This window comes from Lactuca saligna, chromosome 7 (assembly GCF_052625555.1).
Source record: "Lactuca saligna cultivar CGN05327 chromosome 7, ASM5262555v1, whole genome shotgun sequence".
Lineage (NCBI taxonomy): Eukaryota > Viridiplantae > Streptophyta > Magnoliopsida > Asterales > Asteraceae > Lactuca > Lactuca saligna.
Genome location: NC_136423.1, coordinates 147869459 through 148013637, shown reverse-complemented (window position 1 = coordinate 148013637; position 144179 = coordinate 147869459). Strand labels below are relative to the sequence as shown.

The window sequence follows — 144179 nt, the reverse complement described above, 5'->3', positions numbered from 1 at the left end:
TTTTTGTTTCATGTATTAGAATGAAAAATACTTAAACACTAGAATGTAATACAATTAAACATGGGAATGTAATATAATCAAACATTGGAATGTAGTATAATCAAACATTGGATTCCTAGGAAACATTGTTTACAAAACATTGGAATTTAACACAGGTACACATGCATTACTGCCAAAAGGTACACACAAGATTCCAAAACTTACACATATGACTAGACACAAGTCCAAAAGTTACACATATTACTAGACAAAAGATTCCCAATCAATGATGCCAAAAAATAACAAAGTGTCAAATTCTAATCCAATTCCATTGGATTTTCACTAGTACTCCCCTGTTTCCCTTCCCACTTCCTTCTTATCTGAATTTTTGTGATTCTTTCTGAAGGTTTCCTTTTTCTCTTTCCTTGTAGAACTTGAACTGTTGGTACTTATTGCATATGCTCCTCTTCCACTGGATCTTGAAGTGCAGCCTGTCCTTGGTCATCTTGTCCAACTGGATCTTGAAGTACAACAAGTTCTTCTCCTTCTTGACCTTCACCCTGTCCTTGAACTTCAACTTCAACTTGATCTACAACTGCAGCTTGGTATTCACCTTCTTCAACTTCAACTTCAACAAGTGCTTCAACATGTGCTTCAACTTTAACCTGTTCTTCAACCCCTCCAACTTTAGCTTCAACCTCAGGTTGGTCTACATCTTCATATGTATGATTACCCTTTTCAAAATCAACTTCATAAGACTCCACCTCACTATCAGGCTCCCTTTGAACTTCACTGTTACTATCACTTTCCACATCAACTTCTTGAACCAATTCAACCTTCACTTTACCTGTTATGAAATACTTCAAATATTAGCATTAGAAGTTGTTATATTGTAATCAAAAGGTAAAGGAAGGCAAATACCTTCTTTTTTGGCTTCTTTATTTTTTGACTTTGGCTTTGGCTTTGACTTTGGCTTTGGATTAGATGATTCCCCAATTGGTTTTTGAGGACATTTTGCTTTGTTATGCCCTGGATCTCTACATATGTTGCATCTCATAACAATACCCCTTATTGAGACTGTATGCTTATTGCCCTTTAGTTCATTCTCAATCTGATCCCTTTTCCTTTTTGTTGATGGTCTTCCTGGCATCCTTTTATTTCTAGGAGGCAATGGCTGGATGTAGTCCACATCAAGCCACATATCACTATCATTTAGTGGCTTAATGATGTACATACAGGCATTACAAAACATTGTAGTGGTCAACCATGGTGATACATAGTCCTCTGGATCCCTATTGAGGTTTGACATGACAACATATGCATGCACACAAGGGTAACCAGTTAATTTCCAACCTCTACATCCACATGTCTTCTTACCAAGGTCTACAACATATGCATCATATAAAAGTCTCACTTCAAACTGTTAGATAACCAGATGGTACAACTCTCCAAAATTTGTCCACACACACTTAAATGTAAGTATACACAATTGAATGTCACACACAGACACACATACACACACACACACGCATATATATATATATATATATATATATATATATATACATACATACATATAAGGTATTCAATCACTAACCTTTAAAGTTGCTTAATCTTGGATAATTTCAGTCTAATGGCAGGACATATATTTAAGTCTCCCCAAGAGCTTCCCTTACTATTTTGTCTACAAAGTCTTTCCATCACATAAATTCTAATTCCCTCTAACATAGTGATTACAGGTCTCTTCCTGGCAGCTCCAATGATTGAGTTAAAACTCTTAGATACACCATTTTTCATATGCATCACATGCCCTGACAATCTGAAAGAATGCTTTACTCCAAGTTTTAGGGTCCCTCTCCATCAGATGATCATAGGCAAGTGGTTCTATCTTCTTGAGTTTATTCATATGCTGCTCAAATTTAGCATGGGTAGTAGAAGTAGCACCATACCAGAAAAGTTTACTAAACTGTTGACCCTTGAATTTTTTCATGAAGTTAGCACATATGTGTCTGGCACATTGTCTATACTCTGCTGCAGACACCATTTCCTTGATAGCCTCAAGTAATCCCTCTTAGCATTACAAACAAAACATAAATTTCAAATAAATTAAGTATTAAATAAAAAGAGCATATAAAATCATTACTTTGTGTTGGTTTGATATTAATGTCAACCCATGTCCAGTTCCCATTCCAATTTCGTCAAGTAGAAGGTCAACAAACCCCTTCCATGTTTCCTTACTCTCCACTGCAACCACACCCCAAGCAAGAGGGTAGATATGGTTGTTAGCATCCCTACCTACAACAGAAAGCAAATGACCTCTGCAAACACCTTTTAAGAAGCAACTATCTAGTCCAATTACCCTTCTACAACCTTTAATCCATCCATCCTTCACACCCTTTAAACATACATAGAGCTTTGAGAAGTAAGTGGCTCCATCAAGCATGACATCCACATCCATCTTCACTGTTGATCCAGGGTTGGTTCTTCTTAGCTCTTCTCCACAGCTCCAAGTTTTAGCATAGTGTTCCTTTAAAGTACCCTCTATATCCTTAAATGCATACCTACTAGCATTTTTGCACTGTCCCACACTTGCAATCAAATTAAATGTCTTGCTAACTTTAGCCTTCAATTTCCTCACACTCATCTTTCGTTTCTGGAGTATCTCATTCATGAAATGATTCCCTATCCATTTATAGATAATAATGGACCCAAATTTGAAGACTCTTGAGCAATTATGGTTATCAATTAAAGATTTAATCTAGAATGACCTTTCATTGCTCATCCAGGTTGCCCACAACCTAAAGGGACAACCTTAATTCTTCTTGTTCTTCTTACCTTTACAACATTTCACCAATAACCTATTATGATCACTTTTTTCATACCACAAATCATACATATTCTTCATTGCATAATTGGTTATACATAGCTTCAATTGCATTGGGTTAGCAAACTTCATACCTAGAATCGGCACCATCTTCTCCCATTCTTGATTCTCATCATGGACAAGGAATACAACCTTATCATCTTTTCCATCATTATGTTCATCATCATCACTAAGCTTACCAATAACTGAAAGTTTGTTTAAAAATCATCACCAATAGTTTTGTTAAAGGTATGGACTTCTTTATCAACTGCATGCTCATATGCGATAATATACTCCAAGTTATCATCTTCATCACTGTCATCCTCTTCTTCCTTGTCATCCTCTTCTTCATTGTCATCCTTTTATTCGTTGCCATCTGACAACACCTTATTTTCAGCCTAATCAAGGATTGGATCATTTTGGTGGTTAATGTAGACATCCAACTTAGCTTCAGGAGTATAAGTAGCTTCAACAAACTCCCAATAATCAGCATCACTATCGATTCTTATAATACCCTCACCCAAGGTTTCCTTTCTACTACAATAGTACACATTATCACAACTTCCATTGGTTAAATTCCTAAGCCACAAAAGAAAATCTTTGTATGTAAATCCTCCAAAATCAACATCACACACTGTTATTTTTTCGGGGTCTAAGTATTTCAACGGATTTGGGGAAAATAGTCCACTATAATGAGCATCTACAGTTAAATACATACCTGTAGATGATTGGGATGCCATCTTACAGTCGACTTCAAGACGTAGCTTCAACTCCAAACTCTAATCTTCAATTTGATGAATCGAATCTAAAATCGGGAGGTGATTTTGGTGAAATTGAACTTGTCAAACCCTAATTAAATGAGACAGGGGAGCAATGGCCACGTAAGAATCCACGTATTTTGTTTTAGATGAGTTACATTGATGCAACTGGGTAAAATGGGTGAAAACAGGTGATAGTCGGTCATATTACCTAAATGTGAACATAAATAACAAGTTGGTTTCATTAATGAGAACAAAAAAAAGAACATTACCTATATATGGACAATTGAAATAGTTAATTACCTTCATAAGTCATTTTCCCTATAACCAATTAGGTTTTGTTGAACAATTTTTTCAATTTATCAAAATTTTATTTTATTACAAACTTATATGAGTAATCAATAATCTTAAGCAAGTGAAAGAAGTAATTGTTAATTTAAAGTTAGTAAAAAATACAATATTGTGGAATTGCTTATAATTTGCATGTTTACTTATTGTCCTAGAGGTACCCAACCACTTGGACATGTATTATTATTTGATTAATTAGTGCATTAATTACATTATAGAATATGAAATTTAACAATTGTTCAAATTCAATTACACTTGATTTATTAATAGAAAATTGACAAATTTATAGTCATAAAAGTAAGCTTAATTCAACAACTTTTTATGAAAACTAGTAGAAAACTGAGTTTCTTAAAGAAACAAATGAAATACACAAAAACGATAAAAATAAAAAACAAAGAATTGAGCAAAGAACATTTGAAGATCATGTCAGAGAGGTATTATCAAAATAATCTTTTTGGCACTTTTCAATATAGTCATGATTAATATTTTCTCATCTTCAAAATGATAAGTACAAGTGAGTAGTGAAAACAAATTTATAAGCATAAAAATATGCTTAATTCAACAATTTTGTTGTCAAAGTTAATGGAAAATATATTTTTTTTCGAAATACTCAATTAATAAGTATGTAGGATAATACCACTAAGGTATTTAGAGTTTTGCATCATCCTCAAGCTTCAATACAAACATCAACTAATGTTCATCACTTTCAAGTAAAATTCTCTGCAATTTAAACTTAAATATAGTAAATATAATCAATAACATTATAAAAAATGGTAAGTTTAAGAATAAATACATACAATTATTGAGTTGGATAGTTGGAAATCGAGCAATTGTAATTTAACATCTATCAAACCGATTATTACTTTTGAAACTTGAGGTATTTACTATATTAATAAGATTTAAATTTTAAATAATTATTTTTCTTGATGAATTTTGGTACCATCGATCTACATTGAGAAAAATTGAATAATTATGAAGATATATCATGTTGATTTGCAAACATATAGGATGGCCAGTGCATAAATTGCAGGTTTAAATTTGGAGAGGATTTAAATTTTGAATTTTGAATTTTATTTTAGGGATAAAGGAAATTGGTGAAGGTTTGAGCGAAAACATTAATGGACAACATGTTTGACCACACATCGGTCAATAAAACATAAACAATTTGATCTAATGGTGGAAAATGTATAAGTGAAACACAATTAAAACTCTTTATTGCTTTAGATGATGGAATAAAGTTTCTCTTTTAGACATAGATATCAATATTCTATTTAGTAAATGTAAACGTCTTGGTCTTCATCTCTCTCTAGCATCATTGTAATGAGTTTTATTATTTAAATCTATAAAATTGTATGATATCATTAATATCTAAAAATAATAATATTTCAATGGTAAATATTACTAATAAATTTCTAAATAATTTCACAAGAAATATAAATAATTGTTTTTTAACGGTTAAAAGATTTATAAAATTTTACAATTTCCTAAAAAGTGGTAGTTTTCTAATGTTTATATTGATGTTGTAATGAATAACAACATTGTAACAATGTTGAAATATTCACATTCAAATGAAATAATAGAGTAAAATATGATTAAATTTATAAATTCATATGAGTTTAAACCTAAAAGGAAATAGATGAATAATTCAACATTTCATAAAACCCAAAATGAATTCAATTGATCAAAATTCTAACCCAAAAACGAATAGTTTGAAATAAAGTCATCAAAAATCAAACCCCAAAACCAAATAGTATGTAAACAAAATATGAAATGTATAATATTCAAATCACTCAACTACTCAAACAAAATCATGAAAATCATATATTATTTATCTTGCTTTGGAATTAATAGTTTTGGCTTGCCTTTTTTAGAAGTACGATTTGTCGTTGATATTGATGGTCGTTTGTTTGAGGACATGGTTGTCAGATTATCAACATCGTAAACATCTTACCGGTTGCATTTAATTCTTCATGTCCATACATTTTTTAAAGGATGTCCACTTAGTCATGTTGCAGTGTTTTTATCAAGATTCGAAGCGGGTGTGACATTATCATCAGTAAACGAAACAACATCCTAAATGTAGAAAATAAATTCATATGTCAATCTAAAAGTTAATAATAATATAAAATTTTTAATATATTAGATTTAGTTATATTATATTTAAAACTTTCTAATTTAATGTGTCTTGAGATCCGACTTCTACCAATAAAACATTAAACGAATCGGATTCTGACGCCTACATTTGTAGTACATAGAAATATGTTAGTTGGTCAACTGAAATATAAAAAATGAAATTTAATAAGTGTAATATTTGTTGTATTCTTCGTAAAGAATGTTTCTTGTTCGATGTTAATTTTTTTTCCAATTCAACAACGATTGTATTATCAACAGTGAAGTTTGAGATTGCATAACCATCAAATTTGTTCTTCAAATTATAATGTGAAATTTGAATTTGAACACCAACTTTTTATCGAAAAGTACATTCAAAGAAAATGGATAAATCTCCAAATTATCCTACAAAAATTTTTTAAAAAAATGGTTATAAAAATAGATAGATAAAAGTTAAAAAATTAGTTTTATATAAATGAAGTTAATATCGATAACTTCATTAAACTTTTGAAGCAACTCTTGCACGGTTTTTCCAGAAGTTTCTTTGTGTCACGGTCAAATAACGTAAGTGACACCACACCGGTAAAGTCTTGTACTTAAATGTCGATTTTAAAACTAATGCTATTGATATAAACAAATACAATAATATAAAATTAGAAAATTTGACTAAAGAGCATAATAATATGTTTAAAAGAATTATTGAAAAACTTAGAACAAGATATATGTATTTGTTCATGCAAGTTGAAGTGTAACAATAAAAAACTTCTTCATCTTGCTTTTGAGCCGTTCCATGAGTTTTGCCTTCATACGTTAAAACGATTTTTATAGCTTTCTCTTGACAAACGTAGGTCAGTATATTAAAATAATTAATATAAAGGATATAATTTGGTTTCTATAACTAAATTAATGAAACTAATATACTTAAAGTAGATTGATTAATTTTTTTAATGATCTGTCAACAGGAATACAGTAATAATAAGTAATAAAAAAAAGTAAATACAAGAAATTGTAGAAGAAGAAGGAGAACATGGTAAAGGAAGAACCTAGAAAAAAGAATTATAGAATAAGATCGTTGAAGAAGAACACTGTAAATCGTACGACTCAATCTAAAATCATAAGAAGAACAACTACAATGTAATCATATATATATATATATATATATATATATATATATATATATATGTGTGTGTGTGTGTGTGTGTGTGTGTGTGTGTGTGTGTTGTTTTCAATAAGGAAATCATTATCGTACCAAAAAAAAAAAAAAAAAAAAAAAAACCTAAAATATTATCTTGAAGATTTTCGGTTATTCATCTAGAAAAAAATGATATCATTTATATTGAATCAAAATTTCAAATTAATTTACTTGCTTGATTAATGAGTTTAAATTCAAAACTATTATCTCAAATTGATTTATCTTACGTGAGATATACTGGGAGATAAATTATAAATAATATTGATTTTATTTTTGACTCTTAAATATTTTACTAATTTAATAGGATTATATTATATTTTATAGGTTAATGACAAAATTATTGATATGCTTATTTAATGAGTTTAAAAAAAAAAAACGGGTTTGACTTTTGACGCCGGAAGCTATAAATAAGGGAGTTCAATTAGGAACAATATTAATTAAAGAAACTAATATCTTGTATATAAATAGAATGATATTCTATAATTGATAATGTAATTATTGAATTTAAAGATTCTATAATTATTACAGATTCTATAATTAAATGTAATTGTGTTTGAATTTTATTTGAATAAGATGATGTCAACAATCTAAGCTAATTGTGGAAAATATAGGATTGAAATGCAATCAAGGGTCTTGATTGCTTCATTGGTGAATTAAAACTTCTCTTTTAATAATATTTAGAGATGTTTGTAGTATTCTTCGTAAAAAAATGTTTTCTGTTTGATGTTAATTTTTTTTTCAATTCAACAATGATTGTATTATCAACAATGAAATTTGAGATTCCACAACAATCAACTTTGTTCTTCAAATTATAATATGAAATTTGAATTTGAACACTAACTTTTTTTTATTGAAAAGTACATTCAAAGACAATGAATAAATCTCCATATTACCCTCCTAAAACTTAAAAATAAATGGTTATAAAATTAGATAGACAAAAGGTAAAAAAAATTAGTTTTATATAAATGAAGTTAATATCGATATCCTCATTAAACTTTTGAACCAGCTCTTGTGCGGTTTTTTCAAAAAAGTTTCTTTGTGTCACGATCAAATAACGTAAGTGACACCACACCGGTAAAGTCTTGTACTTGAATGTTGATTTTGAAACTAAAGCCATTGATATAAACAAATAAAGTAATATAAAATTTGAAAAATTAACTAAAGAGTATAATAATATGTATAAAAGAATTATTAAAAAAATTAGAACAATATATATATATATATATATATATATATATATATATATATATATATATATATATATATGTATGTATTTGTTCATGCAAGTTGAAATGTAACAATAAAAAACTTCTTCATCTTGCATTTGGTCCGTTCAATGAGTTTTGCAATCATACATTAAAACGACTTTTATGGTTTTTTCTTGACAAACATAGGTCAACATATTAAAAAATATATATATAAAGGATATAATTTTGTTTCTATAACTAAATTAATGAAACTAATATACTTCAAGTAGATTGATTAATTTTTTTAATGACCTCTCAACAGGAATACAGTAATAACAAGTAATAAAAACAAAGTAAATACAACAAATTGTAGAAGAAGTAGAACATGGTAAAGAAAGAACCTAGAAAAAAAAGAATTATAAAATAAGACCGTTGAAGAAGAACACTGTAAATCATACGACTCAATCTAAAATTTTAAGAAGAACCACTACAGTGTAATCGTATATATAAGTTGTTTTTCAATAAGGAAATCATTATCTTACAAAAAAAAAATGGAATCCTAAAATATTTTCTTGGTATTTTTGGTTATTCATCTGGAAAAAAATGATATCATTTATATTGAATCAAAATTTTAAATTAATTGACTTGCTTAATTAATGAGTTTTAAATTCAAAACCATTATCTCAAATTGATTTATCTTACGTAGGATATACCATAAGATAAATTATATATAATATTGACTTTATTTTTTACTCTTAAATATTTTGCTAATTTAATAGGATTAGATTAGATTTTATAAGTTAATGACCAAATTATTGATATGCTTATTTAATGAGTTTTTTCAAAAAAAATTAAATAAAAACTAAACAGGTTTGAATTTTGAAGTCAGAAGCTATAAATAAGGGACTTAAATTAGGAACAATGTTAATTAGAGAAAATGATATTTCATATATAAATAGAATGATATGTTGTAATTGACAATGTAATTATTGAATTTAAAGATTATATAATTAAATATAATTGTGTTTGAATTTTATTTGAAAAAAATGATGTCAACAATCTAATCTAATGGTGGAAAACATAGTATTTAAATGCTACTTCATTGATGAATTAATAGTTCTCTTTTAATAATATTTAAATATTTGTTGTATTGTCTATGCATTAAAGGATAAATTAAGACCTTTTATAAAACAACTATTTAGATGGTTTGTCTTATTTATAATACTATTAATTTTTTGTTTCCTTATACACAATTCTTCTATGTCATTGGTTGATTTTTTTTTTCTTTTGTTTTTTTTTCAATCTCCCTGATTCCACCGCCATTAAACCACTAAAAGTGAGATTAATGTACTCCACCACTTCATTCCTTGTAAACCGCCTAATAGACTGCTTTTACCTGGGTTAATCCACCACCGCCTTTTCCCCCCTCAGTTACATCTACGCAGATCAAAATTCCCTAAAATCAGTCGCTTCCATCTCATCTTCCTATCCGGTATGCTTCTAGATCATTCACCGCTCACTTTATCTTCCCTCCTACTCCATAAACAACGCTGGTCGGAGGGAGTTATCACCCGACTTCCTTTGGCTTACCTTTTTGTTATCATGAAGGCACCGCCTTTGAATTGTCTTTTCTTGCTCGAAATCTCTGTCTCATCTAAGCTTATTACCCTTTTAATAGAGAAGATTGGAGATTAATTCATTAAGATTTCCCAAGCTTCACAATAATCTATTGGTTCATGTAACAACAAGGGCTACAAGGTAATACATTGTTAGCATCTCCTCCATCTTTCACCCTCTACATTTGTATTCTGTAAGTAATATTTCGTTCATACCTTTACTTAACAGAGTTCTCATGCTCATATTTTACTATTTCATATGTATAACATAAGATTTTTTTTTGTAATGAATTTCTCGCAGCCCTTAAAAAACACAATTTCAATGAACTTTGATGTCAAATTTTTTAATTGACGTTGTAGATATGATGTTGATTTTGTTTTAAGTGCAATGTCTATTACTCTCTCTGTATTTGTAGTAATTGTTATGAAGATTTATGTAGTTTGAAGCATTTTAGATAATGTTGCAGTGCCATAAGGAAGCGGGATGGCTGATCGTGGTCGGATTATTGCTTACACTCAACCAAGACGGTTGGCTATGCAGGTACTTATTATCAATGTTATTTTTGGTTAATGTTCACTGTTATCATATAATACCTTTTTAATGCACATACGTTACTTTCGTTTTTGCTAAATTTGCACTAAAATTGCATCTAACGACAAGTTTGAATTGATCTCATGTTTTCAGAGTGTTGTTGCAAGATTGGCAGATGGAGTGGGAGTCAAACTTCGGGAGGAAGTTGGTTACACTATTCGATTTGAAGTTTTCACAAATTCAGTAAGACTTTATCTGAAGCTCAATAAATGATACAATTTATGCAATTATCATTGGTCTAAACACAAGAAATAACAACATAATAGTGGGTTTTACTTTGATTTTATGAAAGGTCAACATTTATTTATATTTTTCTTTCTGACACGAGGTAGGAAGGATAAATTTTCTAACACCCTCTTTTAAGCTATTACAAGTAATGTTTATAATCAACTGTTCTTTATAGCCTGACATATCAATTTCTTTGATTTATTGTTTTTACATTGGTACCTTTTCAAATAATTTGTTTTTTCTTAAGATGGAAATTATATTTCAGTGTGATTATAGTTGATCAAGCTCACGAGACATCCTTTTCAAAAAAAAAAAAATATTATTAGGTATTCTGAAAAAGGTATCACTTGATGATTCAAGATCTTTTTCTAATGACTTACTAAAAAAATGTGTATCATTTTTTATGGTGAAATGCAAGAAATAGCTATGCAATTTCATAAACTAATAAAAATAATAATTAGACCTTGTGTTTGGTTAATGGATTTTATGAGATTGCGATGGAATCGAAATTAAAGATTCCATTCCATGTCGCGTTTGTTGCCTTTTATTCTATCTTAACTGGGAAAAAAAGTTACAAGCCCTTTTTTTGCATCACATAAGAGATGGTTTATTGATGAGGATGAAGACTTCTTGATGTCAGAAGATTATTGATTTGAATATGACTGGTGTATTCCTATGTACACAGGTTTGTTTCTTGAAAAATCTTAAAATATATTTTCGACATATTTGGGATCTTTAGTTGTTTTCAGGCAGCTGCTAAAATAATGATGAAGAAGAAAAAGGTATTACCACCAAATGTATTGTTGTATCGTGTCTCTTGCTCTTTCTGAGGAACATGCACATTTCTGTTAAATAATCCGAGAAAATCTATAAATTTATTTTTCTTTGGTTTTATTTTTGTTGTGTATTCTCAAGGAAGTATAGTCAATATAACATAAGTTATTTATGTTTTATAGCATCCTACTTTTATTTCTTTCTCTTAAAGTATTGTACTTTCAATTTTTTAGGCTTTATGCTTAAAATAAAATTAAGCTCCATATGGATATTGATGGCTGCAACAGTTTCCAAAAGCATTTAAGGGACATGGTTAGAAATTCTTTAATGGGTTGTTTTCATCTTTTTTGGATCCAAATGTCTGATATGCTATTATATGAGTTTCATTTATGGTGTTATTATGTTTTAGAACCAACTGATTCTTTCAACAGGTATTAAGGTCCACCTTTGTTTTTATTTTCAAGCTTTATATAATGATGAATAATACATTCTTATCGATGATTTCAAGGTTTACACTATTAGTAATATTTGCCATACATTTTGGTCTTTCTATATTTCTGATATTTAACTTCCAAATTCCAACAATCCTTTGATCTTTTGACTTTAATACCAAATTTAATGTATGTTTTGTTATCTACAAGGTGAAATTTGTTGAACTGCAAAACAATTAGCATGAAATTTTGTTAATAATTTTTTTTATTCAGATCAGGTTCTTTGAATGCAAAAACAATGAAAGAGAACGAAAATGTAATGTATTTTCTTGACTTTTTGTAGGTTATATCAGCTAATTTGGTTGGATAAAATCTGTTTGGGCATGTAAAGATTGGGAAGGTATATCCAATTACCTCCGGAATCATTGATTCCAACTTTCTACTTTTGTAGAGAGGGATTGCTAACATCCGGAAACAAAATTGATGTATCGAATGGCATTGTTAATTTAAATTATAGATTGATAGTTAGATATCCTTTTGCTTCCACACAATGTGGGTTCTTTGTATAAAACAATCTTCACAATGACGGATTATATATTTAAGATCACTATTTTACCTTTTTTTAGCAATATATATATTTTAAAATTTGAAAATGCCCTTGAAGTATGTAAATACCATTTGTATTAAGGCTCCTAACATTGTCTATGCTTGCAGTATGAAAATATTCCTGTTTTGAATATTATGTATGTGTTTCACATCTTTTGCATATGTGCAAACCTATTTAATATTTATCCTTAAATACAGTCAACTTTCATATGTAACTACATTCCATTCATACAATAAAACAAAAAACAAAATCCCTTCTGACCCACGCGAAGCATGGTCATCTTCTCTAGTTAATATTAAAACCCATCATATTTCAAGGTCAAAAAAGTTATTTGCTTAAAATATTCAAACAATTATTATATTTAAAGGTTAATACATCATCTATCATCTATATCTATAGTCTATAGTTGTATAATATATAAATAATCAAATCTTAACATAAAGTATCATATTTAGATTAAACTATGACGTTGAGATCGCAAAACTCTTAAATTAAACACACTAATAGAATTACAATAGGATGAGAAATCTGAGATTCGACTATTACAAAAAAGTCAATAATTTGTTTTTTTTTCTAACACTCTCACTATAATGTTATATTATCTAACTTTTTGTGTTTTAGATGTCATACAACTGATGATAAAGCCTTTATTTCTAGTCACAACAATTACCATTTCTCCAACATTAAATGATTAATGTGTTCATCATATGATAGGAAAAAATGTCATGTTAGCTTCTCTTTTGTCAATAAAGGGGGGTGTTATGTCTTGGGAGGTTGGAACACAACAAATCTTTCCCCTTCCACGTAACGCCAATTTCCTGGTATGTATTTTAAATCCATTTATTTATTTTTGTACAGGAACTCGACGAGTTGGAGGCCCCAAACTCATTGAGTAGGAATGGGTTTTTTTATAGATGCGGATCTTAAAGTCTACTCGACGAGTTGAGAGACCCCAAATCGACGAGTAGGGCTGCCAGATTAAAACTCTAATTTTCAGGGTTTAGCACCCAATTTAAACACCTTAACCTCCAAAGGATGGCCTCATTTGCAGCCTCCGTCATCCCGAACCCTAGTCACAAAACCCTAATACGTTATTGAGAGTTTTGAGCCATTCTTGGTGCTTTCTTTGAGGTTTTGAAGAAGAAGAGGCTTGAAGAAGGAGCAAGGAAGTGAATGAGAAGAGTAGACCTAGAAGTTGAGCTCCATTTCTGGTTCATTGGAGGTATAAAGCTCCTATATTGTCTATTGAATGTTTAGATCTAGTTCTGGAGTGATTTCTCCATGTTTTGGTCCAAGATTGCTAGCCTTAGAGACTTGGACGTCCCAAGTGATTACTCTTTCAAATATGGGGTCTAGAAGGGGTTTCATGACATAAAGGTGAAAACTATGGTCATGGAAGCCCCATGCAAGCTTTAAGGTGTCATTTTGGCCTTTTAAGCTCCAAAAGGCCATGCATGGAGGGAAAGTCAGGGACTTTACATGTTTATATAGTGTCTAGAGTCTAGCTCTCAGCTTTTATGCTTTAGTTTGGAGTATTATGGCTTTTGGATCAAGATCTAAGTCTTAAAGGATTAAGGTTTGAGATAAACCCATTAAGAAGGGCTGCCAACGGGTAAAGTTGGAAACTTTACCATTAAGAGGACATTTTCAACATGTAGATGAAGTAGGGGGCTTAGATCTGAAAGATAAGGACTTAAGCCATTAATTAAGATGGCTCAATAGACTGAAGAACTCATCGAATCTATAGAGGAACTCGACGAGTTGGGTTGAAGAACTCTGGGTCTGTAAAAGGTGAAAACTCAATGAGTTCAAGGATGAATCGATGAGTTGATTGGAAAAGAACTCGACGAGTTGGATCGCGAGTTCAGAGTTTCTTTATTTATGGAACTCGACGAGTTGATGGACCAAATCGGCGAGTTGAGTCAACCAGGATGTTGACTTTGACTTTGACTTTGACCAAAGTTTACCCTTAGGGGGTCATGAGTATGGAAGGATAATTACAGGAAATGTTTATGTGTAAGAGTCTGAGAGAGATTAATTATAGAGCAAGAGCCTTTGCTGTTGTACCCAGTTATCGATGTGAGTTACCTTCCAGTAGGAGCGGGTCGAAGGCACCAATGTCGCCTCACTAATATTAGATTATAGTTGAGATGATTATCTTTGTGATAACTGTCTGGTATGCGACTATCTGTTATGTTTTACATGTTAGTGTGTTACGTTTTTATATGATAGTGGTAGGAAGGGTAGGATAGACCTTGTTACCAGTTGAGAGAGAATGAAGGGGAGGCCAGCACCCATATATGCTAGGTAGTATGTGATATATATATATATATATATATATATATATATATATATATATATGTATGTATGTATGTATGTATGTATGTATGTATGTATATATGTATGTATGTATGTATGTATGTATGTATGTATGTATGTATGTATGTATGTATATATATGCTAGAGTATTATGTGGTAGTAGTAGGGGTGAAATAGCTCCCAGTTACCTGTTGAAAGAGACCGAAGGTGTATGCCAGAACCCAGATATGCTAAGCAGTTACCGGTTGAAAGAGACCGAAGGGGTAGACCAACACCCAGATGTGCTAGGTAATTACTGGTTTAAAGAGACCGAAGGGGTAGGCCAACACCCAGGTATGCTAGGAAGTATGTGTATTATATGGTATGTGGTATGATGGGGAAACTCACTAAGATTTGTGCTTACAGTTTTCAGTTTTGGTTTCAGGTACTTCTTCCTCGAAGGGAAAGGATCCGACATGACTGCAGCGCATCACACCACCATTTTCCGCATTATGATGTTCTTGGCATTTGTACTTTGACATTATTATGACTTGTTTTGAGACATATGACTTATGGGTTTTTTATGACATGGGATAACTCAATGTTGTTTTAATAATCTGTTTTTTTTTTGTTTATTTCTTAAATTAGAAATGAAATTTTTGGTCTTGGATTTTGGGATGTTACAAGTTGGTATCAGAGTCTTGGTTTGAGGGATTCAGACACACCTTTAGGGATGTCTGGACTCAAACAAAGTTTTTACAAAGAAAATAATTTTTCAAAAATTTAAAATGAAGAGTTTTGAGAAAGAACAAGGTGTGTGATGTGTGAAATCAGTCGAGCTCAAGTAAGTTTTCCCCAAGATAGTCATACATGTTTGCTATGATATATGATATGATTATGAGAATTGCATGCTAGATTAGGGCTAAGGATCTAGGAAGGATGCCTTATTTGCCTATTGTTAGAGAACTGTATGCTAGATTAGGGCTAAGGATCTAGGAAGATGCCTTATGTGCCTATTGTATGTGCTTACTAAATTACATGATAGTACTGACTAGTCAGTGATATGATAGATTGGATAGGATATGCTTGGTTTTGATTACTTAATGCCCGAATGTTGCTTGCTTTATGCTTTAGGAATCCTAGTTATCTCTAACTAACTAGTAGACGAATATGTTTGATGGGTTTTGAGCACTATAACAATCCTATGGTGCACATACAACCCTAATGTTTTGGATCTAAGTTGTCTCAAGTTATACATGCAATTTTCATTTATCTAAAGCATGAACCCTAACTAACATACAATTTAAAGATTTACAACATAAAACAAGTTAGATGAATACCTCTTGGTGATAGCTTGTAGAATTTGGCCTTTCAAGAGCTTATTACCTCAACTGTCATACCTCAAATAAGTCACAAACACCAAAAGCAAGAGGAGGCTTATGTGAGAGAGTTTAGGAAGCACCAAAATCGGCTAGGGTTTCACCTTGGAAGTCTTGGCCGATGTTAGGGGTGTTAGGGGTTACATTTATAGTGTGGAATTCCTAGGGTTTGTTACATAAAACCCTAATTTAATTAAACCATTAAGTATTCCAATAATCCATATGATAGGCCCTTTAGAAAAACTCTAAATGGACTCTCACATAGATTTAGCCCATCCCTAATCAATATGGATCATTGGCCCAAACTATAAGTATTACTGATTTACCTAATCAGTCCCTATAAATTTAATTAGTCTCTTGTGATCACTAAATTAATTCCAAATTAATTCTTGATCAATACCAATAATTTATCATTGATATAATATATTAGTAAATCACAAATAACCTCTTTCTTAAATATCCATCCTATCAAATTGTTCCGGTGAAGGCAACCCAGCAGGACCATGCTAATATTGGGTCAAGTACATACCAATTATAGTTATGGGATTACACACCTAATCCAACAGTTTCACACTTGGATAAGTCTAATAGCTATAATTTCCAATGTAACTTCAAAATCCGATTAGCAATCGTAGCTCTCAAAAGCCGTTGTCGAACTCTGACCTATTAAATAACGCGCCATTTAGATAAGGGATCATATAATCCTCTGTTCTTCAAGATATCGTGTGGACAAAGACATGGAATAAAGTCATATTCAATGTCCAATAGATTGTTTCCCGATTTCTGATTTTTTTGACATAGAACTTAATTGAACACATCAATTGAGTCCTAACCGGGCCCGATACATAAGTCAAAACATAATCATTGAGGGACCCTTGATATCTTTTTTAATACTCTTAGGATAAAGGAACGGATAAACTTTGACTTATATGCTTGTACTAATTACTTGTTAAATTATACAAAACAACACGTTTTATAACATCAAGTTACTGATGTGTTTTCGTACTATCATTGCAAAACCAACTCGTAATCAACAACTCGTATATCTTGGTTTGAAGACTATATAATATTATCATCTCACAATCACTCGTGAAAAATTCCATGAAGTGAAACATGTGAGCATGGGTTTAATCCAATACTTAAATCTTATTTCAGGAGCACTCTTGAACGTTGTAGCAAACTTTTGCTATGTCTAAACACCTTAGACAATCTACAAGCCAATTCATGACAATCTAACTATAACGCCTGTGTTTCTGGGCTTTCCATTTATAGCAATGTAATAGTCTAGGTTAACCTTTGTAACCCGTTTTGAAATAATAAAAGTGTATTATTTGAATATTATGTGTTTTGTGCTTAATTGCTTAATTATGTGGCTTGATTAATTAAGAATAAAAATAAGCATCAAAATTTAAGTGTAAAATAAACTTGATATCTTTAGATAATGTTGTAGTAGTTGAAACAAGGTTTCCAAAGATAAAAAGAATGCCGAAATCCGAGTTATAACGAAGAAGTTATGACCTGTTGAAGTTTCGCGACAGAGCCGGCAACGCTGAAGGATGTAAAAAGTGAAAATTACGTTAGAGCGATATTTAGCCTTAGTGATCTAAACGAGAATCGAAGATCTCGTTGTTAGTATCAAAGCGATAAAAAGTTAGGCGAGAACGGACGTCAAACGAAGAAGTTATGAAATCATAACGAAATTTTCTATGCCGGCCTATTAAAAATAAATAATAAAAATAAAGTCAAAATTAGTCGATGGAGTCTAAACGAAAGTTGTAGAGCATAGTCTCACCTTCGCGTGGATATAAAGAACGTCGAAAATGGAGTTCGTATGAAGAAGATATGAATTTTCGAAGCTTATTAAATAATTTATAATTAAATTTAATTATTAATTTCGGTATTATCCGGAGGCGAGTCACCGGACTCATCCGGAGTACACCCCGCGTACGGCGAAGGATGTCGACACTCGCACTCGAGGACTTCGGATGACGAACGCCATGACGACTTCGGAGCAGTACGCCCCGCGTACTGGGAGGCTCCAACCTCCTATAAATAGGATGCGAGGCTACCGAGTTTCTTTGCTATTTTTCTCCCTTCTCTCTCCCGTTTTGCATCGTTTTGCGTGCCAGAAATACCCCAAAGCCCCGGTAATATTCCCGAGTCCCGAAGCAAGTCCCGAGATCCCGAAGATCCCGAGAAGTGCGGTTTCCGAGCCGAAGCTCTACCCGCGAGAAGTTCAATTTTTGTAGAGATCTTCCAGATCTGCTGAGAAATACTACTCCTACGAGCCGTAGTGCTGTCCGATCATCTTCTGATCAAGTGAGTGTATACTACCTTTCATAAACACGAAAAGCCCTCTCCCTGAACTTGGCAGTGATTTCCGCCACTGTCTCTGTAGTCTGGGTAAGGTCCTGAAACTCCCTAGCTAACTGCTGCACCTCAATGACCGGTGCAAACTCCGCCCTGAACCTGGTAGAGAAATCAGTCCAGGTCATGGCGTCCAATGCTGCGTCATCCCCGATGGCATGTCCGACCTCCTCCCACCAATCCCGTGCCCTGTCTTTCAGAAGACAGGACGCCAATCTGACTTTGTCCCCCTCGGGACACCTGCTAATGCGGAAAGCGTTGGCCACATCCGCCAACCATCTGGTACTCGCTATGGGGTCCCGTGCCCCATGATAGTCTCGAGCTCCGCATGCCCTGAACTCCCTGAACGTAAGTGTGTGCGACCCCATTATGGCCGCCATCTCGGCACGGAAAATACCCAATCTCTCATCCATCAGCTCTAAAATACCCTCCTTGATCGAACCGAAGATCACAGGAGTCTGCTCCAGTATGATGCGGGTAACCTCAGAAGAAAGGAACTCTTTGGTCTGCTCATCCATCTGCCCGACCTCCGGGCCTGATCCTGATCCTGATCCCCCTCCGGCATCTGAGCTGCCGACTGCTGGTCTCGGACGCAAAACTACCATTCTGAAACATATCATAACAACATCAGAACACTGAAATATCTCCAGGGATCATGATACTACTACTAGCTTTCTGGTCTTGTCTTGGCCTTCCTTGATTCGAGTACGAATCCTCTGCTTTCAGTAGTACGGGCCCATACTACCTTCCACATCTATCCGTACTTTCCTCAAGAACTGCCTTTACTCCACCAAGTCACTTCTACTACTGCTGCTCTCTGCTACTCTCATCCTAGGCTTGCCCTAGGGAAACCTCAGGCTCAACATAACTGGTCCTCAGCTGCTGAAGGTTTCCTTATAATGCCAATTAGCCACCACCTAAACACCATCACATGTGATGAGGATCAGATAATCTTTCAAGTAAAAGACCCGTCCCTATAACGGTTGGACTCAAACAAGAGTTGCGCAATGGGGCCAGTTCCAACACTCTGGGATTATTCAACCCTGATCACATGTGGTGTGACGTGTTCACCTAATGGCTAACTCCCATCACTCAGAACCCCACAAAGCACGAAGCAAGCAACATTCGGATAAGGGAAACAGACTCAGGCAAAACTATTCTCATAATAAGAAACTGTACTAGCATAGGATGCTAAGCTCATACTATCAGGCATAACCTAAACAGGCTATCCTACTGCTGTCTACTCAATACTAGCATGCAATACTCATAAAGCTGTAACACATAAAGCAGGCACATAAGGCATTCTCCTAGATCCTTAGTCCTATACTAGCATGCTGTTCTACTGAAACTGAAACTGAACAAATAACTTGTATGGGTAATTTGGGAGTACTTACTTGAGCTCGGCTGATCGCATTCACACACCTCTATCTTGTTAAAAATTTCTTTCTTTCTAGGTGCTTTCAAAATTCTTTTTAGAAGACGTTTTCTTTTAAAAATAAAAATCTTTTTATTTCCCCTTAGTTTGAGTTCAGATACACCCGGAAGTGTATCCGAATCCCTCAAACCAGGGCTCTGATACCAACTTGAAACGACCCAAAAATACGACCCAAAAATTTCGTTTTTCAATATAACCAAAACCATAATCTGAGCGTCATATCATAAAACCATACGTGATGTATCCCAAACATAATAAAAACACTGTGCGGAAAAATGTATCATACTATGTCAAATCAAAACAAACTAAATCAATTCCCAGGATAAAAGCTAAAGCTGTGGTGTGTGCGATGCTATCACCCCGAGCTCTTCCCTTTGCTTGCGGAAGTACCTGAAACCAAAACTGAAACTGTAAGCACGAAGCTTAGTGAGCTCCCCCAAGCTACCACATACCATACAATATATAAATAAGCACATACTGGGCCTTGCCCACTGCATCAGACCGAAGTCTGGAACTAGCTGCATCGGACCAAAGTCCGGAACTGATTTGGACCTTATCCCCTGCATCGGACCAAATTCCGGACTAACTGCATCGGACCGAAGTCCGGAACTGACTGGGACCTTGTCCCCTGCATCGGACCGAAGTCCGGGACTAACTACATCGGACCGAAGTCCGGAACTGACTGGGCATAGCATAGCATAGCAAAAACATATTTCAAATAGCATAACACATATGATCATAAACTCATATATTGTATACTACGTCAGGCCGTAGCCCATAACACTTAACACATAAATCCTGTCTGAGCCACGAAGGCATCAAACAAACTAACAACTGCATCGGACCAAAGTCCGGAAACTACTGCTACTAAACGGGCCGACATTGTGGCCTTAGACCCGTTCCTACTGGAAGGAAACTCACCTCGTAAACTGGCTGCTGAGTGTATGACTCTGGAATCTAACTGTTGCTGCTCCGGTATCTCCCTGGCTACAAGTCCATAAACACACTCAATCAAATACTAAACATTGCACTTGGGTAAAATGACTCTTTTACCCTTGGTTACAGTCAACTCTCATTTGACCTGACTCGCCGAGTTGGGCCGCCAACTCACCGAGTCTCTACTCTCACACCTCAACCCTACTCGCTACTACTCGTCGAGTATGGCATCGACTCGATGAGTACCCTCTCGATCTAAGAACTCAGACAATCTTCATCCGACTCGCCGAGTCATATGAACAATTCAACGAGTTGTTCTTGAACTTAAGAAGATTGCCTTGGACTCACCGAGTTGTATGAACAACTCGCCGAGTCCCTCCATTGCTGGGTCTACCCTCAACTCGCTGAGTCCACCCTACTACTCACTGGTCCCACACGACAGACACCGCTCAAAAGGAAGGAATCGGGGACTCGCGACTCGACTCGCCGATTCGTTCTTCCGACTCGCCGAGTCACCGCCATGCAACTATTCTACACTCGTTTCTGCTCGAATCCAAAACATACAAATGATAGATCTGAGTCCAATAAGCTGGTTTACCACGTAAAGTTTCCAACTTTACGTGCACAAACACAAGAACAAGGGAATAAATGCTAAAAGATGCATAAAAGGGGTAGATCTAGGGCTAATATGCAAAATAGCTCCAAAAAGGCAATAGATCTGGGCTCTACAACTCCCAAATATACAAATCTAAAGATATCTCGGCATAAGAAGGCTTCCATATCAACACAAAGCTTGAGAAAGGCATCAACTAGATCTAAAAAGGGCTTTTAAGCATAAAAAGGGAAAGAAATAAGAAGAATACCTCAAAGAGCTCTTGCTTTCCCTTGAATCTCTGCTCTACACTCCTTCTCCTTGCTCCTTTCTTCTTCTCCTTCTTCAAGCCTTCACAAATACATATAAAAATCATTCACAACACTCAAAAACGAAGTTAGGGTTTTCTCACAGCTTCTCATGGTGAAGGAGGCGAGAATGAGGGCCATAAGGTGGCTTAAATAGTGGGCAACCCGGGGATTTAGGGTTTCTCCCAGACGGACAAACTCGCTGAGTCCGGAATATGGACTCGCCGAGTCTCCAGCTAACACGTGCCCGAAATCCCGACCCTACTCGGTGAGTCAGGCTATGAACTCGCCGAGTCCCTCTTGCAAAACTTCAAAACAAATACCAAGGAATTAACATACCGGAAACAGGTCGTTACACAAAGGTGGACCGGTATGCGAAGGGACTCCCATAGGAGTACGAGGTGCCAGTACGTCAGGCACATACTTTAGAGGCAGCTATCTGGGCTGCCAAGTCTGTTGAGAACATGATTAAGGGGAGAACCACCAACAAGGTTGAGGTTGGTGAGAAGAGAAAGTTTGAGGGAACATCTGGTTCCGGTAAGAAAGGCAAATTTTCGAAATCTGATTCGAAAAAGTTTGGAGGAAAAGGAGGCGAAGCGAAGTGGTGTGATAAGTGTAAGAAAAAGCACTTTGGGAAATGTAGCGAGGATGTAACTTGCTACAAGTGTGGAAAGGTTGAACATTTTCCAATGAATGTCCAAACAACAAAAGGATGTGTTTTGGTTGTAATGAAGAGGGGCACATTTTGAAAGACTGTCCGAAGAAGAAGGAGGAAGCTAAGCCGAACATTCCACCAAAGCCGAAGGCGAGAGCATTCCAGATGACACTGGAAGCTGCTAAAGATGAAGTTGATGTCGCTTCAGGTACTTTTCTTGTAAACACATTGCCTGCCCAAATTTTATTTGATTTTGGATCCAACTACTCCTTTATATCGCATGAATTTGGTAGAAAACTGGCTTTGCCTGTTGATAGACTAGATAATGCTTTATTAGTCGAAGTTGCTAGTGGTAAGTTTGTACCTGTTAGCCATCGTATGAAAAACATCTTAATCGACCTTAATGGGAATAAGTTTCACGAAGAATTATTACCTATCGAACTTAATGGTTTCGACATCGTGTTGGTAATGGATTGGCTTAACGCCAATGATGCCGAAATTTTATGCAAGAAGAAGATAGTTAAAGTAAACCCGCCTGGAAAGGATTCGTTTATGGTGTATGGGGACAAACACCGAGTGAATTCTGGAATCATTTCCCTAATGAAAGCCAGAAAGTGTTTGACCAAGGGATGTACATCATATTTAGCCGTCGTGATTGATGCTAAGAAGGAAACGAAGGTGATGCAGATTATTCCTGTGGTGTGTGATTATCTGGAAGTATTTCCAGAAGATCTTTTTGGATTACCACTTGATAGACAAGTGGAGTTTAGAATTGACTTGTTACCAGGAACCACGTCAATAGCAAAAGCACCTTATCGATTAGCACCAACGGAGATGAAGGAGCTGATGATGCAACTTCAGGAGTTGTTGGACAAAGGTTTCATTAGACCTAGTTCATCACCCTGGGGAGCTCCGGTGTTATTCGTGAAGAAGAAAGATGGAAGTATGAGAATGTGCATCGATTACAGAGAGCTGAACAAGGCAACGATAAAGAATAGATACCCGTTGCCAAGGATTGATGACCTATTTGATCAATTGCAAGGTTCGAGCTATTTCTCGAAGATCGATCTAAGGTCAGGACATCATCAGCTAAAAGTAAGAGAGTAAGATATCGAGAAGACCGCATTCAGAACTAGGTATGGACACTACGAGTTCTTGGTTATGTCATTTGGACTAACCAATGCTCCGACAGCATTCATGAATTTAATGAACAGAGTTTGTAATCCGTTGCTTGATAAATCTGTGTTAGTGTTCATAGACGACATTCTGATTTACTCGAAAAGCCAGGAGGAGCATGGCAGACACTTGCGAGAAGTGTTAGAAGTCTTAAAGAAGGAGAAGTTGTATGCTAAGTTCTCCAAATGTGATTTTTGGATTCGTGAAGTTCAATTCTTGGGTCACGTGGTCAACCAAGAAGAGATAATGGTTGATCCAGCAAAGATTGAAGCTGTAATGAAGTGGGAACAACCGAAAAGTCCCACGGAGATCCGAAGCTTTTTAGGATTAGCCGGATATTACCGAAGGTTTATCCAAGGCTTTTCTTCGATTGCTACTCCATTGACAGCTTTGACCCACAAAGGAGCTACTTATGCTTGGAGTGTAAGCGTAAAGAAGCATTCGAGAAGCTAAAGAAGAAGCTATACGAGGCACCGATACTTTCTCTACCCGATGGAGTTGAAGACTTTGCTGTTTATAGCGACGCGTCTGGTGTTGGATTGGGTTGTGTTTTAACCCAAAGAGAAAAGGTGATAGCATATGCGTCTCGACTGCTGAAGGAGCATGAAAAGAACTACCCGACTCATGATTTGGAGTTGGCAGCGGTAGTTTTCGCTCTGAAGATATGGAGGCATTACCTCTATGGCACGAAGTGCAAACTTTTCACTGATCATAAGAGTCTCCAATACCTATTCAATCACAAAGAATTAAATATGAGGCAACGACGCTTCCTGGAATTACTCAAGGACTACGACTGTGAGATACTTTACCATCCCGGTAAAGCTAATGTAGTTGCTGATTCTCTCAGTCGGAAAGTCAATCTTGAAAGGAAAAGGCCATGAGCGTTGAGAATTGAAGTTGTCCCGACCATTGTGGAAGGTATAAAGAAAGCTCAAGAGGAAGCTTCTGAGAAGAATGACCGAAAGGAGGAACGTTTGTGTAAAACGTTGGTGTTCGGTGTAAACAGTCACGGATTGAAGGTGTTCCAAGATCGGATTTGGATACCTAAGATAGGAGGGATCAGAGATATTCTGATGGAAGAAGCTCACAAAACCATGTACTCGATTCATCCCGGTAGCACTAAAATGTATAGGGACCTGAAACCCTACTATTGGTGGCCGACGATGAAGCTTGATGTTGCAAAGTATGTGGCCGTGTGACTTGTGCGAGAGTCAAGACACAACACCAGAAACCGTATGGGAGTTTAGAACCTTTACCTGTGCCTATGGGTAAGTAGGAAGACATTGCTATGGATTTTGTCACTAAACTGCCCAGAACAAAGAATGGTCATGACATGATTTGGGTGGTCGTCGATCGATTCACTAAGAGTGCGCATTTCATAGCAAGCAGGGAGAAATGGTCTATGGAGAAGCTTGAAAATTCTTACGTGAAGGAAATTGTGAGGCTTCACGGTGTTCCGTTAACGATTGTATCGGATTGTGATAGCCGTTTCACCTCAAGGTTTTGGAAAAGTCTACAAAGAGGAAATGGGTACCAAGTTATGTTTAAGTACAGCTTAGCATCCGCAGACTGATGGTCAGAGTGAAAGAACGATACAAACACTTGAGGATATGCTGAGAGCATGTACCCTGGAATTCCTAGGTAATTGGGATGAACATTTACCATTGGTAGAATTTTCCTATAACAATAGTTTTCACTCGAGCATTAAGATGGCACCTTACCAAGCTTTGTATGGATAAAAGTGCCGTACGCCGTCTTGTTGGCTTGAGGCTGGGGAAAAGCAGTTTATGGGACCGGAGATGGTTCATCAAACTGCTGAAAAGTTGAAAATAATTAGGGAAAGAATGTTAGCTTTTCAGGATCGTGAAAAGAGCTATGCTGACAAAAAGCGAAGACCGATGACTTTTGAAGTTGGGGATTCGGTTTTCCTTAAAGTCTCGCTGTGGAAGGGACTTATAAGATTTGGTAAAAGGGGAAAATTGAGTCCAAGGTTTATTGGACCGTTTATAGTTCTTCAGAGGATTGGGAACCAAGCTTACAAGCTCGAACTACCAGAAGAACTGAATGGAATTCATAACACTTTTCATGTGTGTCATTTACGGAAGTTCACGGGGGAAGTTCACGACATGATTCCACTGTCGGAGTTGAGAATCGATGAGAACAAAAGGTTGATTGAAGAACCAGAGACAATTGTTGACCGAAAGACTAAGAAGTTGCGACGCAAGATGGTCGAGTTAGTGGTTGTCTGATGGAAACACACGAATGTGCCAAATCTCACCTGGGAGACGGAGAGTGACATGATGGGTCGCTATCCGCATTTGTTTGTTGAGGTGTGATTCCGGGGACGGAATCATCCTAAGGTGGGGAGAATTGTAACTCCTGTGTTTCTGGGCTTTCCATTTATAGCAATGTAATAGTCTAGGTTAACCTTTGTAACCCGTTTTGAAATAATAAAAGTGTATTATTTGAGTATTATTTGTTTTGTGCTTAATTACTTAATTATGTGGTTTGATTAATTAAGAATAAAAATAAGCATCAAAATTTAAGTGTAAAATAAACTTGATATCTTTATATAATGTTGTAGTAGTTGAAACAAGGTTTCCGAAGATATAAAGAATGCCGAAATCCGAGTTATAACGAAGAAGTTATGACATGTCGAAGTTTCGCGACAGAACCGGCAACGCTGAAGTACGTAAAAAGTGAAAATTACGTTAGAGCGATATTTAGCCTTAGTGATCTAAACGAGAATCGAAGATCTCATTGTTAGTATCAAAGCGATAAAAAGTTAGGCGAGAACGGACGTCAAATGAAGAAGTTATGAAATTATAACGAAATTTTCTGTCCCGGTCTATTAGAAGTAAATAATAAAAATAAATCAAAATTAGCCGACGGAGTCTGAACGAAAGTTGTAGAGTGTAGTCTCACCTTCGCGTGGATATAAAGAACGTCGAAAACGGAGTTCGTATGAAGAAGATATGAATTTTCGAAGTTTATTAAATAATTTATAATTAAATTTAATTATTAATTTCGGTATTATCCGGAGGCGAGTCACCGGACTCATCCGGAGTACGCCCCGCATACGGAGAAGGATGTCGACACTCGCAATCGAGGACTTCGGATGACGAACGCCATGATGACTTCGGAGCAGTACGCCCCGCGTACTGGGAGGCTCCAGCCTCCTATAAATAGGATGCGAGGCTGTCAAGTTTCTTTGCTATTTTTCTCGCTTCTCTCTCCCGTTTTGCATCGTTTTGCGTGCCAGAAATACCCCAAAGTCCTGGTAATATTCCCGAGTCCCGAAGCAAGTCCCGAGATCCCGAAGATCCTGAGAAGTGCGGTTTTCGAGCCGAAGCTCTACCCGCGAGAAGTTCGATTTTTGTAGAGATCTTCCAGATCTGCTGAGAAATACTACTCCTACGAGCCGTAGTGCTGTCCGATCATCTTCTGATCAAGTGAGTGTATACTACCTTTCATAAACACGATAATAATACAAGTATGGTTTGAGTGTATTAAGTATATTGTTGTTTATATGTGTGAATGTGTTGTTACTTTCTTCTAACGCATAATTATGAAGTATTTTATACGAGATACGTGTTATGTGTATATTTTGTTGTTATGTGTGTGAATGTATATTCCCTTTCTTCTATCTTACAGATCTGGTTATTTCTATATGAAATACGTGTTATGTGTGTGTGCCTCATCTGTTATGTGGAAATGTATTGATTTAGTATGCTATACATGTTTTGAAACTATGTATAAAAATGTATGTTTTATCTACTAATATGTTGGGTAGAACATGGGTAGATAGTTGGTGTGTAATAAACAGATGAGAGGCCTCGATGTTGTTTTGAACCAGTCATCTAGCGGAATTTAGATGACGACCATGGACTTTTCTAGACAGTCCAGTGGAACGCTAGCAGGCTCATAACCTGTAGGTGTTAATGAACTTGGGTGTTCATTCGCTGTATTCCATCCCCCTCATGGTTGCCTTATTTGACTTATATTGCTGAGGAACCCCCGAAGCATGTGTTGTCACCCCGATGAAATATTCTTAGACTAGGTCCCTTATGTTAGTTATTTTAGGGACATAAAGTGAGAATAACGGGAATGGATAATTGGGTTATTAATTTAATTATTTATTGTGGGTTGAAAACCCTATATGCTCACCAGGCTCCCAAGCCTGACCCACTCAGTTTTATTTGTATTAAAGGAAGTGGCGCAAGGGCGTAAGATGGATGAACCATCAAGTTGTTTTGTTTACAAGTCTGTATATGTATATATTTGTTGAATGACTTGTAATGTTATCGTTTATGCTTATTGGTCTGTATCGGAACATGACACCCCGAGTTTTTATTATATAATGAAAATAAATTTCTTTTATGAAATGCTTTGGTAAACATTGTTTTATCATGTTTTGTTTTTGGGAACAAATTCCGCAACTCTTGCAAATCAAAAGGATTTACTCTGAAATTATTTTAAAAGCATAAATGAAAATCGGTCTTTTCTGGCAGAGATTTTGTGGATGTCACACTAACCTCATAGCTTACTTTCAAAGTATGATTGACTATGGATAGTTCGAATAATCATATTATTTTGGAAGTCAAAAGATGCAAAAAGTGAAACATAAAATAAAAAATTGACAAAAGACAGTAAACTTTAATTATAAATAAAACCCTTATTATTTAATCATCAAATGTCAATTACATTTATTTATTACAACTTTCTAACTGCCTATCTAATATCTAAACTAATATCGTCTCTTAGGCCAACGCTCTTAGCATGCTGCAAATGCTTAACCCTACTAAGTCCATTCGTAAGGGGATCTACTGGGTTATCCTCTGACAATACCCTCTTCACTACGAGGAGTCCCTCTTCTATTGTAACGTCCTCAAAATTACGGTCCAAATTTTTTGTTTAAATCATTTAAGAAAAACCCATAATTCATCAAACAACATAATAAAATCATAAGTCGTGTATCTCAAACATCATATCAAAATATTGTATCAAAACTATGCATCAAATATCAGAGTCTAAAACATCCCCAGGCTTAAAACGGTGGTGTGTGCCATGCAGTCATCCCGAGCCCTTCCCCTTGCTAGTGGAAGTACCTGAAACCAAAATTGAAAACTGTAAGCACGAAGCTTAGTGGGTCTCCCCAAACTACCACATACCATATACATAATCACATACTGCAAACAATGGGCCTAACCCGCTACCTCGAGCCCTACCCGACATTGGACGAATCCGACATCAGGCCCCGCCTGGCATTAAGCCCTAGTCGGTATACAGATCTGTTTCTACTAGGCCCCGACTGTCTCTGGGCCCCACCCGCTATACACATGCAAACATATAATCATTATCAAGCTAGTACATAACATGAAAAAACAACACTATAACTTCTAGTATCAAGGCCCCGCTTATGTTGGGCCCGGTCCCTACTCTGCTGCTAATGAGATATGGAACCCCATCCACATTTAGCTAGTGATGAGATACGAGACCCCACCCACACTCATCTACCTACCAGGCACATACAAGTATCACAAAGACTACAAGTATAAATAAGCATGCATTCCTTCCTCAGGTACCACCCGACATCGAACCGTAGTTCGGTAACATACATATAAACCATCCTCATGCCTCGCCTAACATCATACCGAAATCCAGAACATATAAACTACATCGGGCTAACCCCGACATCGGATCTAAATTCGGTATACACTAACATACATAAATAGGTCGACATTGGTGCCTTCAACCCGTTCCTACTGGAGAAAACTCACCTCACAAGCTGACTGCAGAATCATGCGGATGAACCTCTCACTGCTAGCTGGCAGATCCCCGAACTGCTGATCTCTCGACTCCCCGAGCTATCATTAACCAAATTAACAATTAGTCTAAACCAATAATTCTCCTTAGGGTAAAATGATCATTTTACCCCTAGTCTAACTTGGTCCATATCTAAGGCCCAAAACCATAATATAAAATGGCCCAACACTAGGTAGGCTTCCTAAGCCCACTAGTGGCCCACTAATGGCCCAATTTGCTAAACTAGGCCTAATACCTGTAATGGGCCTTACCCTAATCCCAAACATATTCTTGGTCCAAATTATCTGACTTTTGATGGCCCACTAAGGCCCAAAGAACTAAAATCCAATGTATGGCCCAATCCGAGGCCCAAGACACGCCTAGCCCATATCTGATGAGTACGTGAGGCGTAGTCCTCTGTATGCTAAACGTATAAGCAGCATGGTGCATATGATGTGCGTACCTGCATGTATGTGTTGGATTAGTGTCTAAGACCATAACCATATTTGGTAAGTACTTGACCCGGTTGTGCATGGTCCTTTTGGGTTGCCTTCACCAAAGCAACTTGACTGGAGAAATAATAGAGAAAGTGGTTATTATGGTTTATTAATATATTATAAGAATAATATACTAAAAGAGAAATCATATTATTTAATTAATATTAGTCATAAATTAATTAAGAATTAATTTGGTGACTAAAAGAGATTAATTGAATAAAGGGACTTAAATTGTCAAATGTGTGAAAGTTGGATTTTGGGTTGCAATGGGACAAAGGGATGAACGAAATTATGATGGGAGCCCATCGTATTTTCATCCATGGCCTTATTCCAGAAGGATCCATGGGTTGCTTAATGTCTAAGCTGTCTATTAGGGTTTTGGAGGAAACCCTAGCTGTTCAAAGTATAAATAAGGCCCCTAGGCTACAAAAATCGACCACTTGCTTCTCTAAGAACCCTAAGGCCGAATTTTGTAGCCTCCTCCCTCTCTCCCTTTCCTCTTCATTTTCTATTGGTGTTTGTGAGCCATTAGAGGTACTACACTTGTGGTACTTGCTTTCAAGGATAAGGAGAATCAAGATTTAAGTTGTTATTACTACATCACAACAAGAGGTATGTAAACCATCTCATCTTATGATTTTTGAAATTCATAGGAGCATGCTAGGGTTCTTCATGTGTTCATAATGTTGTGTATCTAATAGTGAAAACATAGATCCGATTTCTAGGTTTGCATGCACACCTAGGATTGTTTGTATAAAACCCATCAGTGGTATCAGAGCTTATGGTTTTTGGTTTTCAATTAGAATTATACAATTGTATGAATTTGACACTTTAGGGTTTATGGCCAATAAACCCTATGAGGCATGATTTTTGAAATTAGGGTTCTTGAACCCTGATTTTCGAAATTTTGATAAGGGTTTTTCAAACCCTTTTCTTAGCCCAAAATTTTGAATTCTAAGGTTTGCAAACCTTAGGGTTTTCGAATTTGGCCTCCTTCCCCAAGATAAGATCCTAAATTTTAGGGTTTAGGATAATGCTATATCTTGTAATTATCTTTTAAATGTTTAAACATGATAATTAAAGATTTTGAATTATCCCACCCCATTTTTTCAAATTTTAGGGGATTAAAGGGATTAGGTTAAATTAATTGTTTAATTTAAAAGATACTCCTTCAATATTTTATAATTAAAATTAATTGTTTAATTTAAAGATAATTATTAAATTAAGAGTTTTAATATTTAAATTATTTTAAATTTAAAAGGTTTTAAATTTTGAAATTTTAAATTGAAATTAAAACCCTTGTATTTTGAAATGTTTAAAATACACCCTATACTATTTTAATATTACAAGATTAATATATATATATATATATATATATATATATATATATATATATATATATATATATATATATATATATATATATATATATATATATAAAACTTAAAACACCAGTCTTACCGTTAGTAGACCTCATTCACGAAGCCGATCTATAAGGGGGTATAAGGTTATGGCGTATAAAATGGCCGTTTAATGGGTGTCCACTCTCACCTACCGCTTCCTTGATTGGTGGAGGGTCGTTAGCCGAACGGGTAGGATAGGGCAAACCCTTCCTCATTAAAAAGTATAATGAATTAGAAAAGTAACTAAATGTTTTTATAACAATTCCCAATATTAGTTACTTTAGGAAAAATGAATTGGTGCAATTCCATGAAATCACACTTTGCACCTTTGCTAAGACGTTAGTGGAGCGTGTGTGGTTAACCGGCACACTAATTGGATTCTAAGAAAAGGTGGCAAAGGGCGACTCAATGTTTGTCATAGTTCGATGGAGCTTGTGTGGCTAACCGGCACATCAAATAAGTGATTGTAACAATGAGGGCACCATGTATATTTGCATGGTTATTCACACCCGCTTTGTGATCCTCAACATCGCAGAAACAAACTAGAGGAGCACAAAGAGATTGAAACATGCCATTGAAAAGTTCAATGAATCTCAAAGGAATCTAGGAGTTTTCAATACATTTAAAACTTAATCTCTTTTTTGTTTTTCATGGTGGAGAATTAGTGAATCGTCATTCACTTAACTTCAAATTATTTGCATGTTAGATTATGAAATCCCTCTTCTAATTTGTAAATAATGTTGTTGGATCCTAGCCCTGATTTCTCATTTGGGTGTTTAATTGGGGATTCATTTGTAATCAAACTTTGTTCTTTTCCTTTTTCGGATGTCGAACATGAACAACAACAATGCTTCCGACTCGAGTTTCTCTGGCTCATTCTTACTCATGAACTTTTGTGGGAGGGTGATGTTTGACAGAAACAATTTCAATGATTGGATCCGCAACATAAGAATGGTCACGCGTTACGAGGACAAAGAGTATGTCCTTGACAAGGAGCTGAAGGAGATCGACATGAACACTGCCATTCTCGAAGAGATCACTGCCTTTGAGGCCCACAAGCGTGATGCTACGAAATTCCATTGCATCATGCTAACGACCATGACTTCCGAACTCCAAAAGTCCTATGAGGACATGTATCCCTACGAGATGCATCAAGACTTGCTGGACCGGTACCACCAAAGTTCTAGGCATGAGAGGTATGAGATCATCACTTCGATGATCACTACCTGAATGGGTAGTGGAGAGTCCCTTACTGCTCATCTACAAATGATGCATAGATATGTCGACCGCCTGCTGAAGTTAAATGTTAACTTCGATGAAGAGCTGGTAATTGGCATTATCCTTCACTCATTGCCTCCCTGCTGCAACCAGTTCCGCATGACCTACCATATGAATAAGGAAGAGGTCACCTTGAGCAAGCTTTAAGGCTTGTTGAGGACTGCTGAGAGCAATCTCAAGGACAAGTCTGTTGCACCGACTCCTACTCCTGCTGATGCGTTTGTCTTGGCAATATGTCAAGGGAATGGCATGAAGAGGAAGGCTCACTCAAAAATCCACCACAAGGGAAAGTCCCAAGATGGTACTGATGGGTTTTAGGTAAAACAAATAAACTAGAAAACAATTCCTAAGTTCACATGCAACCTACTTTGGATCTATGTTTTATCTATTGAACATACAACTTTGAATTGCAAAACAAGAACCCTAGAGGAGAGAGGCTATAATCGAAATTTAAAAACTAGGGTTTAGTAATTACATACCTTTCAATTGTTATAGTAAACAATTGATGATTCCCTTGATCTTGATCCTGATCTTCTTGGAAGCTTAGCACCACAAGTGTAATGCCTCTAATGGAATCACACCCAAACTAGCAAGAAGGATATTAGAGGAGAAAGGGAAGAGGGAGTATGAAAAATTTCGGCCCTTAGGGTTTCTTCAAAAGAAAAGAGTGACCAAAACATGAACTAGGAGGCTCCTTATATAGCTGAGGGATCTAGGGTTTAGGGGAAACCCTAGTTATCCTTTGCTTAGGGCCTAAGCAAACCAAGGGCCTTATCCAAGCCCCTATGGACGAAATTATTAGGGTTTCCCCTAAAGATTTCTTCCACCCTTATCCAAGGGGGTTCTAGAGCCTTCCACTCAACTATTAGATAATTGCAAACTAGTCCCTGCACCTTATAATTAATTCTTTTAACCCCGAAATTAATTCTAATTAATTTCTGGCTAACAATTAATTAAACAAAATAATTTCTTATCAATATATTAATCTTTTAACATATTAATAAATTCATTTATATTAATTTATTAATCTTATAATAAATTAATATCTCTCCTTTCATAATTTCCTTGTCCGGTTGCTAGGTTTGAGGGCAACTCAAAAGGACTGTGCTGCTATCAATTCAAGTACATACCAATTATAGTTATGGGCTTAGACACCTAATCCAACAGTCTCCCATTTGGATAAGTCTGTAACTATAATTGCTAGTATGCCTTCTAAATTTGACCAGCAAATTGTAGCTCCCAAAAAGCTGCTACCGAACTCTGACCCAGTCAGTTACGTGTCCTAAGATAAGTGATCATATAATCATTCGTTCTGCTAGATATCCCTAGACAAAAGACATGGAATGCAATCAAGCTCTTTGTCCAGAATCTATGTTTCCCGATTCCTGATTAGTGATGATGTAGGACTTTTAATTGAACACATCAATTTAGTCCTAGCTGGGCCCAACACATAAGTCAACACCAAATCATCGAGGGGCCCACAGATATCGCTTTTTCCCATTAAGGAAAAAGGAACGAATAAACATTGACTCATATGCTTGTATCTTTTACTCATCAAACCATACATGATAATACATTTTATAACACCAAGTTACTGATGTGTTTTCGTATTACCAATGCATAGCCGACTTGCAAATTACAACTCATATATCTCTGTTTCAAGATTATAAGATATTATCGTCTCAGTATTACTCGTGATGAATTCCATGAAGTAATACTCTAAGCGAGGGTTTATCCAATACTCAAATCTCAATTTCTGAGTACTCATGAACATTGCAGCAAAATCTGTTGCCATGTCTATCCTTAGACAATCTACAATCCAGTTCATGACAGTCTTGATTCACTACTTACTTCCAAAAGTACGAGCGAATGTGGAGTTTGAATAATCTGATTATTCGGGAAGTAAAACATGCAAAATGAAACACAATAATAAACAATTGACAAAAGGTAGAACCCAAACTTATAAATAATACTTTATTATTTAATCACCAAAAGTCAATTACATTTAATTTGTTAGAAGTTTCAGAACAAAACTAATCTAACTACTAAAACTAATATCATCTTTCAGTCCTGTGCTCCGAGCATGCTGAATATGCTTAGCCCTACTCAGACCCTTTTTGAGGGGATCTGTTGGGTTATCTTCAGATGAAACCCTCTTCACTATAAGATGGCCTTCTTCTACTCTATGTCTGATGAAATGGTACTTTCTGTCGATATGTCTGGTTTTACCATGATCTCTCGGTTCCTTTGTCAAGGCAACCGCTCCTTCATTATCGCAGAACAGTTCCATAGGCTCCTGGATGGTTGGAACAACTCCGAGATCCCCGATGAAGTTCCTCAACCAAGCTGCTTCTTTCGATGCTTCACTTGCTGCTATGTACTCTGATTCACAAGTAGAATCAGCCACCATATTGTGCTTGGAACTCTTCTAAGTAACTGCTCCTCCATTTAATAAGAATACCCAGCCTGAATGAGAATGGAAGTTATCTTTATCTGTCTGAAAGTTGGCATCATTGTAACCATCTACTCTCAAAGTATCATTTCCACCAAGTACAAGGACCCAGTCCTTCGTTCTTCGCAAATACTTGAGTATATTCTTCACGGCTATCCAATGAGCTCTACCTGGGTTTCCCTAATAGTGACTGACCATGCTCAAAGCAAATGCCACATCAGGGCGAGTACATGTCATAGCGTACATGATCGATCCGACAGCGGAAGCATAAGGTACACGACTCATGTCATCTATTTCCTCATCTGTACTCGGGCATTGAGTCTTACTCAATTTGGTATTGCTCTGGATAGGTAGCTCTCCCTTCTTGGAATTTTCCATAATAAACCTCTTTAGTACCTTATCCAAGTATGTGCTCTGACTAAGTCCAATTAGTCTCTTCTTTCTATCTCTCAATATTCTAATCCCAAGAATATAGGCGGCTTCTCCTAGGTCTTTCATGGCAAAACACTTTCCAAGCCAAGACTTAACTTTATTCAAGGTTGGAACGTCGTTACCAATGAGTAATATGTCATCAACATATAACACCAGAAAAGTTACTATACTCCCACTAGCCTTGATATACACACAAAACTTATCTTCACTTCTAGAGAAACCAAACTCTTTGACTTTCTCATGGAAGCAAAGATTCCAGCTGCGAGATGCTTGTTTCAATCCATAAATGGATTTCTCAAGCTTACATACTCTATTGGGAAACTTTGCATCAACAAAACCCTCTGGCTGACTCATGTAAACATCCTCAGCCAACTTCCCATTATGGAAGGTAGTCTTAACATCCATCTGCCAGATTTCATAGTCATGAAAGGCAGCTATGGCGAGCAATATCCTAATAGATTTAATCTTAGCCACCGACGAAAAAGTCTCATCATAGTCAACCCCTGGGGTTTGAGTGAAACCTTTTGCAACCAGTCGAGCCTTGAACGTATGCACATTCCCATCCATGTCTGTCTTCTTCTTGAAGATCCATTTGCACCCAACTGTCTTCCGACCTAGTGCACTATCAACCAAATTCCAAACTTGGTTGTCATACATGGACTTAATCTCGCTGTCCATTGCTTCTTTCCACTTGGAAGCCTCTGGGCCTGCCATTGCTTCCTTATAAGTGACTGGTTCATCTAAGTTTACCAGTGTTCTATCACTTATGAATGTGTCACCATCTGAAGTAATATGAAAACCATACAACTTAGGTGGCACACTCACCCTAGTGGATCTTCGAAGCGATAATGATTTATCAACCGGTTCAATAGGAACTGTTTCCTCTGGTTGAGTGCTAGTGTCATCTAAGGTTCCTTCATTGGTTGACTCTTGAATATCTTCAAGGTCAATGGTACTCCCACTGTCCTCTTTGAATATGAGCTCTCTTTCCAGAAAGACTCCTCTTCGAGCTACAAACACCACGTTTTCACTAGGTCTGTAGAACAAATATCCAAAAGACTGCTTTGGGTAACCAATGAAAACACATTTCTCACTTCTAGTTGCTAGCTTGTCGCGAGTCTCTCGTCTTACGAAAGCTTCACAACCCCAAACTTTAATATGTGCTAACGAGGGAACTTTCCATGTCCACATTTCGTGAGGTGTTTTGGCAACCTTCTTTGTAGGGACAAAATTGAGGATGTGGGCGGCTGTCTCTAAGGCATACCCCCAGAAGTGAATAGGTTGCGAGGCACGACTCATCATAGAACGAACCATGTCTAACAAGGTTCGATTACGCCTCTTAGCTACACCATTTAACTGTGGTGTCCTAGGTGGAGTCAATTGTGAGACTATCCCACATTCTTTCAGATAGTCATCGAACTCGGTACTAAGATACTCCCCGCCTCTATCGGATCTAAGTATCTTGATCTTTCTACCCAATTGATTTTCGACTTCATGCTTAAAATCTTTGAACTTTTCAAAGGTTTCTGACTTATGTTTGATCAAGTAGATGTAACCATATCTGCTATAATCGTCAGTGAAAGTCACATAGAATCGATTAGCATCCCTTGTGGTTGATCTGAAGGGCCCACACACATCTGTGTGTATGAGATCCAACAGACCTTCACCTCTTTCACAAGACCCTGTGAATGGTGATTTTGTCATCTTTCCCAAAAGACAAGATTCACACATATCATCTGATTTTAGGTCAAATGATTCCAACACTCCATCCTTTTGGAGTTGGGCTATGCGTTTCTTGTTAATGTGTCCAAGACGACAATGCCACAAGCATGCCTTGTCTACACTATTAGACAAGTCAATATTAAGTACACTATTTCCTAAGCTATCAACACAAGTCACTGTTTCATACACACCATCACAAGGTAAAGCTTCAAACATAAAAACACCATTCTTATAAACAGAAATTGAACCATTCAAATCATTAAAAGAATATTTAAAACCTTGTCTGAACAATGCATGAAATGAAATAATGTTTCTCGTCATCTCAGACGAATAGCAACAATTTATTAAGTCTAATCTAACATCATTACTACGCAATAGTTGATAAACTCCGATCTTGGTCACTGGTGAAGACTTTCTGTTCCCCATGATCAAGTTTATCCTCCCATGCTCTATCTCCTCACTTTCCTTTAGCCCCTGCAAATCAGAACAGATATGAAAACCACATCCTGTATCAAGGACCCATGAACGAGAAGATAATGAGTTATTAGCAGAAATAGTGTAAATACCTGCCGAGGATGGCTTCACTTTGCCATCCTTGATATCTTGCAGATATTGTGGGCAAGATCTCTTCCAATGCCCCTTTTGATTGCAGTAAAAGCAAATGGCCTCTTTTGGATCAGAAACATGGGGAGTGGAACCATTGGGCTTAGCCTTCGGGCCATTACTAGATGACACAGCTTGAGCCTTGCTCTTCCAGTTTTGCTTGGGAGGACCTTTCCTCTTCTTCCCCTTTCCCTATCCAATGGCCAAGACAGGGGCACTTGCAGGTGTGGAGGGTATACTTTTACCCTTCATCCCTGCCTCAGCTGTCTGCAACAAGTTGTGCAATCGGGCCAAAGTCTGCTCAGTTTTGCTCAAATGGTAAGTTAAGATAAACTGACCATAACAATCAGGCAACGAGTTCAAGACCATGTCAATGGCCAATTCCTCATCGAAGTGAATGTTGAGCTTGACCAAACGCTCTATGTAGCGTTGCATTCTTTGCACATAACCGATTCCCCCTCTTTCATCTTGCAAGCCATGAGTGACTTGACTACCTCAAACTTTTCTTGACGAGCTCGCTTATGGTACTTTTCCATAAGGTCCTTGTTCATCTCAAAAGGCCAGTAGTCCTTATAATACCTCTGCAATTCTGGGGACATGGTTGCAACCATAATGCATGCCACTTTGGTAGCATCATCATAGTGTTTCTTGTAGCCAGCATACTCTTCGGGAGTGGCTTTTGACTCATCAAGTTCTTTGAGCTCCTTTTCAAGGACATACTCTTTGTCCTCGAATCTAAGCGCCATCTTGATGTTACGCATCCAATCGTTATAGTTGGAGCCATCCATAACGACTTTGGAGCAGATGTTTAGTAGAGAGAAGTTGTGGCTAGAGGATGATGAAGCAGAAGTGTTTCCAGGAGTAGACATCTGAAAAGAAAGATAGTTTTAGTTAGATTCCAAGATACCTCAATATAATAACCCAAAGATATCATATCAAGGTTAGGATCCAACTATGACGATTTACAACTTAGAAATGGGATGATGAGATCCAAGTTCAAGTCTCATAAAGGTAGGTGAATGACGATTCACCAATTCCACTATTAGACAAAATAAACGAAGTGAAATTCCTAATTCTTTTGAGATACATTAAAACTATTTAATGGCATGTTTTAATCTCAGATTATGCTCTACTATTTGTGATTGGGATACCGAGGATCACAAATTAGATGTGAATAACCATGCAAATGTGCTTGGTAACCTTATTGTCTTTATCATTAACTATTGATGTGCCGGTAAACCACACACGCTCCATCAAAATGACAATTATAAGATACCCATTACTACTCTTTATTAGTGCCTTTTAGTGTGCCGGTTAACCACACACGCTCCACTAACGACCAATAAAGCATAATGTGCAATTTCATGGATTAGCATACTTTTCACATTTTTCCTAAAGTAACTAGAGTTGGGATTTTGAAAAATAATGTTCTAGTACTTTCTTTAATAGCATTATACTTTTAATGAGGAGTAGTTGTCCTATCAAATCCGTTCTGCTAACGACCCTCCACTAATCAAGGAAGCAGTGGGTAAGAGTGGACACCCATTCAACTACCATTTTATAGGCAGTTTCCTTATACCCCCCTTATAGACTAGCTTCGTGAATGAGGCATACTAGCGATTTTACTGACCATATTCTTATACATATATAATGTTTAACTTTTAATTATAATATATATAAGGTGTGTTTTAAAACATTTTAAAACTCCAAGAGTTTATATAAATTTTTGAAATTTAAACTATTAAATTTTAAATTTAAATAAACCAATCAATTAGATTTAATATTTATCTATTAATTAACTTTTAATTAATTTATTAAATCTTGTAAGGATTATCTAATCAAATTAATCAATTAATTTAATCCTAATCCTTATCCCTCTAAATTTCGAAAATTAGGGGTAAAGGATAATTATCCAATTAATCTAATCAAGTAATAATTATCCAAAACAAGAAACCCTAAAATCTCTAGCATATTTCGAAATTCACAAGGGAGGAGGCTAACGTTTTCAAAACCCTAACCCTAATTTCGATTAGGGTTCATTGGAGGCTAGGGTTTTCAAAAAACCTTTTGATCCAAAACCCAAAAAATCGAAAAAATGGCCTTTAGGGTTTAATAGCTATAAACCCTAATTTGCAATTCAACAATTATGACAATTCAATTTAAAACAAACAATGGCTCTGATACCACTGATGGTTTTAGGTAAAACAAATAAACTAGAAAACAATTCCTAAGTTCACATGCAACCTACTTTGGATCTATGTTTTATCTATTGAACATACAACTTTGAATTGCAAAACAAGAACCCTAGAGGAGAGAGGCTATAATCGAAATTTACAAACTAGGGTTTAGTAATTACATACCTTTCAATTGTTATAGTAAACAATTGATGATTCCTTTGATCTTGATCCTGATCTTCTTGGAAGCTTAGCACCACAAGTGTAATGCCTCCAATGGAATCACACCCAAACTAGCAAGAAGGATATTAGAAAAGAGAGGGAAGAGGGAGTATGCAAAATTTCGGCCATTAGGATTTCTTCAAAAGAAAAGAGTGACCAAAACATGAACCAAGAGGCTCCTTATATAGCTGAGGGATCTAGGGTTTAGGGGAAACCCTAGTTATCCTTTGCTTAGGGCCTAAGCAAACCCAAGGGCCTTATCCAAGCCCCTATGGACGAAATTATTAGGGTTTCCCCTAAAGATTTCTTCCACCCTTATCCAAGGGGGTTCTAGAGCCTTCCACTCAACTATTAGATAATTGCAAACTAGTCCCTGCACCTTATAATTAATTCTTTTAACCCCGAAATTAATTCTAATTAATTTCCGGCTAACAATTAATTAAACAAAATAATTTCTTATTAATATATTAATATTTTAACATATTAATAAATTCATTTATATTAATTTATTAATCTTATAATAAATTAATATCTCTCCTTTCATAATTTCCTTGTCCGGTTGCTAGGTTTGAGGGCAACCCAAAAGGACCGTGCTGCTATCAATTCAAGTACATACCAATTATAGTTATGGGCTTAGACACCTAATCCAACAGGTACCTCTTCTAGTGGAACCAAAGTTGGTTCTACTAAGCCTAACTCTAACCCTAAGGAGGCAAAGTTGGTTCTTCCAATATCATGGACAAATCATGTTTGTGGCATTGTCGTCTTGGACATGTCAACAAGAAACGCATAGCCCAACTCTAAATGGATAGAGTGTTAGAGTCATTCGACCTTAGGGATGATGACGTGTTCGAGTCTTGTTTACTTGGAAAAATGACAAAGTCACCCTTCATTGGCACTTGTGAAAGGGGTGAGGGTTTATTGGATCTCATACACACCAATGTGTGTGGGCCCATTAGATCCACCACAAAGGATGCGAACCGCTTCTATGTGACTTTTACCGATAATTATAGCAGATATGGTTATATCTACTTAATCAAGCACAAATCTGAAAGTTCAAAGAGTTTAGACAAGAAGTGGAGAATCAACTGGGCAGGAAAATCAAGATGCTTCGATCTGGTCGAGGAAGAGAGTACCTAAGTTTTGAATTCCACGACTACCTCAAGGAATGCGGAATCGTTTCACAATTGACGCCACCATGGACACAACAGTTGAATGGTGTAGTTGAGAGGCATAATCGAACCTTGCTAGACATGATTCGTTCCATGATGATTCGTGCTTCACTACCTATCTCATTCGGGGGGTATGCCTTAGAGACTGCCACCCATATCCTTAACTTAGTCCCTACAAAGAAGGTTGCCAAAACACCTCACAAGATGTGGACATGGAAGGATCCCTCATTGCCACATATCAAGGTTTGGGGTTGAGAGGCTTTCGTAATACGAGAGACTCACGAAAAGCTTGAACCTCATAGTGAGCGATGTATTTTCATCGGCTACCCGCAAAAGTCCTTTGGATATCTCTTCTATAGACCGAATGACAATGTTGTCTTTGTTGCGAGGAGAGGGGTTTCCCAAGAGAGGGAACTCATAAGCCAAGGGGACATTGGGAGGCCAATTGACCTTGAAGAGAATCAAGAATCGAGTGATGAAGGAACCTCTAACGCTGGCGTTCAACCCGAGGAAGAAACTTTAGTTAAACCGATTGACGAGTCCTTACCTCTTAGACGTTCCGAAAGAGTTAGGGTTCAACCCCAGTTTTATGGTTGTCATATTACTATGGAAGGGGATACGTTCATTAGTGATAGTACACTAGTGAATTTGGACGAACCTAACAGCTATAAGGAAGCCATGGCAGGCCCAGAGTCCGCGAAATGGAAAGAGGCGACGGACAGTGAGATTCAGTCCATGTATGACAACCAAGTTTGGGATTTGGTTGACCATGTGCCTGGACGTAAGACGGTCGGGTGCAAGTGGATCTTCAAGAAGAAGACCGACATGGACGGGAATGTGCACACTTATAAGGCACGAATGGTTGCGAAGGGATTTACTCAAACTCCTGAAGTTGACTATGATGAAACCTTCTCACCAGTTGCGAAGATAGTCTATTAGGGTGATGCTGGCCATTGCTGCGTTTCACGATTATGAAATATGGCAGATGGATGTCAAAACCGCTTTCCTTAATGGGAAGTTGGTTGAGGATGTTTACATGGATCAACCAGAGGGTTTTGTCAATGTAAAGCATCCCAGTAGAGTGTGCAAGCTTGAGAAGTCCATTTATGGACTTAAGTAAGCATCTCGCAGATGGAATCTTTGTTTCGACGAGAAAGTCAAAGAGTTTGGTTTTCTACGAAGAGAATATGAATCATGCGTATATGTCAAAGCTAGTGGGAGTATAGTGAGATTCCTCGTATTGTATGTCGATGACATACTGCTTATAGGAAACGACATCCCGACACTGCAGGAAGTTAAATCCTTGCTCGGGAAGTGCTTCGCTATGAAGGACCTCGGAGAAGCTGCATATATTCTGGGAATAAGGATATTGAGAAATAGGAGTAAAATACTAATAGGACTTAGTCAGAATACTTACTTGGATAAGGTATTGAAACGTTTTAGTATGGATAATTCCAAGAAAGGTGAGTTACCGATCCAAAGTAATGCTAGATTGAGTAAGACTCAAAGTCCGAGTACCAAAGTCGAGATAGCATAAATGAGTTGAGTACCTTACGCTTCTGTAGTTGGCTCGATCATGTATGCTATAACTTGTACTCGCCCTGATGTGGCCTTCGCTTTGAGCATGGTCAGTAGATATCAAGGGAACCCTGACAAAGCACATTGGACGACAGTCAACAATATCCGTAAGTACCTTTGGAGGACCAAGGAATGGTTTCTAGTCCTGGCTGAGAGTGATGAATTAAAGGTGCGAGGGTACAATGAAGCCAATTTTCAAACCGACAGGGACAACTACCGTTCACATTTGGGCTGGGTCTTTACCCTAAATGGAGGAGCAGTGACTTGGAAAAGTTCCAAGAAAGAAACAGTAGTTGATTCAACGTGCGAATCAGAGTATATTACAGCGATCAAAGCATCCAAGGAGGCAATATGGCTGAAGAAGTTCATCGGAAACCTTGGAGTTGTGCCAGCCATACAAGATCCTATGGAAATTTTCTGTGATAAAGAAGGAGCATTTGTCTTGACCAAGGAACCAAGGGATCATGGTAGATTTTGACATATTGACAGAAAATATCAAATTATTCGACATCAGGTGGAAGAAGGACTCATCGTAGTAAATAGGGTATCGCCAGGGGATAACCTAGCAGATCCACTTACGAAGGGACCGAGTAGGGTTAAGCACCTGCAACACGCTAGGAGCATTGGGCTGAGGGGCGATATTAGTTTAGATTAGATATATTAGAAACGTGTAATAGATAAATGTAATTTACATTTGATGATTAAATAAATGGTATTATTTTAAAGTAAGGTTGCTGTCTTGTGCTAATTGTTTACCTATTGTTTCATTTTCCATGTTTTGACTTCTTGAATAATAAGATTATTCAAATGGTCCATAGTCGTTCATATGTTGGAAGTAGATATGAATGAAGACTCTCATGAATTGGTGTGTAGATTATCTAAAAAGGTATTAGACATAACAAAGGTTTGCTATAACGTTCATGAGTGCTTGTGAATAAGATTTGAGAATTGGAATAAACCCACGCTTGCTGGAATCACTTCATGGAATTTATATTGAGTGATCGCAAGACGATAATATCATATGGTCTTAAAACCTAAATATATGGTTTCTTGTTTGCTGATTGGTTGTGCATTGATAATGCGAAAATGCATCAGTAACTTGATGTTATAAAATGCATTGTTGTGTATGATTTAATTAATGAATATTAAATGCATATAAGTCGAAGTTTATTTGTTCCTTTTATCCTAAGAGGGTAAAAGCGATATCAGGGCCCCTCGATGATTTGGTTTGACTTATGTGTCGGGCCCGGTTACGACTAAATTGATGTGTTCGATTAAGTTCTATGTTAGACGAATCTAAGATCGAGAAACAAAATGCTAGACAATAAGTATGAATATGCTCCTTGTGATTGTCCGCACGATATCTAGAACACAGGATCATTCGATCCCTTATCTAAAGGACATGTTATTAATAAGATCAGAGTTCGACAGCGTCTTTGAGAGCTACGATTGCTAATTGGATTCTACTTGCATTTATGATTACTAGACTTATCCAAGTGGGAGACTTTTGGATTAGTGTCTAAGCCCGTAACCATATTTGGTAAGTACTTGACTCGGTTGTGCATGGTCCTTTTAGGTTGACTTCACCAAAGCAACTTGACTGGAGAAATAATAGAGAAAGAGGTTATTATGGTTTATTAATATATTATAAGAATAATATATTAAAAGAGAAATTATATTATTTAATTAATATTAGTCATAAATTAATTAAGAATTAATTTGGTGACTAAAAGAGATTAATTTAATAAAGGGACTTAAACTGTTAAATGTGTGATAGTTGGATTTTGGGTCCGGGAAACCCTAGCTGCTCACATTATAAATAAGGCCCCTAGGCTACAGAAATCGGCCACTTGCTTCTCTAAGAACCCAAAGGCCAAAATTTGTAGCCTCCTCCCCCTCTCCCTTATCTCTCAATTTGCTCTTGGTGTTTGTGAGCCATTAGAGGTAGTACACTTGTGGTACTTGCTTTTAAGGATAAAGAGAATTAAGATTTAAGTTGTTATTACTACATAACAACAAGAGGTATGTAAACCATCTCAACTTATGATTTTCGAAATTCATAGGAGCATGCTAGGGTTCTTCATGTGTTCATCATGTTGTGTATCTAATAGTGAAAACATAGATCCGATTTCTAGGGTTGCATGCACACATAGGATTGTTTGTATAAAACCCATCAGTATGCCCAACGTACTTCTCTGTTAAGTCACTTTTCCATTAAGCACTTAATACTCTATTCCAACGGCTATAAACATAGATCCATGTCCTCTTCAACGACTTAATCAATAAAGTCACTGACTTGGTGACTTTACATGACCCTAATAAGCCCAAACTCCAAAAATGGCATTCTATTCTCATAAAAGTGATCTTAACTCAAGCATGGACCTAATAAACATCCAAGATGGCAACTTTCTGTCTTAGGGGGTCATTTAGCACTGAGAGTGGAAACTCTAAGCCTAGGAGTCGAATTTGAACCATAAAGCTCTATTCTTGGGACCAAAAAGACTCAAAAACCCTACAACACTAGATCTAAGCATAGTTGAGGAAAGTTCAAGGCTTTACACCTCAAGGTGATCTAAAATGGAACAACAATCTCAGATCTACCACTTCTCCTTTGATCCACCACCTTGTTATGCTCTTTACTTGCTTGGAAAATGGTTTCACAACACCAAAATGCTCTCTAATGGCCTCCCAAGCTCCAAGAACACTCAAGGAAAGGATTAGGATTTCATGGTGGCTGTCTAAGGATGAGAAGGAGACTGATATCTAGCGCATTATGTTCTTTATATAGTGCTTAGCCCCAAAATTAGGGTTTAGGAACTCTGAGAGTACGCTGGGTGTACTTCTCCCACACCCGCGTCCACTTACTTCTCTATGATGGGCATACCCCTAAATTACATTGGGCATACTTCCGCGCTAGCCACCTTGCATGCATGGTACCTTCTTGCCACTTTTCTCCATTAGGGACCAATACTGCCCATTACTTCAAAGTGTTATAACTTCTTCATTTTAATTTCGTTCCCGACTAAATTTATATCCTTGAAAAGGTGGTGGGAAGCCCTGTGCTCCTAACCACACCCCCAAACCTAATACCTTTCAAATAAAACTTGAGACCATAAAGACCGAATCGCCATATTACGCCTATACCTTGTCCTCCGAAGCCATAACCGAATACTTTCAAACCGGATGTTACATCTACTCGATGTCTTATGAAGTGATATTTTTCGTCGATGTGCTTGGATCTACCATGATCCCATGGTTCCTTGGTGAAGGCGACCGCACCCTCATTGTCACAGAAAATCTCCATAGGCTCCTTTACAGCTGGTACAACTCCAAGTTCTCCGACAAAGTTCTTTAGTCATATTGCCTCCTTCGACGCCTCACTTGCTGCTATGTACTCTGATTCACATCTTGAATCAGCTACAATCTCCTATTTGGAACTTTTCCATGTTACTGCTCCTCCATTTAGGGTAAATACCCAGCCCGAATGAGAGCAAAAATTATCTCAGTCGGTCTAAAATATGGCATCACTATACCCTGTCACTCTCAAGTCATCACTCCCACCGAGGGTAAGGACCCAATCCCTAATCCTCTGCAGGTACTTAAGAATGTTCTTTACTGCTATCCAGTGAGTTCTACCAGAATTCCCTTGATATCGACTAACCATGCTCAAGGAAAATGCCACATCAGGGTGAGTACATTTCATAGCATACATGGTCGAGCCAGCAACAGAAGCATATGGTACTCGACTCATTTTTTCTATTTTGACATCAGTACTCGGACTCTAAGTCTTACTTAGTTTGGCATTGCTCTGGATAGGCAATTCTCCTTTCTTGGAATTCTCCATGTTGAAACGTTTCAACACTTTGTCCAAGTAGGTACTTTGACTAAGTCCTATTAGTCTTTTACTCCCATTTCACAATATCCTTATACCTAGAATGTAACCAGCTTCCCTGAGGTCCTTCATAGCAAAACACTTCCCAAGCCAGTACTTAACTTCCTGCAATGTTGGAACGTCATTTCCTATGAGTAGTATGTCATCCACATACAATACCAGAAAGCTAATTATACTCCTATTAGCTTTGACATATACTCAGGACTCGTCCTCCTTTCTCAAAAAACCAAACTCTTTGAATTTCTCATCGAAACAAAGATTCCATCTATGAGATGCTTGCTTTAACTCATAAATGGATTTCTCAAGCTTACACACTATATTAGGGTACTTCGCATCTACAAAGCCCTCTGGCTGACACATGTAAACATTCTCGGCCAATTTCCCATTAAGGAAAGTAGATTTGACATACATCTGTCATATTTCATAATCATGAAACGCAACTATGGCTAGCATAAACCTTATAGATTTGATCTTCACTACGGGTGAGAAGGCCTTGTCATAGTCAACTCCAAGAGTTTGAGTAAAGCCCTTCGCAACCAATCGTGCCTTATGTGTGTGCACTTTCCCATCCATGTCGGTCTTCTTCTTGAAGATCCATTTGCACCTGACCGTCTTACGACCTGATACATTTTCAACCAACTTCCAAACTTGATTTTCATACGTGGACTGAATCTCGCTATCCATTGTTTTTTTTTCCATTTTTGTCATAACTAGTATTTTAAGGCTAGGAAATTCTGTCCATGTGTAATTACTTTTGGTGAATTCTTGTAACCCTAAGTATTATGTTATACATGTTATTCATTCAAAAATGACAATTCGAATCAAAATTCACTTGTGCAAGCCCTAAACCTAATTCAATGCACTATATTCACTCAACTTTGGGTTTGTAACCCTAACTTCCCGGTTCAAACCTATTATTGTACCAGGATACTCTTATTGGGCCTAACGGGCCAACAACTTCTGAATTTGGTTCTTTTGGGCCAAGGATACACATTTGGGCCCTAGTTAAACTTAGATTCATTAAATTATAGTATTTTGGGCAATAAGACTTTTCATGGGCCTTATTGGGCCGAAAATTACTCACCTTGTCTTTATGGGCTGAAATTGCACTTAATTAATCATATTGGGCTGAAATCCCAATTCTTCTAAGCCCAATGTTTATTCTTTCTTTCCCCTCTCTAATTCTCAGCTATGTTACAAAAAGGAAATTTCATGGAAACAATTTGTTGACACCTTATTTTTACATAAAGGTTACCCATGCAAATTGTCTAACAAATATCTAAGCAAAGAGGTAATTAGCCATCAAGTATTACACACTAATTCTTTTTTCCCCTCCTCCTTATCTTGGTCGAGACCATCATTATCCTCTTCATTTCATCACTTCAAATTCCTTCAACCACTCTCTTATGTTCCCTCTCAAGCACAAGAAAATTCCTTCATTCATCTCTTGCAATTTTCGTGATCTTAGTGTGGGAAATCAAGAGCTTTGCATCAAGTATCATCTACTTGGTAACTTGTCATCATACATAAGTTATTGCTTTCCATTATATACTAAGAACACTCCTATACTCGACTTCATTTCGTGTTCTAGCTCCCTAGAACCATCAAGTTTCGAAAATCTCTTCAAGAGGTTAGCTAATGCCGAAACACCTCCTTTATTCTCTTCAAAACCGATCTAACACCAAGGTGAGCTTCATACCCCTCCTTTTTCATTATTTACAACTTTAGGGGAGAGTACAAGTTGGTTTTGTGCTAAATCTAAGTATTTATGCATGCTTATATGTATCGTCATGATATGTTGTGTAAATATGTTATGAAACTATGTATTACACTCATGAACTCGATATATTTTCAAGACTTTAAGATATTAGAAAAAAAAGTTACTATATGTAACTGATTATGATGTTTAAAAGATAAAACATGTTAAGGATATTTGAAAACTAAAGAAAACCTAATGAGGGGCCATATTTGACAAATAAGCAAAAGGTGAGCCTTTTATGATACTCACGGATTTAAGGGGGCCAAAAGAGTCATTTTGGGATAAAAATGGGTTATTATGACATTCACCATTTTGTGGGGGTCAAAAATGTTAATTTTGACAAAATGGGTTTCTTTTGGGCTTTCTCGGTTTTAATGGGCTAAAATGATCATATTTCATAAAAATGGGCCTTATTTGAAAATTCACTGTTTCATGGGCTAAAATATAATTTTTGGCCTTTATGGACTTAAATTATAATTTTTAACAAAAATGGACCTAAAATGTATATCTTCGGCTTAATGGACCGAAAATGTCATTTTTATTAAAAAAAATGGGCTTAAAAATGTCATTTTTATCAAAATGGGCCTTAAATACTCATTTACATGCTAATTAGGCCTTAAATACCCATTTATATGTTTATTAGGTCTTATATATTAATTTCATGTTTATTGGGCCTTAAATACCCATTTACATGCTTATTGGGCCTTGTATACTCATTACATGCTTATCGTGCCTTGTGTTCTCATTACATGTTAATTGGGCCTTATACGCCCATTCACTCTCTTATTGGGCCTTACGACACAATTTATACTAATTGGGTTGATAACATTAAATACTTGACATTTTGATAAAAACAAATAGTATTTTATCACTAATGTTTTGTAATCAACTACATACTCGAAACATTATTTAAAGCGATAAATAATATAATACATTGTTCGCGTAAATTTAGTTAAGGCTTTTGTGAGACATTTCCTTCACCCGTACCTACCTAGTGTACACCGTAAGTCCTGTAGTTATAACCAAAGTTTCCTGCAGGAAGAGCGAGAGTTTGCGTATAGATCTATACGGGGTTGACACTCCATACCTGAGTTGTTCGCTACAGCTAGACTAGGCCAATATAGGGTGACAAATATCTTACCTTAAACAAGCGACGCCTGAAGAACGTCATGACATGCATAACAGTCACATCAAGCATGGTTATAAACGACTCACATAGAGATTAACAAACACTATAAATTTACGGAATACATATACTCTATTGTTGTTACGAAACAATACAAACACCATTTTTCGGTCTTAGGGTTTTAAGACCACTACACTTTTACAAGTAGAAAATATCGGATTTTTCTGGGAAACATACACTATACATGACAATTTACTTACAACAGAAAATATCGAATTTAATGGAACTCTCTCTTTATACATTTTCGAAAAACGAACACACATGCTTTAATACAAGATTTGAAACAAAACTCTCAAACCATTTTTACATAAAATATCGGATTTTCTAGTGTTTACAAAGAAATACAAGTTTTTTCATACAAACATGCTTATGAACTCACCAACATTATATATGTTGACGTTTTCAAAATAACTTGTATTCTCAGGGACTCGTTAAGCAGGTCGGTTATCAAGAACACATGGATTTTTGTTGTATTTTTTTATCATCATACATTTAACATTTGAAATGTAATTTGTAAGCCAACACACTTATGTAAACTATGATGATTGTTATAAATCATGTGTGATGATGATGATGTCTTTGATTCAATTATATACACTATGATGATATTACAAGATGAAGTCACCTGCCCCCGGATGTTTCCGACGTCTGGTTTGGGGGTGTGATAGATGGGTATCAGAGCAATGTTTATAGTGAACTGACATATCTAATCATATAAGATATGAAATTATAAATACATTGGGACTAAAATACTCTGAATAAAAATAAAATACATAGCTATGTGTTCATTTTAGTGTACTGTCACGATAAGAAACAATAAAAGTCTTTGGAGGAATTGAACATTGTGGTTAAACCCGGACAGTTATGTAATTGTATTGGGGGTAAATATAGCCTGATCAACTATATTTATTTGAAATACGGCCAACATATGCTTGGGAGTGATCATGGTGAGTAATGAATCTAGAAACTTACCAACTTCGTATCCAAAAAGTTTTAAGGAACTCAAACACAAACAATTAAAATATTATAGGAGCATTTTGGGATATCATATAATCGTTGCACATAAATTTTCTACACGCTTCTCACGCCTCAATGTTTGCACAGGCACCATGGCTGAAATTCCACAAGGCGACCTCTACTACTAGGCATTAGTGGCCAATGGATAGATTGAAGGAGAACCAGGGTTCAGTAAGAAAATCCAGAAGCGAGACTCGAAGAGTATATGGAACTGGGCTATGAGGATAGCGAATCCGACGAGTAGTCATATAAATGAGAAGACATTAAGGAAACCCCTAGTGAACTCTACCCTTCGGGAATCATACCAAACTAGCACACAATGTAGGGGAGCACTACTGACCATATACGCTCTCTAGAGGAAGAAGTAGCCAACCTAAAGCAAGGACTCTTTGCAGCCAAAGCTAGGCCAGTTCGAGCATACCAAAAGGAGGATGAGATCACTCTTGAAATGAGTAAATTGGCCGAGCTTCTGGTGTGTCACTTCGGCATCTGAGTATCACCACCCCTATCGATAGGACTCTCTCTCTCTTTTCATGTACTATTGTATGTAGGACCTACTCTATGATTAAGACACTACACTACTCATAGAGTCGTTTTACTACTAAGGACACTCCCCCCCCCCCCCCCCCCCCCCCCCAAATCACATAATACACTGGCGAGTGCCCTTTTTAGTAAAAATATCCAAGATATGGAAGTGAATCTCAGTATGACGGCTTGGCAGAAAGTAGTTTTCTAGTGTTTACGTGCACCACATGCTAAAGATTTTCTTCTAGCTATCCCCATAGATGGGCTTGGCCAACATATGTCTCATGTGGATATCGTACCATCCTTAAATATTGACTCATGATTCCAATATTCCCAGCCAATGGGATTTGTCTGGTGTGTCGCAAGGCATGTTTGGACTCTTTCGGTGAGCATGTAGTTCATTGCAAAGAACTCCCGGGGTTCAAATACAGGCATGATATGGTTAGGGATGATTTGGTCGACATATGTAAGCGTGCGGGGGTCTCCGCCAAGAAAGAGGCTCATGTGAATTTCCTGACTGACTTGACAGAAGGAAGGTCAACCCTTAGACTGAATGATGTTTTGATTTTTGGATGGGTTGAGGGTCGGGGTTTTCACGGTGCGACAGGCTGCATTAAAAGCTGTTACATGCAAGGTCACCAAACATGGAAAACCAACACGCGTTCATACCATGTGCATTTGATACGTTTGGTTTCCTTGCGCCGGATGCGGTGAAGTTTCTTAATAGAGTACAACGAATCATGCATAACAATGTTATATCCCCTAGATCTATGAATCTAGTTTTCAAAAGAATTGACTTTACTATACAAAAGGGTTTAGCAGCACAACTTTTTGTCCGTTTGCATTTTCATTCGTTGTACGATGATAAATAAAATGTTTTATTTAGTAATTTCAAAAAAAGTTGATAATTAAAAATAATATATATATATATACACACACACACACACACATATATATATATATATATATATATATATATATATATATATATATATATATATATATATATATATATATATATATATATATATATATATAATCTTACGTTTAGAAAGATCAAAATCTATTATGTGACAATTTAGTAGTTTAATATATATATTTTTTTGCAAGACATTTGTCATAAGGAATACAAGGATTCAAGGCGTAGCTGGTCTAACGACACAATTATTGGGCTTATGTTGGGTTTCCATAAGCATTAAAACTATTGTTGAAACTTGTTGGACCTTTTGGTCCCTAATTGGTTATAAAAAAAGATACTGTGTACGTGATAAAGCCCAACCCATATTCTAACCTTTAAATTTCTAATAGGCGAATCCCTTGGATTTCCAATAGGCGTATGCTTTGGATTTTGGAATATTAAACAATATGCTTTTAATTATATATTTATTTAGACAAACAATTTCATCTACTGTATAACTTATTTGTTAATAACTATACTGTATATTATTCTAGTTGATTATAGATAAACTATTTAACACAAGACTTTAATATTTATCATTATTTTTATTAATTCTTTATTCTATGCTTATGCCGAATCTTAAATCGATTAATCGTAATGTATAACTAAGATTAAGAATTACTGAAAGTGATGTAACTTTATCATATTATTAATATATATAAATATATGATACTCTTTTGTTCTATACAATGACGATTGTTCAATATTCTTTTGACCAAATAAAAATTAAACTTATCTTGAGAGACTTCTTCAAAGTCAAATATTTGAAATGATTATCACACATAAATGTTTATAATAAATAAATAGGGGTGGCACACCTGTGTGTTGCTACCAAAAATTTATATAGATCTTTGAGAGTGAAAAAATGTAAGTGAAATGTGAAAGATATATATATATATATATATATATATATATATATATATATATATATATATATATATATATATATATATATATATATATATATATATATATATATATATATATATAGTGTTTCTAGCAACTATTATTTTCCTAAATACCTCAATTAGAAATTAATAATTAATTAAATAAAAAAGGACATTTCTGGTATTTTACACATTGCAATTAATATGATCATTTAATTGAATCCCTTCAATTAAGGAAACAAAATAAATAAGTTTTTTAAATCCTAAAACACGTCCAGAATATCAATCCACCAAATGGTAGATACCTCTTTTCCATCTTTAATTTCTTCAAATGTCCCCAGATCGTTATTTTTGTCTGTACCACCACGATCAGACGTAGCTATCAGCAACACCATCCTCATTCCTCATTCGAATTCTAGTATTGCCTCATCTGTGAGATTTTGTTCTCTAATTTGAAATAGATTTTCACATAATCGATTTTTGTAATCGAAATCGATTTTGCTTCTTCCACAAGTCTTTTCTCAGATCAGAATCCAATTATGTTATAAATGGAGTCTTAATTTTAAGGCAGGGAATCTCAAGTTGCCAAGAGAAAGAAAGAATGAGGAGTCAGAAGGGGAGAATAGCAATTGTTGCTGTTAATTTTTTGCTTCTAAAACTTTCAAAAATAGGTAAGCTTCCTTATTTATTCTTCTCTTATCATTGATTGGTTTGATTTATTTGGAAAATAGAAAGATGTTTTCTTGGTTTGATGCTTTAAGTAGATGATAATAAAACATGTCTTCCAAGTGTTTGATATAATGTCAAAAAGAGAAAGTTTTGGTGTAATTGAGGTAATTTTGATATGTTGAACTATTTTGGATGATAATGAAGTCAAAACTGCACAAATGGTCCATGTGGTTTGCTGAAAATTGCCATTTTGGTCCAGAAAGTTTTGGACTAGCACCATAGGTCCAAAGTTTTCATTGTGTTGCGATTTTGGTCAAATTTACTTTAATAATTTTTGTAATGACAATTTTACCCTTTTTTTCATTTTATTTATTTATTTAAATATTTTCATAATTAAAAGAAAAATAAAAAAGAAAATAATTCTCTCTCTCTCTCTCTCTCTCTCTCTCTCTCTCTCTCTTTCTCTTTCGCTCTCTCTCTCTCTCTCATATTTGAATACTACCTCCATCTCCGACTAAATGTTTTCTACTTTCACAATCTAAAATGAAATTAGGGCTTTAATGGCATTCCCATATTCAATGTATGATCGAGCAATGGATAAACGCATATGAACACAAGGCCATAGAAGGAACAGAAGCGTCATTGCAAGTAAAGGAGCAATCGAACACCAACTTCGATTTTAGGGGGTTCGATCCTTGGTTCCTTGCTCGTTGCAGGCCATAAAGGGGACGGAGGGAGGTATCGACGATTGTAGATTGTGAGGAGGGAGAAGTCTCCGAGTAGACGAGAGCGAAGTGACGCAGGTAGGAAGAAGCAGCGAACGAATGTGATTTCGGGGTTGCTAGGTTATGGATGAGTAAGGGGAAACACCCTCATTGTTTGAGTGAACCGAAGAAGGGAAGAAGAACGGGGCAGTGAGGCTGTCGTCGAACTTGGTGGGTTCAGCGAGGGCTACTAAAGCAACTCTTGGTTGCTTGTTTCTGTTGTAGCTATGGATCGCGAGTGGGAGGAAGGAAGGAGCAATGAAACATCGGTGCAGGTGGGGAAGCTTGTGGGTTGGTCGAATGCTCATAGGTCGTTTACTTCTTCTTCTTCTTCTTCTTCTTCTTCTTCTTCTTCTTCTTTTAAATAAAAATTGAAAGGCTTAAGCAGGTGCTTGGGATTGATTCTTGACAGAAACTTATGAATGGAAATGATTTTTGGGGTTAATTTTTTACAGGGGATCCATGGGTGTATATTTGTTTTGCTTGATAGAAATCGATGGGTTTAAATTAATAGCTTTAGCTTGGTGTTTTGTTTTGCTTGATAGAAATCGATGTGTTTAAATTAAGTGTTTGGGAATGTATGAAGTTTGAAGAACATCATCTTAGTTCCAAGAAACAAGAGAGGGAAGAGTGAATGTTGGAAGGTTGGAACCTGAGAGAGAGAGGGGGGGGGGGGGAGAGAGAGAGAGAATTATTTTCATATTTATTATTCTTTTAATTATTAAAATATTTAAATAAATAAAAAAACTAAAAAAAACAAAAAAGAAGGGTAAAATCATCATTACAATTTTTTTTTAGAATAAATTGGACCAAACTGGCAACAAAATGAAAACTTTAGACCTGTGGTGCTAGTCCAAAACTTTTTGGACCAAAGTGACAATTTTTAGCAATCCATAAGGACCATTTGTGCAGTTTTGTCGATAATGAAACATGCTTTTACATGTTCTTTTTTTTTTTTTTCTTTTGATTAAAAATGCTAATATTCAGGGTTTTTTTTGTGTGTGTTCAAGCATAATTAATTATTTTGAATAACTCTTTTATCTATAAGTAGAACAAAGCTAAATTAACTAGCATCATTCAAAAATGTCACAGGAGGGATGCCCTCCAGTTTTGGTTTATAAAAAAAATTATAATTTTTTCAAGTTATATGGAAATGAGGATTTGTAATTTAATATTACATGTTTTATTATTATTATAGGTCTATCATATGTAATTGTATTGTATTATTAAATAGTTTTTTATGGGTTTAAGTTTTGAAGAGGCTACCATTGATGTAAAATCAAGTTCAAGAAGATACAAACACATTCAATGAATGTTATTTCAAAGTTGCAAATTCTTTCAGAATGAGCTAACACAATATTCTTTTAGAATAAGATTAGTAACACTCGTTGATTTGATGTCTATTATTCTGACAAACATGGTAAATGACAGTGTAAAAATTGATTGAAAACCTTTCAGCAAAGCATCATGAAGCAATAAATACATTCTATGAGCATTATTTGAAGAGCGTTCTCTTCAAATATCATTGTTTTAAGAATGGTTTGCTAAAATTTACTATTTTTTCTATTGTACAAAATCTCAAGATTGTTAAATTGCAAATTGTTGGTTTGTTAAGTTTTATCATCTAGAAATACGACTGCAAGTTGCAAGAAACATGTTTTTAATTCTTTATAGTGGCAATTAAACTAGCTAAAATGTATTATATGTATTCTTTTAGACTGTATTCTATATATTCTGCTAGAATGTATTCTATTTATTCAGTCAGAATATATAAAGTGATAACATGTTCTTAACCATTCTTAGTTTTTGCTGTATTGTGATAGGATGGCTGGAAGAATGTGTTGAAGTCCTGATATGACTAACTTGAAGAATGCATAATAGATTGATTACACTCAAAGTTAAAGAATTTTGTTATTTTTTAAGAATTTTAATCATTTTTGTTGATATTCTTTTAGAATATGTACAATTATATTAAAATGTATAAGACTATTAGTCTGTAAGAATATGTATGTATTTTCTATAAGTTCGGATATATAAGAATAAATTAGAATGTTGTTATTCTTTAAAAATGTTTTTTATCTACAAAATAAGTGTTGGAATAGTGTCTAAGGCTGCAACTATATTAGGCAAGTATTTGATCCGGTTGTGCATGGTCCTTTTGGGTTGCCTTCACCATAGCAACTTGATGGATGATTTGTTAAGAGAGAGTAAATATTATAAGGAATAATATATGGTTATTTGATTAATATAAGTCATAAATTAATTGGAATTAATTTGGTGACTTAAAGAGATTAATTAAATAAAGGGGTATAAACTGTCAATTGTTTGATAGTTAAACTTTAGACTATAAATCCATTGGGATATGCTTTGGACGAATTCTATGAGATATAGGATAGCTAAAATCGTCCAAAGGCTTATCTATGGAATGGATTTGGATAGCCTTAAGAGAAGATTATCCAATTAGGGTTTAGGTTGTAACCCTTAAGGAGTCTACAAGTATAAATAGACCCTAGGGGTGAGGGAATTCGACACACCATCTAAAGTAGAGATACTCTGGCCGAATTCCTCCCCTCTCCTCTCTCCTAAATCATCTTGCTTGCTATTGGTGTTTGTAAGCCATTAGAGGAATGACATTTGTGACTCTAGAAGCTCCAAGACAACAAGATCAACAAGGAATCCAAAGGTATGATTCTAGATCTGTTTCAATGTTGTTATTTAACCTAATTAGCCATTAGAAGTCTTGGATTCAAAGCATGTTTAATTAGAAAGCCTAGATCCAAGCATTAGGGTTTTGCATGCGCACATAGGAAAGTTCTTATGGCTAAAACCCATCAGTGGTATCAGAGCCTAGCTTGGTTTTCTTTAAATTGTTGCTTGATTAACTGAAACAAACCTGCAACATTCGATTTTGGGTTTATGAGTCATGGACTCGGCGAGTTGCAAAGTGGACTCGGCGAGTAGGCCTGTACTCGGCGAGTCCGGGCGTCTGGATTAGGCAAAACCGGGATTTTTTCATGTTTATCTTATGGAAACTTACCTTAATCATATTAGATCAACCCTAATCCGTTTTTTTGATATATATGACTATAATCTTGATCTAATTAAAGATATTTATCATCTAATAAAATATTTAATTTCCTTATGTGATAAATGATTAATTATTTTGATAATTATCTTAAAAGAAATCTTGGATAAATCAAATAAAGATAATTAGGATATTAATTGTTAATTGGAATTATTTGTTATTTGATCATTCATGTTTTAAATGTTTAAAACCTACCCTAAAGTTTTGAAATTTATATTTGTGATTAAAAGTTTTAATTTAGACAACTTAAATTTCAAACCCTAGATTTTAAAAGGTTTTAAAATACAACCCTATACTAATATGATATTACTAGAATAATATATATATGTATAACTAAATGCTAGTCTTACCGTTAGTAGGCCTCATTCACGAAGCCGATCTATAAGGTGGGTATAAGGTTGCGGCCTATAAAATGGCGCTTAATGGGTGTACACTCACACCCACCGCTTGCTTGATTGGTGGAGGGTCGTTAGCCGAACGGGTAGGATAGGGCAACCTCATCTTCTCATTAAAAGTATAATAAGAAATACAAAGTAACTACACGTTTTAAATTTTTTTTCCCAATCTTAATTACTTTAGGAAAAGTGAATTGATGCAATCCCATGAAATTACACTTTGCACTTTGCTAAGAAGTTAGTGGAGCGTGTGTGGTTTACCGGCACACTAATTGGTTCTAAGCGAAGGTGGCAAAGGGTGATTCATTGTTTATCATAGTTCGATGGTGCGTGTGTGGTTTACCGACACATCGAATAGGTGATCGTTACAATGAAGGCACCATGTGAATTTGCATGGTAATTCACACCCGCTTTGTGATCCTCGGCATCCCAGTCACAAACGAGAGGGGCATATCGAGATTTAAACATGCCATTGAATAGTTTCAATGAATCTCATCCGAACCTAGGAATTCTCAAAAACACTTAGGACTAATAGTTTAAGTTTTGTGATGGAGAATTAGTGAATCGTCATTCACTTACCTTCAATTTATTTGCATGTTAGATTACGGCATCCCTTTTCTAGTATGTAAATGTTATTGTTGGATCCTAGCCCTAATTTTCTTATTGGGTGATAATTAGGGATTATTATTCTAATCTATCTTTGTCCTTTTTTTCCTAATTGAAGATGTCGAACGCAAACAACGCTGCTGCTAGTTCTTTCATGTTGATGAGCCTTTGCCAAAAGGTCACCTTCGATGGAACGAACTTTAGCGAATGGATAAGATACATTCGCACCATTGCTCGCTATGAGGATAAAGAGTATGTCCTCGATGAGAAGCTCGAGAAAATCAACCCCGAAGTTGCTACTCCCGAAGAAATCACTGCCTTTGAAACTCATGAGCGAGATGCAACGAAGGTACATTGCATCATGATCGCCACCATGAACTCCGAATTCCAAAAGTCCTACGAGGACATGTATCCATACGAGATGCATCAAGACTTGTTGGAGAGATACCACCAAAACGCGAGACAAGAGCGTTACGAGATTTTCACTAACATGATCTCCGCTAAGATGGGTCATGGAGAATCTCTTACCGTGCACCTGCAAAAGATGCAAAGGTATGTCGATCGCCTTCGCAAGTTAGATGTTGACTTCGGTGAAGACTTGGCGATCGACATGGTGCTTCACTCTTTGCCTCCAATGTACAACCAATTTAGGATGACCTACCACATGAACAAAGAAGAGGTCACCCTAAGCAAACTCCAAGGTCTCTTGAGGGTCACTGAGAGCAACTTCAAGGACAAGTCTGTTGCACTTACTCCCAATCCGTCCGCTGCTCCTGTCTTGGCTATTGGTCAAGGGAAGGGAAAGAAGAGGAAAGCTTCATCGAATAACTATCGCAAGGTGAAAGCCCGAGATGGTGCCTCTTCTAGTGGGACCAAAGTTGATCCCGCTAAGCCCTGCTCCAACCCAAAGGAGGCAGAGTGCCACCACTGCCACAAGATAGGACATTGGAAGAGAAGCTGCCCGGATTACCTGCAAGCAATCAAAGAAGGAAAGATCAAGCCATCTTTCGCAGGTATATACACAATCAAATCTAACGATTCTAATCATGCTATTTCTTGGGTTCTTGATACCGGTTGTGGTTATCACATTTGTTCTAATGTGCAGGGACTAAGAAGAAGTAGGGATGTAGAGCAAGGAAGGATCAATCTAATCATGGGGAACAGAAGATCGTCGCCTGTGACCAAGATTGGAGTGTATTCTTTAGTGCTTAGGAATAGTTTGGTTTTATATTTGAACAATTGTTGCTATTCGCCAGAAATGGCTAGAAACATCATTTCATTTCATGGTTTATATAGACAAGGATTTAGACTTTCTTTTAATAATGAGAATGGTTCTATTTTGGCTTATCTAAATGGTGTCTTTTACTTTGAAGCTATACCATGTAATGGAATATATGAAACTGTTATGATTGTTGATAACTTAGGAAATGATGTTTTGAATATTGATTCTTCCACTAGTATGGATAAAGCATCCTTGTGGCATTGTCGTCTTGGACATGTCAACAAGAAACGCATAGCACAACTCCAAAAGGATGGAGTGTTGGAGTCATTCGACCTTAGGAAAGATGACACATGCGAGTCTTGTTTACTTGGAAAGATGACTAAGTCACCCTTCACGAGTTCTTGTGAAAGGGGTGAGGGGCTATTGGACCTAATACATACCGATGTATGTGGACCCTTTAGATCAACCACGAAGGATGGGAACCGCTTCTATGTGACTTTTACCGATGACTATAATAGATATGGGTATATCTACTTAATCAAGCAAAAGTCAGACACCTTTGAAAAGTTCAAAGAGTTCAAGAATGAAGTGGAGAATCAATTGGGCAGGAAAATCAAGATGCTTCGATCCGATCGAGGAGGAGAGTACCTAAGTCTTGAATTCCACGATTATCTCAAGGAGTGTGGAATAGTTTCGCAATTGACGCCTCCTAGGACACCGCAGTTGAATGGTGTGGCAAAAAGGCGTAATCGAACCTTATTGGATATGGTTCGCTCTATGATGAGTCGTGCTTCACTACCTATCTTCTTTTGGGGGTATGCCTTAGAGACTGCCGCCCATATCCTTAACCGAGTCCCTACTAAGAAGGTTGTCAAAACACCTCACGAGATGTGGACAGGGAAAGCTCCCTCGTTGGAACATATCAAGGTTTGGGGTTGCGAGGCTTTCGTAAGACGAGATACTCACAACAAGCTTGAACCTCGAAGTGAGCAATGTATTTTCATCGGCTACCCGCAAACATCCTTTGGATATCTCTTCTATAGACCGAAAGACAATGTTGTCTTTGTTGCGAGGAGAGGAGTTTTCCGAGAGCGAGAACTCATAAGCCAAGGAGACAGTGGGAGGCAAATCGAACTTGAAGAGTCGATAGATGAAGGAACCTCTACCACTGGCATTCAACCCGAGGAGGAAACTCCGGTTGAACCGATTGACGAATCCTTACCTCTCAGACGTTCCGATAGAGTTAGAGTTCAACCCCAGTTTTATGGTTTTCATATTACTACCGAAGGGGACACGTATATTAGTGATGGTACACTAGTAAATCTTGATGAACCTAATAGCTATAAGGAAGCCATGGCAGGCCCGGAGTCTGCGAAATGGAAAGAGGCAATGGATAGCGAGATCCAATCCATGTACGATAACCAAGTTTGGAATTTGGTTGATTATGTGCCCGAACGTAAGACCGTTGGGTGCAAATGGATCTTCAAAAAGAAGACCGACGTGGATGGGAACGTACACACATATAAGGCGCGATTGGTCGCGAAGGGCTTTACTCAAACTCCCGGAGTTGACTATGATGAGACCTTCTCACCAGTTGCAAAGATTAAATCTATTAGAGTGATGCTAGCAATTGCTGCATTTCATCATTATGAGATTTGGCAAATGGATGTCAAGACCGCTTTCCTTAATGGAAAGTTGGCTGAGGATGTTTACATGGCTCAACCAGAGGGGTTTGTGGATCTGAAGCATCCGAATAGAGTGTGTAAGCTTGAGAAGTCCATTTATGGACTTAAGCAAGCGTCTCGCAGATGGAATCTTTGCTTCGATGAGAAAGTCAAAGAGTTTGGATTTGTACGAAGCGAAGATGAATCTTGTGTATATGTCAAAGCCAGTGGGAGTATAGTAAGCTTTCTCGTTCTATATGTCGATGACATATTACTCATAGGAAACGACATCCCACCTCTGCAGGAGGTTAAGTCCTGGCTCGGGAAGTGTTTCGCTATGAAGGACCTCGGAGAGGCTTCTTACATTTTTGGGAATAAGGATAGTAAGAGAAAGAAGTAAGAGACTAATTGGACTTAGTCAGAATACTTACTTAGAGAAGGTACTAAAACGTTTTAGTATGGAAAACTCAAAGAAGGGAGAATTACCGATACAAGGAAATGCCAAGTTGAGTAAGACTCAAAGTCCGAGTACCGAAGCTGAGATAGCAGAAATGAGCCGAGTACCATACGCTTCTGCAGTTGGCTCAATCATGTACGCTATGACTTGTACTCGCCCTGATGTAGCCTTCGCTTTGAGCATGGTTAGCAGATATCAAGGGAACCCTGGCAAAGCACATTGGATTGCGGTGAAGAACATCCTTAAGTACCTTCGGAGGACGAAAGAATGGTTCTTAGTCCTTGGAGGGAGTGATGACTTGAAGGTGCGAGGGTATAGTGACGCCAACTTTCAAACCGACAGGGACAACTACCGTTCGCAGTCGGGCTGGGTCTTTACCTTAAATGGAGGAGCAGTGACATGGAAGAGTTCCAAGCAGGAAACCGTAGCTGATTCAACGTGCGAATCAGAGTACATTGAAGTGAGCGAAGCGTCGAAGGAGGCAATATGGATAAAGAACTTCATTGGTGATCTTGGAGTTGTGCCGGCCATAAAGGAGCCCATGGAGATTTTCTGTGATAACGAAGGTGCGGTTGCCTTGACCAAGGAACCGAGGGATCATGGTAGATCTCGACATATCGACAGAAAATATCACTTCATTAGACATCGTGTAGAAGAAGGACAACTCGTAGTGAAGAGGATATCATCAGAAGATAACCCAGCAGATCCGCTTACGAAGGGACTGAGTAGGGTTAAGCACTTGCAGCATGCTAGGAGTATTGGGCTGAAGGATGATATTAGTATAGATTAGATAGTATTAGAAACGTATAATAGATAAATGTAATTAACATTTGATGATTAAATAAAGGAGTTTTATTTATGAGTAAAGTTAATGTCACATGTTAATTGTTTAACTATTGTTTCACTTTGCATGTTTTGACTTACAGAATAATTGAGTTTATTAGGAATAATCGAATTATTCAAATGGTTCACAATCGTTCATATGTTGGGAGTAGATATAAATGAAGATTGTCATGAATTGGTGTGTAGAATGTCTAAATGGTGTTAGACATAGCAAGGGTTGCTGCAACGTTCATGAGTGCTTATGAACTGGTTTTGAGCATTGGAATAAACCCGCGCTTGCTGGAATCACTTTATGGAATACGATATAAAAGGTGATCGCAAGACGATAATATCATATAGTCTTAAAACCTAGATATATGATTTATTATTTGTTAATTGATTGTACATTGATAATGTGAAAACGCATTAGTAACTTGGTGTTATAAAACGCATTGTTGTGTATAGTTGGTTAATGAATAAGTAAATGCATATAAGTCGAAGTTTATCTGTAAATTTTATCCTAAGAGGGTAGAAGAGATATCTTGGCCACTCGATGATTTGATTTGACTTATGTGCCGGGCCCAGTCAGAACTGAATTGATGTGTTTGATTAAGTTCTATGTCAAATAAATCGGAGATTGAGAAATCAAATGCTTGACTAACCATTCCATAGGATTGTCAGCGTGATATCTAACAGAGGACTGTAAGATCCCTTATCTAAAGGACAAGATTGATTAGATCAGAGTTGACAGCGTCTTTGAGAGCTACGATTGCAAACCGAATTGTACTTGTATAGTTACTAGACTTATCCAAGTGGGAGACTGTTGGAATAGTGTCTAAGGCTGCAACTATATTAGGCAAGTATTTGATCTGGTTGTGCATGGTCCTTTTGGGTTGCCTTCACCATAGCAACTTGATGGATGATTTGTTAAGAGAGAGTAAATATTATAAGGAATAATATATGGTTATTTGATTAATATAAGTCATAAATTAATTGGAATTAATTTGGTGACTTAAAGAGATTAATTAAATAAAAGGGTATAAACTGTCAATTGTTTGATAGTTAAACTTTAGACTATAAATCCATTGGGATATGCTTTGGACGAATTCTATGAGATATAGGATAGCTAAAATCGTCCAAAGGCTTCTCTATGGAATGGATTTGGATAGCCTTAAGAGAAGATTATCTAATTAGGGTTTAGGTTGTAACCCTTAAGGAGTCTACAAGTATAAATAGACCCTAGGGGTGAGGGAATTCGACACACCATCTAAAGTAGAGATACTCTGGCCGAATTCCTCCCCTCTCCTCTCTCCTAAATCATCTTGCTTGCTATTGGTGTTTGTAAGCCATTAGAGGAGTGACATTTGTGACTCTAGAAGCTCCAAGACAACAAGATCAACAAGGAATCCAAAGGTATGATTCTAGATCTGTTTCAATGTTGTTATTTAACCTAATTAGCCATTAGAAGTCTTGGATTCAAAGCATGTTTAATTAGAAAGCCTAGATCCAAGCATTAGGGTTTTGCATGCGCACATATGAAAGTTCTTATGGCTAAAACCCATCAATAAGTGGCTATGATTGTGTCTCCATGTCTCATAAAATATAGTAGTTTCACATGAACCTAACTATATATATATATATATATATATATATATATATATATATATATATATATATATATGTAATATTTTAATTTCTTTTCCAAAAAATTCAATTATTTTGCATTTTAAAAATGTTTTTTTATCAACAAAATAAGTGGCTAGAATTGTGTCTCCATGTCTTATAAAATATAGTAGTTTCACATGAACCTAACCATATATATATATATATATATATATATACACACACACACACACACACACACACACATATATATATATATATATATATATATATATATATATATATATATATATATATATATATATATATATATATATATAGGGAAAAGTGAATATACCCTTAAGGGTATATAAGTTTAGATACTCAAACACATCAAAATACGTCGTTTTGTTCAATATCTTCATTATAATATTTTTAAAATTCAACCTTAACTTAATTTACTTTTAAGATATTTGAATTTTCATTATTATCTTTCTTTTATATCACATATTTTTGTCGAACACCTAGTAGGCTATATATATATATATATATATATATATATATATATATATATATATATATATATATATATATATATATATATATATATATATATATATATATATATTTTGTAGTTGAAAATAAAATTTATGTAAGAGAAAGATAAATGTGAAATTTATAAAAATCTTGAAAGTAAATCAAGTTTGAAGTTAAATTATAAGAACATTGGAGAATTAGAATGTATTATATGATACAAAACGACGTAGTATTGTGAGTTTGAGTACATAAACTTATATACCATTAAGGGTATATTCAATTTTTCCACATATATATATATATACACACACACACACACACGAATGAAAAGTGAATATACCTAGAGGGTACCTAATACTTAAAAGTATGTGGTTTTGTTATCAACTTCATTAATAAAAACACTAAGAACTACTGTATCCTTCCTAAAAACATTTAGGTTATATATATATATATATATATATATATATATATATATATATATATATATATATATATATACGTAGAGGGTACCTTTGGTTAGCAACCCACTACTTAACGCTATGTCGTTTTGTTATTGACTTCATCACTAAAAACCCTGAGAACTACCGTATCCTTCCTAAAAACATTCCATTTCCACATAAATCGAGATTCTCGATCCATCTCGGAGCCACTAAGATGCTTTTAGATCTTAAAAAGGAGTATTAGTGGCCCTGTATGAAGAGAGATGTAGCATTGTTTGTTGAGAGGTGCCTAACCTGTCGTAAGGTTAAGACCGAACATCAGAGACCGCATGGTAAGTTGCAGCCAGTGGAAGTCCCAGAGTGGAAATGGGAGCAGTTATCCATGGATTTTGTCACCAAATTGCCGAGAACAACGAGGGGTGTCGATGCAATTTGGGTGATAGTAGACCGTTTGACAAAGAGCGCTCACTTTCTCGCCATTTGTGAGAGTTCTTCTGCGGAGAAGTTGGTGAAGATATATGTGAGAGAGGTGGTATCGCGGAATGGGGGGCCGATCTTGATTGTTTCAGATCGAGATGTGCGTTTCACTTCCAGATTTTGGAAGAAATTTCATGAAGAGTTGGGTACGAGGCTGCATTTTAGTACCGCATACCACCCACAGACTGACGGACAGAGCGAGCAGACAATTCAGACGCTCGAGGACATGCTCCGAGCATGTGTGTTGGATTTTGGCTTAAGTTGGGACACGTATTTGCCCTTAGCAGAGTTCTCCTACAATAACAACCATCATTTGAGCATTGGTATGCCGCCTTTTGAGCTGTTGTATGGGAGGAGGTGTCGGACTCCCATTTGTTGGGGAGAGGTAGGGCAACGAGTGATAGGTAGCACATAGATTGTGCTTCAGACGACAGAGCAGATACAGCGGGTCAGGCTGTAACACATGTGTTTCTGGGCTTGCCATTTATAGCAATGTAATAGTCTAGGTTAACCTGTGTAACCCGTTTTGAAATAATAGAAGTGTATTATTTGAGTATTATGTGTTTTGTGCTTAATTGTTTAATTATGTGGTTTGATTAATTAAGATTAAAAATAAGCGTCAAAATTTAAGTGTAAAATAAACTTGATATCTTTAGATAATGTTGTAGTAGTTGAAACAAGGTTTCCAAATATATAAAGAATGCCGAAATCCGAGTTATAACGAAGAAGTTATGACCTGTCGAAGTTTCGCGACAGAACCGACAACGCTGAATGACGTAAAAAGTGAAATTTACGTTAGAGCGATATTTAGCCTTAGTGATCTAAATGAGAATCAAAGATCTCGTTGTTAGTATCAAAGCGATAAAAAGTTAGGCGAGAACGGACGTCAAACGAAGAATTTATGAATTTATAGCGAAATTTTCTACCCGGCCTATTAAAAATAAATAATAAAAATAAAGTCAAAATTAGCCGACGGAGTCTAAACGAAAGTTGTAGAGCGTAGCCTCACATTCGCGTGGATATAAAGAACGTCGAAAACGGAGTTCGTATGAAGAAGATATGAATTTCCAAAGTTTATTAAATAATTAATAATTAAATTTAATTATTAAATCCGGCCTTATCCGAAGGCGAGTCACCGGGCTCATGCGGAGTACTCCCCGCGTACTCGTGTACGCCCCGCGTACGCTGAGAGTGTCGACACTTCGGATGACGAACGCCATGACGACTTCGGAGCAGTACGCCCCGCGTAAATGAGGCTCCCAGCCTCTTATAAATAGGATGCGAGGGCAGCCGACTCTTTTGCCATTTTCTCCCTTCTCTCTCCCGTTTTGCATCGTTTTGCGTGCCAGAAGTACCCCGAAGCCCCGGTAATATTCCTGAGTCCCGAAACAAGTCCCGAGATCCCGAAGATCCCGAGAAGTGCGGTTTCCGAGCCGAAGCTCTGCCCGCGAGAAGTTCGATTTTTGTAGAGATCTTCCAGATCTGCTGAGGATTACCACTTCTGCAAGTCGTAGTGCTGTCCGATCATCTTCTGATCAAGTGAGTGTATACTACCTTTCATAAACGCAATAAAAATACAAGTATGGTTTGAGTGTATTAAGTATATTGTTGTTTATATGTGTGAGTGTGTTGTTACTTTCTCTTAACGTATAATTATGAAGTATTTTATACAAGATACGTGTTATGTGTATATTTTGTTGTTATGTGTGTGAATGTATATTCACTTTCTTCTATCTTACAGATCTGATTATTTTTATATGAAATACGTGTTATGTATGTGTGCCTCATCTGTTATATGGAAAATGTATTGATCAAACATGCTATATAGGTTTTGAAAATATGTATAAAAATGTATGTTTTTATCTACTAACCTGTAGGTGTTAATGAACTTGGTTGTTCATTCGCTGTATTCCATCCCCCTCATGGTTGCCTTATTTGACTTGCTGAGGAACCCCCGAAGCATGTGTTGTCACCCGATGAAATATTCTTAGACTAGGTCCCTGGTGTTAGTTATTTTAGGGACATAAAGTGAGAATAACGGGAATGAGTAACTGGGTTATTGTTGGTTGATAATAATTAATTTAATTATTTATTGTGGGTTGAAAACCCTATATGCTCACCAGGCTCCCAAGCCAGACCCACTCAGTTTTATTTGTATTACAGGAAGTGGCGCAAGGGTATAAGATGGACGAACCATCAAGTTGTTTTGTTTACAAGTCTGTATATGTATATATTTGTTGAATGACTTGTAATGTTATCGTTTATGCTTTATGGTCTGTATCGGAACATGACATCCTGAGTTTTGATTATATAATGAAAATACATTTCTTTTATGAAATGCTTTGGTAAACATTGTTTTATCATGTTTTGTTTTTGGGAACAAATTCCGCAACTCTTTCAAATCAAAAAGATTTACTCTGAAATTATTTTAAAAGCATAAATGAAAATCGGTCTTTTCTGGCTGAGATTTTGGGGATGTCACAGTTGGTATCAGAGCATTAGTTTAAGCGAACTAGGAATTTGTAGGATTTCTAGACTTAAACTTAGAATGCTAAGTGGAATTTTGAGATGTGTGTCCGTTATATTTTAGACACGAGCACTAGTTTATTTTAGGAAAGTTGCCTAAAATGCTTTATGTGCTAAATGTTATATGTTGCCATATATGATATTATTTGTTCGGATCTATGGTCTGTTGCCGACCGGATGTAGAAACTTTATGTGTGTAGGATTCTAAGCGTACGTCTACGATATTAGAACTAGCATGTAAACGTTTCGGAGTGATAAGGATGATTTGAATATCTATCGTGAATAAGGATCTAATTTCACCTTATTCGGTGTGTAGATCAAAAATGGTGAGAACAAGAAGTGGAGTTGGAAATGCTGATGAAAATAGGAATCAACCACCAGTGATTGAGCAAAGACCTATCATAGCAGCAGCACCTGAACCAATAACCATGGCTGGTGTGCAAATGATGATTCAAACAATGTTGGATCGTCAGATGGATGAAACTAGACAGTTTCTTCAACAGAATCGTGAAGAACTGTTAATTCGTGTGGAAGAGCCTGAATTAAATGAAGGGCACTCGGAAGGTGGAAACTTCAGTGGGTCTGTTGGTCAAGCCAACCCACCGATAGTTAGGCGAGACAACCATGATGGAAGGAATGATGGAATGGGATGCAAGTACAAGGACTTTCTAACTTGTAAACCATCGACCTTCAATGGAAAGGAGGATCCGATTGGAGTTATGGATTGGATCTCAGAAATGGAATTGGCCTTCATGACTTGTGGCTGCAGAGGCAAGTTGCAGACTATCTATGCAGTACGTCAATTCCGAGGTGGAGCTGTTCGTTGGTGGAACACTCTAGGGAAGACTTTAAGCACAAATGAGCCACTGCAATGACATGGGCAAAGTTCTTGGTGCAGTTCAAGCGCAAGTTCTGCTCGGCTCAAAATCTATTGGAACTAGAGAACAAGTTTCTGACATTGACAAAAGGTAGCATGTCAGTTGATGAATACACCAATAACTTCACCGATAAGATGGAGTTTGCCTTGCGTATCGTTCCAGGCAAGCTGAGAAAGGTGGACCGGTATGCTAAGGGACTCCCATGGGAGTACGAGGTGCCAGTACATCAGGCACATACTCTAGAGGTAGCTATTTGGGCTGCCAAGTCTGTTGAGAACATGATTAAGGGGAGAACCACCAACAAGGTTGAGGTTGGTGAGAAGAGAAAGTTTGAGGGAACATCTGGTTCCGGTAAGAAAAGCAAAATTTTGAAATCTGATTCGAAAAAGTTTGGTGGGGGAAAAGGAGGCGAAGCGAAGTGGTGTGATAAGTGTAAGAAAAAGCACTTTGGGAAATGTAGCGAGGATGTAACTTGCTACAAGTGTGGAAGGGTTGGACATTTTGCCAATGAATGTCCGAAAAACAAAAGGATGTGTTTTGGTTGTAATGAAGAGGGGCACATTTTAAAAGACTGTCCGAAGAAGAAGGAGGCAGCTAAGCCCAACATTCCACCAAAGCCGAAGGCGAGAGCATTCCAGATGACACTAGAAGCTGCTAAAGATGAAGCTGATGTCGCTTCAGGTACCTTTCTCGTTAACAATTTGCCTGCCCAAATTTTATTTGATTCTGGAGCCAACTACTCCTTTATATCGCATAAATTTGGTAGAAAACTAGCCTTGCTTGTTGATAGACTAGATAATGCTTTATTAGTCAAAGTTGCTAGTGGTAAGTTTGTACCTGTTAGCCATCGTATGAAAAACATCTTAATCAACCTTAATGGGAATAAGTTTCACGAAGAATTATTACCTATCGAACTTAATGGTTTCGACATCGTGTTGGGAATGGATTGGCTTAGCGCCAATGATGCCGAAATTTTATGCAAGACGAAGATAGTTAAAGTAAACCCGCCTGGAAAAGATTCGTTTATGGTGTATGGGGACAAACGTCGAGTGAATTCTGGAATCATTTCCCTAATGAAAGCCAGAAAGTGTTTGACCAAGGGATGTACATCATATTAGCATTCGTGATTGATGCTAAGAAGGAAAAGAAGGTGATGCAGAGTATTCCTGTGGTGTGTGATTATCCGGAAGTATTTCCCGAAGATCTTCCTGGATTACCACCTGATAGACAAGTAGAGTTCAGAATAGACTTGTTACCAGGAACAACGCCAATTGCAAAAGCACCTTATCGATTAGCACCGACGGAGATGAAGGAGCTAATGATGCAACTTCAGGAGTTGTTGGACAAAGGTTTCATAAGACCTAGTTCATCACCCTGGGGAGCTCCGGTGTTATTCGTGAAGAAGAAAGACGGAAGTATGAGAATGTGCATCGATTACAGAGGGCTGAATAAGGCAACAATAAAGAATAGATACCCGTTGCCGATGATTGATGACCTGTTTGATCAATTGCAAGGTTCGAGCTATTTCTCGAAGATCGATCTAAGGTCAAGATATCATCAGCTAAAAGTAAGAGAGCAGGATTTAGAGAAGACTGCATTCAGAACTAGATATGGACACTACGAGTTCTTGGTTATGTCGTTTGGACTAACCAATGCTCCGGTAGCATTCATGGATTTAATGAACAGATTTTGTAATCCGTTCCTTGATAAATCTGTGATAGTGTTCATAGATGACATTCTAATTTACTCGAAAAGCCAGGAGGAGCATGGCAGACACTTGCGAGAAGTGTTAGAAGTCTTGAAGAAGGAGAAGCTGTATGCTAAGTTCTCCAAATGTGATTTTTGGATTCGTGAAGTCCAATTCTTGGGTCACGTGGTCAACCAAGAAGGGATAATGGTTGATCCATCAAAGATTGAAGCTGTAATGAAGTGGGAACAACCAAAAAGTCCCACGGAGATCCGAAGCTTTTTAGGATTAGCCGGATATTACCGAAGGTTTATCCAAGGCTTTTCTTCGATTGCTACTCCATTGACAGCTTTGACCCACAAAGGAGCTACTTATGCTTGAAGTGAGAAGCATAAAGAAGCATTCGATAGGCTAAAGAAGAAACTATGCGAGGCACCGATACTTTCTCTACCCGATGGAGTCGAAGACTTCGCTGTTTATAGCGATGCGTCTGGTGTTGGATTGGGTTGTGTTTTGACCCAAAGAGAAAAGGTGATAGCATATGCGTCTCGACAGCTGAAGGATCATGAAAAGAATTACCCGACTCATGATTTGGAGTTGGCAGCGGTAGTTTTCGCTCTGAAGATATGGAGGCATTACCTCTATGGCACGAAGTGCAAACTTTTCACTGATCATAAGAGTCTCCAATATCTCTTCAATCAGAAAGAGTTAAATATGAGGCAACGACGCTGGTTAGAGTTACTCAAGGACTACGACTGTGAGATACTTTACCATCCCGGTAAAGCCAATGTTGTCGCTGATGCTCTCAGTCGGAAAGTCAATCTTGAGAGGAAAAGGCCAAGAGCGTTGAAAATTAAAGTGGTCTCGACCATTGTGGAAAGTATAAAGAAAGCTCAAGAGGAAGCTTCTGAGAAGAATGACCGAAAGGAGGAACGTTCGGGCAAAACGTTGGTGTTTGGTGTAAACAGTCATGGACTGATGGTGTTCCAAGATCGGATTTGGATACCTAAGACAGGAGGAGTCAGAGATCTTCTGATGGAAGAAGCTCACAAGACCATGTACTCGATTCATCCTGGTAGCACTAAAATGTATAGGGACCTGAAACCCTACTACTGGTGGCCGACGATGAAGCTTGACATTGCGAAGTATGTGGCAGAGTGTGTGACTTGTGCGAGAGTCAAGACACAACATCAGAAATCGTACGGGAGTTTAGAACCATTGCCTGTGCCTATGGGTAAGTGGGAAGACATTGCCATGGATTTTTTCACTAAACTGCCCAGAATAAAGAATGGTCACGACATGATTTTGGTGGTCGTTGATCGATTCACTAAGAGTGCGCATTTCATAGCAGCCAGGGAGAAATGGTCTATGGAGAAGCTTGCAAATTCTTACGTGAAAGAAATTGTGAGGCTTCACGGTGTTCCGTTAACGATTGTATCGGATCGTGATAGCCGTTTCACTTCGAAGTTTTGGAAAAGTTTACAAGAGGAAATGGGTACCATGTTATGTTTAAGTACAGCTTACCATCCGCAGACTGATGGTCAGAGTGAAAGAACGATACAAACACTTGAAGATATGCTGAGAGCATGTCCCTTGGAATTCCTAGGTAATTGGGATGAACATTTACCATTGGTAAAATTTTCCTATAACAATAGTTTTCACTCGAGCATTAAGATGGCACCTTACCAAGCTTTGTATGGACAAAAGTGTCATACGCCGTCTTGTTGGCTTGAGGCTGGGGAAAAGCAGTTTATGGGACCGGAGATGGTTCATCAAACTGCTGAAAAGTTGAAAATAATTAGGGGAAGAATGTTAGCGGCTCAGGATCGTCAAAAGAGCTATGCTAACAAAAAGCGAAGACCGATGACTTTTGAAGTTGGGGATTCGGTTTTGCTTAAAGTCTCGCCGTGGAAGGGACTTATAAGATTTGGTAAAAGGGGAAAGTTGAGTCCAAGGTTTATTGGACTGTTTAAAGTTCTTCAGAGGATTGGGAACCAAGCTTACAAGCTCGAACTACCAAAAGAACTGAATGGAATTCATAACACTTTTCATGTGTGTTATTTACGGAAGTTCACGGGGGAAGTTCCCGACATGATTCCACTTTCGGAGTTGAGAATCGATGAGAACAAAAGGTTGATTGAAGAACCAGAGGCAATTGTTGACCGAAAGACTAAGAAGTTGCGACGCAAGATGGTCGAGTAAGTGCTTGTCCGATGGAAACACACGAATGGGCCGAATCTCACCTGGGAGACGGAGAGTGACATGATGGGTCGCTATCCACATTTGTTTGTTGAGGTGTGATTCCAGGGACGGAATCATTCTAAGGTGGGGAGAATTGTAACGCCCGTGTTTCTGGACTTGCCATTTATAGCAATGTAATAGTCTAGGTTAACCTTTGTAACCCGTTTTGAAATAATAGAAGTGTATTATTTGAGTATTATGTGTTTTGTGCTTAATTGCTTAATTATGTGGTTTGATTAATTAAGAATAAAAATAAGCGTCAAAAAAGTGTAAAATAAACTTGATATCTTTAGATAATGTTGTAGTAGTTGAAAAAAGGTTTCCGAAGATATAAAGAATGCCGAAATCCGAGTTATAACGAAGAAGTTATGACCTGTCGAAGTTTCGCGACAGAACCGGCAACGCTGAATGACGTAAAAAGTGAAATTTACGTTAGAGCGATTTTTAGCCTTAGTGATCTAAACAAGAATCAAAGATCTCGTTGTTAGTATCAAAGCGATAAAAAGTTAGGCGAGAACGGACGTCAAACGAAGAATTTATGAATTTATAACGAAATTTTCTATCCCGGCCTATTAAAAATAAATAATAAAAATAAAGTCAAAATTAGCTAATGGAGTCTAAACGAAAGTTGTAGAGCGTAGTCTCACCTTCGCGTGGATATAAAGAACGTCGAAAACGGAGTTCGTAACAAGAAGATATGAATTTCCAAAGTTTATTAAATAATTAATAATTAAATTTAATTATTAAATCCGGCCTTATCCGAAGGCGAGTCACCGGGCTCATCCGGAGTACGCCCCGCGTACGCCGACAGTGTTGACACTTCGGATGACGAACGCCATGATGACTTCGGAGCAGTACACCCCGCGTAAATGAGGCTCCCAGCCTCCTATAAATAGGATGCGAGGGCAGCCGGCTCTTTTGCCATTTTTCTCCCTTCTCTCTTCCGTTTTGCATCGCTTTGCGTGCCAGAAGTACCCCGAAGCCCCGATAATATTCCTGAGTCCTGAAGCAAGTCTCGAGATCCCGAAGATCCCGAGAAGTGCGGTTTCCGAGCCGAAGCTCTGCCCGCGAGAAGTTCGATTTTTGTAGAGATCTTCCAGATCTGCTGAGGATTACCACTTTTGCAAGTCGTAGTGCTGTCCGATCATCTTCTGATCAAGTGAGTGTATACTACCTTTCATAAACGCAATAAAAATACAAGTATGGTTTGAGTGTATTAAGTATATTGTTGTTTATATGTGTGAGTGTGTTGTTACTTTCTCCTAATGTATAATTATGAAGTATTTTATATGAGATACGTGTTATGTGTATATTTTGTTGTTATGTGTGTGAATGTATATTCACTTTCTTCTATCTTACAGATCTGATTATTTCTATATGAAATACGTGTTATGTATGTGTGCCTCATCTGTTATATGGAAAATGTATTGATCAAACGTGCTATATAGGTTTTGAAAATATGTATAAAAATGTATGTTTTTATCTACTAATATGTTGGGTAGAACATGGGTAGATAGTTGGTGTGTAATAAACAGATGAGAGGCCTCGTTGTTGTTTTGATTCAGTCATCTAGCGGAATTTAGATGACGACCACAGACTTTTCTAGACAGTCCAGTGGAACGCTAGCAGGCTCATAACTTGTAGGTGTTAATGAACTTGGGTGTTCATTCGCTGTATTCCATCCCCCTCATGGTTGCCTTATTTGACTTTGCTGAGGAACCCCCGAAGCATGTGTTGTCACCCGATGAAATATTCTTAGACTAGGTCCCTGGTGTTAGTTATTTTAGGGACATAAAGTGAGAATAACGGGAATGGGTAATTGGGTTATTGTTGCTTGATAATAATTAATTTAATTATTTATTGTGGGTTGAAAACCCTATATGCTCACCAGGCTCCCAAGCCAGACCCACTCAGTTTTATTTGTATTACATGAAGTGGCGCAAGGGCATAAGATGGATGAACCATCAAGTTGTTTTGTTTACAAGTCTGTATATGTATATATATTTGTTGAATGACTTGTAATGTTATCGTTTATGCTTTATGGTCTGTATCGGAAAATGACATCCCGAGTTTTGATTATATAATGAAAATAAATTTCTTTTATGAAATGCTTTGGTAAACATTGTTTTATCACGTTTTGTTTTTGGGAACAAATTCTGTAACTCTTTCAAATCAAAAGGATTTACTCTGAAATTATTTTAAAAGCATAAATGAAAATCAATCTTTTCTGGCCGAGATTTTGGGGATGTCACACAGGCAGAGACTGTTGACCGCTCAGAACCACCAGAAGAGTTATGCGGATAGACGACGATCCGAGCTTGAGTTCCAGGTCGGTGACTATGTTCTCCTGAAGGTATCTCCTTGGAAAGGAGTGATTCGATTCAGGAAGAGGGGCAAGCTAGGGCCCCGATATAGTGGGCCGTTCAGAGTGATCGTGAGGGTGGGCAGGGTAGCGTATCGCTTGGAGCTACCTGCGGAGTTGGAGCGGATTCATAATACCTTCCACATGTCTCAGTTGAGGAGGTGTATAGCCGACGAGTCGGCGGTAGTGTCGCTAGAGGACATTCGGGTGGATGCGAGCCTGAACTATGCAGGGAGACCAGTTGCGATTTTGGATTGGAAGATCAAGGTTCTGAGGCACAAGGAGGTGCTCCTGGTACAAGTTTAGTGGCAACATCGGAAAGGATCCGAGTTGACCTGGGAGCCAGAGCGTGAGATGCGGGAGCAGCATCCGGAGCTATTTCAGGGATGAGACTTCGAGGGAGAAGTCAGATTCAAGTGGGAGAGAATTGTAACATCCGGAATTTTAGGTATTATATTTATTCTTTTTATTTTGAGTTTTGTGAAGAACTCGGCGAGTTGGTGCGTAGACTCGCCGAGTAGAGACGCGATTTCTCACCCGGATTATAACCGGACTCAGCGAGTCGCATTGGTGGACTCGGTGAGTTCGCGCTGTTTAATGAAACCCTAATATCTTGGGTTGGGGCCTATTTAAAGGGCCTTATGGCCGTCATTTATGCTTACCAGCCCCCAGAGTGAAACCCTAGTGAACTTGAGCATTTGGAGTGAGAGAATGAGCCATTTTCTACCTTGGAGGTGTTGTCTAGCAAGGGTAAGGAAGCTATAGCCAAGAGGAAGCAAGAGGGTTAACTTCCTGAAGATCTTAGGTCCAGAACATCACGTTTGAGGTACTATTTTCGATCCATTTTCTATTGAGGTGATGTTCATGTTGATTTAGGGCTTATTGAGCCCTTATGTAACTAGATCTAGTGCTCCCATGGTCCCTTAGGCGAGTTAAGTTTTGGATTTGGACCCATGGAGGTCCACAGTGCCTCTTAGCTTTATATGAATCTATGGAGGTTTTGGTTTGGGATCATTGTGTGTGAGGTTAAAACACCATTTATGAGTCAATAGGTGCGATATGAGCACCAAGACATAAACTTTACGTGATAAATAAGCTTGGAAAGACTGGATCTATGAGCTAGTGGAACACATCTAACCTCAGAAGGTCGTTTGGGGTTATGGATGGAATGCACTCGCCGAGTCCATTGGCAGACTCAGGGAGTTGGAGCGAGTTGTTCCGTGTTTTTGAACCAGGGGTTGGGTAACCGAGTTGGGTGAGTGACGCGGTGAGTCGGAAGGGGTTCAGAGGAATCGGGTCCTCATAGGGACTCGGCGAGTCCACGCCAGACTCGACAAGTTGGGTTGACCGTTGACCATTGACTAGAGTTGACCGGTGTTGACTTGATAGAGTTAGTCAATCCTAGTTGGGAAAGTGTTAATTAGAGATATATCTGTGTATAGGAGGACCATAGCTCTGGAGATCGAGCACTAGTGATTTCAGGGATTTACGAATTACTGAGATACGCAAGGTGAGTCTTCTCACTATACATTACCTTGAGTAGGTAAATAGAGTTATGTGATACAATGTTTTATATATATTGTTTGTTGCACTGCATTCTTCTATGTGATTTATGCTGTGCATGTTTGCAGAGTTAGAACCTGAGGGTTCACAGAGTTTGGGTGCATGGACCCACAGAGTTATAGCCTCGAGTGGCTAATATATGTTATATGTGGTATTTTGGGGAACTCACTAAGCTTTGTGCTTACAGTGTTTTGTATTATGTGTTTCAGGTACTAGTGAGGATCGCGGGAAGGCGCCGGCTTGATCAGTACACACACAAAATTTTTATGCTATGAGATCTTCGGATTAATATATGTCATAAATTGAGTATCAAACAATGATGTTTTTTTGATTTACAATTGCATTATGTTTTTATAAAATGCGAAAAATTGTTTTGGAAATTTACGTCTTTACAAGTTGGTATCAAAGCCTTGGTTTGAGGGATTCGGGTATACCTTCAGGAGTATTTGAACTCAAACTGAGGATTTGGAAAATATTTTCAAAAGAGAACAATTTTTTTTAAAAAGAGTAAAGGATTTTTAGAGAAACACAGAGCAGAGACTTGTGTACGATCAGTCAGCGCTCGAACGGTGATTTCCCAAAATACCCTTATGTTATATGTTTATGAGATTGATATGATGTATTCTCTTGCTAGAGTGGGCTAGGTATTCCTATTAGGACTAGGGTGGCCTGATTTGTGATGCCTTAGCCTAGGGGAAGGTGAGCTGCTATGAGATGCTTAAGAGTGAGTAGGTAGAAGTGAGGAGCTATGAGAGATCTATAGAAAGTGGATTATGCATAATAGAGTACTTGGGACTTGGGATCCTAAGAGGAGGACTTGGCTGTACACTGATACGGCGCAGACAATAGTATTGGCCCGTACTACTGAAAACACCGGGGCGGTGTACAGTTCACGTAAGAATCTTCGGGATGCCAGAGATCAAGGAGGGATGCATTATCGAGTGCGAGTATGCTCGAATGAATTTCTAATATATCGTATGTTGTATTTCAGAGGTAGATCATGGTGAGGACACGACTTGTGCCAGAGAGCAACGAGACTAGTGATGAGGAGATCCGCCAGATCATCCATGAGGAGGTGGCTGCGGCCATCAGGGCAGAGATACCAGAGATGTTCGGGTCTATTAAGACCATGTTGATTGAGACTTTTGACGAGCATTATGCCGCTCTTTCTGAGGCTGCTGTCGCAGCGGCCACTGCAGTCGTCGCTGCTGCGAGACCGCAAGGGGGTGACTCGTTGTTGTTCAGGGAGTTCAGCAACATGAAGCCACCAAAGTTTGATGGGAAGCAGGATCCGATTGCAGCGATGAGGTGGATATCTGACGTTGAGGGGTGTTTCTATACTTGCTCGTGTCCAGAGTGTTGGATTAGTGTCTAAGTCCATAACTATTTTGGTATGTACTTGACCCGATGGTGCATGGTCCTTTTGGGTTGCCTTCACCAAAGCAACTTGATTGGAGAAATGAATAAAGAGAGAGAGGATAATATGATTTATTAATATGTTATAAGAATAATATATTAAAGGAGAAATCATATTTGTTTAATTAATATTGGTCAATAATTAATTAAGAATTAGTTTTGTGATCAAATGTAATTAATTAAACTAGAGGGGCTGATTTGTAATTATGTGATAGTTACAAAATAAGGTAAGGATTATCTTATTTATATGGTGGACGAATTTAAGGTTGGAAAGCCTTAGAATTCGAGTATGATAAGGATTCAAGGATTATCTTATTGGTTGCTTAATGGATAATCAACTAGATAAGGATAATGACTGAAACCCTATCTCTACACCTATATAAACACCCCTAGGGTCATGAATTCGTGTATCCCTTCCCAAGAGGTCCTAGATACGAATTCTAACCTCTCTCCTCTCTCTTTATACCTTCTCCATTTGCTTATGGTGTTTGTAAACCATTAGAGGAGTGACACTTGTGACTCTAAGCCTTCCAAAGTCATTACAAGGAGATTTGGGATTGTTATTGCTACATAACAATCAAGGTATGATCTTAAACCTAATTACATATTAATATGATTACTTGAATGATAGAATTAGGGTTTATAGTCTTGGATTCAAAGCATGTATAATAGAGAAACCTAGATCCAAGCATTAGGGTTTGTATGAGCACATAGGATGTCTTATGACCAAAACCCATCAGTGGTATCAGAGACTAGCTTGGTTTCAATTGTATTGATGCATTGTATAACTGGAAAATTGTTTTTTGGGCTTTATGGCTGAGGAACTCGGCGAGTACCATAGTGTACTGGGCGAGTAGACCTCAACTCGGCGAGTACAGTGTGGTACTCGGCGAGTTCGAGCGTCAGATAATGCTTATCTCGGGATTTCTTGCTGTTTTTGCATTTGGATAGTTACCTTATCATGTTAGATCAATATAAATCCGATTTTATGATATATATGACTATATTCTTGATCTAATTAAAGATAATTATTAATTAACAAGATAATTGTTTCCTTATAAAATAATTGATTAATTATTTTGAGTAAATTGATAAATTGTTTTGCAAGAAATCATTAAATAAATCAAATATGGATAATTATGTGATTAAATGTTAATTTAAAATTATTTGTTATTTGATCCTTGTTGTTATGAAAGGTTTCATATTTTCCCCTTTAGGTTTTATAGTTTAAATTTGAACCGAAAAAGTTTTAAAGTTTTGAAATTTAAATAGTTAAAACCCTAATGTTTTGAAATGTTTCAAAACTTGCCATCAAGTTTTGGAATTTAAAAGTTGATTAAAAGTTTAATTAGAAATGTTAAATTCTAAAACCCTAGTAATGTTTTGAAAAGTTCAAATCACACCCTTATGGTTTTATTAATTAATTAAGGAGTATAATTAAAAGAGATTTAATAAATCCATAAAGGTTTAGGTTAACCTTTTAATTGAATTAAAAGTGTAATTGTTAAAGTTAACCATATAGTATTTTAAAAGTATAAAATACACCCTATATATATATATATATATATATATATATATATATATATATATATATATAATATATATATATATATATATATATATATATATATATATATATATATATATATATATATATATATAACATTAAAGGTCTAACATTATATATATGTATGAGTAAAAGTCAGTCTTACCGTTAGTAGGCCTCATTCACGAAGCTGGTCTATAAGGGGTGTTTAAGGAAATTACCTATAAAATGGCGATTGAATGGGTATCCACTCTTACCCACCGCACTCTTGACTCGTGGTGGGTCGTTAGCCGAACGGGTAGGATAGGACGAAACCTTCCATTATAAGTATAATGAAATACAAAGTAACTAAATGTTTTTCAAATTCCCAATCTTAATTACTTAGGCAAAAGTGAATTGATGCAATTCCATGAAATTACACTTTGTGCCCTTGCGAAGACGTTAGTGGAGCGTGTGTGGTTTACCGACACACTAAATGGTTCTAAGTAAAGGTAGCAAAGGGTGACTCAATGTTTGTCATAGTTCGGTGGAGCGTGTGTGGTTTACCGGCACATCGAATAGGTGATTGTAACATGTGAGGGCACCATGTAGTTTGCATGGTTATTCACACCCGCTTTGTGATCCTCGGCATCCCAATCACAAACTAGAGGGGCATATCGAGATTTAAACATGCCATTGAAATGTTCAATGAATCTCAAAGGATCTAGGAGTTTTCATAGATCTAAAACTTAAATTTCTTTTTCGTTTTTCATGGTGGAAACTAGTGAATCGTCATTCACTTACCTTCAAATGTTCTGCAATTTGGGTTACGGCATCCCTCTCCCGAGTTGTAGGATATTAGGTTGGGTCCTAGCCTTGGAATTTCATTTGGGTGATTTACCAAGGACTCAATCAATCAATTAACTTGAATTCGTTTTTCTCCCGATGTCAAAGTTCGACAACTATGGTCTTCTCAAATCCCGTGGAACAAGCATTCCACATGAAGATGATATTCCACGATTCGATCGAGGAACAAGTAATCATGCTTCACTTCCTCCTCCTCCTCCAATTATTCTCCTTAACCCACAAGATTGTAAAATTGAAAAGTTCAATATCATTCAAGCCCTTTTGGCAAGTGAACATAAAGAAGGCAAGTCGGTGTGTGCACACGTATTGATAGATTAAGAATGATGGGATCCGTTGTCGGTGAAGCGATGGCTGTTGATTGGGTTCTTTAGTCACTTCCTAACTCGTATAGTGAGTTCGTAAGAGAGTACTATATGATGAACCGCGACGTGACACTTATAGATCTCACCTACATGCTTATTGCTGTTGAATCAACAATGGTTTGGCGCAATAGAAAAGCAAAGTTGATTGGTGAATCTGCCTTCAAGACCTCTATGGATATAGACAATGGCAATGAAAGACATGCAATGATCGAAAAAAGTTTGATCATAAGTGAAAGGCGATGTCTGAAGTAGTTCCATGTGTTGTTCCAAAAGAATCAATTTGCTTTTATTGCCAAGAGAAGGGGCATTGGAGACGAAGTTGCCTTATTTACCTAAGAGATCTAAGAGATGGGAGAGTCAAAAGTATGACTACGCTTTAGGTAAGAATCCACTATCTAACTCCATTAAGTTCCTATTCATTGATTCTTAATACATGATGTGATAAGATTGCATTTGAATGTTTTGAAGGATCGGTGAAAAGAAAGGAAGCTTGATAAGGGAGCAAGTTGAATCTAATCACAAGTGATGGATCTCGATCGCATGGACTTGAAGATTGGATTTTGAGCTTAGATAGTTATGATAGAGTTGTTAGAAAATTTCCTTTTACATAGTTTTCAATAGATTTTGCATTGTAAGGACAAATATTTTTCCGCTGCTTTTAAAAACAAATTTTGTTTAACTTATTTATTTGTTTACTTCCTTGCAATGAAATTGTTATGAAAATTGATGTTTGCATATTTCTACAACGAATGGATATGATTCTTAGTTATGTTATTTATGGAAATGTCAAGAATTTACCAAATAGGGAGAGTTTCTCATCGCCCAAGTTTCAATTGGACAGAAACTTGGAATCATGCAACGTGGATGCACGATGAATGAGAAATTACGTATTTGGAAATTAGACTAATTCATTGACAAAGTGTCAAGTGAAGGATTAGGAGATCGAGTGCACAAAGTTGTGTGTTGATTCAGTTCACCATAAGAGCAACTAAGATATTCGTCATGATTTACTAAAGGTTTAGTAAATATGATTATGCTTATAAGATTAAGTGTAATTCTGAATTGATTGAAAATGTTTAAATCAATAGCAGAATGAATAAGAAGAGTCAAGTAGGCAGAAAGATAAAAGTTTCTCCATTCTAAGAAGAAGGGAGAGTACCTTTTATGCTTTATGATAGTTCTTAATGATTAAGAACCATATCTCAATTGATCCTCTAAGTGAGTCTTAGTACAATTGTATGTTTAAGAAGAGGAATCAAGGATTGAAGAAATGGTTAAATCAAGAAGTCTATCATACTTCATTCCAATAACAAGTCTTAAAGTTAAGATTGTGACAATGAGTGAAAAGTATTAAAGGTTTATAACATTCATCAAATGTGGAAAGTTGTGATGTCTTGAATAAGACAAAGACCAACTTGGACCAATTTATGAAGTGTTTTGATAAAAGCTACACTAACTCTTGAATATTTTTTTGTCAAGAAATGTATTGACAAGAGAATCTTATATGTCAAGGAGTCAGTGGGAGTCTTAATAGTCTTGAAAAGTTTCAAGAACAAATCAAATAAACCTTATCGATCATCACTAGCACACAAGTTGAGGTTTACAACCTATCGTGAAGACATTATTTTGTTTCTGTGCCAATCCAATCAAGTTAATCATGCATGTAAGTCCTATGAGTTCTCATTTGAATGCATAAAGGCAAGGACCTTGATCAATGAAAAGTACATTGATAGGAAAAAGGTGAGATGCTCAACTACTTGGAAGACGTGGTGGGCAGCTGTGCTACCATAAGGCAAGAAATCAAGATTAAGAAAGTTCGGTCCATATGAGTCTGAATTTGTTGTAAAATTTGTTTTAACAAATTCACATGGATAGGAAAAAATACACCATTTAAATCTAAGTGTCATAAGATTTCCTCCTTCATGAAAATGATTGTGAGAAAATGCTTTCACTAAGAAAGATTTTAAGAAGATAGTGATTGTAAAATTGCATTCTCGAATTTGATCATGGTTACGACATCCCTTTCCATAATTTGAATTGTGAGGTTTGGCAATTAGTCTTAATTGTTAAGACACACATATGAACTATCTAAGGCAAAGGTGTATAAGTTCAAGAAGCCTTGATAAAAGATTATCAAAGCAATAAGTATTAGAAACATGGACTTAAGAAATTCAATAGGTATTGTTTTTCTGAAAGTTAAGATGTTTATGAATACATGTCAAAGCTAGTGGGAGCATAAGTGTTATGTTTTATAATAATCATCATGATAGTGGGAGCATAAATGTTATGATTGTATGATTATTAAGGCACGTATTGCATAGTTGGCAATATTAATTATAGAAAACAAGAGTCATACTTTGCAAAGTTGTAAGAGTTGAAAGGTTGTTTTGCTATAATTAAGGGAGAGAATATTATGCTTCATTTTAAATCTAAAAGATTAGGTTGTGGAATGTTAATAAATTTAGTCAAAGGTACATAGTGTGTTCTTAAAATTTCGATTATGATTACGGAATTCCTCTTCACAATTAGAATTTTGAGAACATAGAAAATAAAACATTGTGCGTCGTGTCCCATACGCTTCGAGTATAGGATCGATTGCAAATGATTTAATGTTTGACCATTCTAAAATTTTCCAAATGTCTAGTGCATTTAGAGGGAAAAGGGACTAGAATTGGTTTTGACTAAAATAATTAAACAACTATCAAAGGACAATCCAAAGTTCGACGAGGATTGGTCGCTTGTGAGTAGTTGGAAGTATAGTATTGGAAATTATGGAAATGTTTCCATATTGGATGGACAATATCGACATCATTACGAATAGATAAGATTCTATTAAGAAATTAGTTTTCATATGGAAAATATGGAAGCGTGTCCATATTGGGAAGTAAATATTGAAAATCTATGTCTAGATTAGAAACTTTTATGCAAAAGGATGTTCACAGGAATGTACTTTGAGTGAGAGACATCATATCTAAGGAATTGTCTTGTAACAATCTCCGATAGAGGAATTTGTAATATCATTGGCAATAGTCTTTGAGACTTTGGAGCAGTGACATTACAAAAGGATCGTTGCATAAAGTGTTAGAATCTAGTATATTCTATAAGTAACAAGAATTTGATATTCTTACACTTAAGAAAATGGATTTGGAGTTGTGAAATGAGAATGATTGGAAATGTGTTCAATTTGTCTATTTCACAAAAGTAAGAACCATAGGTAAACATTGTGTGCATGCTAGGAGCATGGGACAAGTGTAATAATTCAAGTAAGAAGTTGATTACCCGAAACGACAAATAATGAGTAATCGATATGGTGATAAATAAAACGTGTTTTGTTTATACTCAAAGGGTTGAGGCCATATGGGATTAGTATTATTCTTATGTTTCACCTTGCATGTTTTGACTTCCAGAAAATTGAGTTTATTAAGAATAATCGAATTATTCAAACGGGCCACAGTCGTTCATATGTTGGAAGTAGATATGAATGAAGACTGTCGTGAATTGGTGTGTGGATTGTCTAGAAGAGTATTAGACATAAGCAAATGTTTGCTGCAACATTCATGAGTGCTTATGAATATGATTTGAGCATTGGATTAAACCCACGCTCACTTGGATCACTATCTCGAGTGATTAGTGAGACGATAACATCTTATATTCTTGAAACCGAGATGTGTGAGTTGTATCTTGCTAATTGGTTGCACATTGATAATATGTAAACACACTAGTAACTTGGTGTTATAAAACATATTGTTGTGGGTGATTTGGTTAGTAAGTGCAAGCAAGCATTGTATCAAAGTTTATCCATTCCTTTTATCCAAGGTAGGATAAAAGCGATATCTTTGGGCCCCTCGATGGTTTAGTGATGACATACGTAAATGCATGGCCGGGCTAGGGCTAATTTGATTTGTTCAATTAGTCTCTCGTCATAAATCGAAAATCGAGATATAGTACAAAGAGAATGATTAGAAATCATATCTCATACGATATCTAGAATGGAGGAATATATGATCCCTTATCTAAGGACACGCGTATCTGATATGATCAGAGTTGACAGTGGCTTTGGAAAGATACGATTGCAGATCAGGATCTGAAGTCATACGCATAATAGTTGTTAGACTTATCCAAGTGGGAGACTGTTGGATTAGTGTCTAAGTCCATAACTATTTTGGTATGTACTTGACCCGATGGTGCATGGTCCTTTTGGGTTGCCTTCACCAAAGCAACTTGATTGGAGAAATGAATAAAGAGAGAGAGGATAATATGATTTATTAATATGTTATAAGAATAATATATTAAAGGAGAAATCATATTTGTTTAATTAATATTGGTCAATAATTAATTAAGAATTAGTTTTGTGATCAAATGTAATTAATTAAACTAGAGGGGCTGATTTGTAATTATGTGATAGTTACAAAATAAGGTAAGGATTATCTTATTTATATGGTGGACGAATTTAAGGTTGGAAAGCCTTAGAATTCGAGTATGATAAGGATTCAAGGATTATCTTATTGGTTGCTTAATGGATAATCAACTAGATAAGGATAATGACTGAAACCCTATCTCTACACCTATATAAACACCCTTAGGGTCATGAATTCGTGTATCCCTTCCCAAGAGGTCCTAGATACGAATTCTAACCTCTCACCTCTCTCTTTATACCTTCTCCAATTGCTTATGGTGTTTGTAAACCATTAGAGGAGTGACACTTGTGACTCTAAGCCTTCCAAAGTCATTACAAGGAGATTTGGGATTGTTATTGCTACATAACAATCAAGGTATGATCTTAAACCTAATTACATATTAATATGATTACTTGAATGCTAGAATTAGGGTTTATAGTCTTGGATTCAAAGCATGTACAATAGAGAAACCTAGATCCAAGCATTAGGGTTTGTATGAGCACATAGGATGTCTTATGACCAAAACCCATCATAGAGCACTTGAGGGTTCGGTTTGCACTAAACCAGCTTCGCTTAGCGACGAAGGACTGGTGGAAGTTCGCGACAACACACTATTCTCCAGCAGAGCTTGCGGCGGTGACCTGGGATAGGTTCACCACCATGTTTCGTGATGAGTATGTTCCCTCAGTGGAACGAGATCGGTTGGCACAGGAGTTTTTGACCCTCAAGCAGGGTACAAAGTCTGTTACGGCTATTACCAGGATGTTTCATGAGAGGGCAATGTTCTGCCCTGAACACGTGTCTACTGAGCAGGCACGAATGAGCCGTTATTTGAGTATTTTGAGGAGAGATATTCGGAAGTTCGTGTCGAACTCCTCGTATCGGACATTTTCCGAGCTTCAGGAAAATGCTCGGAAGAGGGAGATCGAGCTAGAGACTCAGGCGAGGGAGGATGCGGAGTCTCAGGGGAGGGATCGGCGACCGACACAGTCTCAGCCGACAGCCAAGCGGGCTAAGTCCGCTGATCCCAGGGTAGGGAGTCAGAAGGGCCGCACTTGCAGGAAGTGCGACAAGGGTCATGATGGAGTTTGTAGAGCAGAATCTTGCTACAAGTGTGGCAAGGAGGGGCATATGGCCAAGGACTGCCCAAAGGGGTTTGCAGTGTGTTTTCACTACAACCAGACCGAACACCGGAAGGCAGAGTGTTCACTGTTGCGAGGGACTACCCAAGGAGCACCACAGGGATCTGCCCCTGCTTCAATCAGAACTACTAAGAGCTGGCCAGTGAAGGCCGAGGTACCGAAGGCGCGAGGGAGAGCCTTCCAGTTAACCGCGGAGGAGGTCCGCGCAGCGCCCGATGTCGTGGCTGGTATGTATTCTTTCATGTAATTATTTTAATGTTTAAGATTTTGTGTTTATATTATGATATGTGTAGGTACTTTTCTTGTGAATTCTGTACCTGCTTTGGTGTTATTTGACTCGGGTGCGAGTCGATCCTTTATATCGTTGGCTTTCAGTCGGCACATCAGTATTAGTCGACAGGCGTTGAGTCGACCTCTGAGAGTTTCCATCACCGACGAGAGAGCAGTGTATGCCACAGAGGTGATTCGAGGATGTGTACTTGAGATTTTCGGTGTAGATTTTCCTATTGATTTGGTCCCGATAGCGATGGGGGACGTCTGTGTCATCGTAGACATGGATTGGTTGAGTAGATTTGGAGCAGTTATCGACTGCGAGCGACAACTGGTGACTATACGAGACCCAAGTGGGGGAGTTCTTACGGTGTAAGGCGAGGGTACCCGTCCTGATTCAGCGTTTTGCTCGGCTGCCAGAGCTAGGCAAAGTCTACAGCAAGGTTGTAGTGGTTTTGTAGCGTATGTGGCGGATACGAGGGTTGGTGCAGGGAGACTGAGTACGGTTGAGGAGGTCCCGATAGTGCGTGAATTCCCAAATGTTTTTCCCGAGGAGTTACCGGGTGTGCCTCCCGAGAGGCAGGTGGAGTTTCGCATTGATTTGATTCCGGGGGCAGCACCTATCACCAAGGTGCCCTATCGCCTTGCACCTCCAGAGATGCAAGAGTTATCCTCGCAGCTTCAGGAGCTGCTGGGGAAGGGGTTTATTCGGCCGAGTAGCTCGTCGTAGGGAGAACCGATCCTTTTTGTGAAGAGAAAGGATGGTTCGCACCGAATATTATAGATTATCGAGAGCTGAACAAGTTAACGGTCAAGAACCGTTATCCTTTGCCGAGGATCGACGATTTGTTCGATCAGCTGCAGGGAGCATCTTGGTTTTCCAAGATTAATCTGAGATCTGGATACCATCAGATGAGGGTGTACGAGGAGGATATCCAGAAGACTGCGTTCAGGACTCATTATGGGCATTACGAGTTCGTGGTGATGCCATTCGGGCTCACCAATGCGCCTGCAACATTCATGGATCTCATGAACAGGGCATGCAGATCGATGTTGGATTGTTCACTGATTGTGTTCATTGATGAAATTTTGGTGTATTCAAAGTCCAGGGAGCAGCATGAGGAGCATTTGCGGGAGATCCTCAGCGTGCTGAGATCGGAGAGGCTTTACACCAAAATGCTCCAAGTGCGATTTTTGGTTACGAGAGGTGAAGTTCCTTGGTCACCTCGTTAACCAAGAGGGGATTTTGGTCGATCCGGCCAAGATCGAGGCGGTACTGACTTGGGAGGTGCCGAAATCTCCTTCTGAGATCAGGAGTTTTCTAGGGTTGGCCGGCTACTATCGGAGGTTCATCAGGGATTTCTCTAAGATTGTTGTTCCTCTCACGAGGTTGACCCGGAAGGGTGTGGTGTTCAGCTGGGTCCCAGAGCAGCAGGCCTCATTTGAGACTCTTCGCCAGAGATTATGCGAAGCCCCGATGTTGACTCTTCCAGAGGGGATGGAGGACTTCGTGGTGTATTGTGACGCATCGATATCTGGGTTGGGCGCAGTGTTGATGCATATGGGGCATGTGATCGCATACGCATCGAGGCAGCTGAAGCCCCATGAGGCAAGATATCCCACCCACGATCTAGAGTTGGGGGCTGTGGTGTTCACCCTCAAGATTTAGCGTAATTACCAGTATAGGGTTCGATGTACGATATACACGGATCACAAGAGTTTGAAGTATTTGATGGATAAGCAAAATATGAACATGCATCAGAGGAGATGGTTGGACGTGGTAAAAGATTATGATTGCGAGATCCTGTACCACCCGGGCAAGGCTAATATGGTGGCCGACGCCCTGAGTGGTAGAGCAGAGAGCACCCCGATTCGGGATATTTGCATGAGATTGACAGTGATGACTCTGGTGTTGGACACCATCAGAGGGGCTCAGGATGAGGCAGTGAGATCGGAGAACCACAAGAGAGAGCGAGTTATCGGGCAGGTGACGGAGTTCGTGACCGATAGCAGAGGGCTTATAACCTTCCAGGGTCGGATTTGGGTACCATTTATTGGAGGAACGCGTACCATCTTGATGGAGGAGGCACATAAATTGAGATTCTCGATCCATTCGGGGACCACTAAGATGTTTTTAGATCTTAAAAAGGAGTATTGGTGGCCATGTATGAAGAGAGATGTAGCATGGTTTGTTGAGAGGTGCCTAACCTGTCGTAAGGTTAAGACCGAACATCAGAGAACGCATGGTAAGTTGCAGCCACTGGAAGTCCCAGAGTGGAAATGGGAATAATTATCCATGGATTTTATCAACAAATTGCCGAGAACAGTGAGGGGTGTCGATGCAATTTCGGTGATAGTAGACCGTTTAACAAAGAGTGCTCACTTTCTCGCCATTTGTGAGAGTTCTTCTGCGGATAAGTTGGCAAAGATATATGTGAGAGAGGTGGTATCGCGACATGGGGTGCCAATCTTGATTGTTCCAGGTCGATGACTATGTTCTCCTGAAGGTATCTCCTTTGGAAAGGAGTGATTCGATTCAGGAAGAGGGGCAAGCTAGGGCCCCGGTATATTGGGCCGTTCAGAGTGATCGCGAGGGTGGGCAGGGTAGCGTATCGCTTGGAGCTGTTGGATAAGGTGTCTAAGTCCATAACTATTTCTGGTATGTACTTGACCCGACCCGGCATGGTCCATTTGGGTTGCATGGCACCGTGCAATTGGATAGACTAAATGAGAGAAATAACACTTGGAGATTATTAATATATTATAAGTTCTAATATATTAATAATATTATTTGATTAGTTTGATCAAGAATTAATTTAGAATTAATTATGTGATCAAAAGATAACTAATTAAATATATGGGTTGATTATGTAAATCATCCATATCTTGTATAGTGGGCTAAGAGGCTCCATGGATTATCAAGTTGGGTTCCACCCATAGGATGCTCCATGGATGCTCCATGGGAGTTACAAACCCATGGGTCATGGAAATGAAGAGTCATGACACATTAGGGTTTAACCCTAGATGTGTCAACACTATATAAGAAACATGTTCTCCACCTAAAATCGGCTACACACTAAGAAACAAGAGGGCTTGGCCGATTTTGAGAAGTCTGTGTTCTCTCATAAGTTCTTCCAAGAGCATTTGGTGTTGTGTGAAGCATTTGAGGCATCACACTTGGGGTGCTAGGCTCACAAGGTTTCAAGGAACACAAACAACAACAAGGTAAGTTATTCTATCTACTATTCTAGTTAAAATTGTTCCCCATATATGCTAGATAGGAATATAACCTTGGAATTCAACTTTGCATGATAATTAGACAAACATAGATCCAAGGTTATTAGGGTTGCATGTACACTTAGGAAGTGTTAGAATGCTCAAAACCCATCAGTGGTATCAAAGCCTAGGCTTGTTTGCTTCTTATTTGTGCTTAAAAGTTGAAAAAAAAGTCGAAAAACCTGCTGTCTACGAATGGACTCGTCGAGTCCATAAGAGGGACTCGTCGAGTTCACGTGTATCTTCAACCAACTCGGCGAGTAAGTTCATGCACTCGGCGAGTAGGGTCGACTGGTTGCAGAATTTCGACTTTAGTTGCTGGAAATGAATTAGAAACATTACCCTAAACTTTTTGGTACTTGAAAAACTTGTTTTGGGTGGTGTAATGTCTTTGCTAATTCATTTACAACAACTAGTTATCAAAATTACAAAGTTTTAAGTGTAATTTAGATTTATGAATGTGTTCATATTCATGTTCTTGTTCTTATGATGTTTTAGATGATCATAGGAATTATTTGTAACCTATGTGGTAGATTAATTCTTGATCATAATGTGTTTTAATGGAGTCCATAACTTGTCCTCAAGTTATGGAATACCAAGAGTCACACTTGAATTAAAACCATTAAAAGAACACAAGAGTTAGAAAAATGAAGAGTCTTCATTTTATTACTCTATTAAACTCATAAGTTACAAGAAATGAAAAGTTTTGAAAGTTAGAAAACTTGCCCTCAAGTTTTGGAACAAATAAAGTTAAGTTAAAACTTTAGTTCCAACCCCTAGAATTTTAAAAGTTAAAATTCAACCCTTATACTTATATTATGATGATTTAATAATTATTATATATGTATAAGAACAAAGTCGTCTTACCGCTAGTACGCCTCATTCACGAAGCCGGTCTATAAGGTGGGTATAAGGTTGTTGCCTATAAAATGGTGACTTAATGGGTGTCTACTCTCATCCACCGCTTGCTTGACTGGTGGAGGGTCGTTAGCCGAACGGGTAAGACAAGGACTTATAAATTCTCATTCAAAGTATGATGAATATAATAAAGTAACTAAATGTTTTATTAAATTCCCAATCTTAGTTACTTTAGGAAAATGTGAATAAGGTGCTAATCCATGAAATTACACTTTACACTTTGTCTAAGTCGTTGGTGGAGCATGTGTGGTTAACCGGCACACTAACTTGGACTTAACAAGGTAGGTAAAGGGTGACTTAAGGTTTATTATAGTATCGGTGGAGCGTGTGTGGTTTACCGGCACATCGATTGAGTGATAAACTTTAAGGGTACCAAGTGATTTGCATGGTTACTTCACACCTTGTTTTGTGATCCTCGGTATCCCAGTCACAAAACTTGGAGGGCACCCTCGAGATTGAAACATGCCTTTGAAAAGTTCATTGAATCTCAAAGAATCTAGGAATTTCTAAAATCCAATAAAACCTAATGTCTAATATTTCGGTTTTCGTGGTGGAAATTGGTGAATCGACATTCACCTACCTTTCAAATATGGTATAGCTTAGATTACGGCATACCTCTTCTAAGTTATATTATATTGTGATTGGATCCTAGCCTTAATATTACATTTGGGTGTTTTATTAAGGACTCTCTTAAATCTATACTAAACTTGTTCTCCTCTTTCAGATGTCTTCAAATAATGCTTCTGGCTCGAATCCTAATGGCTCCTTTACTCTTATGAGTCTGTGTGGGAAAGTCACCTTTGATGGATCCAACTTCAATGAATGGATCAGAAACATCAGGATGATTACCCGCTACGAGGACAAAGAATATGTCCTTGACAAGGAGCTTAAGGAAATTGATGAGTCCACTGCAACTCCCCAGGAGATCGCTGACTTTCATACTCATGAAAGAGATGCAACCAAGGTGGCTTGCATCATGTTGGCCACAATGACAGCAGAACTCCAAAAGTCCTATGAGGATTTCTACCCTTATGAAATGCACCAAGATTTGATGGAAAGATACCATCAAAGTGCACGACAAGAGAGGTACGAAATCATCTGCTCCATGATAACAACCATGATGAAGGACGGAGATTCCGTCACGAGCCACATGCAGAAAATGCAAAGGTATGTGGATCGTTTGCTGAAGCTTAATGTGAACTTCCCTGAGGAGCTTGCAATAGATATCATTTTGCACTCCTTACCATCGTGCTATGATCAATTCCGCATGACATATCACATGAACAAGGAAGAGGTCACCCTCAGCAAACTTCAGGGACTTCTCAAGACCGCAGAAACAGGTCTTAAGGGGAAGTCGGTTGCTATCACTCCTACTCCAAACTCAACTCCGGTTTTGGCAATCGGGAAAAGTCGAGGGAGGAAGAGAAAGAGATCTTCGAAGGGTACCAAGGCTCGGACCCTTGATGGCTCTTCTTCAAGTGGAACCAAGAAAGGTTTCATTACTCCTTCTTCTGACCCAAAAGAGGCTGAATGCTTCTATTGCCATGAAAAAGCTCATTGGAAGCGGAACTGCCCAAAGTACCAGCAGGATGTGAAGGATGGGAAAGTCAAACCCAACCATGCAGGTATTTACACTATCATTTCTAATAACTCACCCCATTCTAAATCTTGGGTCCTTGATACCGGTTGTGGTATTCATATTTGTTGTGACTTGCAGGGACTAAGAAGAAGTGAGAATGTGGAGCAAGGAAGAATAAACTTGATCATGCGGAATAGGAAAGCTTCACCTGTCACCAAGATTGGAGTTTATACTTTATCGCTAAGTAGTGGGTTTAGTTTAGATTTGAATAAGTGTTGTTACTCACCAGGAATGGCAAGAAATATTATTTCCTTTCATGCTTTGTACAAACAAGGGTTTACCTTTTCGTTTAATAATGAAGTTGGTTCTATTGATGCTTTCTTTAATAATGTTCTTTATTTTAAAGCATTACCTTGTGATGGTGTGTATGAAGCTGTGTCTGTTGTAGATAACTTAGGAAATAATGTTTTATGTATTGATTCTACTAATAATAATAACTTGGATAAAGCATCATTATGGCATTGTCGTCTTGGACATATAAGCAAGAAACGCATAGGCCAACTCCAAAAGGATGGAGTCTTGGAGTCATTTGACCTAAAGTCAGATGATAGTTGCGAATCATGCTTACTTGGAAAAATGAAAAAGTCACCCTTCACAGGCTCGTGTGAAAGGGGTGAAGGTTTGTTGGACCTTATACACACGGATGTGTGTGGGCCATTCAAACATGCCACAAGGGATGCTAATCGTTATTATTTGACTTTTACTGATGATTACAGTAGATATGGATATGTCTACTTAATCAAGCATAAGTCAGAGACTTTCGAGAAGTTTAAGGAATTTAAACAGGAAGTCGAGAATCAATTGGGCAGGAACATTAAGATGCTTCGATACGATCAGGGTGGTGAGTATCTTAGTTCAGAGTTCCTCGACTATCTAAGGGAATGTGGGATTGTCTCACAATTGACACCTCCCAGGACACCGCAGTTGAATGGTGTGGCTGAGAGGCGTAATTGAACCTTGTTGGACATGGTTCGTTCCATGATGAGTCGAGCTTCGCTACCAATCTCATTCTGGGGGTATGCTTTAGAGACTGCCACCCATATCCTTAATCTAGTCGCTACAAAGAAAGTTGCCAAAACTCCTCACGAGATGTGGACTGGTAAAGTACCTAAACTAGACCACATCAAGATTTGGGGTTGCAAGGCTTTCGTGAGACGCGAGACTCATGATAAGCTCGAACCCCAAAGAGAGAGGTGTATTTTCATCGGCTGCCCACAACAATCCTTTGGTTACCTCTTCTACAGACCTAGTGACAATGTGGTCTTTGTAGCAAGAAGAGGAGTCTTTCGAGAAAGAGAGTTTATAAGCCAAGGAGACAGTGGGAGGCAAATTGATCTTGAAGAAATTCAAGAGTCAAGTGGTGATGGAACTTCAAAATCTAGCCCTCAACTTGAGGAGGAAACTCCTGTTGAGCCAATTGACGAATCTGTACCTCTGAGGCGTTCCACGAGAGTTAGTAGTGCACCTGAGCATTACTATGGATTCCATATTACTGCAGAAGGTGAGACACTTATTAGTGATGGGACACTAGTAAGTCAAGATGACCCTAACAGCTACGAGGAAACCATGGCAGGCCCCGAGTCTGCTAAATGGAAAGAGGCTATGGATAGCGAGATACAATCCATGTATGACAATCAAGTTTGGAACTTGGTTGAGAATGTACCAGGTCGAAAGACTGTAGGGTGCAAATGGGTCTTCAAGAAGAAGACCGACATGGATGGTAAAGTACACACTTATAAGGCTAGACTGGTTGCAAAGGGCTTCTCTCAAATTCCTGGAGTGGATTATGATGAGACCTTTTCTCCGGTAGCCAAGATTAAGTCTATTCGGGTTCTGTTAGCCATAGCCGCATTTCATGACTATGAAATTTGGCAAATGGATGTCAAAACCGCTTTCCTTAATGGAAAGTTGGCTGAAGATGTTTACATGAGTCAGCCAGAGGGTTTTGTCAGCAACAAGTACCCCAATAGAGTGTGTAAGCTTGAGAAATCCATTTAAGGGTTAAAGCAAGCACCTCGCAGATGGAATATTTGCTTTGATGAAAAGGTCAAGGAATTTGGCTTTTCTAGGAGTGAAGATGAATCTTGTGTGTATGTCAAGGCTAGTGGGAGTATAGTTAGCTTTTTGGTATTGTATGTGGATGACATACTACTCATAGGGAACGACATTCCAACCCTGCAGGAAGTAAAGTCCTGGCTTGGAAAGTGTTTCGCTATGAAGGATCTTGGTGAAGCTGCCTATATTTTAGGGATAAGGATCTTGAGAGATCAGAGTAAAAGACTAATTGGACTTAGTCAAAGTACCTACTTGGATAAGGTGCTGAAGAGATTCAGCATGCAAGACTCCAAGAAAGGAGAGTTGCCCATCCAGAGTAACGCCAAACTGAGTAAGACACAAAGCCCTAGCACTGAGGCTGAGATAGCACAAATGAGTCGAGTACCTTATGCTTCGGCTGTAGGATCGATCATGTATGCTATGACGTGTACTCGACCTGATGTAGCTTTTGCCCTGAGCATGGTTAGCAGGTTTCAGGGGAACCCTGGCAAGGCACACTGGACTGCGGTAAAGAATATTCTCAAGTACCTACGAAGGACTAAGGATTGGGTCCTTACCCTCGGTGGGAGTGATGACTTGAGAGTTGTAGGGTATAGTGATGCTAGCTTCCAGACTGATAGGGATAACTTCCGCTCTTAGTCGGGCTGGGTCTTTACCCTAAATGGAGGAGCAATTTCTTGGAAGAGTTCCAAGCAAGAGACAGTGGCAGATTCTGCTTGTGAATCAGAGTATATTGCAGCTAGCGAGGCGGCAAAGGAGGCGTTATGGCTGAGGAACTTCATTGGAGACCTTGGAGTTGTACCAGCTATTAAAGAGCCAATGGAAATTTTCTGTGATAGTGAAAGTGCTGTTGCCTTAGCCAAGGAACCAAGGGATCACGGGAGATCCAGACACATCGACAGAAAATACCATTTCATCAGACATCGGATCGAAGAAGGACTCCTCGTGGCAAAGAGGGTATCATCAGATGAGAATCCGGCAGATCCCCTCAGAAAGGGACTGACTCGGGTTAAGCATCTCCAGCATGCTCGGAGCATAGGGCTGAAGGATGATATTAGATTTAGCAGTTAGATAACCTCGAAATTTGTAAAGTGTAATTGACATCTGATGATGAATAAAAGTGTTTTATTTATGAGTAAAGTGTTGCTATCTCTTGTCGATCGTTTACTATATTTCTTTTGCATGTTTTGACTTCCAGAATAATTTTTGTTTGGTATAACATATTATTCAAACCTCCACATTCGGTCATATGTCGTAAGTAGATATGAATCAAGACTGTCATGTTTGGTTGTAGAGGTCTTGGACAAGGCTACAACAATCATGAGTGCTCAAAAGTTCTGAGCATTGGACTCAACCCACGCTCACTGGAATCACTTCATGGAATTCTATCTTGAGTGATCGTGAGACGGTAATATCGTATAAGTCTTCAAACCTAGAGATATGATTTGTTACTTACAAGTTGGTTATGCATTGATTGTACGAAAAACGCATTGGTAACTCGATGTTATAAATCGTGCTCTTGTGTGTAATTCAATGAGTGGTAGAACAAATATACGAGTCGAAGTTTATCTGTTCCTTCTTGGATTAGAAGCTGATATCTGGGCCCTTCGATGATTTCGTTTTGACCTATGTACCGGGCCCGGTCAGAACTAAGTTGATGTGTTTAATTAAGTTCTTTGTCGAACAAATCGGAAATCGGGAAACAAACTGTTGGACAATAAGTAAGACATTGTTCTGTGTATTTGTCCGACTGATATCTAGAACAGAGGATTATATGATCACTTATCTTAAATGGCGTACCATCATCTTCTTAGTTCCGAGAAACCTTGTAAAGAGCTACGATTGCCGATCGGTTCCTGAAGTCATACTTGCAGTAATAGTTATTAGACTTATCCAAGTGGGAGACTGTTGGATAAGGTGTCTAAGTCCATAACTATTTCTGGTATGTACTTGACCCGACCCGGCATGGTCCATTTGGGTTGCATGGCACCGTGCAATTGGATAGACTAAATGAGAGAAATAACACTTGGAGATTATTAATATATTATAAGTTCTAATATATTAATAATATTATTTGATTAGTTTGATCAAGAATTAATTTAGAATTAATTATGTGATCAAAAGATAACTAATTAAATATATGGGTTGATTATGTAAATCATCCATATCTTGTATAGTGGGCTAAGAGGCTCCATGGATTATCAAGTTGGGTTCCACCCATAGGATGCTCCATGGATGCTCCATGGGAGTTACAAACCCATGGGTCATGGAAATGAAGAGTCATGACACATTAGGGTTTAACCCTAGATGTGTCAACACTATATAAGAAACATGTTCTCCACCTAAAATCGGCTACACACTAAGAAACAAGAGGGCTTGGCCGATTTTGAGAAGTATGTGTTCTCTCATAAGTTCTTCCAAGAGCATTTGGTGTTGTGTGAAGCATTTGAGGCATCACACTTGGGGTGCTAGGCTCACAAGGTTTCAAGGAACACAAACAACAACAAGGTAAGTTATTCTATCTACTATTCTAGTTAAAATTGTTCCCCATATATGCTAGATAGGAATATAACCTTGGAATTCAACTTTGCATGATAATTAGACAAACATAGATCCAAGGTTATTAGGGTTGCATGCACACTTAGGAAGTGTTAGAATGCTCAAAACCCATCAGGAGCTACCTGCGGAGTTGGAGCAGATTCATAATACCTTCCACGTGTCTCAATTGAGGAGTTGTATAGCCGACGAATTGGCGGTAGTGCCGCTAGAGGGCATTCAGTTGGATGCAAGCCTGAACTACGCAGGGAGACCAGTTGCGATTTTGGATCGGAAGATAAAGGTTCTGAGGCACAAGGATGTGCCCCTGGTACAAGTTTAGTGGCAACATCGGAAAGGATCCGAGTTGACCTGGGAGCCAGAGCGTGAGATGTGGGAGCAGCATCCGGAGCTATTTCAGGGATGAGACTTCGAGGGAGAAGTCATATTCAAGTGGGAGAGAATTGTAACATCCGGAATTTTAGGTATTATATTTATTCTTTTTATTTTGAGTTTTGTGAAGAACTCGGCGAGTTGGTGCGTAGACTCGCCGAGTAGAGACGCGATTTCTCACCTGGATTATAACCGGACTCGGCGAGTCACATTGGTGGACTCGGCGAGTCCGTGCTGTTTAATAAACCCTAATTTCTCGGGTTGGGGCCTATTTAAAGGGCCTTATGGCTATCATTTGTGCTCACCAGCCCCCAGAGCAAAACCCTAGTGAACTTGAGCGTTTGGAGTGAGAGAAGGAGCCATTGTCTACCTTGGAGGTGTTGTCTAGCAAGGGAAAGGAAGCTATAGCCAAGAGGAAGCAAGAGGGTTAACTTCCTGATGATCTGAGGTCCAGAACATCACGTTTGAGGTACTATTTTCAAACCATTTTCTGTTGAGGTGATGTTCATGTTGATTTACGGCTTATTGAGCCCTTATGTGACTAGATCTAGTGCTCACATGGTCCCTTAGGTGAGTTAAGTTCTGGATTTGGACCCATGGAGGTCCAAAGTGCCTCTTTTCCCAAGCTTTATATGAGTCTATGGAGGTTTTGGTTTGGGATCATTGTGTGTGAGGTTAAAACACCATTTATGAGTCAATAGGTGCGATATGAGCGCCAAGACATAAACTTTACATGATAAATAAGCTTGGAAAGACTGGATCTATGAGCTAGTGGAACACATCTGACCTCAGAAGGTCGTTTGGGGTTATGCATGGAATGCACTCGCTGAGTCCACTGGCAGACTCGACGAGTTGGAGCGAGTTGTTCCATGTTTTCGAACCAGGGGTTGGGTAACCGAGCTGGGTGAGTGACTCAGTGAGTTGGAAGGGGTTCAGAGGAATCGGGTCCTCATAGGGACTCGGCGAGTCCACGCCAAACTCGGCGAGTTTGGGTTGACCATTGACCATTGACCAGAGTTGATCGGTGTTGACTTGATAGAGTTAGTCAACCCTAGTTGGGAAAGTTTTAATTAGAGATATATTTGTGTATAGGAGGACCATAGCTCGGGAGATCGAGCACTAGTGATTTCAGGGATTTACAAGTTACCGAGATACGCAAGGTGAGTCTTCTCACTATACATTACCTTGAGTAGGTAAATAGAGTTATGTGATACAGTGTTTTATATATATATATATATATATATATATATATATATATATATATATATATATATATATATATATATATATATTGTTTGTTGCACTGCATTCTTCTATGCGATTTATGCTGTGCATGCTTGCAGAGCTGGAACCTGAGAGTTCACAGAGTTTGGGTGCACGGACCCACAGAGTTATAGCCTCGAGTGGCTAATATGTGTTATATGTGGTATTTTGGGTAACTCACTAAGCTTTGTGCTTACAATGTTTTGTGTTATGTGTTTCAGGTACTAGTGAGGATCGCGGGAAGGCGCTGGCTTGATCAGTACACACACAGGATTTTTATGCTATGATATCTTGGGATTGATATATGTTATAAATTGAGTTTCAAACAATGATGTTTTTATGATTTACAAATGAATTATGTTTTTATAAAATGCGTAAAATTGTTTTGGAAATTTACGTCGTTACACATCGTTTCTTGATTTTTTTTGATTCACCATCAATTAACACTTATACAATAGGTTCCGGCTCTTGATTTTGGCATAAGTTCTTCCATCAATGTTAGAGCTTTACTGATTTTCGAATGCTTCCAAGATTTCATGATTGTTTCCATAATTTTCGTATTTCAGTGATCATCGTTCTAGAGAAAACATAGATTGACATCCTAATTCTAAGAATTGGTTTTCACAGAAATCATAGATTAAAAATGTTGGATTAGGTGTATAAGCACATAACTATAATTGGGATGTACTTGACCCGATAGTAGCATGGTCCTTTTGGGTTGCCTTCACACTGGTAACTAGATAGGATGACTGTTAAGGAGAAATGCTGATTTATTGTTAAGAATAATAAATTAGGGCATAAATATTATACCACCCATAAAAATCAAGCCAATTTAAAACATTTTCAAACATTCAAAAGCTATTCGTTATTACAAAATGTTTTCAAAATAGTTTAATATTAGAGTTCCCAGAAACATAGTCATAAAATGTGAGGAGCTGTACGATCACGCCTTTGCCATTCCGCGATCCTCTGAGGTACCTGAAACAAAAACTGAAACTGTAAGCCCAAAGCTTAGTGAGTTCCCCTAAAATACCGATACAGTGCCAATAACACATATACAAATAACAACATGCACCGGGTCCACAACTTTACATATTGGATTGCCCCTGGCCCACAGTGTGAGTATAGATTGCCTTTCGGGGCTACAACTAACATCTGGATTACCTACAAGCCCACAGTACGAGTCTGGTATGCCCTACCTGGCCCTCAACTCATATTTGGAATCCTCCCGAGCCCACAGTACGAGTCTAGCACGCCCCACCCGACCCTCAGCTCATATCTGGAATGTTCCCGAGTCCTCAGTATGAGTCTGGCATGCCTCGCCCGTCCCTCAGCTCATATCTATAATACTCTAGGGTTTGTTGGCTCCCACACGGGGCAGTGCAACCTCAACCCAACTCACATAATATGTCGACATATATAATAACTAATGCATATACAAATAAACATGTAATAACACATGTAACCCTACTGGTCTACCAAACTGGCATAACAACTAGAATGCATAACTAACTTATAATCAACATAATACCAACTTCTAGGATATCATATCCAATGGGTCGGGATTGCTGCCTTCGAGCCCTTGGTATAGGGAGGATAACTCACCTGGCACGCTGAAGTCCCGCGGATGAAACTCCAACTGCTGGTTGATAGATTCCCAAACTGCCAACATTAAACAATACCCAATTAATAATTAGGTTCCAAGTCCAAGGTCCAACTCACACTCCAATGGCCCAATAGTCAAGTAATGGGCCAAGGCCCAACATATGGCCCAATTTTCCAAATTGGGCCCAGACCTCTACATGGTCTTTCCTTAAGGCTTATCTAATTATTGTAGTCTAAACTCTTGGTATTCCCATGTCCCAATATCACATAATCATCAAGGCCTAGTTCACATGGGAATTATCCTGAAGCTCATCCAATTATTTTGATCCATCTACTTGTCCTTGGATATCCCATCAGTAACCTATCACCAAAGCCCACAAGAAAGGACCAACTTAAGGCCCAAGTGAAATTAGGGTTTTCACATGAACTGAAGATTAGGGTTAAGTGTTTCTTACTTAACCCATTAAATACTTAATTCATTAAGTCCAATATTATCTTAGGTTAATTGCAAAGGATTATTAATTTACATTATCAGTTTCGTAATTAATTCAAGTGCGGGTCCAAATATTTCCCCAAAATTAGGGTTTTATGCCATTAGGGTTTTCCAAACCCTAATTTGGGTTTCCAACCCAACACTAGCCTATTAGTCACATGGTTGGGCTTTTAGGTCAATTAAGGCTTCATTGGGCCCATTAGGGTTTCATTAGGCCCACTAGGGTTTTATTGGTTGGGCACCACCCACTACCACCTCGGTGTAGCGATGGTCAATGGCGGCTCACGGTGACGACCACCACCTTGTGGTGGTGGTTAGGGTTCTAGTCCAATCGTGTCCAAGCATCCCAAAAATAATCAAAACACATGCAAAGCACACCTCCACTCAACACGACGGCCGATGGCGGTAGGAGGCGGCAGCCACCACCCTACGGTGGTGGCTTTTGAATTTTCTTTTAATTAATCCTACCCTGTTACAGTTTTACAAAGAAAATCTCAAATAACACACACACACACACACTAAGTTAATCACACACATACACATCTATCTTATGGCAGCAGGCAGTGGTCGGAGGTGCTAGCCACCACCTCACGGTGGTGGTGGACCTCATGTGATTTCCGGCCAAGCATCACACCCACACACGCTGTCTTGTTCGTAGATGAGTCCAGCCACCCACCTGGCGGTGGTAGTGGCACAGGAAAACGGGCAACAACAACGACTATCAGTATCAACTCACCATCGACGACAACCACCATGGCCGGCTGTCATGGTGGTTCTTCACGACTCCCACTGGATAGAAAACCACACACGCACATGTAACCTCATCACAAACCATAAACCACCATCGTCTCCATGGTTGTTGGCCTTGATCCCCACGACTGAAACACGATAGATGGCGACATCTTTTTATTCATTGGCGGTGAGACGACACAACGACTTCTTGGTGGTCCCATGGCTCCAACAGCGACGAAAGTGGTCGCAAGAAAAAGGCCGCTGCAGTGGGGAATGGAGGCAGCATCTCCACCAGAGTAAGACTCGACAGCAGTAGTGCTATATGGTCTGGTGACCCACTAAACTGATGTCACTTGAGATTCTTCGTCGCTATCGTGGCTGCACCGACTGTTGGCTTCGATTGACAACATCGGTTGGCAAGGAGGCGGCGACGGACCTAGCAGCAATGGGAGTGGCGTCTGGAGAATGGAGGAAAGGAGGTGAGGGTGGCGGCTGGTGTGAAGGGATTACGGTTAGGGTTACGGGGTGGTGAACGGTTTAATACCCGCTCCTTCAAACTTCCATCCATAATGACCGAAATGGTCCCTGTATCCCTCTTTTCTTTCAATTCAAATCCATAATTTACCATCTGAACCCTTCCTTTTGAAAAGCCTTACAATCAAGTCCGAAATATTTTCCGAGCAACCCCTGCTTCTATTAATCCTTACATATTAAGTACAAATAATACCAAACACCCACTGACTTCTACAATCCTTGCAAAATAAATCCCGAAATTACCCTTTAACGCCCGAAACTAACATCCCGATAATTATTATTTGTTTTTTGGTTATACTAATCTAAAATAATAATAAAATTACTTCTTGAGGTACCGGGTTTATTATTTAATTATTCTATTTTAAACGGGATGTTACAACTCTCCCCCAATGAAATTGGGTTTCGTCCTTGAAATCGTTTCTTATCATCCTTAACACGCCAGACAACTTGAGCAACATGACCACAACTACGAGCATAACCCCAGCTTTCCAAGGCACCAGTAACCAACCCTCACAGGGTTCTAAAACCCGAAGATAAACGAATTTCTTTCAATATGATCACATTTACTCAATCCGAATTCTGAAGTCTCAAGATGGTCTAGCTCCCTGACAGACCGCCCACACTAGATCATTGCCGAATTCATTGTACTTAACTCTCAAATAGTTACTCAACTTCTGATAACCTGAGGTTCCTACCAGAAAACAGAATCACAAATCACACATTGTTACCTATAGATCTTTTCTTGACAATAGATTAGGTACTCCTTCAAGAGAAACCCGTTTTGATAACCAATTCCTAGGTATATAATAAACAACGGGATGTAAAATGGGAGGTGAACCGTTTTAGGATTGACAAGACAATGCTTCCTTTATCCCCAGGACCAACATACATATAATAACCAGATCATAAGCATGAACACTCATACCTGGCCTAATCAGCCTCGGGATGGAATACCAGGCATGCCTGCGACGGGCCCGGTCATCCTCAGGATGGAATACCCACATATCCTGCACATGTTTGGTCCTATCAACCCTCAGGTTGGAATACCAAACACGTCAGGTCCAATCAATCATAGGGTTTGGTCATCCTCGAGATGGAATACCCTAGATCAGAATACCACTATATATGAAACTCGAGTCTAAACTCATAACTTGAGTTTCAAGGACCTACCCTTTGTATTTCGCACAAAATCTTTTGATTCCTCGCAGTCAATTACGGCTCACCTGAACCTCAACAATGTGTCCATTATGAAAGCGGTCCAACAGAAGAAGTGAACTACTAAGATCACTAGGCCCACAGCCTATGACTGGAATACCCCTACAAGTTCCTCATCATAGGTCTGGATTGCCTGTGAGCCCACAACATGAGTCTGGTATGCCCAACCTGGCCCTCAGCTCATAACTAGAATGCTCTTGGTAAACTATCAACAATGTCCAAAAGAAAAGACCTAACCAACGTCCTTTACAACACCAACCAGCACCACGATGCTGAAATCCCACCATGCATGATTCACCTATAGAACAAGTTGCTACCCAAGCAAAATCTTACAAAACTATGGTCGCACATGACCCTAGAACATGATGATAGTCAGACTCTAGATCTAATTTGCAGACTATAACTTAGAACCGATCAAGCACATAAGCGAAACCAACCCTATTGCCACCTTGAATACTCATAGATACACACGAAGAATCACTACCATGCACATATTTTGGGAATACCTAAATCCATATTCACTCGCCACAAAGCCCATACTGGATCAAGACTGATCCGATTCTACTAATACAAAACTAGTCCGAGAAGACTTCCATGATTATCCCGAAGGTTACCGAAATCCGAGTCCGATAAGAATCAAAATTCTATTCCATCATTGAGGGGAAACATACCCCAAAGACTTAGGAAACATATGCACACTGCATAAGGGAATTATTGATGCATTCCTAGCTTCTCAGCTGTCGCCTCTTGAATTCCTTCAGAGAATTCCCGCTCCCTGAGAGGTTCACCGATTAACGCCTGTACGACCATTCTAGAAACCATACTTTGAACCACAACAGACAACACCTTCAATGGCTAACACTCAACTTGAAAATTCCAAATTCTCCCCCACTTAGAACACTAACCACCACTCACTAGTGTGAAACCCAAACATAACTTAACCGACAGTCCCTATGTAACATCCCAAAATTCAAGACAAGAAATTTCATTTTAATTAAGTTATTATATAAAACCAATAGTATAAAAACATTCATATTACTATCTCATGTCAAAACCAAAGTGTCAATAATCAAAACATATTATCATAAAACCATATCAGAGTGCAATCCCAAAGATCTCATGTGCGGAAAACGTAGTGTGATGCGCTCCGATCAAGCCGACTCCTTTCCTTTGAAAACAAGTACCTGAAACCAAAACTTTAAACTGTAAGCACGAAGCTTAGTGAGTTCCCCCATCATACCACATACCACATAATGCCTATCCCTCGGTATCTTTCAACCGGTATCTGTCTGGCATAACTGGGAGCTGGACTCCGCTTCGGTATCTTTCAACCGGTACTTGGGAACTAACCTCCCTTTCATTATCTCTCAACCGGTAACTGGGAGCTAACCTCCCCTTCGGTATCTTTCAACCGGTATCCGGGAACTAACCTCGCCTTCAGTATCTTTCAACCGGTAACCGGGAGCTAACCTCCCCTTTGGTATCTTTCAACCGGTATCCGGGGACATTTCACCCTTATCACCATCACACAATAACAAGTCATGTACATATTGGTTCCATGATAACATAACATAAACATACTGAATCACATAATGGCATATCATCACCATACTGGTCGCATAATATCATATCATAAACATACTACTCACATAATGGCATATCATAACCATACAGGTCACAGAATAACATATCTTAAACATACTGCTAGGCATGCATGGGTTTTGTCCACCCCTTCGGTATCTTTCAACCGGTTACCGTCTTTGGTTTCTTTCAATCGGTAACTGGGAACTATTGCACCCCTACTACTACCAGCACATATCTCATAGCATCCCAGAACAATAAGCATATCAATTAATAGCAATCAGATAATTATCACAAAGACAATCATCTCAAACATAATCAGCTACTGGTGGGTTGGCATTGGTGCCTTAGACCTACCCCTACTAGAAGGTAACTTACCTCTCACTGCTGAAATCTCGTAGACTCAACCCCACACTGCTGAAGTCCTGCAGACTCAACCCCAACTGCTGGATGACAGATTCTCGAACTGTCAACACCAAAATAACACCCAATTAATAATTGGGTCCCAACATATAACCATAAATTCATACTTGGATAATTACTACATTACCCCAAGGTTGGCTTTATTCAAGCCCAATGCCCAATCCATAGGCCCAATGTCAACGATGCATCAAAGCCAAACATATGGCCGAATTTTCCAAATTGGGCCCAAACATTTGCATGGTCTCATTCTAAGGACCAACCAAAAGTCCAGTCCATCATTTGGTATTTTTAATGGCCCAAAATCTCATAATCACAAAAGCCCAAACCTTGGCCCATCTATGGCCTAATATTCCAAATTGGGCCCAAACCCTCATATGGGTCTTACCCTAAGCCCATCAACATATTCTAGTCCATAAGATTATTCTTGGATGGCCCATTAATAATCCAATTACCAAAACCCAATGGAAAGGCCCAACTCAAGGCCCAAGAGAAATTAGGGTTTCACATAAAATGACGGTTAGGGTTAAGTGGTTCTCACTTAACCCGTTAAGGGCTTAACCCACTAAGGACTTAATCCACTAAGTCCAATATTGCTTAGATTAATTTCTGTCAATGGTTATTATCTAATATTTCAAGTTATTAAATAATTCCCGTGTGTGTCCCGATAAATTCTCAAAATTAGGATTTTTCAATCCAAATATTAGCCCATTTATCAATTGGTTGGGCTTTTAGGTCAATTAGGGTCCATTAGACACATGTTTGGGCTTTAATGTCAATTAGGGCTTCATTAGGCCCAATAGGGTTTCACTAAGCCCATTAAGGCTTCTTTGGGCCCATTAGGGTTTTAGTCCCTTGTCCAAACATCCTAACCAAAACACAACCTCAACGAGGCACACCGCCACCTGACACGACGACCGATGGCGGCAGCCACCACCCTAAGGTGGTGGTTTCCAATTTATTTTATTATTTCAGTTCCTAATTACATCTTACAGTACAATTATCAATTAACACACACACCCGACTAAGCTAATCACACACACAACCACCTAATGGTGGCTGGCGGTGGCGCATGGTGGCAACCACCACCCTAAGGTGGTGGTGGTGGCTATTCTTCAAGCATTCCAGCTAAACAACACCCAAACACCACTTAACTGCAATAAACACACACATACGTTTTCTGTTGCAAACGAAACCAACCACCCAATTGGCGGCGTACAGTGGCAGTGGTGACACGAGATAAGGCAGCGACATCGGGGAGTAGAAGGAACGGCGACAGCGACGCAAACCATGACAACAACAGCAATGACACGGAGGAGAGAAGTCACCTGTTTGTGTCCTCGTCGGCAACTGGAGCAACAACGGATTTGATAACGGCTTGGACGTCGGCTGTCGCTCGGAGATTCAACAGATAGGAGAACGAGGGAAAAAGGAGGCAGAGTCCTAGCCGGAGAACGTTAACGACAACCGCACCACCCAGCTATGACGACCCTCGCGACGTTGTCTCTGACTTCGATCTTCGGTCCTCAACGCAACCCACGACGTTACCGGCAGTAGGTGGCATACCGGCGGTGAGTTAGCGACGACAACAGGCTTGGTCTTGTGGCTCTTGATATCGCCGACAAGGAGAGCAGCGGCTGAAGGGTGGAGAGTGTGAGAATGGTGAAGATGACGGCTGCATATGCTTATTAGGGTTAGGGTTCTCTTTGGCATAAATACCCATCCATTTCCTCATTTTTTCCATAATGATGGAATTGGCCCCTCCTTCTCCAATTCCTTTCAAGTCCAATACATTTTTTACCCTTTAAACCCTGCCCCTTGAATTTCTTTGCAAACGAAGTCCGGATTTTACTAAACAACCCCCATCTTCTAAAATCTTTACAAAAGTAACCCAAAATTTACACTTTTAACCCTCAACTTCCAGATTATGCCAATTAACTCCTCGGAACCAACACCCTACATATAATTATTGATTTTAGGGCTACTACACTTTCATTAATTAATTAATTTATTTAATAAATAAACAAGGTGTTACACCCTGATGCTTAAATGATCCCACACTCAGCTCTTGAAGACCAAAAGATAGATGCTCCAACTAATTACTTCAGTAAGGAGCTATTTCCCTTGGCGCTTTCATCTACCAATCAATCACGATTACTAAAACCACTAAATCCTGACAATGTTGAATAACCATCCTGTAGGGCCCTGTCTTCAGTCCTCCCACATAATACCCTTCTTCCTAAAGTGCTCCAAACAAATATATCACTCTCGAGCTATAGAAATCATATCATTTAGGGTCTCGCACCCTGACTCACTCACCAACTCAATCGTACTCATCTGAACTACAATAGCTGAAGCAACCTCTACCATAGACCGGGCTATAACTACTCCCAAGACATAGTCGCTAATCCTTAAAGTGCAATAGATCGTACAATCAATCCTTCTACTCCTAGCTACGAAACTCGAGCTGATCATAATCATCACTCCCTTCCTGAGTCCCGCGACTCGCATTCCGGCCTCGAGCAAAACCCCGAAGCCTCAAATCCAGAAACTCCCGTGCTAGCCTATCCCGCTCAACTCGCGGAATGTAACGAGTACCAAACATGTGACAACTCGAAATTTAGGGCTATTATTATAACCGACAATCTATCCGTGAATATCTTGTTTATCCGAATTACTGATTTTTAGTGTATCTTAAAATAAATAAGTTCATTTTAACTATTATATGATACCTAATGATATCATACTTCCAAATGTATAAGATCTCAGACGAATCAAACTGCACAAAATGTAACCTTAGGAATACGTATGAAAAACTAAAAATTCAATAAAAAGTCATTTTGTGCGTAACAATTATTCTATTCTCATAGTATGTGTTTACATGTTTTCGAAAATATAAATATTGTCCAAAACGAAGTACGTATGCAAAAGATACGACTGTTTTAAGAAAACAGACAGTAAAACATTGGTTTCTTTAAACGCGTAAAACTGAATCGAACTGTTGAGGTACTTACGCTTTGCCGACGGGATTTCTGAGAGCGTTTTTTTGACTCATCTTATAGTATATTATCTAATTTCACACTCGAAATAATTTTTACAAAAATATTTACAAAATTCGCGAAAACGGACACTGCGAGTCGTTAGACGCAAAACTTTAAATGCGATTTCTTAGAGTTCCGTAACTCCAAAAATTAATCTGTTTAATGTTCTGGAATCCTTGAATTAAACTCTATCTATCGGTAATTTCGAAAAAAAATTCTCGATGCATGGATCCCTAGGCACCTGGTTTTGTGTGTTTTGGGCATGTAATGGAGGTATAACCCCATGTGGCGCCCCGATTTAAAAAAAATCTGATCTTCCTCCTTGTACCAAAACCCATGTGCATCTATTCTCCACCCCTCTTTTCCTATGTGTGAAAGTCTTTCTAAAAGGGTACAATGCTTAGTTGGAAGTATGGTTTTAAACAAGTGTGTGTGCATGTGCACTTGTACAAACATGACCTACGGAAACACCATAAAAGTGTGACAATATGCATATAGTGACATTTTATTTTATCAATGAAAGTGTGACGGAAGGTGACGCCATCGTATGGGTTTTATGGTCACGTTAAAATGTAGTGTTTGTTTGATATGAAAAAATGTGGTCGTATCATAAAAGTGTGGCTATTGGGTGGGAAATTTTGTTGCTATAATAAATCATTTTATCCAATATTATGGCGTTAAACCGTCAGTAGACATAATTTTTTAGTAATTATAGTGACTGTGTATCACCAACTGGTAACATACATGTTGTTTCAATGTGACATTTTGCTAATCGATTGTCACACAATTCAAAGTTTATTAAGACTATTGGGTATGTTTTGCAGACATACAATTATGGTGAACATGACCATGTTCACTAAATGATCACATGTAATTAATTTCATAAATAAAGATTTGCTAATAATTAGTTACAAAAACAATCTTTTAGTGTGACTATTGATTATCGTGTAGAGACGCACAATTAAGTGAAACATAATCATAAGTATTATAAAGAAACACATTTTATTAAAATTATGTATTTAACATTAAATTACAGCCATATTTATATTACTTATCATAACCGATGCTATCATTCAGACATATAAAAAGTCATTACTATGACTATTGTATGTCATTTCGACATAGACAATCAATTAAAAATAACCACAATTGATTTATATATACATTGTGACTAAGATTTATATAAAGCCACATAAAATCTTGTAGTTATGGTGTGATTAATATTTATATAAAGCCACATGAATTCTGTTTAATACGGTGAAACTAATATTTATGTAAAGCTACAATTATCAATGGAAATATTATGCATTTTATTTCCAGTTCTTTTAAAATAAAAACAACAATAAACATGATAAAGCTTAAAAAGAAAATGATATTAACATTAATAATAAAAAATCAATACATAAGTTTTCAATTCAAATACTTAAAACATTAACTTGTAATCAAATGATATATATATATATATATATATATATGTGTGTGTGTGTGTACAATACTTTACACATAAACTAAGAACTATGTCTCCTAGGGTTCACTTTTCTTTTCTTCTTATTGTTTTCTACTCCTAGATCGATTTAATCATGGCCCCTATTTCACAAATTCCTCAAAAATTACCACTGATATTACCTGCAAATTGACTTGCATCGGTTTCTTGCTTTGGAAAACACAGGACATTCCCATTCTTCGGGTGTTCGATTGTTTGGTTTCCTCAATGGAACTGTGACAATTGGAAAAACTCTGTCATTGACCACCATTAGAAATTAGCTTAGATAAATAAATGTAATAGAGTATCAACATAATATTTCATTTTTATAAATAAATATGATTGAGTATAGTCTTACGTATAAGGATAAATCGACTCATAGGCTCAAAAATGAGTGTCCAAAAGTCGTGTTGTTTTCTAAGCTGGATAGTGTATTCGTAAAATACACGACAAGATCATTCCAAGGATATAAGTTTCTTAAAAATCTAACTTTGAATGGAGGAGTTATGATTTTAGTAAAAAGTAAAATCAACCTCGTAATTAAAGTTATTAACAATGAAATAGGATTAAGAGATTGGTCGAGTTTTGACTAGTGTCACCAAAAGGAAAGTCTTAGTATTTCTCTAGGTGAGAACAATAGGACAATGAACACTAAAAACGGAGATCGTATGAAAAAGATATGATTTTTGTAAAATCATTTAATTTTAACCACATTAAGCTAAATTGTGAAAGTCAAAACAAGCCAAAACAATCTAAAGGAAAGTTGTAATACTAGTTGAGATCATCTCATAGATATAAAGATGATAAAGATTGGAGCTCGTACGCAAAATATATGATTTTTATAAAATCATTTTATACGTGCGAGGTGCACGCCTTGCCCTGGATGTATTCTGACCCTAGATTCACGAAGATTGAGGGTGACGTGGCCCAATAAGAGAGTGACATGTGGTGACTCCCGGATGGAGCCACGAGGCTCACATGCGATGTGCACATATATTTACGCCACGCACACCTCAAAACTCAACTATAAATAGAGGTAACTACAGACCCCATCTACACACCAAATCCCAGTAGCTCTTCTCTCTCTGGTCGAAGCCACTCCATCCCAATGCAATCTATGAGGTCCCGAGCCTGAATCTACCCTACATCAATGTATCATGCTTCTAGGGTGAGTTTCACGACCCCATTTTTACCCTTTTCAAATGTTTTATTAGGGGGGGGGGATACATGCTATAAAACTATTTAAATATTTTTTATAAAATAGTATTACTTGTAATATATCAATAGTTTTAAATCTGCATGCAAATATTAGGATAATATTATGCCCGATAGATACCTTGCCCAAGCCTTAAATATGATATTATGCCTAGTCGTTATAATGCCTAAGATTATACTCGATGATTATACATAGTTGTTATGCTGGCCTATTCCCTAGAATAACTTAGTTTCTTGTCGTTATGCTGGCCAAATTTTACGATTAGCATTGTATCTAGTTGTAACTCTACCCTAATATCCTAATAATATCAAAAATCTAATAATTAATTTATAGATATGACATAATATATATATATATATATATATATATATATGTATGTATAAAATAATTATGGAATAAACTATATCAAAAGGAAATGTAAGGATAGGCAATGTACATTTTTATACATATTTTGGTTATTTGCAAAGATATATGGTACTTATAAGATTAAATTGTATTTTGTAGCCAAAATGAGCCATCTTGAACAATAAGGACTAAAAGCAACAAACAAGAGAACTTTGGAGGTTTGAAGAACTAAAAGAAGGAAAGACCAGCAAAAAGCTCAACTCACAACGTGGATTTTTCTTACACGACGTGGAGTGGGTGTTTCTAGAAGATAAGTGCACGGTAAGTCAGAGTCCTTGCCCGATAAGGATTCACCTTAATTCACGATGTGAAGTCCTAATTCACGATATGAAGTGTAAAAATTACGAAAATTATATAAAGCCTTGGAACTTACGAATTTGGGAATTCGGCTGGAGATTGGGAGGTTTTAGAAGACGAATTTTGGAGAAAAACAAGTCAGAGAATCCAAGTGTTAAACATCCAAGGAAGAACGAGTGATTAAAGATCATAACCATTACCTTGATTTGGTACAAGTTGAATATGTCTTTAATTATTGAATATTGATTTATTTTATCAGCCATGAGTAGCTGAATGTAGCTGCTTTTGTTTTGCTAGATGAAGCTTTAACTCATGGAATAGTTTGTTAATTATGAATTTTACTAGTTGGTGTTATATGCTTGTGTTTGATTTTTAATATGTAGCATGCTAATATTTGATACTTAAATTGCTTGAATTCATGTTCTTGGTAGCTTAGTAACTATTAAATTACATGAACTTAACACCTAGTGATTTAGTGACCAAAAAATTACTAGAGCTAGGATCGACAAAATCTTAGATAAGTAATTGAAGTAATTAAAGTTAGTTGTGCTGGAGAACATAAACTATAACCATAGTTGTGTTTGTTTAATAAATCTTTCATATCTCCATTCACACTTCATAATTGGTTTTGTGTTTAATTATGTGTGACCATGCATAGTTCTACATGAATTAGTTGAACATTAGTAAATTTGTACTTAAATTACTAATAATATAATAATTGGTAACCAACATGAATTATCCACAATTAGTAGCTAACCATAGAGGAGAAGTGGATTCAAACTAAACATAAGTGTTTTTAGTAATTGATTAAATTTGATAGTTAAGTGAATAAGTTTGTCTAAACTTGCAAAATCGGATAAAAACTAAATTAACTTTTGCTTTTCTTAGATTAATATTTAGTAGATAAATTAGTTAATTAAATCAGTTCCATATGTTTGATACCCGACTATTTGTGCTATATTATTTGCGAAAATATACACTGCCTTTCGACAAACAAGTTCTTGGCGTCGTTGCCGTGGAACGGCTATTTAGTTTAAAATTTATTTGCTTTAGGTTAGTCGATCATTTTTGTGAGGTAAAACCTGCAAAAAGTTAATTTTGAGCATTAGTTTTAGGTTTTTTTTTTTTTTTTTTTTTTTCCTGAAGTGAACTCACGACGTGAGCCTTAAGCTCACGACATGAACTTAGTTATTTTACATTTTTCCTAAGTTTTTTGTTTCCGTTTGGATTTTCTGCGACAAATTGAGGTAGTATTCACTACCACGTCGTGGTGGACATTCACTAGGACTTTTTTTTTTTTTTTCTCAAATTTACATTTTTATTTTTCTTTTTGTTGCAGTAGTACATGATCTGGGGATCCAACACACCTTTGATACCATCACTTGAAGATCTAGAGTCATCCATTCGTAAGAAGACGGATAAGAATGTAGGAGCAACCCTACCACCAAAGAAGTCACCTTTTAAAGATCTTAAATCAGTTTTTAGAAAGAAGAAAGGGATGAACGTGGGTGAATCAAGCAATTCCTCAAAGAATGAAATCAAGTTTGAAAGCTTTGAGGAAAATCCTAATCTTCACGAATTCGAATACGAGACTGAACCCGAATTAGAAAAAGATGGACAAAATTACATAAATGGTCCTCGTGGTTGACAAAATCGACCAATTATGGTCCTTTTGAATAATTTTGTACATAGATGGTCCCCGTGGTTTCAAAATTTTGCAAAGACGGTCCATTTAACAAACGATGTTAGCTTTTCAGTTAAGTCCTATGTGAAATTACATATTTGTCCTTCCTGTATACCATTTTTGTAATTTGTTTCTGCACAGGGACTATTTGTGTAATTTTTTCTATTATTTATTATTTTTTTATTTTATTTAATTATATATCTAAGGATTTAGATTTTTTTTAAGAGTAGTTTAAATATATTGTTTCAATGATATATATATATATATATATATATATATATATATATATATATATATATATATATATATAACTTGTTGTAAATAACTGAATGACAACATTTCCTAATGTCAAATGTGTAAGAGTTATTTTCAACTCTTATGATAAATATGTCAAATATGTGTAAGAACTCATTAATTATGTCTAGTGATTAACTAGTATAAATAGCACTATCACATATGTAAAAGATACACCAATTTGAATACTTTATATAAGTTATCAAATTCTCTCATTCCTTTCTTCTTTCTTCTTTCTTAAAGGTTCTTAGTTTAGTTTTACTAATCTTGTTTTAATTACATCAAATTTATAACACGTTATCAGCACGAAAGCTCAAACAAAGGCTATTTAGAAGTGGGAATCACATCTATCTTAATCAAGGTATGTATTACTTAGTAAAAACATTATTAATTCTAAAAACCCCCCATCATATTAAAATAATAATAATACTAATGAATTAATAAAACTTATACATTATGGACATTATGGACTACTAACGATATTTATTTCTTATACTAACATTTCTTTATGTATTCTAATTTTTTTTATGCATACTAACATTTACATTATGCAACTAACTTTTATTTTTGCATACTAACATTTACATTATGCAACTAACTTTTAATTATGCATACTAACATTTATATTATGCAACTGACTTTTCTTTATGCATACTAACATTTAAATTATATTTATTTATACATGTCAATGTTTATTTTTTACTCTTCATAATTTTATTTTAACATTTACTAATATTTATTAATGTATCTAATTAGTAAAATTATACAAAGTAAAGTTATGTATTAGTTATAAATCTTATTAAATGATTTATAAATATACAAAACGGATATATATATATATATATATATATATATATATATATATATATATATATATATATATATGCAACGGTTATAAACAGTAAAAACAACAGCTATATTTTTTTTTACTATAAATAAACATATTTATCCTGCTTATTTTACCCACAATAAATATTTCTCTCTTCTATCAAACAAATCAATTTCAAGAAATCAAGCTTCATGATGATTCACCCGTTTGTGATAATCATGACTATAATAGTCATATTACTTTTTATCCCAATCTGTAACATCGAAGATAATATGGAATTTCATCTACTTTTAGGCTTGTATGTAATGTTAGCTTTACCACTTCTTTTTTGTGTAATATTTATTGAAATAAATGGATTTTTATTTTTTATTTTTTATAGTTACATTATGTCCAACATTGCAAAGCTCGAGTTTGCAGCACTTGGAGTTAGCGGGAAAAACTATGTGCCATGGATGATAGATGTAAAAATGCATCTTGAGTCCATGGGAATCTTAAATGCTATAAATGAATTTAATAATTGCTTGGCACAAGACAAAGCAAAAGCACAAGTTTTTCTTCGTAAGCATATTGATGAAATGTTAAGATTTGAATATCTTGATGTTACTGATCCAAGTATTCTCTGGAATCTTTTGAAAGAAAGATTTGATCATCAAAAGGAAGTTATACTTTGAAATGCTAGAGATGAATGGGGAACACTGAGGTTTCAAGACTTCAAGAAAGTAAATGAATACAACTCAGCTTTGTTCAGAATATGTTCACAACTCAAATATTGTGGACAAGAAGTTACTGATGAAGATATGTTGGAGAAAATACTCCACATTTCATGCAACAAACATTACCTTGATGCAACAATATCGGATGCAAAAGTTCACAAGATATTCTGAACTGAATGCATGTCTGCTCGTTGCAGAGCAAAACAATGAACTCTTGATGAAAAACCATGAATCTCGTCCAACAGGATCAGTAGCACTTCCTGAAGCAAATGCTACAAATATTGATAGTCATCGAAACAATACACGTGGACGATGGCGTGGTCGTGGTCGAGGACAAGGTCGTGGCTATTTTAATCGAAACCAAAGCCATAATCAGAACCATAATTCTGGTCGTGGACAAGGTAATAATCGTGGTCGTGGCCAAAAAAGGAATAATTACCAACATTCACAAAGAAACAATATCCACATACAAGATAAGGACAAAGTGGCAAGGCATGACATTGGGACATCACAAAAATCTGATGGTTCATGTTATAGATGTGGTAGCACAGGCCATTGGTTAAGGACCTGTCGCACACCTGCACATCTTTGTCAACTTTATCAAGAGTCCATTAAAGGAAAAGGAAAGGAAGCAAACCTCATTGATAATGTTGAATTCACTCCGCTAAATGTTGCCGATTTCTGCAATGACATGGAAGACATTAACTAAAAAAAAAATCTATTATTGTGCTAGTAAAACTGTTTTTCCTTCGTTTATTTTGCATGTAATGCCTTTCCTTCAATAAATGAACTTTCTTTTAATAATAGTTCTGATTATGTTTATTTACTTATTATTCCTTTCATATGTGAAGTTTAATATGAGTCCAACTGGAGCACAATACCAAGAAAAGATTGGAGATCTTTGTATAGCAGATAGTGGTAGTACACATACTATTCTGAAATCAAAGAAATATTTTTCAAAATTAGTACCAACAAAAACAATTATACATACAATATCAGGTCCTGCAGACTTGATAGAGGGAACCGGGAAAGCCCATTTTATATTACCAAATGGTACAAACTTTTGTATAGAAAATGCCTTATTTTCTCCAAAGTCTAATAGAAACTTATTAAGTTTCAATGACATATATTTCAAAGGATATGACACAAAGACTGTGACCATTGAAAATAAGAAATATATGTATCTTATAGACAAAAGTCATGTGCTTGAAAAATACCAACACTTGATTCAGGTCTGCATTATACATATATACATATGATTGAATCAAATATGGTAATCGAAGGAAAACATTGTGATCCTGGGACATTCAGTTTATAGCATGATAGGTTGGGCCACCCAGGATTAACAATGATGCGAAGGATAATTGAGAATACACATGGGCATCCATTGAAGGACCAAAAGTTCCCTCAATCCAATAGCATAAAAGCATGTATATCTTGTTCCCTTGGAAAGTTAATTATAAAACACTCTTCAATGAAAGTTGAAAGGGAATCACCTAGATTTCTAGAAAGAATTCAAGGTGATATATGTGGACCGATTCACCCTCCGTCTGGACCATTTAGATACTTTATGGTCTTAATAGATGCATCCAGCAAATGGTCTCATGTTTTCCTATTATCAACTCGTAATATGGCATTTGCAAAGCTTCTTGCCCAAGTTATTAAATTAAGGGCACATTTCCTTGATTATACTATCAAAAGAGTGAGACTTGATAATGCTGGTGAATTTACTTCACAAGCATTTAATGACTATCGTATGTCTGTCGGAATTATTGTTGAGCATCCAGTTGCTCATGTACACACCCAAAATGGTTTAGCTGAATCACTGATTAAATGTCTCCAGCTAATAGCTAGACCATTGATAATGAGGACCAAACTTCCTGTGTCTGTTTGGGGCCATGCAATCTTACATGCTGGATCATTGATATGCATAAGACCAAGTTCATATCATGTATATTCTCCACTACAACTTGCTTTCGGTCAAGAACCAAATATATCCCATTTGAGAATTTTTGGGTGTGCAATATATGTCCCTATTGCACCACCTCAACGGACAAAAATGGGTCCTCAAAGAAGGTTGGGAATATATGTTGGTTATGAGTCAGTCTCTATTATAAGATATCTTGAACCATTAACAGGTAATGTTTTCACAGCACGCCTAGTAGATTGTCAATTTGATGAGGCAAATTTCCCATCATTAGGTGGAGAAAAGAAGATCATGGAAAAGGATGTGTCATGGCATGAGCCTTCTTTATCATATCTTGACCCTCGCACAAGGCAATGTGATATAGAAGTTCAAAAGATAATGCATTTCCAAGAAATGGCAAATCAATTACCTGATGCATTTACTGACACAAAAAGGGTGACTAAATCATATATACCCGTTGTCAATGCTCCAGCTCGAATTGACATTCCACATGGACAATCTGATGATAAAGTCACTCAAGAGTCTAAAACACGCCTGAAGCGTGGAAGGCCATTTGGTTCTAAGGATAAGAACCCACGAAAAAGAAGAGGAGCAGAAAATGCACTAGATCATGAGGAAAGTGTTCCTGGAGAAACACGAATTATTCAAATTCCCCCAGGAAAAGAGGATGATGCACAAAATTATGGTCAGCCAAATAGAACATGTGACCAAAATGAAATTGACAGTATAAATGCAATATTTTCTTATTCAGCTTCATGTGATATTATGAATGATGATCCTGCACCACAATCTGTCATTGAATGTCAAAGAAGAAATGATTAGGCTAAATGGAAGGAAGCTATGCAAGTTGAATTAAATTCTCTTAACAAGAGAAAGGTTTTTGGGAACATTATCCTTACACCTGAAGTAGTGAAACCATTAGGATATAGATGGATCTTCGTACGAAAAAGAAATGAGAAAGACGAAATTGTAAGATACAAGGCCAGACTTGTTGCTCAAGGTTTCTCTCAAAGACCTGGAATTGATTATGAAGAAACTTATTCACCAATAATGGATGCAACCACTTTCAGATATTTAATCAGCTTGGCAGTATCTAAAAACTTAGAGATGCGTCTTATGGATGTTGTTACAGCTTACCTGTATGGATCACTTGATAGTGATATCTATATGAAAATCCATGAAGGATTTAAAATGCCTGAAGCGTTAAGTACAAAACCCAAAGAAATGTATTCTATAAAATTACAAAGATCTTTGTATGGTTTAAAGCAATCTGGGCGCATGTGGTACAATCATTTAAGCGATTATTTGACAAGTAAAGGTTATAAAAATAACACTATTTGTCTATGTGTATTTATTAAGAAAACAACATCTGGATATGTGATCATAGCAGTCTATGTTGATGATCTGAACATCATTGGAACGAATAAAGAAATCCTTGAAGTGATTGAACTTTTAAAGAAAGAATTTGAAATGAAAGATCTTGGAAAAACCAAATATTGTCTTGGTTTACAGATTGAGCATATGCCTAACGGAATACTTGTGCATCAATCAAATTACACAAAAAGAGTCTTGAAACGTTTCAATATGGACAATGCAAATCCTTTAAGCACTCAAATGGTTGTTAGATCATTAAATATTGACAAGGATCCATTTCATCCATGCGAAGAAAATGAAGAAGTCCTTGGTTTAGAAGTGCCATATCTAAATGCAATTGGAGCTCTTATGTATCTTACCAATTGTACTAGACCTGACATTTCTTTCGCAGTAAACTTGCTAGCAAGATTTAGTTCAGCCCCAACAAAAAGACATTGGAATGGAATCAAACATATTTTTCGATACCTTCGAGGAACTAGTGATTTAGGGTTATTTTACCATAATGATTCAAAACAAGTTTTGATTGGTTATGCAGATGCAGGTTATTTGTCCGATCCTCATAAAGCTAGATCTCAAACTGGATACGTATTCATGAATGGAGGTACTGCAATTTCCTGGTGTTCTCAAAAGCAAACACTTGTTGCCACATCCTCAAATCATGCTGAAGTAATTGCACTAAATGAAGCTAGTAGAGAATGTACGTGGTTAAGATCAATGACACAACTAGTTTTAACTTCATGTGGACTTGAAAAGGATATATGTCCAACTTTAATATATGAAGATAACTCAGCATGTGTCGCTAAAATGAAAGAAGGATATATCAAGAGCGACAGGACAAAACATATACCTCCAAAGTTTTTTTAGTACACTCAAGAGCTTATAAAGAACCATCAAGTTGAAATCAAATATGTTCAATCCAGTAACAATGCAGCAGACCTTTTTACGAAGGCACTTCCTACTGCAATATTCAGGAAACATGTCCATGGCATCGGAATGCGACATGTGCATAGAATATAATGTGACAGATGTCTAAATAAGGGGGAGTAAACTATACACTGCACTCTTTTTCCCTTCGCTAAAGTTTTTTCCCACTGGGTTTTCTTTAGCAAGGTTTTTAATGAGGCAGTACTTCAAGGTTGAACTCTAATTTGAAATGATGTCATCCAAGGGGGAGTGTTGTAAATAATTGAATGACAACATTTCCTAATGTCAAATGTGTAAGAGTTATTTTCAACTCTTATGATAAATATGTCAAATATGTGTAAGAACTCATTAATTATGTCTAGTGATTAACTAGTATAAATAGCACTATTACATATGTAAAAGATACACCAATTTGAATACTTTATATAAGTTATCAAATTCTCTCATTCCTTTCTTCTTTCTTCTTTCTTAAAGGTTCTTAGTTTAGTTTTACTAATCTTGTTTTAATTACATCAAATTTATAACAAAACTAACATTTTTTAACCTTTTGCTCAAATTATTTTTTTCTAATTTTTTTGATGTTTTCTTCAAGTACATTTATTAATGCTTTTTTGACATTTTGTTGGAATAATTTATCTGTTTTTTTGATGTCATGCTCGAATACATTTTTTAACATTTAGTATTTATATTTGTTAAAGGATTACATGGCTACTATAATTATAATTGTAATTGATGGGCTTTACACAAAATAACATCCTACGTGCTCATGCAAACCCTAAAGCTTGGTTCTAGGCTTCTCTATTGTACATGCAATTCATCCAAAACTTACAAACCCTAGATCTGGCATACATGATTCAAAATCTACATAAGAAAAAAGATCTATATGATTACCTCTTCTTAAAATTTGAATCTTCTTGTCCTTGGAGCTTAGAGTCATAAGTTTCACTCCTTTAATGGCTTACAAACACCACACAAGCAAGAGGATGATAATCGAAAGAGAGGAGAGGCACAATTTTAGATATGATCTTTTTAGGGTATCAAGTGGCTGAAAATTGGATGCCTTGGGGTCCTATTTATATTGGTGCTGCTAGGGTTTTAGTCAAAATCCTAATTGATAGCTTAGGCCTTAAGTAGTCCAAGGAACCTTCTGGAATAGGGCATCTTGGCCGAAATTAGGATGGACACATCCCTAATTTCGTCCAAGCCTAGTTCCATGAGCCTTCTCAACCCAATACTCAACTATCACACATTTGACATTTTAAGTCCCCTTTATTTAATTAATGTCTTTTAGCCACAAAATTAATTCATAATTAATTCTTGTTTAATATTAATTAAACTATATAATTTCTCCTTTAATATATTGTTCATATAATATATTAATAAACCATAGTAACCTCTCACTTGATAAATCATCCTATCATGTTTCTTTGGTGAAGGCAACCCAAAAGGACCATGCACAACCGAGTCAAGTACTTACCAAATATAGTTATAGGTATAGACACTAATCCAACAGTCTCCCACTTAGATGTCTGCTGACCATGCTCAAAGTGAAGGCCACATCAGGGCAAGTATAAGTCATAGCATACATAATCGAGCCAACTGCGGAAGTGTATGGTACTCGACTCATTTCTGCTATCTCGACTTCGGTACTCGGGCTTTAAGTCTTACTCAACTTGGCATTACTTTAGATTGGTAACTCTCCCTTCTTTGAATTCTCCATACTAAAATGCTTTAGTACCTTGTCCAAGTAAGTATTCTAACTAAGTCCTATTAGTCTTTTACTTCTGTTTCGCACTATCCTTATTCCCAAAATATAGGCAGCCTTTCCGAGGTCCTTCATAGCGAAGCACTTCCCAAGCCAGGACTTGACTTCCTGCAGCGTCGTGATGTCATTTCCTAAGAGTAGTATGTCATCTAGATACAATACGAGGAAGATAAATATACTCCCACTGGCTTTTACATATACATATGATTCATCCTCGCTTCATAGAAAACCAAACTCTTTGACTTTCTCATCGAAACAAATATTCCAACTGCGAGATGCTTGTTTCAGTCCATAAATGGACTTCTCAAGATTACAAACTCTATTAGGGTGCTTTGCATCGATAAAACCCTCTGGTTGATCCATGTAAACATCCTCAGCCAACTTTCATTAAGGAAAACGGTTTTGACATCCATTTGCCATATCTCATAGTCATGAAATGCAGCAATGTCTAGCATCACCCTAATAGCCTTTATCTTCACAACTGGTGAGAAGGTTTCATCATAGTCAACTCCAGGAGTTTGAGTGAAACCCTTCGCAACCAATCGCGCTTTATAGGTGTATACATTCCCATCCATGTCGGTCTTCTTCTTGAAGATCCACATGCACCCGACCATCTTATGAACTGGTACACTATCAACCAAATTCCAAACTTGGTTCTCATACATGGACTGAATCTCGCTGTCCATAGCCTCTTTCCATTTTGCAGACTCCGAGCCTGCCATGGGTTCCTTATAGTTGTTATGTTCGTCCAAATTCACTAGTATACAATCACTAATGAACGTATCCCCTTCTGTAGTACTATGAAAACCATAAAACTGGGGTTGAAATCTAACTTTTTCAGAATGTCTAAGAGGTAAGGACTCATTAATCGGTTCAACCGAAGTTTCCTCCTCGGGTTGAGCAGCAACATTAGAGGTTCCTTCATCGCTCGAATCTTGAATATCTTCAACATCAATTTTCCTCCCATTGTCCCCTTGGCTTATGAGTTCTCTCTCTCTCTCTCTCTCTCTCTCTCTCTCTCGGAAAACCCCTCTCCTCGCAACGAAGACAACATTGTCACTCGGTCTATAGAAGAGATATCCAAAGTATTTTTGCGGGTAGCCGATGAAAATACATCGCTCACTACGAGGCTCGAGCTTGTCGTGAATCTCTCGTCTTATGAAAGCCTCACAACCCGAAACCTTGATATGTGCTAACGCGGGAGCTTTCCCTGTCCACATCTTGTGAGCTGTTTTGGCAACCTTCTTCATAGGGACTAAGTTAAGGATATGGGCGACAGTCTCTAAGGCATACCCCCCGAATTAGATAGGTAGTGAAGCACGACTCATCATGGAATGAACCATGTCTAGCAAGGTTCGATTATGCCTCTCAGCCACACTGTTCAACTGCGGTGTCCTAGGTGGCATCAATTTCAAAATGATTCCGTATTCCTTTAGGTAGTCGTGGAATTCAAGACTTGGGTACTCTCCTCCTTGATCGAATTGAAGCATCTTGATTTTCCCGCCCAACTAATTCTCCAGTTCTTGTTTAAACTCTTTGAACTTTTAAAAGGTTTATGACTTGTGCTCGATTAATTAGATATACCCATATCTGCTATAATCATCGGTAAAAGTCACATAGAAGCGGCTCACATCCTTTGTGGTGGATCTAAAGGGCCCACACAAATCAGTGTGTATGAGATCCAATAAAACCTCACCCCTTTCACAAGTGCCAGTGAAGGGTGACTTGGTCTTCTTTCCAAGTAAACAAGAATCACACACGTCATCGTCCCTAAGGTCGAATGACTCCAACACTCCACCCTTTTGGAGTTGGGCTATGCGTTTCTTGTTAACATGTCCAAGACGACAATGCCATAAACATGCTTTATTCAAAACATTGGAAGAATCACTACACAACACATCATTTCCTAAATTGTCTACAACCATCACTGTTTCATATATTCCATTACAAGGCAATGATTCAAAATAGAAAACACCATTAAGATAAGCACTAATAGAACCTTTTTCATTATCAAATGAATATCTAAAACCTTATCTATACAAACCATGAAATGAAATGATGTTTCTTGCCATATCTGGCGAATAGCAACAATTATTTAAATCTAATCCTAATCCACTACTGCGCATCAAAGAGTAAACTCCGATATTGGTGATACGCGAAGATCTTCTGTTCCCCATGATCAAATTTATCTTCCCATGCTCCACATCCCTATTTCTTCTTATGCCCTGCAAATCAGAACAAATATGAAAACCACATCTTGTATCAAGTACCCAAGAAATAACATGTGATGAATAATTGGATTTCATAGTGTATATACCTGCGTAGGATAAATTGATCTTCCCATCCTTGATTTCTTGCAGATACTCTGGGCAGCTTCGTTTCTAATGCCCTATCTTGTGGCAGTGGTGTCACTCTGCCTCCTTGGGGTTGGAGTTGGGTTTAGCAGAACCAACCTTGGTTCCACTATAAGAGGTACCATCTTGGGACTTTCCCTTGTGGTTTCTCTTTGAGGGAGCCTTCCTCTTCTTACCCTTACCTTGCCTAATTGCCAAGACTGGGGCAGCGGGAGTATGAGTTGATGCAACAAACTTGTCTTTGAGATTGCTCTCAGCAGTCCTTAGCAAGCCTTGAAGCTTGCTCAAAGTGACCTCTTCCTTATTCATGTGGTAGGTCATGCGGAACTGGTTGTAGCAGGGAGGAAAGGAGTGAAGGATGATGTCAATTGCCAGCTCTTCATCAAAGTTCACATTCAACTTTAGTAGGCGATTGACATATCTCTGCATCTTTTGTAGATAGGTGGCAAGGGACTCTCCGCTACCTATTTTAGCAGTGATCATTGAAGTGATGATCTCTTACCTCTCTTGACAAGCGCTATGGTAGTACCGGTTCAGCAGGTCTTGATGCATCTCATAGGGATACATGTCCTCATAGGACTTCTGGAGTTCTGCAGTCATAATCGCCAGCATGATGCAATGAACTTTCGTAGGATCACGCTCATGGGCCTCAAAGGCCACAATTTCTTCAGTAGAGGCAATGTTGATGTTGATATCCTTCCGCTTCTCATCGAGGACATACTCTTTGTCCTCATAACGAGTAACCATTCAGAAGTTACGAATCCAATCATTGAAATTGGACCCGTCAAAGATCACTCTCCCACAAAATTTCATGAGTGAGAACGAGCCGGAGGAATTTGAGTTGGAAGCGTTGTTGTTGACATTCGACATCTGAAAAGGTAAAAGAATAAAGTTTTATTAGAAACGAATCCCCAATTAAGCACCCAAATGAGAAATTAGGGCTAGGATCTGTGACATCCCCATTTTTCACGGCCAGAAAAAACCGGTTTTGTTTATGCTTTGTAAAAATCAGAGTACTTCTTTTCATAAAAATGTTGCGGAATTTGTTCCCAGAAAAACACGATAAATACGTTATCAAAACATTTTCGAAGAAATGTATTTTATTTATTTTAAAACGTTTGGGATGTCATCGTCAATACATAAACATAAGCATAAACAGAACTTACATTCATTAGCACTAGTGATTTACATCTCGTTAATCTCTCAGTGTAATGTAACTTCATATCGACACCTGTGATATAAATAAACTGAGTGGGTCAGGTTGGGAAACCTGGTGAGTACATAGGGTTTTCAACCCACAATAATATAATTATTATGTTTAAACATTTACACAATCAACCCAATTACCCATCCCCATTATCTTCTTTATTCTACTCTAAGAATTCAACTATTCCTCGTTTACTTATTCCTAAGGGTTATCCTAAGGAATAGGCACGAAATCCATCATTGCTAAGGTTTACTCAACGGGCACTAAATCCATAGTTCCTAAGGTTTATCTCGTTTATTGACAATATCGTTTCCGAGACTCCTCTCGCAATACAGGTCATTGGGTTTTATCTTGTTTATCGACGGTATTGTTTTCGAGAATCCACTCGCAATACATGTCGATGGGTTTTTAGAGTACACCTGGTGAATACACAGTTCAAAACACCTACAAGTTGCAAGCCTACTAGTGTCCACTGGACTGTCTAGAATAGTCCGTGGTTGTCATCCATACTCTGTTGGATAACGGGGTCATCACTTGGGTAAAAGGCTTCACTCATGGTTCACCTCTCACCCTTACCTCACGGTCTATATTAACTCTTCATCATTTTATTTTTGTCACACATAAACTATTTCATCTACCCATGTTTTATCCCAACATATTTATAGATATAAATAATTATACAGTTTAGATCATTTAAAACATGTATAATCATTCATCCAGCATAGACAACAAGTATTTAGATAATATGCACACATAGCACGTAATTTATGTAAAATACTTCATATCTATGTGTAAGATGAAAGGGACCATGCACTCACTTGAAAGGTGGTGACTCAGCACTCAGACAACGCTTCGATACTCTCAAAACAACTTTCCTTCAATAAAACCTAGTACCAATACCACTAGGGTTTAGTCTAACGATAACTGCGACAAATTAAAAGTATGACTATTATTATTATATAAGCGTTAAATAACACTCAATATAACTCATAATAATAGCCCAAATAATTATTTTAAGGACTTAATAACATTACTATAATTATTTGAAAACTATATTAAAAGTTGCGTAAGCGTAGCTCACTTACAACGGATTTTAAAGAAAACCGGGCTTTGCTCGGAGCAGCGTTTCCGAAACCAAAAGACCCTTTTTCTCGGGACTCTGGGAGCCTCGGGGCTTCCCTCGTGAGCCAAGGTATTTTTCCTAGGGTTTAGGGGGTTAAAATAGTATAGAGAGAGAAATTAAGTTAGAGAGAGTGGAAAATGTGAAAGAAAGTCGGCAGCCTTCGCTGGCTTTTATAGTGCGAGCCTCCGGTCTATGCTGGGTGTACCGAAGATGGCGAGTCTTCGGTGGTGCGACGTGGGCAAAGCTGGACCGATGAAACGCTAGGCGTACGCTGTGCGTATGAGAGCTCGGACGCAGGACGTAATGCGAGGGTGGCGTGTCACTCATCCGAAGCGGGTACCATGATCATCAATGGAGGGCTGGGATCGTGCCACATCATCACTCTCCTTGCAGTTTCACATTTTTCTTTCCCGATTTCTAAAAATCATAACTTTCGCATATGAGCTCCATTTTCAACGTTATTGATATCCACGCAAAGGTAGGAACGTACTCTACAACTTTCGTTTAGACTTTGTCGGCTAGTTTTGAATTTATTTTAAAAGTTATATTATTAACAGGCCGGGACAAGATTGGTCCGTTAAAATTTTATAACTTCTTCATCGGACGTCGGTTTTTGCCCATCTTTTTCTCGTTATGCTACTCTTAGCGAGATCTTCGATTCTCGTTTAGGTCATGTCGGCTAAAAACTGCTCGATCTAATATTCGAATTTTGGGTTGTACACTGTTAAGCCGAAACTTTGAAAAATCATAACTTCCTTATACGAAGTCAGATTTGAGCGTTATTTTTATGGATGTTCTTGGTTTAACGTATTCTACAACTTTCATTTAGATCGATAAGGCTAAATCTCGCTCTATCGTAAATTCACTATTTACGCTTCCCGATATCGTGCCGGTTCCGTCGCGAAACTTCAACGAGTCATAACTTCTTCATTATAACTCGGATTTCGACGCTCTTTATATGTACGGAAAACTTGTAACATATTATACAACTTGGTTAAGATTATTTATTCTAAATAATATTTTGTTGAAAAGTCGTTTTCGACCCCTATAGCCTCTAAATCGACTAGCCTGAATCTACGGACGTTACAATTATCTCCCCCTTAGGATGATTACGTCCCGAAATCATCAACGAAATAGGGCTCTTATAATGACTACATATGTCATCTCTTCATCCCAGGTAATAATTATAACTTCTATATTCCTTCAAGTCTATTTCTTATACTCATTGACTGTAAGTAGTACTCGATCGTGCACCTACTCTCTACCTCAGGTTAGACTCCAAATTATGACCTATTATCATGTGATGCACGTTTAGAATCAGGTATCTTAGATTTAAATTCTAAAACAAACTATGCCTTCCTTCATGTTCTAATGTGATATAATCACACTTTAACATGTAGCATTTCTAGCTACCAGCTTCTTTAACAACGAGCGCGATACTTCTATTGATCACTTTAATTTCAATTGTTAGGTTTAAGTTGGACGTTACCTCAAACTTGGTTCTCTGAATCACGTAACCTACTCATCATAGTCGGACTCAATGTGATATGACCACTAGGTTCGGGATAACAACAATCTTCTTAGTCATTACCGAAACAATGGTAATGACATACTTTAATAAAATGAAATCAATTACTAGCTTCTTGGTAACCTTGTGACTTTCCTTGATCCAAGTGTGATTCCTGTGCTTCCGGTAGTATAGGCCTCTACTACCATCCACACCTACTCATACTCATCCCAAGTATTGTCCCACAGTTTTCCAAGTCATCATGCAAGAAAATCACATAGCAATTTAACACGTCAGATAACAAAATGAAGGCTTTATATTTTTCCTTGAAACTATTACATAGGTGTTCATGTTCATCCTAGACTATGCCTCTAATAGGCTACACCACATGGTACTATCTACATGACTACTTCATAACTTCATCTTCGGTCATCCGTCCTTACTCTTGATTCCTTGCATTGCCAGCTGTTTTTTCAAGGATGCTCCTTAGCTTTGGATGTAACGTCATAAAATTCCAAACCAAAAATTTTTCATTTTTACAATCATCAAAACATTGAGTAATAAATTTAGGTTCCAATGTATCAATTTAGTCACAACCGATTACATAACGAAAGATCACAAAATGGTTTCCCCGAGTGTGTGTACGATCACGCCGGCGCCTTCCCACGGTCCTCTCTAGTACCTGAAACACATAACACAACACTGTAAGCATAAATGCTTAGTGAGTTTCCCCAAAATACAACCTACGCACGTACGCCTTTCCAGGCCTTGACCTTCCGGTCCATGTGTCTCAGGGGACTTCCGTCCCGACTGGGTAAACCTTCCGGTCCTACCCACGTCAACCTTACAGTCCATATGACCACGTGATATGGGCATATTTAGTTATAAAATCCATGCATTATCTTAATACTTTATGTTGATTTTGTCTCATTTAATGAACAAAAGGTGCTTAATTAGATTAAATATTTCATTTTCAGCAACAAATACATGCTCGAAAGGAAAAGGAAGCGGAACTAGCTATTGGAAGCTTGGATCTTGGATTTTGAAGAAAGAAGGACGTTGCTGGACAGCTTGACCCCTCGTCAGTGTTTTGGCCATATCTCATGAACCATAACTCCGATTGATGAGATTCAAAATGTTCTGAAAAGTAGACACAATTTCGGACGACTTTTGTGTTTTGAAAAAATGCTGATTCGAAACGTACTCGGCGAGTAGGGTCGATTACTCGCCGAGTTGGTCTGAAGTTTCGCGATTCTGGATGCGCTGACTTGCCGTACACGGGTTTTAAGTGATGAACTCGCCGAGTAGGTCATTGTACTCCCCGAGTAGCTCCTGTTTTGTGAAAATCTATATAAAGGGACTTTCAGATCGATACCCTAGGAGATAGATGAACCCTTGGAGGCCAATTGTCGACTAAAGGTGCTGCTGGAGCGTGGGAAGCAAGGGAATCAACCCTACATTCAATTTTAAGAAGAATCAAGTCAAAATCAAGTTTACTCTTACCTAATCTCTTGTTTGAACTATGTTTTTACCAATTGATTTCGTTTTTGTGCTTGTTTCTGCTGTAATCATGAGCTAAAAACTCATAACTTCTGTTTAGGTAGATGAATTTGTGAACATGGATTGATTATTTGATTAGGATTAATTTTAATTGGTGATTATGTTTTATTAAGCTTGTTAAAGAACCTTATGTGTTAACAATAACTATTCTTCTATTAATAAATTAGTAATTAAGTTGTATGAACATCTCTTAGTTATTAATTTCATATGATTTATTGTGACCACATAGTTGTATGTCTAGGAATAACGAATGTGAAACTAGAATTAACTAGAAGATAGGTAAGTTAATGTGTGAGATTGTTTGATGAACATCAGCAAGAGGTTAATTGAAGGGCCAATTTAATTAACCATTACAAGTCTTATTTAACCCAAATCAATAACTAGGAAATTCGTTAATTTAGACAACTGGCCACTGCTTGAGTTAATTTGTTTCCTAAGGATTAGTAATAGCGAAAGTGGAACTAATCATCTTAGTCGGTAGCTAATGAAGAATTAATCCGATACATCGAAATCATCCATGAGAACAAATGAGTCGAACCTAAACAGAAGTCCTCTTTATTATTGAATTTAGTTGATTTTTATTTGCTTAGCTCTTAGTTTGTTAGTTTAAGTTTTAGTTAATTGTTTAAGTTTCTAGTCTTGAAAAACTAGAGAAAACCCCCTTTCTATTACTTGTTTTCTTTAGATAATATTAACATCTATTTTAATTGTTTACCGTTCCCTGTGTTCGATACCCTACTTACCTGAACTAAACTGCTAATCGATAGGTACACTGCCTTTCGTGTGTTTGTCTTTGTGTTTAAGTTAGTAGGATTAAAACGAGTTGGTTTTACACACATCAAGTTTTTGGCGCCGTTGCCGGGGAACGGTTCTAAATAGTTAATTTTATTTGCTAATTGTTATCATTTTTTTATTTTATTTGTTGATTAATTTTTTTATTTAGTTTAATTTTTTATTTTTATTTTTATTTATTATGTATTTTCCAAATCTCGATGCTTTTGATGCTTTTCTTGAGGAAGTAGTACATGAAATTGAGCAAGGAGATGAGGAGTATGACCCAGATGAAGATTTGCAGAAATTTAGAAGATGGTTAGATAACATCTTGCCCAACACAGAAGGGACATCTGAGTTACAAGATGAAGAATTTAATCCAGAAAGAGACTTGGAGGAGCTGGAAAGATTGCTAGCAGGAGGGTCAGATGAAGAACAAGAACAAGCTGAATTGCAGGAACCAAGCTGTGGTTTGACCATTACCACGACATGGCCCCCTGTATTTTTGGTTTGTGTTTCGAAGCATGGGCTGACGATTCCAACTTTGGAGAAAGTTCTGAGGCACGATCCATTTTTGATTAGTATCCAACCGGTTCCAACCCTTGTCAATATTCTTGGGTTTTATGAATTCAAGCTCGTTTGGCCAATTTTAGAAGAAAAGAGCCAAATTTTACAAATTGGTCCAAAGAAAATATTTAATGCAACGGATGGATTGGCATTGAGTTTATTGGAAGTTTATTAGGTTGGGAGTCTAGCTAAAGACTCGCACAAAAAGAAGTGCTTGCGGGAGGCAACCCGTCATTAGAGTTTGCTTTTCTTTTTCTTTCTAAACTTCTAGTATTTAGGGATAATTTAGGATTTTTATTTTGATTTATTTTTATTATTACTTGGTATTTGTTTTTGATCTTTTCAGTTTGAGTGTAAGGATGCATGTGAGGGTCTAGAGTCAAGGTTGATGAAGTGAGAAATCGAGTCTAGGCAAGAGAGGAAACGAAGTTTTGAGTCAAGCTATGAGTCCAATTGATAGAAGGGTTATATAGTGTTTATTACCTAAAGAAAAATGAGGGAAATTATTAGTTTATATACCCCCCATACATCAGAAATGGACTTGGGCATAATAAAATTTTTGTCACACAGCGGTCTACTCGCCGAGTGCATCTTATGGACTCGCCGAGTCCATGTGAAAATTCACGATTCTTCTGCCATTTACGCTTCAACTCGGCGAGTCTACATACTGACTCGACGAGTCGCTCATTCTTCTTACTTTTGAGCTGAAGATTTGATGACATTTGATATGGGCATTGATTCTATTCTTTGAAGATCATTTTCCGAGCATTTCCAAGAGTTTTTCCCTTATATTTGGAGCTTTTATAAAGACTATACCACACGAGATTTTGACACCCAAGACATGGATGAGCTGTTCCCATGTCTAAAGTCAGCTGAAGATGGAGCTTTAAATGAAGAAGTTCAACCTTGGAACTACTATCCCAGGGGAGTTTGTTCCAATTCCCTCTTTATTTTATTGTTCTTTAACATGCATGATATGTAATGGGGACATTGCATAAATTAAGTGTGGGGTAGGGGGTTGGTTGGTTACACTAGTTAAATTTAAAGTTTTGCATAAAATTTGCTAGGATTAATTTAGAAAATTTTGGTAAAGCAATTAGGGATCATGCTAGTATTATATTTGATGATTGCATGAAAACCCAAATGTTTAGTTGATCCTATATACATTCTAGTGCATTTGTGGCTTCCTTATTCCAGTGAAATCATGGGACAAAAACACGACCTCGCTTAGTTTGAAGGTTGCAATATGTTTAGCATCGTGTACCAGAAATTTATCCAGGAAAATTATTATCTTTAGCCAATAAAGGTTGAAGTTGAGCGCCCCTGCTTAAGCATGTAGGGTTTTGAGTGGAAAAAGTGTGTTACATGTTCAAAAAAAAAAGAGAGAGAATTACAAGAAAAAATTTGAAGAATTTTTGGAGCATCAAAGTTAAGTATGAAATTAGAAGATCGAAAATTCCGAAGAAATTCAAAAGGTTGAAGATACCAAAAATCAGACAACAAGGTGGTGAATTCAAAGAAATTAAAGATTAAATGTCAAAGAAGTGAAGAATTCCAAAGAGCTCCAATGTGGTATCATAAATTGTAATTATCTAGATTATGTATGCTTGGGTTGCTCAATCAAAAATACCTTGAGGTTAAGAGGTTTTCTGAGGATGGATTCGGAGGGATGCATAAAATGAGCATTGTTCGGAAAAAGCGGGCGAATGTTTATGAGGATTGTGAGTATTTGGAGTATGGGGGGTTATTAGGAAAATTTTAGACACAAATGCATGCGTTGCGGTCTTGGCATAATGGCTGGGTTTGATTGAGATTGTCTTATGTAATATTAGTTTATTAAAATTCAGTTTTGCTTGGGGGCAAGCAAAAGTCAAGTGTGGGGTATTTTGATATGGGCATATTTAGTTATAAAATTCATGCATTATCTTAATACTTTATGTTGATTTTGTCTCATTTAATGAACAAAAGGTGCTTAATTAGATTAAATATTTCATTTTCAGCAACAAATATATGCTCGAAAGGAAAAGTAAGCGGAACTAGCTATTGGAAGCTTGGATCTTGGATTTTGAAGAAAGAAGGACGTTGCTGGACAGCTTGACCCCTTGTCAGTGTTTTGGCCATATCTCATGAACCGTAACTCCGATTGATGAGATTCAAAATGTTCTGAAAAGTAGACACAATTTCGGACGACTTTTGTGTTTTGAGAAAATGCTGATTCGAAACATACTCGGCGAGTAGGGTCGATTACTCGCCGAGTTTGTTTGAAGTTTCGCGATTCTGGATGCGCTGACTTGCCGTACACGGGTTTTAAGTGAAGGACTCGCCGAGTAGGTCATTGTACTCACCGAGTAGCCCCTGTTTTGTGAAAATCTATATAAAGGGACTTTCAGATCGATACCCTAGGAGATAGATGAACCCTTGGAGGCCAATTGTCGACTAAAGGTGCTGCTGGAGCGTGGGAAGCAAGGGAATCAACCCTACATTCAATTTTAAGAAGAATCAAGTCAAAATCAAGTTTACTCTTACCTAATCTCTTGTTTGAACTATGATTTTACCAATTGATTTCGTTTTTGTGCTTGTTTCTGCTGTAATCATGAGCTAAAAACTCATAACTTCTGTTTAGGTAGATGAATTTGTGAACATGGATTGATTATTTGATTAGGATTAATTTTAATTGGTGATTATGTTTTATTAAGCTTGTTAAAGAACCTTATGTGTTAACAATAACTATTCTTCTATTAATAAATTAGTAATTAAGTTGTATGAACATCTCTTAGTTATTAATTTCATATGATTTATTGTGACCACATAGTTGTATGTCTAGGAATAACGAATGTGAAACTAGAATTAACTAGAAGATAGGTAAGTTAATGTGTGAGATTGTTTGATGAACATCAGCAAGAGGTTAATTGAAGGGCCAATTTAATTAACCATTACAAGTCTTATTTAACCCAAATCAATAACTAGGAAATTCGTTAATTTAGACAACTGGCCACTGCTTGAGTTAATTTGTTTCCTAAGGATTAGTAATAGCGAAAGTGGAACTAATCATCTTAGTCGGTAGCTAATGAAGAATTAATCTGATACATCGAAATCATCCATGAGAACAAATGAGTCGAACCTAAACAGAAGTCCTCTTTATTATTGAATTTAGTTGATTTTTATTTGCTTAGCTCTTAGTTTGTTAGTTTAAGTTTTAGTTAATTGTTTAAGTTTCTAGTCTTGCAAAACTAAAGAAAACCCCCTTTCAATTACTTGTTTTCTTTAGATAATATTAACATCTATTTTAATTGTTTACCGTTCCCTGTGTTCGATACCCTACTTACCTGAACTAAACTGCTAATCGATAGGTACACTGCCTTTCGTGTGTTTGTCTTTGTGTTTAAGTTAGTAGGATTAAAACTAGTTGGTTTTACACACATCACCTCGCCTTCCGGCCCATAACATGTTGCCTTCCGGCCCAAATCAAGCATATCATACATGGCACATATAACGAATAACTTAACACACATAAGGCATATATCTCATATCATATTCGACCTTCCGATCACACAGTTAAAACCCTTTCGGGTACAGTATAGTGAGAAGACTCACCTCGTATGCCTCGCTAATCGTGAACCCTGGAATCACTCGTGCTCGAACCCTCAAGCTGTAATCCTCCTATGATATCATGAATCTATAATTATTACTTGTACCACTAGGGTTGACCATCCATATCAAGTCAACACAGGTTGACTTGGTCAATAGTCTTTGGTCAATTTGGACCGGACTCGGCGAGTGCACTATAGTGACTCGGCGAGTCTACGCGTTTTAACCAACTCGCAAGGATTTTCCCTTAGACTCGTCGAGTACTCCCCCGACTCGACGAGTTCCACCTGGGCTTGAATCACGGGGCCACCGCGACTCAACTCGCCGAGTCGCAAGGACAACTCGGCGAGTCCCAACTTGACTCGGTCCACCTGTCAAAACCTTTCTAACTCTCTGCGACTCACTGAGTCACCCACAACTCGGTCAGGACTACACACTGGGTGGTCTCAAGGACAATCTTCAAGCGACTCGTCGAGTCTGTTCTTCAGACTCGGCGAGTCCATGCCATGCACCAGCTAAAACTGGCTTTTGCGGTCAGATCCGTTCCATAAATACATAGATCTGGCCTTCCCAAGCTTATTTATCACGTAAAGTCTCAGTCTTGGTCGCCATGCAACGCATACAAGGCTCATTTTGGAGAAATAACCTCTAATATGGCAACCCTAGCTTCTAACTCAAGAGAATGGACATAAAGCTTGTCATATGGGGCCTCCTGGACCTGCTAAGGTCCAGATCTAGGTTCCATATCTCCATGGGACCTTTCATACTTCCAATTTAAGCTAAATAATGCAAGAAGAAACCCTAGATTTGACACATCAACCCAAAATACGAAGTTTAGCTCTGAAAGTTACCTCAAGAAGGTTCCCTTGATGAAATAGAAGCAGATCCAAGTTCCCCAACTCTTCAAGCTTGATCTTCTCCCTCCTTTCTTGCAATAATACACAAAATGATGAACAAATGGCCTCCTAACACACTCACAAGGGCTCACAGTCGTATGGGTGCTCTTAGGGTTCAAGGTGGCCGCAAATGAAGGCCATAAGGTCCTTTAAATAGGGCTTAGGACCGGGAAATTAGGGTTTCATTAAACAGCGCGGACTTGCCGAGTCCATCTCTTGGACTCGCTAAGTCCGGACGCGAACCTCCGCCCAAAACCGCGACCCGACTCGGCGAGTTCGACCTCCAACTTGCCGAGTCCCCTCACAGAATATCAAAAATATGAAAGTAAAGATACATGGGGATCCGGGCTGTTACAATTCTCCCCCACTAGAATAAGACTTCGCCCTCGAAGTCCCGTTAGGCAAATAGCTCCGGATGTTGCTCCTGCATCTCACGTTCCGGCTCCCAGGTCATCTCTGATCCCTTCCGATACTGCCACTGAACCAATACCAGGGGTACCTCCTTGTTTCTCAAAACCTTGATCTTCCGATCTCTGATGGCTACTGGTTTTTCAGCATAATTCAGGCTTGCATCCACCTGAATATCCCCTAATGGAACCACCGCCGATTCGTCGGCTATACACTTCCTCAACTGCAACACATGGAAAGTGTCGTGAATCTATCCCAACTCTGCTGGTAAGTCTAAACGGTAGGCTACCCGGCCCACCCTCGTGATCACACGGAAAGGACCAATATATCGGGGCCCCAACTTGCCCCTCTTCCTGAACCGAATCACTCCCTTCCAAGGAGAGACCTTCAGGAGTACAAGATCACTAACTTAAAACTCAAGCTCGGACCGTCGTCTGTCTGCATAACTCTTCTGTCGGCTCTGAGCGGTCAACAGCCTATGCCTGACCAGCTGAATTTGCTCGGTCGTCTGAAGCACGATCTCTGTGCTACCCATAACCTGCTGTCCCACCTCACCCCAACAGATGGGGGTGCGACACCTCCGCCCATACAATAGCTCAAAGGGCGGCATACCAATGCTCGAATGATGGCTGTTGTTATACGAGAACTCTGCTAAAGGTAGATAGGTGTCCCAGCCCCCTCCGAAGTCCAACACACATGCCCGAAGCATGTCCTCAAGTGTTTGAATCATCCGCTCACTCTGACCGTCCGTCTGGGGATGATACGCAGTACTGAAATGTAACCTAGTACCCAACTCCTCATGGAACTTCTTCCAGAACCTGGAAGTGAAACGCACGTCACAGTCCGAAATAATCGAGATCGGCACCCCATGCCAAGATACTACTTCCCTCACATATAACTCGGCCAACTTCTCCGCAGAAGAGCTCTCGCTAATGGCTAGAAAATGAGCGCTCTTCGTCAGCCGATCCACGATCACCCAAATTGCATCGACTCCCCTCGCCGTTCGCGGTAACTTGGTGATGAAATCCATAGAGATTTGTTCCCACTTCCATTCGGGAATATCTAGCGGTTGCAGCTTACCGTGCGGTCGTTGGTGCTCGGCCTTGACCTGCCGACAAGTCAAGCACCTCTCGACAAACCAAGCGAGATCCCTTTTCATACAGGGCCACCAGTACTCCTTCTTGAGATCCAAATACATTTTCGTAGCACCAGGATGAATCAAGAATTTCGATCGATGTGCTTCCTCCATCAAAATAGTGCGCGCACCGCCCACAAACGGCACCCAAATCCGACCCTGAAAAGTCATAAGCCCTCGACCATCCGTGACAAATCCTGATACCTGACCTACAACCCGCTCCTTCTTCTGATGTTCTGGCTTTGCAGCCTCCACCTGAGCTCCTCGAATAATATCCAGAATCAGGGTCAATACCATCAATCTCATACAAATATCTCGGATCGGGGCGTTATCCGCCCTACGGCTCAACGCGTCGGCTACCACATTAGCCTTGCCCGGGTGGTACAGGATCTCACGATCGTAATCCTTCACCACATCCAACCACCTTCTCCGTCGCATATTCAGGTTTGGCTGATCCATCAAGTACTTCAAGCTCTTATGGTCCGTGTAAATCGTACACCGAACCCCATACAAATAGTGTCGCCAGATCTTGAGGGCAAACACCACCGCCCCCAATTCCAGGTCGTGCGTGGGATATCTCGACTCATGAGGCTTTAACTGTCTCGAAGCGTACGCTATCACATGACCCCTCTGCATAAGCACCGCCCCCAAACCCGATATAGAGGCATCACAGTATACCACAAAATCCTCCATCCCTTCCGGGAGTGCAAGCACTAGACCCTCGCACAATTTCTGACGAAGCGTCTCGAATGAGGACTGCTGCTCCGGTCCCCATGAAAACGTAACACCCTTCCGGGTCATCCTAGTAAGTGGCACAACGATCTTGGAGAAATCCTTGATAAACCTGCGATAATATCCATCCAAACCTAGAAAACTCCTGATCTCGGTGGGCGATCTCGACACCTCCCACCTCAACACCGCCTCAATCTTGGCTGGGTCGACCAATATCCCTTTCTGGTTCACAAGATGCCCGAGGAACTGGACCTCTCGTAACTAGAAATCACACTTGGAGAACTTGGCATACAGTCTCTCCGATCTCAAAACCCCAAGAATCTCCCTCAAATGTTCCTCATGCTTATCCCTAGTCCTCGAATACACCAAAATATCATCGATGAATACGATCACCGACCGATCCAGCATCGGTCGGCACACCTGGTTCATGAGATCCATGAATGCGGCCGGGGCATTGGTGAGCCCAAAAGGCATCACCACAAACTCATAATGTCCGTAACGAGTCCTGAAAGCAGTCTTTTGGATATCCTCCTCGCAAACCCTTATCTGATGATATCCCGACCTCAAGTCAATCTTGGAAAACCAAGATGCCCCCTGCAACTGATCGAACAGATCGTCGATCCTAGGTAACAGATATCGGTTCTTAACCGTCAACTTGTTCAACTCCCGATAATCGATACACATCCGATGTGAACCATCCTTTTTCTTGATGAACAAAATCGGCGCTCCCCAAGGCGAGCTACTCGGTCGAATGAATCCCTTTCCCAACAGCTCCTGAAGCTGCAAGGATAATTCCTGCATTTCCGGTGGAGCGAGACAATAAGGCGCCTTGGCGATAGGCGCCGCTCCCGGAACCAAATCGATACGAAACTCCACTTGCCTCTCCGGAGGCACACCCGGTAACTCTTCGGGGAACACATCCGAAAACTCGCATACAACCGGAACATCATCAATCGAATTGGGCCTCTCCGCGGTCACACGAGTATCCATCACATAGGCTATGAATCCATCACAGCCCTGCTGCAAACTCTACCTTGCCCTGGCAGCCGAACAAAACGCCGACCCACACCGGGTCCCCTCGCCATAAACCGTGAGCACTCCCCCACTAGGGTCTCGAATCATCACCAGCTGTTTCTCGCTGTCAATGACTGCTCCAAACTTGCTCAACCAATCCATGCCCACAATAACGCAAACATCCCCCATAGCTATAGGGACCAAGTCTATAGGAAACTCGACCCCAAAAATCTCGAGCACGCATCCTCGAATCACCTCGGTGGCGTATACCGCTCTCTCATTTGCTATAGCAACTCGCAGGGGTCGACTCATCGCCTCCCGATCGATACCGATGTGTTGGCTAAAAGCCAACAAAACAAAAGACCGACTCGCACCCGAGTCGAACAATACCAAAGCAGGCACATGATTCACAAGAAAAGTACCTACACATATAATAATATAAGCACAATATCTCAGTATAAATGTAAATACATGAAAGAATACATACCGGCCATGACATCAGGCTCCGCGCGGACCTCCTCCGCAGTCAACTGGAAAGCTCTCCCACGAGCCTTCGGAGCCTCGGTCTTCACTGGCCGAACCTCGGGAACCCTGGTAGCAGGCGTAGATCCCTGGAAAAGCTGGGGCCACTCGGCCTTCCGATGTCCAGTCTGGTTGCAATGGAAGCAAACCATGAATCCCTTGGGGCAATCTCTAGCAATGTGCCCCTCCTTGCCACACTTGTAGCAAGCACCCGATCGACATGCCCCCTCGTGACCTTTGCCGCACTTCCCGCAAGTGCGGCTCTTCTGACCTCCGGATCTCAAATCAGCGGACTTGATCCGCTTGGCTGCCGGCTGAGACTGAGCCGGCCGCCGATCCACCCGTTGAGACTCGGCCTCCTCCCTGGCCTGGGTCTCCAACTCGATCTCACGCTTCCTGGCATTCGCCTGAAGCTCAACAAAAGTCTGATATGACAAGTTCGATACGAACTCCCGGATATCCCTCCTCAGCACTCCTAAATACCGACTCATCCGAGCCTGCTCCGTGGACACCTGCTCGGGGCAGAACATTGCCCACTCATGAAACTTCCGCGTGATCACCGTAACAGAATCATTACCCTGCTTGAGGGTCAAGAACTCCTGAACCAACCGTTCCCTCTTCACCGGGGGAACATACTCGTCTCTGAACATATCAGTAAACCTCTCCCAAGTCACAGTTCACAGCTGAGACCTCTGCCAGAGTGAAGTTCGCCGTCACGAACTTCCACCAATCCTTTGCTCCCAGGCGGAGCTGGTTCAGGGCGAACCGAACCCTCAGATGCTCCGGACATGAACAAGTATAGAAGCATCCCTCGATATCAGAAATCCATCTCATCGCAGCAATCGGATCCTGCGTCCCGTCAAACTCTGGTGGCTTCGTGTTGCTGAACTCCCGGCACAGCAACGAGTCACCCATCTGTGGTCTGGCAACGGCCACAGCTGCGGTAGCTGCAGTGGCGGCAGCCTCAGTCAACGCGGCGTACCGCTCATCAAATGTCTCCATCAGCGTGGTCTTAATAGACCCAAACATCTCCGGAATCTCGGCCCGGATCGCTGCAGCTACCTCCTCATGAATCATCTGACGAAGCTCCTCGTCAGTCACACCACTCGTACCAGGTCTGTGTCGTGGTCCAACCATGATGTCTTTGAAATACAACATAAAAATATCAGAGACTCTATCGGGCATAATCGCACTCGATAACGCAGTCCTACTCAGTCTTCGATACCCAGGGATTCTTACTTGGGTTGCCCACTGACCCGGTGTCCTTGTTAGTATGGGCCCAATACTACCAATTACACCGCGTCGGTATTCACCCCAAGTCCTCCTCCCCAAACCCCGAATCCTGAGTACTCTATTCTTGTCATACACTAGTTACCCACTCGCTCTGAAGCACCTCATAGAAGCAGGTTTCCCTAGACTAAGGCATCACAAAATCAGGTCACTCTAGTCCTAATATGTATACCTAGTCTATCAGCATGCGTATCATATCATATCATATCTCATAACACATATTGTAAGAGTATTTTGGGGATTTTACTGTTCGGGCGCTGGCTGACCGTACACACTCTTTCTTCTTTGGTTGTCTCAAAATCACTTATCAAATTTTTATTGATTTATTAATTAAAATTTTCTCAAATCCCCGGTTTGAGTTCAGTTACGCCCGAAGGTGTACCCGAATCCCTCAAACCAAGGCTCTGATACCAACTTGTAACGTCATAAAATTCCAAACCAAAATTTTTTCATTTTTACAATCATCAAAACATTGAGTAATAAGTTTAGGTTCCAATGTAACAATTTAGTCACAACCGATTACATAACGAAAGATCACAAAATGGTTTCCCCGAGTGTGTGTACGATCACACCGGCGCCTTCCCACGGTCCTCGCTAGTACCTGAAACACAAAACACAACACTGTAAGCATAAATGCTTAGTGAGTTTCCCAAAAATACAACCTACGCATGTACGCCTTTCCAGGCCTTGACCTTCCGGTCCATGTGTCTCAGGGGACTTCCGTCCCGACTGGGTAAACCTTCCGGTCCTACCCACGTCAACCTTACAGTCCATATGACCACGCCTTCCGGCCATAACATGTTGCCTTCCAGCCCAAATCTAGCATATCATACATGGCACATATAACGAATAACTTAACACACATAAGGCATATATCTCATATCATATTCGACCTTCCGATCACACAGTCAAAACCCTTCCGGGTACAGTATAGTGAGAAGATTCACCTCGTATGCCTCGCTAATCGTGAACCCTGGAATCACTCGTGCTCGAACCCTCGAGCTGTAATCCTCCTATGATATCATGAATCTATAATTATTACTTGTACCACTAAGGTTAACCATCCATATCAAGTCAACACAGGTTGACTTGGTCAACAGTCTTTGGTCAATTTGGACGGGACTCGGTGAGTGCACTATAGTGACTCGGCGAGTCTACGCATTTTAACCAACTTGCAAGGATTTTCCCTTTGACTCGTCGAGTACTCCCCCGACTCGACGAGTTCCACCTGGGCTTGAATCACGGGGCCACCGCGACTCAACTCGCCGAGTCGCAAGGACAACTCGGCGAGTCCCAACTTGACTCGGTCCACCTGTCAAAACCTTTCTAACTCTCTGCGACTCACTGAGTCACCCACAACTCGGTCAGGACTACACACTGGGTGGTCTCAAGGATAATCTTCAAGCGACTCGTCGAGTCTGTTCTTCAGACTCGGCGAGTCCATGCCATGCACTAGCTAAAACTGGCTTTTGCGGTCAGATCCGTTCCATAAATACATAGATCTGGCCTTCCCAAGCTTATTTATCACGTAAAGTCTCAGTCTTGGTCGCCATGCAACGCATACAAGGCTCATTTTGGAGAAATAACCTCTAATATGGCAACCCTAGCTTCTAACTCAAGAGAATGGACATAAAGCTTGTCATATGGGGCCTCCTGGACCTGCTAAGGTCCAGATCTAGGTTCCATATCTCCATGGGACCTTTCATACTTCCAATTTAAGCCAAATAATGCAAGAAGAACCCCTAGATTTGACACATCAACCCAAAATACGAAGTTTAGCTCTGAAAGTTACCTCAAGAAGGTTCCCTTGATGAAATAGAAGCAGATCCAAGTTCCCAACTCTTCAAGCTTGATCTTCTCCCTCCTTTCTTGCAATAATACACAAAATGATGAACAAATGGCCTCCTAACACACTCACAAGGGCTCACAGTCGTATGGGTGCTCTTAGGGTTCAAGGTGGCCGCAAATGAAGGCCATAAGGTCCTTTAAATAGGGCTTAGGACCGGGAAATTAGGGTTTCATTAAATAGTGCGGACTCGCCGAGTCCATCCCTTGGACTCGCCGAGTCCGGACGCGAACCTCCGCCCAAAACCGCGACCCGACTCGGCGAGTTCGACCTCCAACTCGCCGAGTCCCTTCACAGAATATCAAAAATATGAAAGTAAAGATACCTGGGGATCCGGGCTGTTACATTGGAGGTGCATTCGCTCCTGCTGTTTTATTTTTCTTCACGCAGTCCCTAGATAAATTTCCTTCTTTGTTACATCCATAGCACACCTTACTAGTAGACGTGCACTTGCTGGCGTAATGCCCTATCCTTCTACATTTGTAGCATGTCACCTTCTCATCGTATCCCTCATAGTGCTTTAGCAGTACATTTGGCGTCGTTGCTCTCATCGGATAAACTTGCTTGAAATATCCCTCTCCACTACACTTAAGGCAAACTTCCTCCTTGGTTGAGCATTTATGGGCATTACAACCAATCTTCCCTCATTTGAAGCAGGTCACTTCCTTAGGGCATCTCCTGTTACACCATTTTGCTTTACCTCTTCCTCCTCTAGACTGTGAAAATAAGTTTTTCCTGTGGGACCTTGAAGATCCATGAAATTTCCTCTTCTTTCCAACTTCAACCTTGTTGGCGATCCTATCGTTGATCTTTTCTTCGACGGTCTTAGCAACCTAGATGGTTGCCTCAATAGCGGGTGCGTGGGGTACTGGCACAGTAAGTTCTTCATTACTTTGTTGAATTAAGCACCTTGTTTCTCTTATCTGTTGATCCAACATCATCCGCACCATTTCCTGTACTCCTTCCATCGTGATTGTCTCGGGTGCAATTGCTACTTCCGGTGTACGCTTAATCACTTGTGGCTTAAGCTGCGGGTTACTATCTCTGAATCCACTTTGAGTGTTCATCATGTCGATCTATCCATCGAATTTAGATGTCCGGCGTAGAGTGACGAGAATTTAGATAGAGAAGATTTTATTTGTGATCGACGTGTAATTCTCCTTATCTCTCCAAAAAATTACATGCCAGTTCTACTACCGTAATTAAACGTTTAGAAATCTGAACACATAAAGTTTCCGAATCCGGTCGGCAATAGACCATAGATCCGATCATATAATGCATATCATAAATCATTTAGCACATAAAAGCATGTTAGGCATCTCCTAAAATAAACAAGTGCTCGTGTCTATTAAGGTGTATTACCTAAATCTATTAGACACACTCCTCACAATCATTTCCTAGCATTCTAAGTTTAAGTCAAGAAATAAATCCATATTCCTAGTTCTCTTAAACTAATACTCTGATACCAACTGTGACATCCCCATTTTTCACGGCTAGAAAAAACCGGTTTTATTTATGCTTTGTAAAAATCAGAGTACTTCTTTTCATAAAAATGTTGCGGAATTTGTTCCTAGAAAAACACGATAAATACGTTATCAAAACATTTTCGAAGAAACATATTTTATTTATTTTAAAACGTTTGGGCTGTCATCATCAATACAGAAACATAAGCATAAATGG

At 38.1% G+C, this 144179-nt stretch overlaps 1 protein-coding gene across 1 annotated transcript; it reads left to right on the top strand.

The window, feature by feature from the left end:
• Window positions 1-115999: 115999 nt before the first annotated feature.
• On the top strand, window positions 116000-116698 carry LOC145007327 (uncharacterized). Its single transcript, XM_078966285.1, has one exon. The coding sequence runs from the start codon at window positions 116000-116002 to the stop codon at window positions 116696-116698; it is 699 nt and encodes a 232-aa protein (XP_078822411.1).
• Window positions 116699-144179: the final 27481 nt, after the last annotated feature.

What these genes read in the sequence shown, in the direction of transcription:
- LOC145007327 (XM_078966285.1), top strand. Translation starts at nt 116,000, where the DNA reads ATGAATACAACTCAGCTTTGTTCAGAATATGTTCACAACTCAAATATT.